General features: G+C 32.0%; 5 protein-coding genes and 1 long non-coding RNA gene across 46 annotated transcripts; 4 read left to right on the forward strand and 2 right to left on the reverse strand.

The window, feature by feature from the left end:
• Nucleotides 1-6,184: 6,184 nt before the first annotated feature.
• On the forward strand, nucleotides 6,185-15,111 carry LOC127729359 (zinc finger protein 14-like). Its single transcript, XM_052237134.1, has 3 exons — nucleotides 6,185-6,304; nucleotides 7,235-7,302; nucleotides 13,403-15,111. Exons 2-3 carry the CDS (start codon nucleotides 7,248-7,250, stop codon nucleotides 14,920-14,922), a joined length of 1,575 nt encoding a protein of 524 aa, XP_052093094.1. The 5' UTR covers nucleotides 6,185-6,304; nucleotides 7,235-7,247; the 3' UTR covers nucleotides 14,923-15,111.
• A 6,080-nt stretch (nucleotides 15,112-21,191) lies between these two features.
• LOC127729364 (uncharacterized) lies at nucleotides 21,192-26,528 on the reverse strand. Its single transcript, XM_052237138.1, has 4 exons — nucleotides 26,356-26,528; nucleotides 24,873-24,939; nucleotides 23,753-23,962; nucleotides 21,192-22,460 (listed from the first exon to the last, which is right to left on the reverse strand). The coding sequence occupies exons 1-4, from the start codon at nucleotides 26,425-26,427 to the stop codon at nucleotides 22,447-22,449; spliced, it is 363 nt and encodes a 120-aa protein (XP_052093098.1). The 5' UTR covers nucleotides 26,428-26,528; the 3' UTR covers nucleotides 21,192-22,446.
• A 57-nt stretch (nucleotides 26,529-26,585) lies between these two features.
• Nucleotides 26,586-42,731, forward strand: LOC127729363 (exosome complex component RRP4-like). Its single transcript, XM_052237137.1, has 8 exons — nucleotides 26,586-26,746; nucleotides 33,474-33,575; nucleotides 34,748-34,883; nucleotides 37,149-37,214; nucleotides 38,018-38,086; nucleotides 38,659-38,835; nucleotides 40,786-40,914; nucleotides 42,351-42,731. Exons 1-8 carry the CDS (start codon nucleotides 26,631-26,633, stop codon nucleotides 42,429-42,431), a joined length of 876 nt encoding a protein of 291 aa, XP_052093097.1. The 5' UTR covers nucleotides 26,586-26,630; the 3' UTR covers nucleotides 42,432-42,731.
• Nucleotides 42,732-45,060: 2,329 nt separating this feature from the next.
• LOC127729369 (ER degradation-enhancing alpha-mannosidase-like protein 3) lies at nucleotides 45,061-88,632 on the reverse strand. Of its 39 annotated transcripts, none has more exons than XM_052237177.1 (27): nucleotides 88,412-88,632; nucleotides 85,702-85,747; nucleotides 84,896-84,996; nucleotides 84,464-84,503; nucleotides 82,977-83,089; nucleotides 82,247-82,400; nucleotides 79,451-79,576; nucleotides 79,090-79,195; nucleotides 76,199-76,296; nucleotides 74,420-74,545; nucleotides 71,072-71,155; nucleotides 70,040-70,123; nucleotides 69,341-69,465; nucleotides 68,635-68,797; nucleotides 66,351-66,547; nucleotides 65,585-65,723; nucleotides 64,718-64,799; nucleotides 60,612-60,721; nucleotides 59,474-59,593; nucleotides 58,680-58,725; nucleotides 57,986-58,165; nucleotides 51,499-56,208; nucleotides 51,273-51,303; nucleotides 50,367-50,523; nucleotides 49,993-50,177; nucleotides 49,431-49,803; nucleotides 45,061-49,239 (listed from the first exon to the last, which is right to left on the reverse strand). In XM_052237177.1, exons 1-22 carry the CDS (start codon nucleotides 88,516-88,518, stop codon nucleotides 55,250-55,252), a joined length of 3,306 nt encoding a protein of 1,101 aa, XP_052093137.1. In that variant the 5' UTR covers nucleotides 88,519-88,632; the 3' UTR covers nucleotides 45,061-49,239; nucleotides 49,431-49,803; nucleotides 49,993-50,177; nucleotides 50,367-50,523; nucleotides 51,273-51,303; nucleotides 51,499-55,249. The 39 variants fall into 39 exon arrangements, 38 of the variants coding, with proteins under 38 accessions (XP_052093137.1, XP_052093128.1, XP_052093126.1 ...); XM_052237168.1 differs by having other exon boundaries at nucleotides 50,367-50,739; nucleotides 51,115-51,303; XM_052237166.1 differs by having other exon boundaries at nucleotides 51,086-51,303.
• On the forward strand, nucleotides 49,153-51,455 carry LOC127729388 (uncharacterized). Of its 3 annotated transcripts, none has more exons than XR_007994601.1 (3): nucleotides 49,153-49,276; nucleotides 50,215-50,965; nucleotides 51,342-51,455. It is a non-coding gene; the product is annotated as an uncharacterized LOC127729388 (long non-coding RNA). The 3 variants fall into 3 exon arrangements; XR_007994602.1 differs by having other exon boundaries at nucleotides 50,215-50,777; nucleotides 51,153-51,455; XR_007994604.1 differs by lacking the exon at nucleotides 49,153-49,276 and adding an exon at nucleotides 49,717-49,840.
• Nucleotides 88,633-88,820: 188 nt separating the features above from the next.
• On the forward strand, nucleotides 88,821-105,551 carry LOC127729382 (uncharacterized). The gene is made up of 6 exons (XM_052237206.1): nucleotides 88,821-88,984; nucleotides 95,039-95,593; nucleotides 97,197-97,285; nucleotides 100,681-100,899; nucleotides 102,906-102,975; nucleotides 103,417-105,551. The coding sequence occupies exons 1-6, from the start codon at nucleotides 88,880-88,882 to the stop codon at nucleotides 103,477-103,479; spliced, it is 1,101 nt and encodes a 366-aa protein (XP_052093166.1). The 5' UTR covers nucleotides 88,821-88,879; the 3' UTR covers nucleotides 103,480-105,551.
• Nucleotides 105,552-110,047: the final 4,496 nt, after the last annotated feature.

Genomic DNA, 110,047 nt, shown 5'->3' on the forward strand with positions numbered 1-110,047 from the left:
GGATCAGTTATTAAGGTTAAAGTTATGTGATTAGGTCCGTTTCAAAAATACTATAAGCAGTAGGTCAACTATATGTGGTGTATGGAATGATTGTAATGGGTTCATGTCAGTCTGGTAGGTTTCATCTGACCTTGACCACATTTTCATGGTTCATTGGTCAATGTTAAGTTTTTGTGTTTTGGTCTGTTTTTCAACTTCTATAAGCAATAGATCAACTATATTTGGTTTACGGAATAATTGTAAGGTGTACATGTCTGTCGGACAGTTTTTATCTGACCTTGACCTCATTGTTATCATCTTTAAAAATGTTAAGTTTATGTGAAACTTGTAGTAAAACCTTTATCTTTAAGACTTTCAACTTAAAATCAATGGTCAATAAAGCAATGGAGACATTTCAGTGTATGCACTCTTGTCTTTCAAACTACTTTAGCAGAACAACTTTTCTGTCATCAGGTATTGCATAAGGGAGCTACCATTTGATTTTTATGGGGGGGCTAGGATGAAATTTGAAAAAAAAGGCAGGATGAGACACTTTGCAAAAAAAAAAAAGGCAGGATGACAATTTATGTAAAAAAAAGTCAGGATAAACTAATAAAAAAAAAGGCAGGACGGAATAGAGTGAAAAATAAAAAGGCAGGACAGAGATTACAACTAAAAAAAAAGACAGGACGAAATTTTTCATCCTAGCCCCCCATAAAAATCAAATGGTAGCTCCCTAAGGTAGCAAATAATTTTAAAGATTTGAATTGTTTGTGAAAAGGGGGCATTTCTGCATTGAAAGTCTTTGGAATGCTAAATAAACATGTTTTAGGTTGTTAACACCAGCAAGGTCATGTATAGAGAAGAAACAATAATATCAAAATTTAACTTTTTCATTTAGTAAATTAACTGAATTGTTAAACATGTACAGAGCCTCCAAAATCTTTGAAAGTTATGAAAATTTAATAAATAGCAAGAATAATATTACATGCAAATTATGCATGTAATAAGATTATGTATTGAATTGATATGATTTGGCTAGCAGTATTTTGTAACATACATGTTTAATTTAATGCTTAGATTAAACTAAATATGAAACGAAAGACAACATAGCAATTGTTTCAGTTTTTTTTTTACATACCTCAAGTGATTTTTATATAAATGATTTAATTAGTTAAGATATGATTTCTTATATAAAAATCTTTTTTAATCAATTATATTATTTTGGAAATCATATATAACTGGTTCAGATGGGAGATATGTGCAATGTGAAGAGGAACAGTTGATAACCTCAGAATTGTATTAATCCTTAGTGTAACTAGATATTACTGCAGTTTATTTATATGATATTAATTCTTTTCATTAATAGTCATGTCACATGTTAATTTTAATTTTATGACAATTTCAACTTTTTTTTCAAGATCATCACATGAATTATACACATGTTGCAAATTTTAACTTTGCAGAGAAAAAAAAATGTATCCTGAAGGCTAAAGTTAGTGAAGAACAGAAATTTTCATTTATTAATATCCATATCATATGCTATTTCATAACATGACATTGAACACCAAATAAATCATTAATAGGGGACCTCGGTGGCAGAGTGGTCTAAGTAGTTGAACTACCGTATCACTTGCCTGTCAACACTGAGGTTGTGAGTTCATATCCAGCACATGGCAGATGCTTGACTCCAATCTTAATTGACTAGGATTATCAGTTTTCCTACTGAAGGTCGCGATTCTCTCTGTGCACTGTGGCTTCCTCCACCTATAAAAACTGGCGCCACAAAATAGCCAAAATTATAACCAACATATTTGTATCACTAAAATGTGTTGACAAATACAAGCAAAACAACTTTAAACACAATGCTGTTACAGTCCTTATAATGTTTAATTATGATAATATTAGCTTGCATAGACATTCCTGAAAATTCCATATTATTACAATAAGTTTTAAAACCATTTGGGATGAAAAATGAATTTTACAAATGTGTTTTTCCAAGTTTGATTCCAAAGTTTATCTACATAAGAATTGTATATTTACATTGTTTTGTTACAAGTTTTATGAATATTTTATAAGAAGCTTTAATTATTTCCAGATATATTATGGTTACAATATTCATTTTCTGGAAATTATACATAATGTGTTATTTAGAGGGGAATTTATACATTTAATAAATTTTCATTTTAATGCTATATATCTGTTATTTTATTTTCTGTTGAATGTGCATTCTTATATGTCAATAGCTTATGAATTAGATAAATAGATTGCATTTTAAGCCAGACTTTTGTCCTTCGAATAAATCAACAAAAACAAATTGCATTTAATAGAATACTTACACTCCCCTGGTATCAGTTGGAACTTGAAGAACAAAAGAGAAAAGTTTTTATTTGGGAAGCAGACTTATTCATTTGTTCAAACACCTGTGAAAGAAATGTAATTTCTGCTATAAGCCTCTACAAAAAGCAAGTTTATTTATTTTCAATTGATGTAAAAAAAAATACATTTATTGCAATTATTACTTAACCAAATACTTTCAGAAAATTACCAACATTGGATGCCAATAAAACACTTGCAAATACCTAAAAAGCAGGTTTTCACATTGTTATTTTCTTGTACAATCTGATTCTTATACCAAGATAAAGTCTTAAAATTATCATATAAGGATTTTTTAGGAAGTTGTTTAAAAGTTACCGGGAAACAAAGGGTGTAATCAAAATCATTAGCTGACAAGACTACACAATGGCCAATAAAAAAGCTAAACACATCAACATCCACAAAACACTACACAGAAAACTATTGATTGCTCATCTTAAATCATACTTAAACTAGCCAGGTATGAACTTACATGCTCTGGAAGCAATTTCCTGCTCAACTAAAGGTACCCTTGTTATTGCTCAAGAATGATAAAACACAAATGATAGTCATAAATGATGAAACGACAAGTCAAGTAGAATATTTAAAGGTTTCATGATGAGTCAGAATTGGATATCGCTTGATATCAACCAAGAGTTATTTACTTTCAGTATGTTAATAAATGAGCCTTTGGCAAGTGTATTATTGTATTATTCAAATTAATCAAATAACAAGAGTTAATATCAAGTGATATCCAATTCTCACAATCTGTTTCACCTATTTCTCTAATGGTAAAAATTATCTGTATGAAAAAAAAATTCTACCAAACATTGTACTCGTCTTTTGCACCAAAACAGTATGATGCCATACTTTTTGTTAGTCCATATCCTAACATAATCAGATGTTTTCAAGTTTTTTGTATGCGTCAGAACCGAATCAATTTTGACAAAAAACAATAATTTCAGGTTAAACATGAGTGTTTTGTATAGTTTTGAAAAATCACAAATCTTAATAGATTATAGAAGTCTGTTGTGACAACAAAGTTATCATTGACCCTACAAATAACCAAAGGAAATGTCACAATTTTGTAACTCTTTGCAGGATAAACCAACCAAATAAATGCATTTTTCCTACCTGTATATCACTTATTCATATTACACTTTGTTTAATCTGAAATGAGAAATACCTCCTCATGCAGGAAATAGAGAACAGGCTACATCCATAAGAGAAATATACTTCATATGAAGGTGCTGATGGAATGTTATATCAAAATGGAAAGGTGAGAACTATTTTGTCATAAAGTTTAGATTTTAAAACATTTTAATGTAAATTACCGGGTACTAGGTTGAGGTCAAGAAATGGAAGTAGACCTTAGTATATATGTGGTATCCTTTATTTCAAATTAAATGGGATAGTTTTGATAAAAAAAAATAAACACATTTTGCATTATTAATAAAGTAAAAGAGTTTTAAAATATCCTTTTTAACAGTGGGATAAGTAATAGAATGAACTAACACTTCTCTGGGGTATAATGTCAATTTGAGTGTCCATGTCGACTGTCCTAATTTGATTATTAATCTGGTTTTATCATTTGGCCCATAAAAATGTATTTACTGAACTTGATTCGAAAATGTCTCATGGGGTGAGGAAGACTCCTATAGACAATTTAATATGTCAAATGTCAAGATCACAGCAGCTATTGATACACATTTTGGTTTGAGGATGTTATCTTTTGAACCATAAGACTTGATTTAGTCCAACTTTTACCAAAGTTGGCTTGTTAATATACCCAAGAAACATGGAAGATTAATTTCCTATTGACTCTAGGATTCAATGGTTCAATTGATCAAAGGTCAAGGTCATAGTGCCTTATTGATATATACTGAAATTTGACCCAAATGTTGGTTTCCTGATGTTATTTTGAACCATTTATCCAACTTTTACCAAACTTGAATTGATAAGTGCCACGAGATGACAAAAACCCTTTGATTTTTAAGATAGTAAGTCACTAGGTCAAAGGTCAAAAGCAGCAACTGATAGACAGGAATGTTGAGTCAGGTGGAAAAATCTGATTTCAGGATATCTAGAACAAGATGACCAACCTTCACCAAACCTTGCTGGATGATGACCTTGGAAAGAACATTACAAATATCGATTTTTGGGTAGGTAAGTCAAAGGTAGGTCACAGTACCTGTAAATAGGCTGAACTTTTAAGAAATGTTTTCAGTATAAACCTGAGTTATAAATCATGTGTTTACCTATCTGGTGGATAATGTGCCTTGGATGGGGGAGTAGACTTGCAGTGATTTTCAGGTCACTGGGTCAAGCTTACAGCTGCAATTTACGAACTGAATTTTGACAAAAAATGTCAGCATACTTTCCCTTTTCTTCACTGAGGGGGTGGACAGCTTTTGAGGGAGGTGGGAGGTGGTGGAGAACAAAAGATTCTGAAAGTGGGAGGTGGGAGAATGGTACCCCCTGTCCAACCCCTCTTCATTGTTTCACAAAAATCTGTTTCTTCTACTACAAATCTAACTATAAATATTGGAACTCGGCTCATGCAACCAGGGTGCTTCTGTAATGTTTTATGAGCTAATATCATAAGTGATCTATGATTTTGTTCTAAACGGAACCTAGAGTTTTGATACACAAATGTCAATTCAAGATGTCAGTGCAATAAAGGTTAAGTATGAAAATTGGGAGATGTGGTATGATTGCCAATGAGACAGCCACCGGAAACCAATTAACGTAGAAGTTATCAACTATATATAGGTCAGAGTACGGCCTTCAACAATGAGCAAAACCCATACCGCATAGCAAGCTATAAAAGGCAAAAACCGAAAAATGTAAAACAATTTAGACAAGGAAACTAACGGCCTGATTTATTTATAGAGTAATAACTGAAAAACAAATATGATGAATAGCAACAAACGACAACCACTCAATTACAGTCTTCTTATACTATACTTGGGACAGGCACATACAGCATGTGGTGGGGTTAAACATGTTTGCTGGCACCCAACCCTTCCCCCTAACCTTGGACAGTGGTGTAACAGCACAACATAAAAACAAACTAAAAATCCGTTGAAAAGGGCTCAATCCATCAGAATGATAAAAGAAAAGTATAGTAATGGAGTTGATGGTCATTTATAAAAGAAATAACACAAAATTGTGTTTTAAATGAACTAAATTTGTCATGTTACAGTGATCACTATCAAGCAGTAAGTTATACAACGTCATTTTTTTAAAATTGGGCACTGTATACGTTTTAGGGTTATCTATTTTCTAATTTTACCAAAATGGACCTGTATGTTTATATGAACTGTATAGTAATTAAGAATTTTTGGTATCCTTCACAGTCACCATAAGTTTTACCTACTCTCACATTAGTGCAATTTAGTGAAATCGTTGCTACTACAATCGAAATTGTAGGATGAGTTTATTCCATATGGGATTAGGAAAATGACAATATATATATATGGGCGTACAGTCAAGTATGGCCTATGATATTCCACATTCTCCAATAATTCCCATTTTCAGTATCCAACATTCTTGATTGAATTATCAATAAACCATATGAATTTTCACATGATTGTTCAGATGATTTCTCTAGGAATGAAAACCCTATAGGCCTCTAGATTTATTTCCTTCATAAACATAATTTGCCGAACATCGCTGCACATGTATAAACGTTTCCTCTAGCTAACAAACTCACTCCTTCTCTTTAAGATATTTGTTACTACCAGAATCAATTGATCGCCAGATACTTCAGAAATTCCAGATAATCAGCAAGTCATTGAAAAACATCTGCAGATTTCTGACGCTTTAGCAGACGATAACTGTCTGCATCGTCTGGTTTCTCTAGTACATCTAGTTGTCTGCCCTTATCAAGTACACCAGATTCTTACCAACCGTCTGGCAGGGTGGACAGTATTTCAAGAACAAATTGGAATTTAGAATTAGTGCTAAGGTAAGTCTTAAATATTTATACGCTCACAGTCACACAATGTTTAGTTTTTACTGGATTTTTTTAAAAAATTTATAATGATCAACGTAAATTTGTAATAGAAAATTAAAGTCTTTGTCTACGAGATGCCTGCCTTATTAGTTCATATGACTTCTGAAACATAATCAGGATGTCGTCAGAAAATCAATGGAACCAGTAACTCAGTCATCGACGTTTCTTTCCCATCTTTCCAAAGTCCTGCTTGCGTTAAAGCCAAAACTTCCATTTCATCGATTAATGTCGTATTGTCTGGTATAGAATCAATTAGTTATTTTATCAGATTTACAGATTACTGGACATCCTGCAATGTATCACGTGACACGTGTATTTTACTATATGTACACGCAGTTATCGTTAGAGAACATCTGGAGAATTAATGATTGCAGTCAGATAATTAACATTCAGCTAGTATGTGTACACATATAAAATTGGCATAGCTTCCAGTAAATAACTTTTGTAATTCCCAATGAATGTCTATTAAATAGGAACAGCATGTTCTCCTTGATAGGTATAAGTAGTACATATAGTTATAAACGTTTAATACGTTCAGCAATGGAAAGGAAGTAAAATCACAAAAATACTGAACTCCGAGGAAAATTCAAAAAGGAAAATCCCTAATCAAATGGCAAAATTAAAAGCTCAAACACATCAAACGAATGGATACCAACTGTCATTTTCCTGACTTGGTACAGGCATTTTCTTATGTAGAAAATGGTGGAAAGGACATATCATGTGGGCAGTCGACATATTTTAATTCCTAATTATTCACTCAACAGCATGCAACCGACTATTTTTAGTGTAAATTAATTAAAGACCATACCATGTGCTTATGCCTTGGGGTTTTAGTTGTAATGTGAAACAACGGGAACTGATGCCGTAATATTTTTTTTCCAGTTCAGAAGCCTGTATGCGGAAGAAAGCAAAGTTGAACTGGTGTCCTAAGAAGCGAAGAAGATTTAAAAGTGAGTTCAAATAATGTTGAACTTTAATTACTAAAACACTTACTGAAATTATGATTTATTTGTTATTGCTATAATTTCGTTATATCCTGTTCTTATATACTGCAGTTGTATGTAGTTTCTTTCATAATATCATCTCTTTAACAGCTGAGCCTTATATTTAAACTACAATCAAACACATTTAGTTGAAACATATATTTCTAAAAATTAGAAAAAATAATGTTGAATAGATCGAGTCCACTTCTCATCTCATTTATAAATAGACATGAGATATATCCGACATTTGAGTATAAGAAGTACAATATTGTCTTCTGTCTTTCTGAAATAATAAAAAAAGTTGTCAGAAAATTGTTTGTTGTGCCTGCAGCTATTGATCTTAATGATCATTAATTGACTCCCAAAAGAGGGGTTTACTTTAGTAATTATAACCTATGAGGGGATTTATTGCCATGTAGGCCGTTGATTTGTTTAAAATTTTGTCATGCCGGGGCCTCTATAGCTTATTTTACAGTATTTGTTTTGCTCATTGTCGAAGGCCATACTTGGTCTTCGGTTGACATATGTCACGGTGGCAATCATGCCACATCTCCCTATTTTTATATTGAGAATAATGCGTGCTAGAGGCATTGGGTCTTCAGAAATAATACCTCAGTGGTAACATATGACCTTGACCCTAAACCTTGAACATGATTTTTTGAATAACTCAAAACCATGAACCGTTTAAAATTAATAGACAAGAATATAAGACGAAAAAATAGGGGTCATTTCTACCTCCTACACTTTGAAAATATTCGAATATCTTGAAAATGGTTAACACCTGGGCTCCAAAACCCCTAAACCGTATTATATTCTCTTGTTTGACATGTCAAGATGCATTGAAAGATATAAAGAATGTGTCCCCAGGGGTCACCCTCGCCCTTGACATTTGAGAATGTTCAAATTTCTTGAAAATGCTTGAGATCCCCGTGGTTAACTACAGTAATTTCTTGACTAATATGTCAAGGTCTGATGTATATACAAAGGGTAAAGTGAGCTTTTCTCATCACTTAGCGTCCGTCGCCCGTCTTCCGTCGTCTTCCGTTTAATTTTACAAAATTCTTCTCTGAAACTATACTGGTCAAATTTAACAAATATGGCCACAACCATCATTGGGGTAACTAGTTTTAAAAATGTTTCCGATGACCCTACCTGCCGACCAACATGATCGACATGGCTAAAAATAGAACATAGGGTAAAGTGCAAGTTTTGTCTATTACTTTGAAAACCGCTATAAATAGAGAAAATTTTACCAGAACATAATATTCAGAATGTTGAGTTCACCTATTGCCTATTAACGTCAAAACTGTCAGACGACTTCTTATAGGAATTATTGCCCTTAAATGACAAATTTAACGATTTTTTTCTTTTGTTTTGAAAACTATGATAAATACAGAGAAACTTTAAATAGGAAAAAAGATCAACAAGACGACATCTACAAATAAATTAACATGGTCTAAATTGTCAGACGACTCCTTTTTTGAGTTATTGCCATCAAATGACGATTTTTTACTATTTTTTTTGCGTTTTATACGACCGCAAAATGTTTGCGGCCGTATAATGGTATTGCGATGTCGTCGTCAGTTTTGTCGTGGTCGTCCGAAGACATTTGGTTTCTAGACAATAAATTGAGTATAAGTGAATGGATGTCTATGAAATTGTACCACAAGGTTCCATACCACTAAAGGAAGGTTGGAATTGATTTTGGGGGTTATTGTTCTAAGTGTTTAGGAATTACTTAAGGGGCCAAAAAAAAAAGCATTTTTCTTGTTTCAGGACAACAAATTATGTTGAAGTGTATGGATCTCTATGAAATTGTACCACAAGGTTCCATATCTCAAAAGGATGGTTGGGATTGATTTTGGGGGTTATGGCCTAAATCGTTTAGGAATTAGGGACCAAAAACAAGGATTTTCTGGTTTCCGGGCAATAACTTGAGTATAAGTCTAAGGATCTCTATGAAATTGTACCACAAGCTTCCATACCAGAAAAAGGAAGGTTTAGATTGATTTTGGAGGTTATGGCCCTTCCTGTTTAGGAATTAGGATAAAAAAAGGGGCCTAAAACAATACTTTTCTAATATTATGTACAAATTGCCTATTTCTTGACCAATTTCAATGGGGTTTAATTCAAAGTCTTGAATTCTTGGGGTTCTTTAAACCGCTGAATCTTATCGTGTATTTAGATTTTGAAATTTAGGCCGCTTTTTTTAAATTGGTCCACATTGTGGTCCAAAGGGTCCAAAACTAAACTTTGTTTGATTTCATAAAATAATGAATTCTTGGGGTTCTTTGATATGCCGAATCCAACCGCGTATTTAGATTTTTAGGTTTGGGCCCCCTTTGCAAATTGCTCCAGTATGGAACAGGATCTGCTTACCCTTCCGGAGCACCTGAGATCACCCCCAGTTTTTGGTGGGGTTCGTGTTGCTTAATCTTTAGTTTTCTATGTTGTGCATGTCATCTGTACTATTATTGTCTATTTGTCTTTTTATTTTTGGCCATGGCGTTGTCAGTTTGTTTTCGATCTATGAGTTTGACTGTCCCTCTGGTATCTTTCGTCCCTCTTTTAAGGTCCAAAGCGTCCAAAATTAAACTTAGTTTGATTTTAACAAAAAAAATACTTGGGGGATTCTTTGATTTGCTGAATCTAAACATGTATTTAGATTTTTGATTTTAGGCCCAGTTTTCAAGTTTGTCCAAATCGGGGTCCAAAATAAAACTTTGATATCAACAAAAATTGAATATATGGGTTTCTTTGATATGCTGAATAAAATCATAGAATTTAGATTTTGGATTTTGGGCCCCGATTTTGGCCCCATTATCAAATTGGTCCATATAGAGGTCCAAAGGGTCCAAAATCAAACTTTGTTGGTTTCATCTAAAATTGAATTCTAGTGGTTCTTTGATGTGCTGAATCTAACCATGTATTTAGATTTTGGATATTGGACCATGATAGGTAAATGTCCAATTTCAAATTTTTAAGTTCTTAGATCACATCCATTCAGTTTCAGAAACCTATGCAATGTCAAATTTTTAATCAATCGAAATTGAGAGCTGTATCAAACTTGAATGTTGTGTTCATTCTTGCCCAAAATATTCAGGGTTCGACCTCTGCTGTCGTATCAAGCTGTGGCCCGCGGAGAATTGTATTGCCTAATATCTTTAAAAAACTATTATACATAGATGGAAACTTCAAAGATAAAAAAAAAAATGATCAGCAAGACAAAATCTACAAATGAGTCTAATGGCAAAAATCTTCAGTCGACTCGTTATTCATTGTTATTGGAGTTATTGTTCTTAAATGACGATTTTTACCAGTTTTTAGTATTTTTTGCACATTATCTTGAAAACTATAATAGGTAGATAGACACTTTGAATAGCAAAAATGATCAGAAAGACCAGCGACTCTTTCCACAAAAAATCTTACGATTAAGATTGATCGCAAGTTATACTGAAATGTTCATGACTTACGAGTAATTTTACTCTTAAGATTTTTTGTGAAAAGAGCCGCAGATCTACAAATAAGTTAGTTTATTAGTCCCCTACCGACGAAGTCGAAGGAGACTTTAGGTGTGCACTTCGTTCGCCTGTCTGTCTGTCTGTCTGTCTGTCTGTCTGTCTGTCTGTCTGTCTGTCTGTCTGTTTGTCCGTCAAATCAGTTTTCCACACTTTTTTCTTCATGCTTGAAGATATTGATTTGATATTTGGTGTATTGTTTTATCATGACAAGTTACAGATCAAGTTCGAATTTTGTTCTGGTCTGATAATTTTGTGCAGAGTTATGGTCCTTTGACTTAGAAAATTCACTCAAATAATCAGTTTTCCGCACTTTTTTCGTCAAACTTGAAGATATTGATTTGAAAATTGGAATATAGTTTTATCATGACAAGTTACAGATCAAGTTCAAATTTTGTTCCTGTCTGATGATTTTGTGCAGAGTTATAGTCCTTGTACTTAGAAAATTCACTTAAATAATCTGTTTTCAACAATTTTTTTCGTCATGGTTGAAGATATTGACTTGATATTTGTTATATAGTTTACACCATGACAAGTTATAAATCAAGTTAGAATTTTGTTCCAATACAATGAATTTTTAAACGGTAGGGGACTATGTATTGCCATGCAATACTCAACGAATGCTTGTTTAAAGTAATGCACTATTATACCCCAATGGGGTTGATGGCATACATGAAAATTAACAAAATAACACATAACATAATACATCACAAAAATAATAAAAAAGACGAACTCAACTTGGCTGAAATCGTTAGTCAACTCGTTATTGGAGTTCTTGCTCTTTAATGAAGATTTTTATCAATTATTTGGTGATTGCCTATTATCTTGAATACTATAAAAGATAGATAGGAACTTTAAATAACAAAAATGATCAGCAAGATAAGATCTACAAACAAGTCAAATTTTGCAGAAATAGTTAGTAGACTATTTATAGGAGTTATTGCCCTTAAATGACCTTTTTTACCCTATTTTATGTTTTGGCCAAAAACTAAAGAAGACAGAGAAACTATAAGCAGAAAAAAATGATTAGCAAAACAAGATCAATAAAAAGAGATTTTGGTCATGAATTCTATTTTTGTCTACTTGTCTACGATGCTGGAGAGTGTCCATTTTTGAAGATGAACATAGACCTAGGTTAGCGAGCGACACATGATCTTTAGAACCTCTTGTTTTGTGTGTGTGTGGGGGGGGGGGGGGGGCTGTGCTTAGGTGGCTTCGTAGGTAGACTTGGTTACAACACCCTGTTACTATCGTTACTTATACAATTTGAATCAAGCATCAATGGGATATGCACCTTCATATAAAAGGGACAGATTTTGGATCATCTCCTATCTCCTATTGAAACTTAAATTTAGCTAAAATTACATTTCAGAGAACGTTTCAGGTTTTAGTTTAAGATAATTCATTTTAAGCTCACCTGGCCCAAAGGGCATTTCATTATTTCAGTCGGACATAAAGCATCCCGAGCAGTAATAACTGCACGATTATGGTATTTACTTAATAAATGGTATCATATTTATGACTAGGAACAGGCACATTCCTCGGGAAAATTGATTGGTAACGCTGAATTCGTTTGAGGCTGGATATCCCAGATGTCTGACAATCCGAGAAGGTTGCTTGTAAAAAGTACGGTATGGTTTTTTAATCATTTTTTAAGGCCGTACTATGAACTATAGTTGTGTACATTCTCATCCTTTGGTCTACCGTGGATAGTTGTCACATTGGCAACCATACCGCATCCGCTTGATTTAATACATGCATATATAATTGTCCAAATCCGGATATGGTGTATTCATTTTTGCACCTCATGTTTGCGGTATACCATCTTTTCCGGAAGTTTATTGTTTTCTGTTTGATATCAAATTAATAATTAAGATCCATTTTGTTAAATCTGGTGATCCGTTTATTTGGCAATCGCCATGGCAGTCAGCGGGGTTTAAGAACATCCGTTGTTCGACCTGCTGGTCAAATGCGTTTTGTTAAAATATATTTTTTTCACATTTTTGGTCTTTTGGAAAATGTTGTTTGTGCTGTATTTTGACTCCTCTTCAAAGAAATTTGTTTTGCATGCACACGTATAAAAATTACGGTTTTTATCCAACGTAATCATAGGTGTGAACATCGTTTTCAATTTAGACTTGTTTATATTTTTTTCGTTTGGGCTTGTATTATATTTGCCTTCGGGTTTATATAATCCGTTCATCCGATTTCGACTCTTCAAAATTCAAGAGTCAAACCTAAATTGAGGTAAATTATATGGCCTTCCAAATACCGTTTCGATTCCTAACATCACTGAAGATCCATTAATTGTCGAAATCCGGATATGGTGTACAAATTTTGGCACCTCATGTTTGCGATATATACCATCTTTTCCGCAAGTTTATTGTTTTCTGTTTGGTATTAGATTAATAATTAAGATCCATTTTGTTACCTCTGGTGATCCGTTTATTTGGCATATATATATATATATATATATATATATATATATATATATATATATATACTGGACTTTTTGTAATCACACTTTGTATATTTTGTTCACTTTGTAGGGATTGTCATGGAAACGGATAACCAAGAACAGTCTAATCAAGACGACACAGAAGTTCTTGTCGAATCTGCTGAGCCGACGCCATTGGTGATATCGTCTATTACATCTGAAGCAGTTGGAGAATCGGAAGCAGTTGCTGAGTCGTCCGAGTTTCTTGAAGAAGAAGAACCTGCAGATAATAACGAGTTGATGGAAATCCCGCAGTGCCCGAATCCTTTGCAGTGTCGATATTGTGGGAAAGTTTTTACCCGTTCTTTCTACCGCAAAGAACACGAACGCATACACACGGGTGAAAAACCATTCTCTTGTAGCTTTTGCGGTAAGCGGTTTAATAGCCAAGGCAGCTGCCGTAAACACGAAAGAACACACATGCGTAGCAAGAACCGAACACACGAATGTGAACATTGTGGCAAAAACTTCAAGGACATGACAACTTTGCGAACTCATCTAAGAACCCATACTGGTGACAAACCTTATTCGTGTGACGTATGTGGGCGATCATTTAGTTTCGAAACCGTTCTGAAAAAACACATGATGTTCCACAATGGCCAGAAACAGTTCCAATGCATGGTTTGTAGCAAATCGTACTTTACCGCATACGATCTACGCGTGCACGTGCGCTCACATACTGGCGAAAAGCCATACAAATGTCATTTTTGTAGCCAATCATTTGCGACCGGAAGGAGGAGGAATCTGCATGAAAAGTGTCACGAGAAGACAGGAGCGCATCATTGCAAACAATGTGGAATGATATTTAGATCAGTAGAATCACTTGCACTACACCAAGTAAAAAGTCAACTAGCCGGTGGTTGTAGTTATATAAACAACACTCATCAAACAATGACTAATGAAGATGTCACTCGCGAACCAAATCATTACGAAAAACCCAATGAACAAACTGATACTTATAACCATTACAACAGTTTAAACGAAAACGAGGAGTTTGATATTGAATTTCTTGGTCAAACGATACATGACAGCAACCCATTCGGCAGTCCGAATAACTCTCAAACATATGAGGTACACAAAACTAATATTTATCCAACTGGACTTCTGAAATCTACCGAAAGAAGCATAAAGAAGGAACCTATTTCAGACCACGAAGTTTACAATAATGAGGAGTATTATGAAAATATGTCCATTGAAAGATCTATTCATCCAAGCGCTACGCTAGATCAAACAAGTGCTTCATCTCGAATGCTACACTCGCCAGTTCAGTCCCGAAACTTTTTTGATAGACCATTACCTGAACCACAACAACTTTCTGTTATTTCTACAGACGAAAAGGCCGTTCAGACAATTATATTATCGGATACAGATAAACTATTTTGCGACATGGAAACGGCCGGAAAGGTTCATGAATGTAAGCACTGTCGGATCATTTTCCGAGAGTATAGCATGTATTTGGTGCACAAAACACTGCACATTAATCCAGTGAAACCATTTGTTTGCCATTTGTGTGGCGATGAGGCGGAAAATGGCGTTGATTTTAATGCCCATCTCATATGGCACATGAAATGATCAAATAAAACGGGACATAATCTTTCCAGTTGATTGGATTTTCGTAATCTTAAATGGCAGCAAAGCTGGTGCTTACTAACGAAAATATGAACTTAATGTAATAATCTGGAATCAATCATCTAATCATTTGCTAAAGTTTAAAAGAAAAATCAATTTTGTTTTTATTTTATATCCCCCTACGAATTAATGTGCTGCTGGAGCATGTTAGAACCTTGTCCGTCCATCTGTCTGCGTAAGACTCGGTTTTATACTAGTATACGTTGTATCATGCAGTTTGTCTGAAACCTTTTACTTCATCACTGCGGTCCTCATACAATGTATAGAATGTTGGCAACATTTGTGTCGTTATGACCATTATTTCCCCTTAACATAGTGTTTATCCTAGTCTTTTCATAGACATGGAATCCGTGTCTTACCAATGAGGTTTTTAGTGTTATTATTGTGCCTGGTATAGCTAGTCTGAATATCGAAAAACTAGTTAACACCGACATCAAATAAATACCATTCTGGTTAAAACTATCCATAACCATAACAACATATATTCAATAAATATAACAACACTCACACATACAGAAATGGAAATAAAACCAACCGCTGTAAATGCACCACTTCAAAGATCACATGCCCTTTGATTTAAAATGTTCACAAATGTAGTAGGGGCCAGGTATGAACACATCATTTCTATAAACGATTTCACCTACTTCGTCTTATTCATACCAGTGGCGGATCCAGGTGGGGGGTTCCGGGGGGTTGGAACCCCCCTTTTTTTGACGATCAATGCATTTGAATGGGGACATATAATTGGAACCCCCCCCCCTTTTAAAAATGGCTGGATCCGCCCGTGCATACTAAGATCATTACTGGTGTCTAAACAGTTATGTTGTAAAACGATCATATTGTTTTGAAAGGTCATCTTAAGCGCATTTTTTGAAAAGAGTCTGAACAAAAGTTTGGTCCATATATACGAATGGGTCTTCCGAAAAAAAGGAGTAAAATAAATTTAGTTAATTCTGTACCACAATACAGTGACATTAAAAATAAAAGAACAGAGTTCCAATGTGCCCCGCATAGCACATATTTTTCTGTCGAAGGGCAATAACTACAACACAACTTTTTTTTCTTTGAATTTGTTATAAATATCTTAAAAGAAAATGAAGGGTTGAGAGCAAATGCAATGCAATTTCCGATATAATTGATATTTCCAAGGCGCGTAACTCTTAAAAATATTTGATCAGCACTCATTTTCCAAATTGTCCATGACCATGATGACATTACTGATATGAACCTTTGATATAAATTTGATAAAATCTTGCAAAAATTGTACATGTTAGAGCGTTTACAATGCAATTTTCCATATACATGTAATTAAAACTTCAAGGGGCAAAACTATTGATCGGCACTGATTTTCGAACTTGTCCGATACATTGCTGATTTAGAACTATGATATAAGTTTCATAAAGATCTGGCAAGAATTGTACACATGAGAGCGCTAACAATGTAAATTTACATACATATTATATTTCCAAGGGGCATAACTCTTTTAAAAATTGTTGTTTACAGAATAGCATAATAACGACCGAAAGTAATAATAATTAGAGTAAAATGAGCAAAATATAAAAAATCGAATAGAGAAAAATGCGGTGCAGAAGTATAAATAATTAATATTGGTGGGAAATAAAAGAATCAGGTAATACAATACTGATTATAGAACTTTGCGTACAGAGTAAAGAAAACGTCAATTTTAAATGTAAAATCTTTTTCATGAGAATTTTACAGTGTTATTTTTATTCAGGCGGATTTAGGGGGGGGGGGGGCAAGGGCCGGTGCCCCGTATGGAGCTTCATATAAAATGTTAAATGCAGACCTCTTACAAGTATCACTCCAAACGTTGGCTTTTGTCGTATACCTCTAGCCCCCTCACTGTTCTCAATCCTGGATCCGCACCTGCTAATGATAAGGAAAAATGTCCTAAAAATTAAGTTAAAAGATTACAGAAAGGACCTCGATCCATCCCAACATTTATATTGAAGTTTTCTCTGTGAATTGAAAATCGAAAGTAAAATGGAATATAAGGATATGTGGGATAAACGTTGATCAGTTGATGTACGTGTTACCAGGAGCACATGTCTGACAAATGGCATTTAAACTTGACCGCCTTTTGATAGTTAAACGTTTGTGATATCAGTTTACACAAATTAGAGGTAAACTTTAATATTTTGTATATAAATTCATTGACATACTCGTCATTCTTGAAGGGGCCTCAGTGCCTAAGTAGTCGAACTACAGGGGCGTGTTTCATTGGTCTCTTCTGTACATCTCAAGAACGTCTTCTGGTGAAGAGTCAAAAAAAATTAATCTGGAACTCTTCTGAAGATATTCTGTGGAAGAAACAATAAAACAAAAAATCAATTTACCTTCGAATATATCAGATGTTTTATGTTGGATGACATAAATGAAGTTTACGATGATTTATTAGAAAATTAAGATACATCAGTGCATTCGGTAAACATTAATGTAATAGTGTGGCAGTGCTATGTTTCAGCATTGGTGTATTTTATACAATAAGTGTAAAAACAAAGAAAATTGGTTGGAAGAAATCGCTGTGTTCGTGAAATTTTTTCTTTATACTTGCCGAACTCAGTTTTGCTAAACAAATCGGACTTAAAGCTCCGACCATTTGATTTTCTGGAATAATCAGGCTTAAACTGTACAAGAATTTGTCGGCAATGCATGTTTGTTTGGTATATTATCGAAAAGGACATCTTGTCTCTCAAATTTGTTTAAAGTAGAGAACTGGAATATTTTTGTATATAAAAGATATCGCAGAGTTCTTAAAATCTTTTTCCCAGGTGGCACTTTAAGAAAATCTGCTGGTCCTAACTTTTATAATTTCCATTGCAAAATTTCGATGGTCAAAACCTTCGGACCATGACTTGTTGAGAACTTTAATTGAATACAAGGTATGCATGGTCATGGCGTTTCTCTGATTTTTATGACTAAATCCGTTGGTTGTGTACTGATTGATACTTAAGTCTGGGAGAACAGGATTTATTTTTTAGTTGTAATTGGCTTAGCCTTTGAACAAACTTTCAGTAACTGCAAATACTCTTATTTCGGTGCTTTGTGTCTATTGTCTTAATGTTAGTTGTTTGTTGTGTCTCGTACCGATCTTTTGAGTTAATCCTATGGCATTTGATGTTTACAGTTTGTTCTTATGTTGTACTGATACACCACTGTCTCAGTTTAGGGGAGAGTTTAGCGATCACAAACATGTTTAACCCTGCCATATTCTTAATGTTTCTGTCCAAAGTCAATTGTTTTTGTTATATATAATAAGGCCGTTGGTTTTTTGGATTCAATTGTGTCACATTTTTCATGTCGGGCCTTTAATAGCCGACTATACGGTATGGATTTTTGTCATTGTTGAAGGCCATACGGTTACCTATAATTCCTTATATCCCCTTCATTTGAACTAAAAATGCATGACATATTTGTCACTGGACGTTAAAAATAAGCAACAGACAATCAATCAATCTAAACTCATGTTAAATAAGGAGAAAACCATTTGATTTTTTAGGGGGGGACATGAGGATTTTGAATAGGAATATGTTTGGCCTCGTAAGAGCTGAAAATAGGCATGCTTAGGGACCTTTTAAAATGAATAATAAATCCACAAAAAATCTTCCTGCTCGCTCCCCTCCCCAGAATATCAAATAGTCGTCCCCGTACTGTTATTGTCCATGCAGTTCTTATATTTATCCAGCTTATCGTCCCTACATGGATGTTCTAAGGATGCAATACCATAAAAAGCTCACATTCTATTATATCTACATTCATAAATTTATTAATGTCATTTAGACTAGACGGCGCCATGTTTGTTTTGTGCCTCTGTCGTCTAAACCACCTATTCAAAAAGAAGAGGTAGAAGAGAAACTGAAGATCTTCCCAATGCAAAAAAACAGAAATGGACCTCTTCTGGATCACTACCGAAGAACAAAAAAAAACACGCCCCAGTATGATCCAGTATCACTAACTAGCCTGTCAACACTGAGGTTGGGAGTTTGAATCCCGCGTGTGGCAGGTGCGCTCGAATTTACTGGCAATAAAACATGTTCGTTCTTATTGTGGAAGTGAGTTGCTTAAAGTCGTCTTCAGCGACCTCTTATAGTTACCTGACGGTAAACCTAACCCATTGCGGCCTTGACCGCCTATAGTCGTGATGTCAATAGTCATTCACATATGACCCTACATGCTGAACTGGTTTGACAACAGCCGGAGGATTATTCTTGCAAATTATTGTCCATCTACCTTTTCTAAAATTGCTTTTATGAAACTATGACAACTTTACTGGCCATCTTGGAGGTAAAAATCGAAAAACTGAGAAAATAGCAAAAATCAGGTGAAGATGGGATTATATATGGATTCAACTACGTCAATGGTATATACCTGCCGTAGATATTTACAGTGGCGGATCCAGAAATTTTCATAAGGGGGCCCACTGACTACCTAAGAGGGGGCCCGCTCCAGTCATGCTTCAGTGATTCCCTAAATAATCAACCAAATTTTCCCCACAAAAAAAACAACTCTTAATCCGCCTATGATTTACCATGTATTCATTTTATGGCTAGATCAGTTCATGTCTGTAAAAGAATGTTACTGTTTTGTCAGAAATCTGTAAAATCATACATTTTGACCAATTGGGCCAGTCATGATTGACAATGGAATCAAATACACTGCCAGTTAACATAGAAGGGCAGCTGATGTAACTAACAGAAGTCACCTGTCTGTTACCTTTTATTATCATTCAGTGATTCCAATCAACTTTTTGAACATTTCTATCAGGAATGTTAAATGATTTCATATATGTTGTCCATTCTACGTTTGCAATGTTTCCTTGTAAGATCGATTTTTAAACTTTAACCATACAGACTTTTAACATGTTATTCTACCATAATAATAACTCTGATGAAACGTTCACGAAAACTGTTGACACAAAGATATGCCTCGCCTGTATGTAATCTTGAAATCAAAATTCAAATGGCAATATTTTAATATGTTAACTATGCAAAATATTCAAGGTATATGAACTATGACTATAACATGCTGAGCCAAATTATCTCCATGGAAATGAGATATACCAATAGCCTTCCCCTTATACTAACCTAATCACAAACTTTACATATAAACTATGCAAAAATTCCAGTCAATGAACCATGACTGAGGAGGCAGGGTCATATTCTAGTACTCTCCATGGAAATGGCTACCGATAGTACCATTGCAACTGCATACCAAATACCATTGACTTGTGAGTGGTTCCCCTTATACTGACATAATCACAAACTTTAACATGTAAACTATGCAAAAGTTTCAAAGTCAATAGCCGATGACTGAATAGGGCAGAGCCAAATCATCTCTTTGGAAATGAAATATGCTTATGCTTATACAAATATATAGTTAATATCATAAACCTACCATTAGTGGTTACAGGGGAGGATCCAGCCATTTATAAAAGGGGGAGTTCCTAACCCAGGATAAAGGGTGGGGTTCCAACTATAAGTCCCCATTCAAATGCATTGATTGTCAAAAGAAAAGGGGGAGGGGTTCCAATCCCCGGACCCCCACTTTGTTGAGGCGTGACAAACATATATTGCAGAGGACAATATCCTAAAATTAATAACAATGTTATTGATAAAATGATGATAGTTTAATGTTCATTTGCAAATACTTCAAGTTCTAAAAATGTTGGTGGATCTCTATGAAGGGCAGCAAAATTTTACTGTCGCTGAAAAAGGGGAAAATATTTAATCTTCCACCCAAAGGAACTAGTCTCTGAAAAAAATTACATATATATCTTGATATAACATTATATAAAGGTATATAGGCAATATTTTTCAGAGACATTAGTGCCTGTGCTTCCAGCAGGTCAACTATTGATCTCGTAAAAGTTGTTACAAGAGTTCTTTCAGGTGAGGGTAGTGAACAAGTCTTCAAACAATACATCAGATTTAACATGCCTGAACAAGGTTCTTACAGTCACACAGGAGACCAGTATCTCTAGTCATAGGGTTGATAAAGGAGTTGAACATTTGCAACACACTCATCTGATAAAGATCAAGCAAGTTTATAATGTAACCACAAAATGCTGCTGAACAGCTTTAGTCTTTACAAAAGAACTGCATAGGTTAGAAATGTACAGAGAAGAACTGCATAGGTTAGAAAAAATTATAAATCCAAAGTTAATACACTGATATTTCATGAGAAACATAATATTTAAGTTAAGACCTTTATTTTACATATCACAATAATACAAGTTTATCATTCTGATATAATTATCTACATGATGTGACATAGACATGCTTCACAGCTTAAAAAACACAGTATGACAAAATATGATGGAAGTTAATGATCAGGAGGTCAATTTTCATGACCTTCAAATAAATGAAGAAAAGACTTAAATGACAGATCAACAGAATGAAGAGATTTTGGTCAAAAATACTGTTTAACTAATGTACTTTTATTCATGGTTAATTGATTTTTGTTTAGTTTTTGAGGTTTCAGTAATAAATTGGTATAAAATATATGCTTTCATTCGGTAATTAAATTCATAGTTTAAAAGGCCAACAAAATCTTAAGACTACTATGAATTATAACACATTACATTAGGAAATTTAATGATTTTTATGACTATTTTAATATAAATAAATAAAAAGTTCTTACAAATTTAAACCACAATTCAAAAATTTCATCTGTACTTTAATTAGAAGGAAATTTCTATGTACATACTAGAAGATAAACTATGCAGTGAAATACACACATCATTCTGATTTCTTTGTCAAATTAAAAACAAATGATTTAATAGATATTGATTTGAACCATGAAAACTGTTGTTTTTCTTTTTAAGGACTTTTACAGTAACCTTCTAGAATGAATATAGATATAAGAAGATGTGGCATGAGTGCCAATGAGACAACTCTCCATCCAAGTCAAAATTTATAAAAGTAAACCATTATAGACTGTTTTTTAGGGTTATTCCTTTAGAAAAACCCAATTATGAAAAGCTACTAACTTCTTAATAATTTTGAACATCTGTTAAAATTAAGGTCAAATTCTAAATACTGTTTAGTGCTGTGAAATTGGAATTAAAATTATGCAATACATGTACAAGTTTAATCTTTAGATTTGTTTCTTATTTTCAAAGATGAAATACACAAATTCCTTATAAACAACTACTGGGATGTTGCATACTCTTTTATAACATTATTATGATTATAACATGTATCAAAAATCATAAGTCACTGTCATTTTATGACAACTATAGTCAAAAATAAAATAAAAGTTCAAATAACATGTTTGTGGCATACAAATTCAGCAAATCAAAAGATCTTTCAACAAGAAAAAGAGGATGAATATGTATTTATCCATGTTGAAGATTGCCACATAACAATCTTTATGTATCACATTCAGATATTCCTTCTTTCATCCTTCAAGTTACAAGACACACATCAGCCATTGTTTCATGTCCTGCTATACAGCTGTGTCTGTAAAAAGGAAAACAATACAGTTATACATCATACAAGTCAAATATTTAATGGGCTTTGTGGACAGTAAAAATTGAACTTATCAATAATTTATTTTGGTACAGCTTATGAGTTGATTGGTTTGTATTACTGTGGATTCATTAATATTCGTTGGATACCAATTTTCGTGGATTTCGTGCGTACAAGGGAACAACGAATTCAAATGTTCAACGAAATACAAGTTTTCTACAGAAAAGTATGCAGACTTTTCCAAAACCACGAAATCAAATATCCACGAATATGCAAGTTTTCATCAATCCACGAAAATTGGTACCCACGAAAATAAATGAATCCACAGTAATGTTTTTGTACATAGTTTTATTAAATCTAAATAACACCTGGCATGGTGGACTGGAATTAACCAGCTTGCTAGAAAGACCTTTTTTGTTATTACAGATGAATAAAAATATATCTATCTGAAATGAGGAATATAGGGATCCAAAAAATTATTCAAATTACCTAGTAAAAGTACTGATACAATTGTTCTGTTTTATGCAGTTATTGTGAAGGAAGTTAAACCTTGAATCAGTTGGTGTTCGTCAGGGTATTTAAATTCTTGGAGGATAAACTATTTCTTTGAATAAATACAATAGATATTGTCCTCTGTGGAATTTAAAATTTCTCCTTGAAAAACTAAATTGTGCAGCACAAAAATTAAAACTCCTTGTAATGAAAATACATGTACATATACTGTAATTTAACGTCTTCATTGAATAAATGCTGCAGAGGACAAAAGATATTGTTTTAATTTAATTGATCAGTTCACCTTCTAAATATCTAAATACCCTGACCAATAGCAACGTATTCTTATGAACGATTTATTTTCTTGCAATAAATACATAATTTCTATGCTGATTTATAGAGCATTAATGCAAAATTGATTTAATGCTGTTTTATAGTGCATAAATGCATAATTTCATACATACAGATTTATAGCACATTAATGCATAATTTCAAACATACAAATTTATAGATCATAAATGCATAATTTCTTTATGCAGTTTTATAGTACACAAATGCATAATTTTATTTTTATGCATTTTAAATTGCATAAACATGAATGCAGATTTTAAAGTATTAAGTGTATGAAGGAAATGCCTATACCAAGTCAGGAATATAACAGTTGTTTTCCATTTGTTTGATGTGTTTGAGCTGCTGATTTTGCCATTTGATAATGGACTTTCTGTTTTTGAATTTAACTTTGAGTTCGGTATTTATTTTTGTTATTTTACTTTTTAGTAAATGTATCTTACCTGTACCCTCTGGAAATCTTGTAAAGTTGCGTGCTTTGTGGTATTCATACCAATCCTTGAAGAATTTTTCTTTACACTTATTGTACTCGTATTGAGTAACTGCCAATGCTGCCAAGCCGGCTATACTTAAAGGTAAAATGTAATACTTTTTTAGTCTTTTTCTTGTTGTCAATTCTTTAATATTCTGACGAACTCCAACAGCTGTAGCAACTGAAACAATAAATAAAACCTTAGTACACTATATTGGTCATACTTAAAAAATAATTCACTATAGCCATTTTGGTTTGGTAGAAAAGTTACAAACCATTGACACAATTATATGAACATGATGAAAAATAAGTATCAGTAAGTAGGACTTTTTTGCTCCTCCATAATTCCCTGTACTGTTAATGCATGGCTAATTGTTGGTTTAATTTTGCTTGCAGAAAAAAAAGTGTCTTTATTCACTCAAAAGAATGTTCCACAGTAAAAAACGGGTGCAACTTTTGCCAAAAAAGGATTCTTAATGTATATATATATAAGCTACATATTATAAGTTTTATTGTAGATTTATGTGTATAAACAGTACATTCAGTTCAATAGAATGGGTCAGTCATGATGTATAACATTTCTTTTCTATGAGATGTAGCAAACAACTGTTTCTCTTTTTTTCTCATGGTAGGATTTTTTAAATATCAAAATACCTTTACATGTTTAAATTTGTTCTATGCTTGGCCATTACATCAAATAAGCTTAGTTGTGCATAAGTCAATTAAAGTGACTTTAGAATGTTGAATCGTGTCTTTCATGGAAAATTCAAAAACTTTCGGTGGGAGATTTTTAAAGCTAAAAGTTTATAACTCACTTGACTGTTTTATTTAGCTTTGGTACAATGTTGTATCAACTATGCAAAAAATCTACATTCACATTTTTAACATTTTACATTTTTAAACAGCCTTTATTTTACCATTGGGAAATGCCCACGATTTAAAGTGATCTTTGGTGTCTTCAAATAGCTCAAGGGATTAAACAACTGACATTTTGTTTAACCATTTAAATATTTCTAGCTCCATAAGAGAAACAATATGTTTAATTATTTGTTAAAAGACAGAAGTAAAGAAATTGGTATATATGTACCCACCTACAAACATTGTTCCCAGTCCTTTAATAAAACACCTTGATTGGCACACATCTTTGTTCTTTACAAACTGAAAAAATATAAAAATGTCAATTATCAAACAATTTAAGAAATTAGATGATGACGATGGATGGCTGCTTAACGTTCAGCGGCAAATTAATATGCATATTCAGGACTAGAACATGTAGAACAGGATTATGGCTACAACAAACATATTCAGTAATCTTTGAAACAATTATTCTGTATAAAAGTCATGGACAACCAAATCATGATGGTGTTATAAAAAATTTGTAAAGGGTTCCACAAAACCCTGTGTCTCGCATATGATTGTTGCTGCTGTCAGCATAAAAGTTAAAAGTAAGTCCAGTTACATGTATCAGTTTAAAATATAGAATTTTTTTTATAAAAATAAAAATATTTTTCTCCATATTCTATTTCTTCTATTGCTCTTACTTGCAAGATTGGCAAAAAAGCGGTCATTACTAGTATTGACCATGCTGGCAGTAAATACTGGGAAATACTGGTCGATTGAAATTTTGAGTGGACATAACTATAAAAACCACTCTACCTGGTCAATTACTGTTAATAGGGTCTTTAGGTTTCATTTTGGTGCTCGTATATACATTATTATTTCTGTATATAAGTAATTCGAATTCTGTATATACTTAAATAAAACTTAAATGTTGGGCGAGCGGAGCGAGGCGAAAAAATTTTTTGAGGTAAAATTATCGAAATATTCTTTATTAAGCTGAGGACAACCCATGCTTTGTAAATTTTAGGAGGGGGCCTGCCACGCCCCCACCTAAATCCTTCCGTGAAATTTGTATACTCATATGAAAATAGACGATAGTATTGTGTGAAACAAGGTAAAAAATACTCATTTACATATTTACATATATATGTATCTATCGAATTACGTATACACAGAAATAGTTCCGTGTATACAGAATTCGAATTACTTATATAAAGAAAATGATTTACGAATATACGTAATTTGATTTACATATATATATGTAAATCAAATTAAGTATATACATGACTTGTAGTTGAAGTTGTACATAAAGAATTCTGTATATACAAAAAAGTTCAGTATAAACATAATTATCTCTATATATATATGTAAATGGAATTACGTATATATGTAAATCAAATTACGTATATATGTAAATAGAATTACGTATATACAGAAATAATTATGTATATATGTAAATAAGCATAAAATTTTTGACCCTGTCATAGATATTTTCTGATTTTTTTTTAGAACTTGAGTTGAATATTGACAACATTTTCGTGAATCGCAATTCCATTGCTCAATACAATGGGACTGCAAAAGACTCAAAGAACACTTCATAAAATTGTGAATGGTTTAATAAGAATATTTATATCAGCTGATTACATGTACATTACATGTATGATGTAAAACTCTTCAACTTTGAAATGTGATGTAATTGTAAAACTGTTTTAGTGGTACGCAGATTTTAATTACCTCGGGCTCATCTTGCATGAGCAGCTCTTCGAGCTTGCTAGTACGAGCTTCTGCAACTTGTTCTTCTGTCATCTTTTAATTTGATGAAAGTTATACAACGTGATTCTTCATTGAAAATGAAAGGTCAAATTTTCTAACTAAAATTTCGGTGATCCTCTGGATTTTACTTAATTTTTGAAGTCCCTGTCTTCAAAACGTTTTGAAGTATCCAATTTTATACTTTCCGAAAAGAACATAAATGATCTGAGCTGTAAACAAACCATCAAGGAAGCAGCATGGTTGATATTCGTGTTGTTGGAGCCAGAGATCGTCAGAAGCAAGAGTTCACAGAGGAAATATCAAACCTTGTGTGTCCAGGCGATGTTATCACTGCAGATACTGGGTTTATGCGGTAGGAAATGGATGCATGCGTGTACATAACTGCTTTCATGTCGATCCGGCCCCACGTCGATCCGGCCCAAGTCGATCCGTCCCACGTCGATCCGGCCCAACGTCGATCCGGCCCATATTTAAAGTCGATCCGGCCCAATAAAAAAATATATTTATAAGGAATAAAAATAAAGATATATATTAATTGTAATTCATAAATGTTTATGAATTTTATTATAATGTAAAAGGTGTACGGTAAAAAAAAATTGGCCTTTGACAAATATTTTCTTCAGATGAGTTTAAAACAACTATGTTGATTATGTTTTCATTACAAGTTTTCAAGATTAATGGATAAAATTATAATAAAAACGTATATAACAGAATTTAGTACAATCAACAGACATCAACATGCAGTAATTAGCATTTTCTTTCAATTGTCTGTGATCTTAACAAGTCTTTCATCCTGTGTAATAACAAATAGTTACATACACAACGGTACAAGCCGATCCCCAAGCTGATACATACAAACTTCGTTTTTGTTTTAAGTTCTTAAAACTTCTCAAATGGCATCAAACTCCACTTCTACAAGATGGTTCCAGACGTTTTTAGATTATGATAGTGTGACATCATATTATAACTTGTTTTTTTTTATCTACACACAACTTTTCAAAATATTGTCAACTTTAAAAAAATATATTGACTATATTCGATATTACAAAAAAACAAACATGTATTATAGAAGCCTCTGATGTTACCTGAAAAAAAATACAACTAATTATTATAACACATAACACCAAACAAAAGATCAAACTATAAAGACCTTGTTGATTACGTAACTTTAATCAATCAGGATTTGATTGAATTAAGTGATTACGAGAGGCATTACCTAAGTTCACAATCATTAGACAATTGTTGAATAAACAAACCAAGACTAATGATTTGATTAAACAAGTCATTATGATGAGTTAAATTTTATAGGTTCCATTGGACTGTAAAGCTATTCTGTGTGTGAATTAAATAAAATAAAAATCGCCATGACATTCAAAGTTATCATGGAAAATAACTTCATATTAAAATATGTTGAAGCTGCTATACAAACAGACACAATCACACTCATTTTCGTATCGATGTAAAATAATTCTTTGACTGGTACTCCAATACTTCACTTACCTGTTGTCATCCATCAACGATACTTTTTACAAATTCCATTTATACTGTTAAAATTTGTCACAAAATCCTCCAAAGTCAATATAGTTTATTCATATTTTATTATGGGGCCGGATCGACGTAGGGACGGATCGACGTGGGCCGGATCGACTTGGGACGGATCGACTTTGGGCCGGATCGACTTGGGGCCGGATCGGTTTGGGGACGGAATAATAATTTTTTGGTTTCTTAATCAGTTAAAAAAAATTCCCACCCAGTTATGAATATTTCATGCATATTTTAGATTGATGAAAATTGGTTGTTGGTGTTTAACGCCACTTTGAGCTCAATTGGCTAAATCATGGGCAGGAGTTTTCATTGGTGGGGGAAGCTGGAGTACCTGAGTCTAGAAGCACCAACCTTCAGCAGGAAAACTAATATCCTATTGTTAGTTATGTCCTTTAACGGAAAAGTTTGTCAGTTATGCACGGTTATGGCGTTGTTTACCAGATAGTGGGATAAGCCTGTATCCTTGCAAAATTAAAAATTGAAACATTTTTAGGGATTCATAATGTATATATATGCTGGATATTATATTCTAGATATAATTTGTGTTCCCTTGGTACATTGTACATGTATGTTATCACACTTTCCTAACTACTGAAATGCTGCTTATCAATTAAAAGAATTTGTTATGCCGAATACCAACCCCTATTAGAGGGTTGTAATTGGGGTACCTTCATGACGATTAACGGTAAAAAATCTTGCCAAATGACAGTGTTCTCCCCAGAAATTTTGGATAGCATCACATTTGGCGTAAAAAAGATAAACTGTATTTTTTTCAATGTCATTGGTCGCATCGCGGTGATGCTCTATTTCCTTTATGTTATAACTGAGAATACAATTAAAATATAACCATGATAACAGTTGTTTCAGTTTCAGTTTTCTATATTCATTTATAGTTACTGTACAGAATTATTGTTTTCCTCTTGGGCCATATAAAAATATATGTGTGGTTCTAGCAGAGACATATAATACAATATATGTCTCTGGTTCTAGTTACCCTACCTACCCAAATAAATGAATGAAAGAATGAATATTTTATTATAGTGCAACCTTTATACATATACAATACTAAATATCAAGTAAAAAAAGAACTGTTTTTTATATAAAAAGGGAAGAGAAAGTATCATATAGCAATAAACTTTCAATTAAAAAACTTTTTTCAAGTCTAAAAACTCATTGTTTCATGGTACTCAATGAATTAGTCCCAGTTGTTTCTTTATATCAAGATGATAGATATTTTTAACAAAGTTATCTAACAAATAGTCTGTTAATGCGTAGTTTTCTCTTTTGGTATATTTTTTTCTGTCTGCTGTGCCATTTGTGCATCTGTAGTTATTATCGTAAAAATGCGGATTTTTGTCATATCTGGTCCGGTTCCGATCGGTAGTTTACACAAATTAGTCAATGGCGGCCGAAGAAAAATTAACGAAAATAAACAATGTTTGACAAGAGATTGGGAACGAATGTGACGCTTTTGATGCATTAAATGGATGAAACATAAACTTAAGCCAACTTATTTAGCTCTAAACCGATATGTTCGCTCTCGATTAACAAGAAGTACCGGCGGAAGAGAAAGAAAGTAATTTTATGAAAGTCAGTCAGGGGTACTACTTGTACAAGTAATTTTTATTTACTTGAAGAAGTAATTATAATATACTTATATAAGTAAATTTGTAGGATACTTATACAAGTGTATTTTATTTACTTGTATAAGTAAATTATTTTTTGGCCTAGTTATGTCCCTTAGGCGTTCAGATTTTTTTACTTATACAAGTAAAAAAGTCATCCTATCTTCTTTTCTTGAATTCTTAGAACTTCTTTGCTCTAACAGAATTTTGAATTGTCTGTCCTTTGCAGATGTCTTTACTATTCATTTAAGTGTAATTTCATGGACAATGAAAATCTCATTTGTCTTTTATCTTTAGAACACTGCTCATTTACAAGCCCCCAAGGAGCAATTTTTGAAGGCCTTGCGCAAATACTTAAGATCTTTGCTCAATCAGTTTCTTTGTTGAATTAATGAGATGAAACATTGAACTCTTATCAAAAATTATGAGCTAACCTGAGAAAAATTATTAAAGGCATGATTTTACATCTCAAAACTTGAGAATTTTTGTGGGATTGTAAAAAAAATTTACTTATACAAGTAAATTTTTTAGAAAATTAAGGGGAGATTATTCAGACAATATAATTAACTTGTATAAGTATATTTTATTTACTTCTTCAAGTAAATAAAAATTACTTGTACAAGTAGTACCCCTGACTGAAAGTTGTAAAAATAAACGACCAAACCTCTTTTAAAGAGAAAATCGTTTGTATCTTTGAATTTCCGTAATGCAAAACGTAGATTTCGAACTGTTTTATGATTTTTTGATTACATCTATTCCATGTCTTAATTTGCGATTGCAGCCAGACCACGTGGTATTAATCATGTCACAAGTGTCAGCTTGGGGTATTCGTATCCAAACAGTTATCACCCAAAGGGCAATTAACACCTATTTAATCACTCTGAAATGCCTCTATTGTCCGACTTGAAGGGATTACACTTAAAGGTGATATAATTTTTATGATCATACGCGGTAATTAGATGAAAGTTCAAAATTTAGGACATGGATTTACGATATAGAAACAAGAAAAATAGCATCCTCAAAATAATTATAGCGTCGCGGAAATTATTATAGCATCACGGGAAAAAAATATAGCGTCGCGGTACCGCGACGCTAAAACGGTCTTGGGAGAACACTGAATGAAGTAAACAGTAATTTTTGGCGCATGATGATAAAATGTACATTTTCTTTATGACGATAAAAAAAATCAACTGATTTTGACAAATCACGTTAAAGTTTTTACAGTAATAACTGTAACAGTTAATTGTTTGAGACCCCTGACAAGTCATGATATGAATATTTTGACGACTCACCATAAAATTTTAACCAATTAGCCAAAAATGACCGTTTAACGCCAGACAGTAAAGGGCATTCCTACCCTCCTATTAACGCTATATATATGGGAAATTTTTCATGAACTACATGATCTCACCTTTAGAGAGAAGAGTTCAAAAATCAGTCCCGATCAATTATTTTAAGAATTATGCCCCTATAAAATATTGATGATATGGAAAATTGCAATGTTATCGTTCTCATGTGTTTAATTGATTCTTGCCAGAATTTTATGAAACTTATATCATAGGTTTATATCAGCAATGTCCTTTACACTTTCTAAAATAAGTTCTGATCAAATATTTTAAAGGAGTTATGCCCCTTGGAAATATAAATTATAATGGAAATCACAATGAATTTGCTCTGAAGCCTTCATTTCTCTTTAAAAATATTAATAAAAAGTTTTAAAGAACAAAAAAAAGTGCTTTTTATGCCCCACCTACGATAGTAGTTGGGGCATTATGTTTTCTGGTCTGTGCATCCGTCTGTCCTGCTTCAGGTTAAAGTTTCTGGTCAAGGTAGTTTTTGATGAAGTTGAAGTCCAATCAACTTGAAACTTAGTACACATGTTCTCTATGATATGATCTTTCTAATTTTATTGCCAAATTAGAGTTTTGACCCCTGTTTCACGGTCCACTGAACATAAAAAATGATTGTACTATGGACACATTCTTGGTTTAGTTATTGCCCTTGTACCTTGGATAGATAAAATATGTGCGGGGGATATTGGAACTCTGTTCTTTTATTGTTCTGGAGATGGCCATATTGTTTTGTCTCACATGTGCTGTTTCTCTCATTCAAGTACAAAAAACTAACTGAAAAAAATGTAATTGACAAATCCTTATTTCCGGATAGTTCAATGGCACAACAAAATTTTTTTTTTGAAATTCTGACGGAAAAGTTTTATTGTTTACAGTACAGATCATGTGACAAAAACTTGAAATGAAAAACAATATGTCGAATTATAAGTTAATTAACATGAAATATATAGCTTAGTAAAACTACTTCTACATTGATTATTAAAGAAATGTATTGGAATACAATTATTATATATATATATTTTTTTTTACAGGTAACAAAGTTTAACATTCGTTTAATCTTGGTCATAATATTACATTTTACTCCTAAGGTTGCCTCTGTGAACCCCCTTTTTCACAAATTCTTGAATGCGCAACTGATATATATATAAGTCTAAACAGGGTTTAAGCTAGGATTTTGAGGGCTTTAGTCACTTTTGCGCGAGATGAAAATCAACATTATTTTGGGTAACAGCAAGGGACCAAGGATGTATGTATATTACTAGCTATACATGTTTGTCAGACTTTGAAGGACTAAGGCATCAAATAAGTAGGCAGTAATTGCATGATTTGACTGACATGACTGATGTGTCACTTAAATATGAAGATTAGGGATATAAGATCTGAAAATCAAGTTCAAAATTTTACTTCAATTAGTTTCAGGGGACATTCCTGATCAACAAAAGTTGGGTTCCTTTTTTTAAAACAAGGAATCACAGTATAAATGAACTTGTTGAACTTTGTAAGACTATTACACTGCATAATAATTTAGACTGTCTAAATTGAAGACAACATTCAAACCTATGATTGCGTTGGATAAAAACTGCAATTTTTATATGTGTGCATGAAAAACAAATTTCTTGGTAGAGGGGTCTAAATACAGCACAAACAACATTTTCAAAAGACCAAAAAAGTGAAAAAGTATATTTAAACAAAACGCATTTGACTAACAGGTCGAACAACGGATGTTCTTAAACCCTGCTGACTGCCATTGGCGATTGCCAAATAAACAGATCACAAGATGTAAAAAAATGGATCTTTATTATTAATTTAATACCAAACAGATAACAATAAACTTGTGGAAAGATGGTATACTGCAAACATGAGGTGCAAAAATTTGTACACCATATCCGGATTTCGACAATTAATGTCTCTTCAGTGATGTTAGGAATGGAAACGGTATTTGGAAGGCCATATAATTTACCTCAATTTAGGATAGACTCTTGAATTTTGAAGAGTCGAAATAGGATGAACGGATCATATAAACCCGAAGGCAAATATACATTGTAATACAAGCCCAAACAAAAAAATATAAATAAGTCTAAATTGAAAACAACGTTCAAACCTATGATTGCTTTGGATAAAAACCGCAATTTTTATACGTGTGCATGAAAAACAAATTTCTTGGTAGAGGGGTCTAAATACAGCACAAACAACATTTCCCAAAGGACCAAAAAAGTGAAAAAGTATATTCAAACAAAACGCATTTGACTAACAGGCAAACAAGGGATGTTCTTAAACCCTGCTGACTGCCATTGGCGATTGCCAAATAAACGGATCACAAGATGTAACAAAATGGATATGATATATATTTATATATATATATGAAAATGGCTATATTTTTTAATTCAACATGTATAAAGGATTATATATTTTAACTTGCAAGTGTAGGATTTTGCAGGTATATTGCTCAATTTCAGCTTTTTTTGCCTCCCTTCAAAACTTAAAGAAAAGTAAGGATTTTGCCATTATAGGGACCAGAGAAATAATTTATATTTCACTTTTTGTTGCATATTTCCAGTGGTCATGGAACATATATGGAAGATGAGAAACTTCATGCCTCAGTAGCTGGTGTTGTTGAAAGAGTCAACAAATTGATATGTGTAAAACCTCTTAAAACAAGGTAAACATTATATCAATTTTATTGGACCAGTCAGATTATTTCAATATTGCATATATACAGTTTTCAATTAGTGAATAATGATTATATACACCATTGTAAGTCATGTGTTAGTCATTATGAACACAATATTAAAATAAGGGGATGTGGTATGATTGCCAATGAGACAGCTATCTACCAGAGTCCAAATGATGTGGATGTACATGTATGCAACTACATCACCATACAGCCTTCAACATTGAGCAAAACATGCACCCTACTGTCAGGTATTAAAGGCCTAAACATGACAAAATGTGAAGCAATTTAAATGTCGGAGAAAACCAATGGCCTGATTTGTAAATGAAGGGAAAATAAACATGACAGACAGCAACCAAGGACAACCACTGAATTACCATGATTACAGGCTCCTGAATTGGTACATGTATAGCCATGTGTTAAACATGTTTGTGAGCACTCATCCCTCCCCTAAATTGGGACAGTGCTTTAACAGCACAAATAAAACTGTAGAAACGACATAAAAACAATCTGTAAAAATCAGTTGGAAATGGCTTGGCTCATTAGATTGGTATTAAGCACCAAAAAAATAACATAAAGAGTCTTAAAGACAAAAGATATTCAACATATCAATTAGAATGTGATATCCTATCACTAGCCAAAAATAATTATATAGATGTACATGTACACTATTGTAAGTCAATAAAAATTTAATACACCTTTGTTAGTCAATCATAATGACCGTAATACACATTATTGGTGAATTTCCCTGAAAAGATGAAAGATGCACTCTTTCTCTATAATTATTTAGTTTCTTACAACTTCATTTGAAACAACATCATAAATGAATTGAAATGATGGGTAAAAACTGATGTGATAGCAAACAACAACTCCAGGGAACCAAAAGACTTCTAGAGGTCACCATACAACCTTCAACATATTTTAAAAATTTCTTTAAAGCTCTTTGATGAGATGAGGATAAACAAATGTATTGAGCTTCAAAAACATAGATAATATAAATATGCACAACAATGACAGTACTGTCCCTTTGATATACAATGTATGTCTAAGTCTATCTTGCATGTCTTGTGAAGGTTATCTCATGACCATCCACACCTTCTACCTTGATTGGTAAGCATATAGAAGTGGTTTTGTAAGACATAATTATTTTTAATCCACAGATATAATGGTGAAGTTGGAGATGTGGTGATTGGAAGGATTATAGAAGTGGGCCAAAAGAGATGGAAAGTAGATACCAGATCAAAGTTAGATTCAATATTAATGTTGTCATCAGTTAATCTGCCTGGTGGAGAACTTGTAAGAATCGATTTGTCCTTTTAAATTGCTTTAGCACACTTACTTGACTTGTTCTCTTTGTAAGAAAAGGAGTATATGTGGACAATTAATATAATTGATGCATAGTAATGTTGAATATATGTTTAGAATATAAACAAATATATATTCAAGTTGTAATATATTTGATAATTTGATAGAACAACGTACTGTGTACTATATTTCTGGTGAAATGCAATTTATACATTTTTATGCCCCCACCGTATTGGTTTCCGTTCTCTAACTTGAGTTTGCCTCAACAAAATGTCATGAAACTTATACACAATGCTTAATACCACAAAACACAGTATCAAGTGTGAATTTTGGTGGAGTCACTTTAACCGTTCTAGAGTTATGCCCCTTTATAAATGGAAAAATTGCAAAATTTTTAGTTTCCGTTCTCTAGCTTAAGTTTGCCTCAACCAAATGTTATGAAACTTATATACAATGCTTATTACCACAAAACACAGATCAATTTTGAATTTTTGTGGCGTCACTTTATTCTTTCTATAGTTATGCCCCTTTATAAATGGAAAAATTGCAAAATTTTTAGTTTCCGTTCTCTAACTTAAGTTTGCCTCAACCAAATGTTATGAAACTTATACACAATGCTTATTACCACAAAACACAGATCTAGTTTGAATTTTGGTGGTGTCACTTTAACCATTCTATAGTTATGCCCCTTTATAAATGGAAAAATTGCAAAATTTTTATTTTCTTCTAAATATCAAGTAATTTTTAAAATTGGAGTTATCTTCCTTTGTCCATGACTATAGTTGAATCAACTACAAAAAATCAATACTTTATACAATGCAATGTTTAATTTTGACTTCCACTGATAAAACACAGATCAAGTTGAATTTGGGTAGTGTCACTTTAATCATTATTGAGTTATGCCCCTTTATAAATCGAAAGATTACAAAATTTTTAGTTTCCATTCTGTAACTTAAGTTTGCCCCAACTAAACATTATGAAACCTATACACAATATTCATTACCACAAAACTAAGATCAAGTACAAATTTTTAGTTTCCGTTTTCTAACTTAAGTTTGCCTACACCAAATGTTATGAAACTTATACACAATGCTTATTACTACATAATACAGATTAAGTACAAAATTAGGTGGCGACACTTTTACCATTCTTGAGTTATGTCTCTTTATAAACATAAAAATTGCTGAATTTTTTAGTTTGTCTCAACCAAATGTTATAAAACTTATACACAACCGTTCTAGAGTTATGCGTGTTTACAAATAGAAAAATTGCTGAATTTTTAGTTTCTGTTCTCTATTTAAGTTAGCCTCAACCAAATGTTAATAGACTTACACACAGTGCTAATTACCACAAAACTCAGATCAAGTTCAAATTTGGGTAGCGTCACTTTTACCGTTCTTCAGTTATGTCCCTTTATAACTATATGATTTGCAAGCAGGGGCATCATCTGTGTCCACATGTGGACACTATCCACATTTATTTTCTTGATGAGTTATCTCCCCTATATTTTTCAAAATGAAAATTCTTCAAAGAGCATAAATTTTAGCATCTTCGCTAGCTAAGGGTTACGATCCAGTCTCCTCCTCTCCACCCTTGGGGGATTAAGATAGAATTTCTGATCCACGAGGTAATGATTTCCATTGATCGCAGTTGTATCTGGCAGCATCCAATCAAAAAATGCTTTTAAGATGATCAAGTGTAAATGTAGAAAATGAAAAAAAAACAATTGCCATGTGCTGATTGTGCAACAAGTCTTTATCCCCAAAACATAGGTCAATATTTTATTGACAATTTTAAAGTTCTTAATCAACTAATTGGAGTTCCAGGGTATGATTCTCGAGCAAGTGTTGGAATGTCCACGTATATTTTCGGTTCCTACTTCATGAAATTTGTAAACACGAGACACAACCATTTTTACACCTCCACACTGAAGAGAGTTTTAGTGCTGCCATTGGTCAAGAATGATGTAGTCTGAATGGGCGTGACTTAGATGGTGCAGCATTGTAATCACAAATGTTGACTTAATCTGCCAAGGGTGGAGAGGAGGGGACTGGATCATAACCCTTGGCTGGCAAAGATGACATTTTAGCATGTTTAGTATTACAGTTTTTATTATAAAACATTATATGACATATATTCATGTTGAAATGTCTACTACATTGATTTGAAAGTGTCTGATTCCAAGGATATATCATGATATTTTGTAAATTTATAACATTGTGTAAAGTAAAAGTTTTCAATGCTTTCCCCTTGTAGAGGAGAAGATCAGAGGAAGATGAAAAGATGATGAGAAATTATCTCAAAGAAGGAGACCTCATAAGTGTATCCTTGTCAAATTAAGGTTACAATATATAATTGTATTTTGTAAAAGTCAGCTGTAATTAGACTATTTACATATTACCAACTTTTGACCCAGAGTTATGTAATTTTTCAGCAGATTTTTTTTACTCTGTGGTAGGGCATTCTGGTATGCGGTCAAGAAGGAGCAACTAAATAAAATCAAATCAAACTTACATTGGTGCAATTAGGGAGGAAATTACCTGTTATGTGGTTTCTATACACAACAAATTCATAGGAAAACAGTAAGTTTTTTCCCCAAATTGCACTGATCGTAAGCTTAATTTTACTTCTTTAAGTTGCTCTTACTTGATCAAAACACAGACTGACATATATTTCACAAAAGGTCATATCACTTACAACCAGTCCTAAATCCTGAACAATGTATACAAAGTGCTACTTGTAAAATCATACAATCTGTTGTAATTGAAATATGCAAAAGTCATCAAGAAAAATTTACTGTATATGACAATGTGAATAAGTTCATAAGAACAGATTGTTATATGAAAAAAAAAAATGAGTAATTTGTCTACAGTAATACAAAAATGTTCCAGGAAATTATGAGAAAAGCATTTTGATATCTCAACTTCTTGTTATTAGTGTTAACATTGAGAATCCCTTATAAAGTTCTTTAGGTCTGAAAAGGTAACCTTTATAAAAAATAATTTTGATAAATAAATATGATAGTTTTGAAAGGTCAATTTTTTTCTGCTGGATACACAGTATTTTTTCGTGTATTTGTTGAATACACAGATGTTATTTTGTGACTTTTTCCTTAACTTGTACAGGCAGAGGTGCAATCTGTATTTTCTGACGGTGCATTATCTTTACACACTAGAAGTTTAAAATATGGAAAGGTATGTACCAGTAGAAGTTTTCTTAGAGGAGCTTAAAAACCAATTGGTCTTGTTGATTAGTCACGACAAACATTCAAACCTGTAACTACTAGGTTATTTGGTTAAGCAAGAGTTATTTATAGAGATGATAAAGTGAACTTGATATGTGATGGACTGACATTTATTGATAACTGTTTGTGGTTTACTTCTGTTTCCGCCACCAATTTGCTAAAATGAAACTGAATAGAAAAACCCATCAAATAAGTGTACAATAACAACCTAATATCATGCTGTAATCTTGATACATTGGTCTTTATTTATTAAGAATTGAAAATTGAAGTACACATCTAGAAATTAAAGTGAAGATTGTTACAGTTTTTGAAAAAATAATGTTATTTTTCTCTGTTTTGAGTGACTGTGAATAAACGTTAATAGAAAATTAAGATAATAAGTAATGAATGATAACTTACTAATTACTGTTACTTGTGTATGAAAATAGGTACTATTCATTTATGGTGAATTTAATTTCCTCCATTTAATAAAAGTTTAACTTACTGTCACAACAAATTAATTGACATGTATATGTTTGACAGCTGGCTCAAGGGACTATTATACAAGTATCACCATCCTTAATCAAACGAAGGAAAACACATTTTCACACATTACCATGTGGTGCTACAATAATTCTTGGGAACAATGGCTCTGTCTGGATTTCGGCTACAATGAACGAAGAGACAGAACAAACAGGAGGTTATGAACAAGATTTAGAGGTATGCATTTGTTGTTTATATTGGAATAAGATCTAGCTAGTTAAGATTGACATATTGAATAGACATTTATTTATTGTTGATGAATATATATTTTTTTACCTTTAAATGTCTTTTTATTTTTTGTGTTTTTGGTTTGTTGTCTCTTTGATGTATACCCCATATCTCCTTTTATTCATATTAAAGTACTGTAAATTCAGAAATTTTTGCCCGGTTTTTATTAATGTGAATAATGCGACTGGGTGAGTATCGCAATAATAAGAACCTGCATTATGATATCTGATGCATATATGTATACTGATATTTCTGAAATTGCAATAATTAATTTTGCATTGTTGTCCATTCTTAAAAAATCGCAATAATAAATGCATGCAATAATTTCTGAATTTACAGTATCAGAAATGCATAGCTGCTCCAGGTCAGGCACTTAGGGATCAGTATGATATATTAAACTATGTTTATATGTTGGCATTAAACATCAATCAGCTGATAGTGTTGAAGTTTGCAGAATAGGGCAAAAGTCATTCATAATTATGATGGTTACTTGTATAACTACATTCCTGTCTTGCAGCCATCAGGTGATGTTTTATGGTATAGATGCTATAATGTTTATAAAACCAAAAAAATTTGTTTGCATATTTATAAAGATAAGGAGATGTGGTATGGTTGCCAATGAGACAATTATCCACCAGAGTTCCATTGACTTAGATATAAGCCACTATGGGTCACCACATGCCCTTTATCAATGAGCAAAGCCCATACCGCATAGTCACACATAAAAGGCCGAGACATAACAAAATGTGAAACAATTTAAACAAGAAAACCAACAGCTAGCTGATTTTTGACCAAAATTATAAGTCACAGAAATTTCAGGTTAGCTATTAATATGAAATGTAAAAGGGATATTATTATAATTAAGAATTAAAGTCTCTGATCTTTTGTTGCATAATATTGAGAAAGTATACATTTGCACTAATAATCCATTCTTTGGATTTCATCTCAATAAAATTGATTCAAATGATATAGCTGTTTCACGTCACCAAAATAGAGATCATAACCAAATAAATTTTGTGACAATAAACAGCTTTTTTGTGAATCACTTTAAGGTTTATAACGAGTTCTCATTTATTTAGTAGTTTGTGAAAAAGTCACTTGATTAAAAAAAAATGTATACAGATTTACTCTTCAATGTAATCTGGCCATGTTGGTATCAGTTATGTACAATAGAGTACCGGTCCCAGATTTTTAACATTTGACAAATAATAGATACTGGATGCTTTGACTGATACACAAGTTTGACTCTGATACTTTGGGTACATTTATGTTAGTGGGCATGGGATACTAATTTTGGAGAATTTCATGAAGAAAGGTGAACCGTGAAGTGAATTTTGCAACAAAATACAAATTTTTCATATGATAGAACACCCGAAACTTCATTTCTTTTGTCAAACCAAGGAGTGAAAAGGGTGCAAACTTTTGCTGGTCCTACAAAATATTTGGTGGTCCGCCATTATTAAAGTAATTACTTTAACTGGTTCCAAAAATTATGTTTTTCAGTGACATTATTATAGGCTGAAACCATCATCCAATGTCTCATTGTTTGACCAAATACTTAATGTTGCAACAACCTGTTTTGTCATTAATGAACAGTCAGACAATCAGATTGGCACAAAATGTAAAAGTAGTGAGTCTGATGAAATTTTGGCAATCAGAACAGACAGGTGCGACTGTGTTTGTGAACTTTAATAGGATTGTATGGTGAAACCACTCAACAAAGTATCCACGAAAATATAATCTATCAACAGTCTATGATTGATTGATTGGTGTACCAAAGAAAATAAAAGAATTAACAATGTGAAATGTCTTCCACTACATTTTAAAATATAAGTTGATGTAAACTATGACCTTGAAATAGTTATATAAGTATATTTCAACCTTTTTTTCTGATTTTAGCCAGTTTCTAAAGGAGACAGAGAAGTGATAGCTAGGTTAAGGAACTGTGTAATAGCTCTCTCTGAACATCAGATGATGTTATATGATACAAGTGTGTTGTATTCTTATGAAGAATCTCTAAGATTTAATGTAAGTATGCTACATATAATGGTATTTTCCTGAACATGCATGAAATATTTGCCACTGGACATTAAGCAACCAACAATCAATCAATTATATAACAATATATCAAACGGGTAGGAACTGTGTTACATTCCTCTATGAACAATTAATAATATTACATGATAATCGTGTTGTAATGAGGAATATCTCAGATTTCACTGTCTATAATATTTTGTAGAAATTTTGTTCATTGTGATTTTGGATTTGTTGATGCATTAATTCTTTCATTAACATGACAGACCATTGATTTAAATCTTGCAGTTAAGGAAATAAGCACAAGATTGCATTAATTTCAGATCTTCTTATTAAATATGAGGAACAGCCTAACCATAAATAATATTTTGTTATAAAGTATCCTATTCAAAGATATTTTTGTCTGGCCTGTGATGAAAGTCGCACTATGGGAGATATAAATTATTTGTATAAAGCTTTATATTTCAGAAGGTTGAAGACCTAGATGCTTCATAACTGGTAGGCAGATATCTTATGTTACAAAGTTTCCATCTGTAATATGTCAATTGTCCTTGACCTCATTTTCATGGTTCAGTTACTGCTTGAAAAAAATCAAGTTTTCTTGTCCTGTGAATTTCTCACATATTATGAGTAATAGGATAACTATATTTGGTATATGGGTTCCTTGCAACATCTACATGTCCTCCTGACAGGGTTCACCTGACCTCGACCTCATTTCATGGATAAGTGATTAAAGTTAAAGTTACATGATTAGGTCCATTTCACAGATACTATAAGCAGTAAGTCAACTATATTTGGTGTATGGAATGATTGTAAGGGGTACCTTGTCAGTCTGGTGGGTTCATCTGCCCTTGACCTCATTTTTATGGTTTATTGGTCAATGTTAAGTTTTTATATTATGGTCTGTTTTTCAATTACCATAAGCAATAGGTTAACTATTCTTGGTGTATGGAATAATTGTAAGGTGAACATGTCTGTCTGACCAGATTTTTCTGACCTTGACCTCATTGTCATGGGTCTTTATAAATTGTTAAGTTTATGTGATACTTGTAGAAGACTTTCAACATAAAATCAATGGTCAGTAAAACAGGCGAGACATTTCAGTGTGTGCACTCTTGTTTGTTTATTCCATTTAACTGAAAAGTCAATTAAAAGTGGTATTTTTAGTCAAGGGTGTCAATTATGACATGTTCATGAAGTCACAGTGACCTCACAAATAACATTTCTGCACTCAAATGACCATACTATTTCATTTTATGCACACATACTTATGAACTGATTGGAGAACCATACAATTTCATAGTCCAAATAATGACATCATATCTCTGTCAGGCATTTTACATTCTTTTTATTGAGAGAAATATAACTTTAATTAATGCATACCCTTATATTTTGTCTATTTTACATGAGTATTCTATGTTCTTTTGTAGGTAAAAGATATTTTAAAACCAGAAATAATGACAGAAATCATAGAGAATACACAACCAAGACTGGAAAGCTTAGGGACTTGACAAATAAATTGTTCTTATAACATCAATATTTTTTGTCAGTATATAAAATGAGGACAGAATTCTATCAACTAGGACAGAATTCTATCAACTTGTCTACTTGTATAGATTGACTAAGGGGTAGAAATATTTCATTGAATTGCTTTTGTTATAAATTAGAGGTCCATAAAATAGTAAAAAATATGATGAGGGATGGTAAAGTAGTAATTTCAGTAAGGGCCTTACTTGGCTTCGAATTGTCCATTTTGCAATATAAAAAGTGTTTCAAGTTGATGAATAGACATTAAAGAAAGTGAAATAGAACTATTTATGTTGAGCTTTTTCAATAAAAAATAACATTAAAAGTACCAATTTTACTGCACAAGAGGTGCATTTCAACAATTATTGTCTCTTCAAAATAATTGAAAATCCAAAACCTTATACAAACTATGAAGAGCTGAAAAACAAAAGAGGACTTAAATTATAGCGTAATCAGGATAAGGCAGAGGTTTGAATGAAGGAGATATATTCCTTAATTTAAATAATTTTCCATATTTGACTTCAGCATATTTCATGCTAGTACTGAAGTTCTGGCTACTGGGCTAGTGATACCCTCAGGGGGTAACAGTTCACCAGCAGAGGTATCGACCCAGTGGTAAAAATTACCCTTTACAGTACCAATTTTTCTACATCAGATGCACTTTTCACAATTAACAAGATTTTCATGACATTTCACAAAATCTTCTGGACTACAACCACATATAGGCCTAGGTAGCACATAGTGCAGCGTTTTGACAAACCAAATACTCAATAAATCCTTATTTGAAATTTTAGCAAGAAATACATTGGAGCCTTATAGAACCTTTAACTTTATCACGAGTTTTTGATGTTAGTTTGATGTTTGTACACAAAGTTTTCAATAGGTTGTTTGGAATTTAATATTATGTACCATGGTAGTTTTTGTTGAGCCTGCGACTTTTGTCGCAGAAAGCTTGACATAGGGATGGTGATCCAGCGGCGGCGTTAGCTAACTTCTTAAAAGCTTTATATTTTAGAAGCTAGAAGACCTTGATGCTTCATACTTTGTATATAGATGCCTTATGTTACGAAGTTTCCGTCTGTCATATGTCCATTGTCCTTGACCTCATTTTCATGGTTCAGTGACTACTTGAAAAAAAAGTCAACATTTTTTGTAATGTAAATTTCTTTCTTATTATGAGTAATAGGTTAACTATATTTAGTATGTGCGTACCTTGCAAGTTCCTCATGCCCGTCAGACAATTTTCATTTGACCTCGACCTCATTTCATGGATCAGTGAACAAGGTTAAGTTTTCGTGGTCGTCCATATATCAGATACTATAAGCAGTAGGTCTACTATATTTGGTATATGGAATGATTGTAGGGTGTACATGTCTAACTGGTAGGTGTCATCTGACCTTGACCTCATTTTCATGGTTCAGTGGTCAAAGTTGAATTTTTGAGTTTTGGTCTTTTTTTCTAATACTATATAATAGGTCAACTATATTTGGTGAATGGAAATATTTTATGATGTACATGTCAGTCTTGCAAGTTTTATTTGACCTTGACCTCATTTTCACGGTTCATTTCTCAGTGTTAAGTTTTTGTGTTTTGGTCTGATTTTCTTCAACTATAAGCAATAGATCAACTATATTTGTTGTATGGAAGGATTGTAAGGTGTATATGTCTGTCTGGCAGGTATCATCTGACCTTGACCTCATTTTCATGGTTCATTGGTCAATGTTAAGTTTTCATGGTTAAGTTTGTTTCTTAGATACTATAAGCAATAGGTCAACTATATTTAATGCATAAATTGATTGTAAGGTGTACATGTCTGTCTGGCATGGTTCATCTGACCTTGACCTCATTTTCATGGTTCATTGGTCAATGTTAAGTTTTCTTGGTTAAGAACTTAAGACTGTTTCTTAGAAACTATAAGCAATAAGTCAACTATGTTTGATTTATTGAATGATTGTAAGGTCTACATGTATTTCTCGTATGGTTTATCTGACCTTGACCTCATTTTTTTGGATCATGTTAAGTTTATGTGTTACTTGTAGTAAAGCTTTATATTTAGGACTATCAACATAAAATCAATGGTTAGTAAAGAAGGCGAGACATTTCAGCGTGTGCACTCTTGTTTCTTGATTTCTAAAAGACTCTTATTCTTGATTATAGCTTAAAAATAGAAGGTATGTTTGGAGTATGAATACTGTTAATTCAGAAATTCCTTTCACAGTTCGATGGTCAACATTAAGTTTTCATGATTTAGTTTGTTCCTCAGAAACTTTAGCAATAGATCAACTATAATGGTATTTAGTGTAAGAATGACTATACAGTATACATGTCTGTCTGAAAGGATTCATCTGACCTTGCCCTAATTTTCATTGTTCATTGATCAATCTTTAATAATCATGTTTAAGTCCACTTTTCAGATATATAAGTAATGAAAGGTCAACTGTTTTGGTTGTATAGCATAGTTGTAACATGTACATGTTGGATGAAAGTAAGGTTATGATATCAGATTTGCCTACCATTACCTTTCGTTGAAGGCTGTATTTTCAATAATTATTACATAATTTATACAGATTTCATATAATCTTATTTGTTCTAGACAAAATGATAAGACAAATGTTTTATTTTTCAATTTTATTATAAAAATGATTCTACAAAAATGGGACAGCCATGAAGAGCACCATACAAGGATTTATTGTTCTTAGAAAATAACTCATCATATTGGATTAGAGATCAACTCACAATTTGGCAGGTTTTTTCTTCCAAATGAATACTAATATGCGGGTGGGTGATTTCAGCTTTTGAAGAAAAAAAACATGAGATATTTAAACCCTATATGTGTTAGCTAGTTTTCTTGCAGTTCATTTAAATTTTTATCAATGTTGTTTACACAGTTATGAGGTATTGAAATCAATATTGATCAGTTTAAACAGCTTCAGGCATCTTCATTTTAAGTTCACCGTCAAAGTAATTTAGTTTTAACATCATACAGTTTTATTTCAATGATAAAATTAAAAATATTTGATTTTTAGTAAGAAAAATGGTAAACACATGTATGGTTTGTGTTGTAATTATTTCTCCTTGTTGCTTAGATTTCTTCTTTTTCAAATCTTCATTTGGAGGGGTGGGGACAGTAAGTACAACCATATTTATCTAAGAATAAAAAATTACATATTATTATAAAACAATACACAAATTGTTACTCAAATACTTTTTTTCTGAATCTAGGCTACTGTTTGGTTGCATGCGAGTCAAAACTAAAGATAGCATGCCAAAAAAAGCCCCAAGAATTACAAATGAAATTAGATATACTAGTCTTAACTAAACCTCTATAGGATTGAACATTTTGTTTATTACATTGACGGTCAGTTTACACAAATTCAATATGTGAGCCCTATCAATTCCACAAAATATCCAGATTTTAACATAATTTGCACTTTTGGAATAATTTGCCTAGATTCATCAATAAAAATGTTAATAACTAATCCATGAAATGCTTAGCAATGTATAGAATTTAAAGATATTTACAGGGTCTGAAATATTGCTGAACTAAAATTTGTTGCCAAAATTCACACCCATTCCACCAAAACCTTAAATAGTAGAGGGATAAGGCTATCAATACGGACTGCGAAGTAATACAAAACAAATGTTTGAGCTTATATGAGAGTTCAGCTAAGTAGGGCAATCAGTTTTCACAGGGGTTGATTTAGACAGGATTTCACTGTAATTGATTAAACAAACCAAAAAACTATTTTTTTTTCTGAATTCAACCAATTATTTCTTTCTAAGAGCTTATAATTATTTAACAAACCATTTAAAAAAAGGAAGTTTCTGCCAATGATGAGTTTGAAACAAAACGAAAAATTTCATAACTTTTCTGAAATATTACATGCTGGCGGACATATATCGTAATACATTGTACATAAAACCACAAAATATGTGGCATTGTAAAACATAATAAATATAATAACAAAACAAAAACAAAAATCGAGGCTACAAGTCATGATATCACAATGAGGCTGCACATCATGACATCATATGATATGTTTAAACATACATGTAACTAAAAACCTAAAACAACAAACACATAGAACACTTATAGAGGAATGATAATTGAACACTTTATATTTTAATTATCGCATGTTTAAGTTACACTCATTCTGACAAAAATAAACATGCTGAATAATATATTTGACAGATAAAAATGTGTGTTTTATTCAATGAATTATTCTGTAATGATAAAAAGACTTGTGGTAACCTTAATATCATTGTTACCAAAAAAAAACCTGAAATCTTAAAGTTGACTTTCCTCAGACACCAATGGTTGTACGTTCTTTGCTCTATCAGATCAATATTATTTGTATTAGGGAATATGTGACAAGGAAGTTGATTGATATAGTCTCTCCTCCTATACAACATAATTACCTTTAAAACATATTTGGCTTGTACATTTAATCATTTTTCACTTACTTCGTACTTAACTTTTTGCATTTTGATAAAAAATTAATACTTTAATGGCAAAATAGTTGATGGAAAAAATTGAATGCTGATTGGTTGTCATGTCAATTTAATATTAGACCAGTTATTATAAACATTTAAACAAAATAAAACTGGTTTCTGAGGTTAAAGGTCCTTATCAATCTTCATTCATGAGCTCCAAAAGGCTCAGTATCTTAATTCATCTATGTTTCAACAAAATTTGATATACACGAATATTACATATTATAATTCTTAATACTTAATATTATGTGTTTAAGTCACTTTTATTACTGAAAATATTCTTATTAAAGAAAAAATCAAAGTTAAATGATTGATTGATTATTGGTTGTTAAAGTCCAGTGGCAAATATTTCATGCATGTTCAGGATGATAAAGTTTAATGACAGAATTATTTAATTGCAAATTGCTTTATATATAAGACTGTAGGGATAAAAATATGGCACTCTCTTATAAATGTCAACTAGAACCAAATACACACACAATAAAATATTTGACTGAAACATTTACAAAAAACTTTCACAAACACCACATTTAGATTTATTTTAAATTCTAATGAAAGTTGTCATTTCACAGAACAGGAAAATGAATGACTATAAAACAGGTAAAATTAATAAACTACTATGAATTCAGTCGTTTACATTGATTGCAGAATACAGTATTTTCCTGTTTACATTGATTGCAGAATACAGTATTTTCCTGTTTACTTGATTTCATAGTCTTGCCAAAGTCTAAACATAAGCCCATATGAAATTTTTTCTTCGTTGAACACTTAAATTCGTGGTAAATGTTTACCCAGGAAATCAACAAATGTAAGTACACCAAGAATAATAAACCAACAGTGTATTTTTTTTCACCTCAGTCAAAGAATGCTCTCAGTACTTTAAGATGTAATAAATTAAGAAGAAAAAATGTGGGGTGAAACTGATTAATTTTAGGTGTGAAGTAGATGATGTATAAAGCATTACTGAAATTCATTAATAAAATTTAAGGGAAACACAAATTGAACATTACAAACAAAGCTTCATACTTCAAGTGGCTATATTACACAAATGCTTTATTGTCAATAAAATTATCCGTGACAATCAACAGTGAAGTTTAAATTGCTTTTTTTTTTAAATATCTAGGCACAATGAAAAAATACTGAAACCATGAAATTGGGAAGGGAATATTGCTTTTTCTCCTCTAATAAAGGACAAGAATGAGAAAGATACCAGAGAACTGAAACCTCTGCTCTGACAAAAAGAAGATACCAGACTCTAATGGAAGACATCAAAATCTTCATTGATACTTGATCTTGAACTTCATGATATTGAATTGTACTGTCTACAGTATGTCTAACGCTACTTTCAATTATACTTTATTTAATGATTTATATTTTTCTTGTTTACCCATTGTGCAAGATGTTGATTCTTTCAATGTCTTATGATTTAAGGACTTCACATGCAACTTATTATTCATACTGCTTGTACCTTTTTTTTAACAGAATATTAATAAAAATTGATGCTTAATTTTTTAATTTTTATGAATTTCCATTTTAAACTGAGAGGCCCCAAGGAAGAAATAAAGATGTTTTCTCATAAAGAATTTAAGGGTCTATTAAAGAGTGGTCCATGCAAGTGTTACTGGAACATAGCATTTTTTATGGGTCAATTCGGGGTTGGCAAGACAAGACTAGCAAGGATTTAAAAGGGAAACAGGCTCAAGAACAATGTGAATCAACAAGCAGTATATATATCAACCTTACAGGAACCATTTTTTTTTTATAAGAAAATTTAAAGTCTTGTGAAGAGAGGATCATACAAGTGTTACTGGAACCGAGTTTTTCTGACTTGTCGATTCGGGGTTGGCAAGACAATACTAGCAATGATTTTAGAAGGAGACGATGCTCCAAAGCAACATGAATCAACAACCAGTATATATATCTACCTTACTGGGACCATATTTTTCTGATAAGGAATTTAAAGGTCTGTTAAAGAGTGGATCTTACAAGTGTTATTGGAACCGAGTTTTCTGACTTGTCAATTCGGGGTTGGCAAGACAAGACTAGCAAGGATTTTAGAAGGAGACGAGGCTTCAGAGCAACCTGAATCAACAAGCAGTATATATATATCTACCTTACTGGGACCATATTTTTCTGATAAGAAATTTAAAGGTCTGTTAAAGAGTGGATCATACAAGTGTTACTGGAATCAAGTTATTCTGAATTCAATTCGGGGTTGGCAAGACAACACTAGCAAGGATTTAAGAAGGAGACCAGGCTCCAGAGCAACATTAATCAACAAGCAATATATATATCTACCTTACTGGACCATATTTTTCTGATAAGGAATTTAAAGGTCTGTTAAAGAGTGGATCATACAAGTGTTATTGGAACCAACTTTTTCTGACTTGTCAATTTCAGGGTTGGCAAGACAACACTAGCAAGGATTTTAGAAGGAGACGAGGCTTCAGAGCAACCTGAATCAACAAGCAGTATATATATATATCTACCTTACTGGGACCATATTTTTCTGATAAGGAATTTAAAGGTCTGTTAAAGAGTGGATCTTACAAGTGTTATTGGAACCAAGTTTTCTGACTTGTCAATTCGGGGTTGGCAAGACAAGACTAGCAAGGATTTTAGAAGGAGACGAGGCTTCAGAGCAACCTGAATCAACAAGCAGTATATATATATCTACCTTACTGGGACCATATTTTTCTGATAAGAAATTTAAAGGTCTGTTAAAGAGTGGATCATACAAGTGTTACTGGAATCGAGTTATTCTGAATTCAATTCGGGGTTGGCAAGACAACACTAGCAAGGATTTAAGAAGGAGACCAGGCTCCAGAGCAACATTAATCAACAAGCAATATATATATCTACCTTACTGGACCATATTTTTCTGATAAGGAATTTAAAGGTCTGTTAAAGAGTGGATCATACAAGTGTTATTGGAACCAACTTTTTCTGACTTGTCAATTTCAGGGTTGGCAAGACAACACTAGCAAGGATTTTAGAAGGAGACGAGGCTTCAGAGCAACCTGAATCAACAAGCAGTATATATATATCTACCTTACTGGGACCATATTTTTCTGATAAGGAATTTAAAGGTCTGTTAAAGAGTGGATCTTACAAGTGTTATTGGAACCGAGTTATTCTGAATTCAAATCGGGGTTGGCAAGACAACACTAGCAAGGATTTAAGAAGGAGACCAGGCTCCAGAGCAACATTAATCAACAAGCAATATATATATCTACCTTACTGGACCATATTTTTCTGATAAGGGATTTAAAGGTCTGTTAAAGAGTGGATCATACAAGTGTTATTGGAACCAACTTTTTCTGACTTGTCAATTTCGGGGTTGGCAAGACAACACTAGCAAGGATTTTAGAAGGAGACGAGGCTTCAGAGCAACCTGAATCAACAAGCAGTATATATATATCTACCTTACTGGGACCATATTTTTCTGATAAGGAATTTAAAGGTCTGTTAAAGAGTGGATCTTACAAGTGTTATTGGAACCGAGTTTTCTGACTTGTCAATTCGGGGTTGGCAAGACAAGACTAGCAAGGATTTTAGAAGGAGACGAGGCTTCAGAGCAACCTGAATCAACAAGCAGTATATATATATCTACCTTACTGGGACCATATTTTTCTGATAAGAAATTTAAAGGTCTGTTAAAGAGTGGATCATACAAGTATTACTGGAATCGAGTTATTCTGAATTCAATTCGGGGTTGGCAAGACAACACTAGCAAGGATTTAAGAAGGAGACCAGGCTCTAGAGCAACATTAATCAACAAGCAATATATATATCTACCTTACTGGGACCATATTTTTCTGATAAGGAATTTAAAGGTCTGTTAAAGAGTGGATCATACAAGTGTTATTGGAACCAACTTTTTCTGACTTGTCACTTTCAGGGTTGGCAAGACAACACTAGCAAGGATTTTAGAAGGAGACAAGGCTTCAGAGCAACGTGAATCAACAAGCAGTATATACATCTACCTTACTGGGACCATATTTTTCTGATAAGAAATTTAAAGGTCTGATAAAGAGTGGATCATACAAGTGCTACTGGAACAGAGTTTTTCTGACTTGTCAATTCGGGGTTGGCAAGACAATACTAGCAAGGATTTAAGAAGGAGACGAGGCTTCAGAGCAACATGAATCAACAAGCAGTATATATATCTACCTTACTGGGACCATATTTTTCTGATAAGAAATTTAAAGGTCTGTTAAAGAGTGGATCATACAAGTGCTACTGGAACAGAGTTTTTCTGACTTGTCAATTCGGGGTTGGCAAGACAATACTAGCAAGGATTTAAGAAGGAGACGAGGCTTCAGAGCAACGTGAATCAACAAGCAGTATATATATATCTACCTTACTGGCACCATATTTTTCTGATAAGAAATTTAAAGGTCTGTTAAAGAGTGGATCATACAAGTGCTACTGGAACAGAGTTTTTCTGACTTGTCAATTCGGGGTTGGCAAGACAATACTAGCAAGAATTTAAGAAGGAGACAAGGCTCCAGAGTAACGTGAATCAACAAGCAGTATATATATATATATATCTACCTTACTGAGACCATATTTTTCTGATAAGAAATTTAAAGGTCTGATAAAGAGTGGATCATACAAGTGTTACTGGAATCGAGTTATTCTGACTTGTCAATTTGGGGTTGGCAAGACAACACTAGCAAGGATTTAAGAAGGAGACAAGGCTCCAGAGCAACATTAATCAACAAGCAGTATATATATCTACCTTACTGGGACCATATTTTTCTCATAAAATATTGTGAAAATATTAATGAAACTTAATTTTTATGGATTTATTATTAATGGTGTACTTATTTTCCCGGATTTTGTGGATAAAGGTAAACCATGAATTTAAATGTTCAACAAAGTATAAATTTTTAATAGGCTTTTATGCAGACTTTGGCAAAACTACAAAATCAAATATCCATGAAAGTACAATTTCTCCTATATCCATGAAAATTGGTAACCACTCAAATATATGAATCCACAGTATTTGGATAAACGTATAAAATAGGGAAAACAATTTGATTTTCATTACTACATATACTGTGAAAAAAAGATAAATCAGCTACTAGAAATAAGGACTCTGTGAAATATCTACCTAGATAAAACATCACTCATATTGAAGAATTTAAAACCAGGAAAAAATTTATGTTTCTAGTTTCTGGTTTGCTGACTCTCCCTTAAGTTGTCACTGTGAACATCTGTGTCTTTATATAAAGTAATATATCTATAAAATTATCTTGAAGCAAAAGGAGACACACAAATATTTTGTTAGCCTAAAAACAAACTACTGTAAACTAACTTATTTTTAATTAAGCCATCTATAAGAGAGTTGATTTATTTGCATGAATTTTTAAACTTTCTTGAAGTATTTTTATAACAGAAGTTCCAACAATTGATATTCATATTATTTTTCTACTTTTGAAGGTTAGGAAAATAAATCCCTCACAGAAATTAATCTGTTTACAATGATAGAAGCAACATTACCCACAATGCTAACTAAAATAACAGGGCTCATTTCAAAAGATATCACTAACAATACATAACAAGAAATTTTACTGGCTCTAACTCTGCATTGAAACACACATAGATGTTATTATTAAATAAATGAAAAAGAAAATAACAAATTTCGTACTTAACAATGTAGTTTTAAAATATATATAAACCAATCAATCATCAAAACAGAAATGACATTACAATAAAAAGATGACCTTTCCTATACGATAAATTTTGATCAAAGTTGTATGTATGGGTATAATATCCCTAAATACCAATGGAGTATACCATTACCAGATGGCAGATGCATACACAATACACTACACATATATAACAATGGAAGACTAGATGATGTATATGTCAATAAAAGTTTGGCTTAAATACCAGCATACAATGTTCAACAAGAGATCACAACTATGCCCAAGTTAATTTAAAATTCAAATTTCTGATTTTTTATAGTTCCTATCATTGATATGAAATAACAGCATTTTGTTTCTCAACTCTCACTTTAATATTTGTGACTTTATTTGCTTCAAGGTTAAAAAAATTTGTAAGAGGTTCCAAGGAACCCTGTGTCTTGCCTATGATTGCTGCTGTCAGTATAAAAGTGTAATGTTGACTTAAAAAGTGTGTCCATTTATCAGTAAATACAGAATTAATAAAAAATTCAACCTTTTTTCTTTAGATAATATTTCATGGTCTTGAAGATTAGCTTCTGTCCAAGTTTCATAACAATCCACAAAGGTTTACAAATTCATCATGTCAAAAAAAGCTTTGTTAAAACTGTTAATTGTAAAAACCGAAGTCCATCTATCAGAAAAATACTGAAAATGGAAAAAACATATTTTCAAAAGTTTGCTTCATTATCTCTTAATCATAAAAAAGCTTCTGCCAAAGTTCATAAAATTCAATGCAGGTTTGATAGAGGAATTGACGTGTAACAAACTATAACCCCAGACTATCTATTTGTTAAATGTAAAAAAAAAAAGTCCATTTATCAGTTAAGTACAGAAAAATGAAAATAAATATTTTTCAAAATTTTGCTCTGAATACCGTATTTTGGTCATAACTAAGCTTATGTCCAAATTTCCTAAAATTCCTTGAAAGTTTGACAAAGTTATTGATAACTGAAAAACTTTAACCTCAGACTGTATCAACTTGTTGACTGTAATTTGCATGATTTAATTTTATGTTTTTAACAAACAGCTAATATAAAAATAAGAAGATGTGGTATGATTGCCAATGAGACAACTCTCCACAAGAGACTAAATAACACAGAAATTAACAACTATTGGTTACCGTACGGCCTTCAACAATGAGCAATAGGTTGTTTAAATCTCTTGTTCAACATTAATGCTCAGTCTTCATTTACATAAAAGCACCATCTTTACAAAAAAATGTTTTAGCACTTAAATGCTTTAATAAGTATTTTTATCCACCAATTAAATTGTATTTCAATTTACCATAACATCAATATTAGGACATAATTTAGAAACACACAACTTTTAGTTTATAGGAAAGATGTTTTTTTTTTACTTTTTGTCAGACCTAATTCATCATATATAGTACATGTAGTATAAATAGTAATACTATTCAGATATCTGTAAATATGTATTAAATTCATTATATATCTTGTATTGATTTACATGAAATGAACACATTTATTCTCTTGATTACTTGATTAATTTGCATACTCTCAGGGTCAGATTACTTAATTAATTTGCATACTCTCAGGGTCAGTGTTATACAGGATGTTTATAGACTTTATATGATTAAGTATTATCATGGTTATCAACACAGAAATATTTCACTTGAATAAACATCAAAAAACAGAATTCTCATGGCAAAACTAGTTATAAAACATAACTCCAAATTTAAAAAATTTTTTTAATTGTTGTTGGCCTGATTTTTAAAAACTTTTTAGATCTAAACACTTACTTTTCATACTCTGATTTTTGCTATTTACAAGAAACAACAATTCAACTCAGAAAAAAAGTCTTTCCTAGAGGAAATATCCATTAATTTCACTGGGTACAATTTTTTTTTTAATTCAAATAAGATCTTGGAATATCTTTTTTTCTGGCTTGTTATTACTTATTTCAGTGATTTGATCATTTAATTTTTTTGTCAAAAACAATACAAAAATCTGGATGTGAATTTTTTTGGCCAAAAACAATACAAAAATCAGGATATGATTTCCCAGTGCCATTATCACTGGATGCCATGTTTATTTACATAAAACAAACCTATAACCATTTAATTATTATAAAAGAATGGAATAAGTGGCGGATCCAGAAATTTTCATAAGTGGGGGCCCACTGACTGCCTAAGAGGGGGCCCACTCTGGTCATGCTTCAGTGATTCCCTATATAATCAACCAAATTTTTCCCAGAAAAGGGGTGGCCCGGGCCCCCTTCTAAATCCACCTCTGCAATACTGAGACCAATTAAGTAGACATATAGTTACAGCAACTTCTAACAGATCTTTAAAAAGAAGATTTATATGAAGAGTAGTGTGTACATAACTTCATAAAAATCATCACTGTTTTAACATCTAATACTGAACATTGACTTTATATTTATATATAAAAAAGTCTATATATAATAATTTTTATCCAATAATCAGATTCTCAAGTTCTAAAGAAAATGCATTTTTACTTTTTGTTGACTAGCATTGCATTTATAATTTCTGACACCTAAATGAAACCCAATTTTTTTTAAATCCACAACATTTTGAAAAGAAAAAATAAACCTAAAATATTATTTCTTTGTTTTATTACAATCGGTAATTTTCATAACTCATCTTTATTATTATTATTATTATTATCAATGTCACCTAAATTTTCATTTCTATCAATTTCTACATTTTCATTATTTAAATCTGTCCGTTTATTTGACACATAATCATCAATATCTGTAAATTGAGCAAAGTCTTCAAATTCTTCTACTTTTATATATTTTATATGACCATTTTCATCTATAATTTTAACATTTGCTATTGACTCAGGTTTTTCATTAGAAGACTCTGATTCCAGCTCAGAGCTTTGTTCTGTGTTCTCAAACTCTTCATTTAAATCTCCCTCTGAAGCATAGGACGGGAGACTGTCTGTTGTTTGTGAGGAATCATGTAATACTGTAGTGGATTTCTGTTCACTTGAAACTGTGTCTTTCTTTTTTAATTCTAAAACACTAGCTAACTTATCAAACATTCTCTGTGACTGGCTGTCAAATGAACCTGTATTAAAATATGCCGACTCTAAAATTCGAGCTACGGCCGTGAGGTAGTCTGCTTGATTGTCTAAAGAATTAAAATTTGTTCTTTCTTTCATAATGTCCACAACATATTGATAAATTTGATTCAACTGAGGTACGGATTCTGACACTGCTGCAGAGATATGATCAAAATTAAATGATAATTGTTTTGATCCATCTGGCCTTGTAGTTATCACTATCACATCATCGTCTGTTACCACGGGAATTTCAGGTTTTTTGTTGTCCTTGGGGTTGACCTTGACATTCATGAATATTTTGTTAGTTCCTGCCTGATATTTGTAATATACTGTATTCCCTGAACCGTCAGAAATAATGGTTTCATCATTTCCATCTTGTAAAGTTGTCTTTGTAACTTTATCACCAATAACACGAACAGTCACTTTAGGAACATTTTCTACACGACTTGGGCCCTTTGCAGAGGTTGGTGGTGATTTGGGCTGGGATGTGACACTAGCCACTCCATCTGGCCTAAAGTAGCCTGAAAACCAGATAATACAGTACTTTATATATATTATGATTCAAATATGGTCAGTGGAATGTGTTCTTGGTATATAAGTCATTATTGATTTTTTTAAGAATGCTTAATGTTCAGTGGCAAATATGACAGCAGAAAGATGTTTTGTTTTTATGTTATAGCTCAAAATCTGTTTGCTCTTGTTACTGAATGCCACACATTTGGCAGAAGAGCAGCAGATACCAAATTCAAAATCTTTGTTTTAACTCGATCATTCAAGAAATAAGTTGTGACTTTCCACATTTAAGACAAGCATGCTACCACATGAATATACAAGCATTTTCTCACTGAATGAAATTAACTTGAAAATGGGTTGAACTTGACAAATTAACATGCATCATGAGGTGTCAAATCTTTGGTTTATCATATGGTCAAAACTCTGAAGATTTCCTGGAATACAGGTTTATTTCATGCTTGGATTAATATTTAATATGTGTAGAATTTTGTGTACCTGCTTTGTTAAATTAATGGATGGCTTTTATGACTGTTTTTAAGTGTACATATGTATATTTTAAAAACAGGACACATTACCAAAAATATATTCCTCATTCTAATCCACACTGTCTTGTTACTGGTCAGTTGAATTTATAAGTTATTTACATGAGTGTAACAAATTACTTTGACTGACCTAGGGTAAACCTAGACAAAAATTCTGACTTAGGGTAAACCTAGACATAAGTCAACTGAACAATTGTCCTAGGGTAAACCTAGACATAAGTCAACGAACAATTGTCCTAGGGTAAACCTGGATATAAGTCAACTAAACAACTGAAATAGGGTAAACCTGGATATAAGTCAACTGAACAATTGTCCTAGGGTGAACCTAGACATAAGTCAACGAACAATTGTCCTAGGGTGAACCTAGACATAAGTCAACGAACAATTGTCCTAGGGTAAACCTGGATATAAGTCAACTAAACAACTGAAATAGGTTAAACCTGGATATTAGTCAACTGAACAATTGTCCTAGGGTAAATCTAGACATAAGTCAACGAACAATTGTCCTAGGGTAAACCTAGACATAAGTCAACTGAACAACTGACCTAGGGTAAACCTGGATATAAGTCAACTGAACAATTGACCTAGGGTAAACCTGGACATAAGTTATCAACTGAACAATTGACCTAGGGTAAACCTAGAATAACTTAACTGAACAATTGACCAGGGCAAACCTAGCATAAGTTAACTAAACAATCGACCTAGGGTAAATCTAGACATAAATCAACAATTTGTTTCCACTTATAAATTTTGACTTGAAAATTGCTCTTGATAAAATTTTATTTAAAGCTGCATGAAAATACAGATGAAGTACTTATTATGTGATGATTCCAAAGTGCTGTTCATACAATATCAATTAATGTAAATATGAACATAAGGAGACGTGGTATGATTGCAAACAAGACAATTATCCACCAGAGACCAAATAGCATGTACAGTATGTACGATTTAAATCAGTTTTTCATGAGCAATAGTAAGCCTTGAAAATTTAATAACCACAAATTATTCAGTATATACATCCATATAAAAAATAAGGAAACATGGTATGACTGCCAATGAAATAACCATCCACCAGAGACCAAAGGCCGAGGATGTTAGCAACAATGAATGTGTTTGTTTACTAATTCCATGTGCTTATCTTCACTCTTACAAGTATTAACCAATAGAACCTCTTTTTCAAAAAAGCTTACCTTCACTCTTACGAGTATGAGCCTATAAAACCTCTGCTTCAGGAAAAGCTTACCTTCACTCTTACGAGTATGAGCCAATAAAACCTCTGTTTCAGGAAAAGCTAACAAAACTTCAAACAACTGATGTCCTTCTTTGTGGAAGAGAAAGACCATTGGAATTTTAACATCTTGAGTTCCATCTCCCGACATGGCAAACAAAAGCTGACCCTCTACAGTGCTACCTTTAGTATGGTCTGTTAATAAAAAACAAAATCACTCAAAGCATATTTTACGTTTAAAATAATTGTAATGAGATAAAGCAAAGTATTGCAAAAACAAATGGTTTTAGTGATTTTTTTTTTTTTAATTTTCACTTGATGAGTTTAGACCAATATGACAATTTATCAAAGAAAATCATAGACATCTGAATTTTAGATCTCAATTATGTCTGCAAATAAACATATATACCCCACTCCCTGTTTCAGAACACACTTCCACTTTTGATTGATTGTTGTTAGCTTAATGTCCAGTGGCAAATATTTCAGGCATATTCAGACCCTCCTACGTATAATTCATAGTACATGGTGAAACTCAACTTCAATTTTCTATTTTTACTTAAAATTTGTTTCATTTAAAAAATATCAGACTGTTCAAATTTTATTACAAACAGATGCAAAAATATAAAAATAAAATTGTTACCTAAACCACATCCATTTCTGTTTTGTTGGTATTTGTTTATTAAAGAACTCTTGAACAGAAAATACATACCTATAACAATGCCTCCTATTGCTCCAGCCTTCTGTAAATTTCTAGCCTAATAATAAAAAATGAACTTTATTAAACCATGAATTTTTTTTTATTGAAGACATTAACATTTTTTTTTACATTAGTATGATACTGTTATAGTGTAGATCAAGTTGAACCACCTGCTCATACCTGTTGACCACTTAATACATTTTCTGTGTATAATGTCTCATTTATAATAACCCATATCTTATTTTTGTTTTCTTTAGGGGCCAGTGTGACCTAGTGTATATGTCAACCTTTACCAGTTACTTCAATCTATCAACAAAAAAGATTAGTGCATGTCCCTGGTAGAATTTTAACTATATATAATGAAATATTCTATTAAAGACAACATTGGTCACAACTCAATACTAACTCTGAGTATACTTAAAATCTGTGTTATCTGAAATCCAACACCCCACCCTCGATACTAGTTGCTTTCTTAAATTTACAATGATAAATCTTGTCAAATCTGAACAAAATTACCAATCATAAATTAAGTTTACTTAAGACTGTTCTCACTGTTTAATTTTCCAATTTGAATTCACAGTTAATATTAGAAAGAACCTTAAATCCAGAATGTCTTGTGAAAAATGTGTCAGTTCATGAGTTGTTTAGTCTTGCAATGAGCCAATATACATGATATAGGTCAATACCAATAATTCTATGACTATATATCTCTTTTTTACAGATATTTCAAAGGTTTTAGCAAACATTACTTCCAAGACACTGCTGTCTAACAAACAGATCTTTTACAATAAATAATTCAGACCTACCTTATCATTGAACATACAATCACCCCTTTCTATGACTGCTATCTTGTTCTTTACTTCATCAGCATTTTCTATCTGAGTACATGCTTTATATGGTACAGCTTGAACTACAGGTCCCTGCACCTGTAAAACATTATCACACAAATAAATTTGTGGCAACTCTAGTTTAACGATGTTCAAATCTCATCAATCCATTAAGAAGATACAAATTAAGATGAAAAACAAACACTGAGAGAATCCCATCAACTCTTAAAGTAGAGCCGACAGATTAAGTATCTCCTGCAATGCATGCATCACCTGCCATGTGAACCAACAATAGTCAATAAATACAAGTGGGAATGAGAACCAACAAATGCATACATTTATAGATCAGAAAACTATTTAAGGAATGACTGTAATATTTTTCTGTCTATGAAGAAATAACATCAAAAATGTGGTGCACACTGAATAACCCGCATAAGTCATTTTTTATAATTTAATTCTTAATTCCATTTTAAACCGGAGTAAATCATGAAAAAACGTTGATGACGTCAAGGTCACATGACAAAATTATGTCTATGAGCTGATAAACAAAACAACGTCAGCCAATCGGAAGACGTGTTACATCCAAAATTAAATTATTCTGGTATCTAAAAGATCTAATATTGCCAAAACATGTGTGAGTTTGTAGTGAGTTGAGACAGAAACACATTGTTATCTATGATTATTTTTCCTGTATTAACATATGTAGCTGTTAGTCTTCCAGTATTGAGTAACATATGTAGCTGTTTGTTATCAATGATTATCCTTTCCTGTGTTGTGTTACATTTGTAGTTGTATACTAGTGGTTATTCTTCCTGTATTGTGTAACCTATGTAGCTGTTATCTATGATTATGCTTTCCTGTACTGTGAAACATATGTAGCTGTTTTCTTTTGGATTATCCTACTAGTATTGTGTAACGTATGCAGCTGTTATTTTCCTTGCGATATTTCAAAGTTTTTTCAATGAAATTGGCACATTTTTTTCTCCAGCAAGGCTTAAATAAAGCTGGTTTTTAATAACTATTGATAAGGACGAATAGAATTTAATGCTTGGAAAAAATTTGTAAACACTAGTATGGTTTTTACAATAAAACATAATCAAAACAGTATAACACTTACTGGAGGGTTAGTTTTTAAATTGTAACCAAACTGTGCTGGACCTGCTTTAAACCATAGAGTTCCGTAATAAGGTTCTGTTATAACCTGTACAACCATAGGCTCATGGGCAGCTATAAAATGATACAATGGTGTTATGCAAACATTAGGGTTCCATATCAAGGTTCTGTTATAACTTGTTCTGAATAAAATTGTAAACCTTGTATAACCATGAACTCACGGAAAGCTGTAAAAAAAAAAAAACAAGGACGAAATGTAAATCCCAGAGATCTGAAATTAAATTGGAAACCTTGGGCTCAAAGGCAACTGTAAAGTAAAATATTTTGTTTTATAAATAATATTAGTAAGTCTTTTTACTACTTAAATAACCACTGGATCTGGGGGAATGGTAAAAGAATACAACTTATTGCTATTTGTGCCATTACAGGACTTAACAGACATTCACGTAAAAATTCCCTTAAGAGAAAATGTCTGACACCAATAGGTGTCATAAATTCTTGGGTGCAAATCCCAAAATAACAATAACGTCTATGAAGATAATCAGTAATCCCAAATGGTTCAGCTATAATTTTTACAATCACATATAAATGGAATGCTGTAAAAGTAAACTAATACTGCTATATAAACTACAATATTTGATATATTTTGGCGACAATTTGTTAAACAATGGACACTTGTGAGAGTGGATTAAATTCTCATTATCGTAACTCAGTCTAATTTTTTCTATGTTGAGCTATTGTGGTAAGAGACATCTCTCCTGATTAGGTTAATCAATTCTTCTCTGTTGATTTTACTTCTCTCCCACCTACCAATGAATCAGAGACAGCCCAAGTGCCTTAAAAATCTACTGTTAGAACCATGATCTCTCGAAAGATATTTTTGTGGTAAATTCTGAGCTGACAACAAATAGGAGCTAAATTGTACTGAATATTGTTATGAAGTCAGTTATATTTTTTTCCGCTGTACTTTTGTTTTCTGTCATGTTTTAGTGAAAATATATGGCTTTCTCTAAAATGTTGGTAAAATATCGTGATTTTTAAGTGGTAAAACTCAATCACAGTAACATATCCCAAGTCAGAAGTCTGAGTTTGTGCTTTGTAAACATTCCATCAAAAACTCTGTTTTAAGATAATTTGTGAGGCTATCTATATTTGTCTATTTGAAAAAATACATTACTAGTTACACTCTTACCTTAAATAAAAGAAGAGTGTGTCTAAGGACATGAATGCCCCGCTCAAGCTTTGCAATTTTCCAATTTAAAAAGGGGCATAACTCTAGAGTGGTAAATGGCACTCAACACGAATTCAAACTCTGTCTGCATGTTTTATTTCTTAGCATGTGTAGGAGTTTCATAAAATTTTGATGAGACAACCTAAATTAGAGTGCAGAAACGAAAAAAAAAGCAATTTTCAAAGTTATAAAGGGACATAACTCAAGAACAATAAATGACTTGCTGCCAAAATTCGAACTCTTTCTGCTAGCTTTGGTTCTTAGCATTGTGTATGAGCATTATAAAATTTGCATGAGGCAAACTTAAATTAAAGTGTGGAACAATAAACAGCTGCGCTATGAGCGCATGATACTCCTGTCGCGTTTTCAAAGAATAAAGTTCAATAACTTCTGAATGTCATCTCAGAAATTTGTAAAAATCAAAAGGGAGCTTACGTTAATAGATATAAACAATTCACCAAAGTTTCATGAGAACTGCTGAAAGCATTTTTGAGTTATTGTCCAAAAACTGGAAAATCCCCCCTTTTTTAATGAATAAAACCCCATAACTCATAAATGTAAAATCTAAAATTTACAAAAATTGAATGGGAGCTTACGTCAATAGATATAAACTATTCACCAAAGTTTCACAAGACCTGCTGAAATTTTTTTTGAGTTCTTGTCCGAAAACTGGAAAATCCCTCTTTTTTTTAATGAATAAAACCCACTAACTCAGAAAAGTAAAATCTAAAATATATGAAAATCGAAAGAGAGCTCATGTCAATAGATATAAACAATTCACCAAAATTTCATGCAAATTGGTGACAGCATTTTTGAGTTATTGTCCAAAAACTGGAAAATCCTCCTTTTTTTAATGAAAATAACCCCATAACTGGGAAACGTAAAATCTAAAAAAGGAAAGGGAGCTCATGTCAATAGAATTAAACAATTCACTAAAGTTTTATGCAAATTGGTTAAAGCCCTTTTGAGCTAATGTCCGACATGTTGACGACGGATGGACGAACAACGAAATACCATAATACGTCCCGTAAATGGACATATAAAAATGGGACGGAAGGAAAGAGTGAGTGACCGAACAACACATTAATTCACTAATGCCCATAGCTCTTGAGTTAATGATCGGTAGTGTTCGGTCACGATATTTTAATTTTGGATTAGTTATCCTTTATATTACATTGACCATGGACTTAAACTTATTGAAGTGAAGTCAAATTGGAAGGAACTATATTTTTTCTATATGTTGTTTATTCATCAACAGTGTCTTGACAACACCCATTGTTACATCAGGAGATTGAAATAATCAGATTTATTTCACATGTGAAATTATTGGTTTTTATTTCACTGGGAAATCATGGTATTTCATTGCGACCAATGTTATAAGTAATTTTGTTATCAAACTGAACACCGGAAACTGTGATAAAAATGTTGATAAAAAATCTCCAGTTTGAGGCCCAACCTATACCTGAAAATTTCCAAAATCTCTAAATGTGAGTTGACACCTCTGTCACATGTCTGTAACCTATCAAAAGTTTTTGTAACATTTAAAACTAAAAATTAATAAAACATGCATAATGGTGCCATAAGCATCTCGAGAAGTGCATTTTTGTGGTTGGTGTTTACTCCTGATATACCTATTTTTAAATAGACCTTTGTGTTTTCCAATACATATAAAGTAAAAGTAAACAAACAAAAGTAAATTTTACATGATCATGTTTGATGTAACTTATCAAGGAACTAGGAACTACATTGTCCCATTAAATCCAATCAATTTGAACTAAGAAAACATAAAATCTTCATGCTCCTATTACAGTAAGCCAGTACATCATATTCTGTAAACCAACTGATATCTGAAGGAAAACTTCAGTCATAATTTTTCAGAAAAAAATGTCAACAAAAAAATCTTCAGCTGTTATGTGTATTCTATTCTGACATATTTTAGATTTTTCTGTGTGTTGATGAGTTCAACAAAAAACAAATCATTACCAAATAACAGTTGGTTTATAGCATAAAATTAACTTGGATGACACATGGCAAAAATAATCCCAATGGTGACTATAGGAAGTTAGGCATAAAATAGGATAAGAATGTCACAAAAGTATTCCAATACATTTTTTAAATGACCAGGTTTAAAATTATTAAATAAGCCCAATATAAATGAAAAATATATAGTTGCATTACCTTTTGGTTTACCTTTAACCTGTCTTTTATCTACAAAAATTCTGATTATCAGTCCTTACCACAAGTAGGGCTTAAGTTTGTCTAAGCAATAAATGTATATGTTTTGGCAGTGATAAATATCTATCATCGGGGAATATCTTACAAGGATCTAGACAAACGGGAAATTTCTAACACAAAAAGGAGCTAACCTAACTTTCAATATTGGATAAACAATGATTATGGTGAATAACAAATAAAACATCTATAAATCAAACAAAAATACCTCTATGATAAATTGTTCTACAAAACAGAGAATACCAATCTAAATTTCCTCAAAATGATTGAAATACAAAGAAAGGAATGATTGGAAAATATCTATAGATTTTTATTTAGAGCAAAATTAATAAATCGATCGTCAGTGCTTATAAATGTATCATGGACAAATCTTTTTTTTTTTAGAAAAAAGAGAAAGAAAGAGAAAAAGGCATGAAGAGGATAGGTGAGGTGAGAAATCTTCTAACATCCACTATCATTTGAATGTATTTTCTTCTTATTCAAGACTTACAGAGTAGAGCAGTAGGATAACAATTACAAACTTGATATCTCACACAAACAAAAATATGTACTATAAGCAAGGAGAATAGAGTTGTTAGGCTAAAGATAACGGATATAGAATAGATGGCATTTACTTATTGACAAATAAAAATATTTGAACACTTTACCATCCTGTGGTTGCTTTGAAGATAATTCTATCATTTCCTGCATAAATTTCATACCATTCTCTGCATCTTCTACAGAAGCAGCCTGAAAAGATAACATATTCATAAAAAAATAAAAATTAAAACAAATAAAACAAATAAAAAGTTTTAATATGGAAACAAAACATAACCATGCCTGTTTCTCCAAAATCATGGATAACCTGAATGATTTTTTTGCTTGATCACTTTGATCTAATCGTCAATGAAAAATTCCATGCTCAATACATATAATAACAAAATTTAAAGTATTGTCAAACAGGAAGTGACTGCCAAGCAGATCTGAAAATTGTAGACACAATCCAACCAAAATTTGAAAATCGATTATCAAATCATTCTTACAAACAGATGATATAGGTCGTGGGTCATTTATGGTTGTTTGTTCATTTGATATATGCACACTTACTCAAAAGTAAAAATTTTGGTTGTGCGGGGGGTATTGGAAGTACCAACTCTCCTTTCAAAAGCACTTATTTGATGTTCTGTCTTTGTTTGATGTAACATTTATGAGGTGTCAGATTTTAAAAGTCTACTGATCAACATACTGTAAAGACCCTTACATCATACATCAGGTTGAGTTCACTTTTATATTGATTTCTTTATTAATTTTTCTACCATACTAATGAGGACTCTGCTCTTTATCAAGGTGTTTTTGGAATGATTAATGTAAATATGTCTCCGTGTTTTAAATATTTTTTGTTTTCTATTTATGTTGATTTAACTGCCATGTTGTTATGTCTCTGTGTAAAATTATTCGTTTTATATTTCAGTGAATATATCATAGCCATTTTAAAGCTGATACAAAAGACAGGATTTGCATGTGACATTTCTTACATCAGCAGCTGAATGGAGAAGTTGGATCCTGCCATCAGCCATTGTAGCTATCCTTATACCCATGTCATGTAATTGTTGTAACTGTGCTTTATTACCAGCTATGAAATCAGCAGCTTTCAGACGTGGACCTGAAGAACAACTATAAAACAAAATACATTAATAAGTAACAATCTAAGAATACTCACAGTATCAAAATGCTTGTCCAAAACCCATTTTAAACTAATGTATTACCCGTTTCCAGATTAAATATCAATCAGTACACCTCCAACAGATTTTGTGTTTAAAGGTTTACATATCTTAATATGTATTTAACAGTAAATTTTTTCTGTTTTTACTTTACAGCACACCATTACTTTTTTGTACTTCTACTTTCACCTTACAGTAAATGTTTACAACTTTATACCTCTGTTTTCACTTTACAGTAAATGTTTACAACTTTATTTCACTTTACAGTAAATGTTTACAACTTTATACCTCTGTTTTCACTTTACAGTAAACGTTTACAACTTTATACCTCTGTTTTCACTTTACAGTAAACGTTTACAACTTTATACCTCTGTTTTCACTTTACAGTAACCGTTTACAACTTTATACCTCTGTTTTCACTTTACAATAAATGTTTACAACTTTATACCTCTGTTTTCACTTTACAGTAAATGTTTACTACTTTACACATTATAGTGAGTGTTAACAACTTCAAAAGTACTTTTCATCAAATCTTTACTGCTGTTGAGCTTTACAGAAATACTTAGTACTGCATATCTACCTTTGTACTGGTACTGATTTGTCCATCCATCCTTTCATTTCTCCTCTAACTTTAGTGGCATAATTCATTAAATTTGTGGCTAAATACTGGGGATTCTGACAAGTATTTTCCACTTTTAAGGCTGATATATCAATAGTAGCTGATAATTCATCTTCATCATAAAGATTTTCTAAACTTTCATAAACCTCCCTTCTGATCTGTTCAATTATAAAACAAAACTATTAGTACAGTGTATAAAAAAATTTGGCTAACATTTAAAAATATTTGTAATCAAATTGTATCCTTACACTAACACCTCAGCCATTACCCTTATTTTATACATGAACAATCTATAACCATTCAACTTTCATATACCTCCCTTCTGATCTGTTCAATTATAAAACAAAACTATTAGTACAGTGTATAAAAAAGTTGGCTAACATTTAAAAGTATTTGTAATCAAATTGTATCCTTATACTAACCCCTCAGACATTAACCTTATTGTATACATGAACAATCTATAACCATAAGATATTTGAACCCATGAAAATATTCATGTCCTACTGTGTAAAACTATCAATATAAGATTGCAATAAACTTTTGCATCTTTAAAGGGTAAATAATCCAAATAAAATTTTGGTAATCTGATAAAATTTAATAATCCAGTTAAAAACAAATAAGCTTATTCATCTCTACAATATTTTAGACAATCTAAACTAGGCCAATTGAATGTTTTATGTATGGCATTTGCATAAAATTGGTATACACAATAAAAAGCTGTTGATGTGTATTTGTTTTTTCAAATTGGAAAAAATCATGTTTGTAAAAGTAATATGTGTGAGGGCTAAGGTAGATAGTACCTTATACACTACACATGTTTAATATTGTGCAGACTGTCTGCAATGTTTCTAATAGGTCAAACCAATGGGGTTCGACACATGCTATGATGGTATATGAAGGTTTTATCAAATAACTGTGCCATGAATGTGTTTCTTTCTATTTTGATTGAGTAGTAAATAAAATGTATGTCTCAATCATTTTTTTACTCTATACTAAATACAACATGTTGCTGGAACAGACGGGGAATTTTCTTTACTAGATTAATTATCCAGAAGATTTTGTGTTTTATATTCACAAAAAGAAATGCACAGGTACTTACAATTTTTTTTCTGCAGAGTTGAAAGGTGTATAATTTGCAAACACAATGATTAAATATAAGCAAAGTAAATATAAAACACCCCTATACAAATGTTAAAAATCGTTAGCAGTGATTGGAAGCAAATTCCAGAATGTCAGAAAGAATGTTGTTATCTCTAGGTAGAACATAGTTGTTTCTGATTTTGGACCAGTTATTATTGAGTAAGCATAATAATAATCTGGCTCAGTCTGTTCGTATAAGATCATTAAATGTAATTCTGCTTGATTTTCTGTCTTCTCTTCAATGGCAACAGAACAATTGAGAAGAGTTGGAATTGTGAGAATTTGCATCTGTTATCTTACACCAAAGCAACAATCAAATGAAACAAACATACAAAATTTGTTATAGTAAAGCAAATTTCTACCTTTATACCTTTCACCTGTTTACTGTGACTGTAAGCTTAAGATGAGCGAGGGGGATGAATGGCACTGTTTCAAGACCCAAACTACCCATAAAATAAAATTTCATTTAACCTATATTTACAAATTCTAAGGAAAATTTTCAACAACCCACAATTTATTGATTTGAGTGCCTCCCATCCCTTTCGTTAATTTTAATTCATATACTGATGTTCAATTTAAAAATCCTTAGTGGGTTCTCCTTAGAATGGAGGAACATTCCAGTATACTGTAAACAATAAACACCACCAGTACAATTTTTGAGTTTGCTTCAGAAAGGAACTGGTAATTCGAGGGTATTTTTCTGTTTTTTCTTTGGAAATACAATATAACAGACCTATTCATGCCTACTTTCAAAATAACACTTTTCACCGTACATCAACATGTTTAAAACACACAAGTCAAGTTTGTAAATAAAAGAGTCGACACACAATTTCAGATCTTCTCTTTTCGTGATATAGATATATAGAAAAAAATTAATGAAAATGCATTAACAGACTTCCAACTTTTAAATTCACTTTTGCAAAACAGAAAAATTTGATGATAATCTAGCATAAAAGATTCTTCAGTAAAATTGGTTCTGATCACAAAATTCTATCAAAATGTTATTTTCTAACCATGAAAATTAATTGCAACTGAAAATAGGTCTATATGCAAAAAATAATGTAGCAAAAATAAAATTGTTTTTAGCACTTAAAAAATGACTTACCTTAGGAACTTTTGCTGTGTAATTATATACAGACAATGATAATGGTAATAGATGAGCTTCTGTTGTAAATAAATAATCATCTACATTTATTATCAGGTCAGATTTCTCCGCAAACAATAAGTACAGGTACTTAAACGTCTCAGCAAATACATAGGAATCCAGTCTGTAATGATATCATCACATTACAGAAATTAATTGACCGTTAATACAATGATTCAGTAAACTTTCACTATGTAGTTAATCAAGACAAATAATGATCTTTAACAAACATCATTTCATTTTAATTCTAATAGCTTACCCCTGATGTAGTCTAAACATTTCATTTTCAATAAAGCAAAAGATAGAGATACAAGAATACAACTATTTTTATCCCTGATATTAAAAAATTTCTGAATTTTATATATTTAGCAATTATAGAGTCCTAATGGACAAGTATCAGGCAGCTAGTATCAGGTATCAAACTGTCATTGAATCACACGTTTGCACAAAGTTTTAAGGTTGGTAAATTAACACAAAAGTTAAAAAGGCCAAAATAACTTCATTCTGAAATGTAACTAGTGTCAGAGTTTTAATTATGAAAACAACTTAAAGATAGATTTAGCTTTGAAATTTTTCTATAAAATTTTATAAATGCAAATAAGAATGAAAAGAGAAAATTCTAGTGCATAATCATTCCTGTTCATATTCTTTGGACAGTTTGACTTACTGATCTTCATGTGCTCCTGAAGTTACATCTTTAATGGCAGCAAATCCACATGGTACTCGTGCATGAGCATCCAAATTCTCCATCATCTTCTTGCCAACTTCTAAATAATGATTATCACCAGTTGCCTGCAAGTTATAAATAATATCAATAATACTGGATGTCTTTTCCTTAGGAAATGCAACTACATGTAATTATGTTAAGCTATGGTTTAAGATCAATACATCCAAATGCCTATGCCAAGGCTTACCAACTTTAATTCAACAATTACCAATTCAGATACAAAATGTATGGTTATTGAGTTCCTACTCTGTATTGATTATGTTAACAATATCTGATTAAAACTTTTAGATGACTGTTTTAAATGTAATGACAGAAGTTTCTGTTGAACTGCTGTACAACGTGTCTTCTAGTGCTGATTTACATTTGTTTGTCCATTATGCAGATTGTATCAGATGTAAATATTTCATGAACTTATGTTGTTGGATTGCTGTTTCATGGACATTTACCCAACATGAGCTTTGTTCAATTTTTCTGTTGTCAACCACTGATTATTCAAGAATTTTTGCAACATTCTTAATTTTTTTACAGAAATGTCTACTCTCAACATTACAATATATACTTAATGATGCTAAAATACATTGTTTAAGAGATGAATTTACTCTGATTAACTTTTTAGTTAAATTCTATCAAAGATCTTACCTTATACAGGAAATAAGTAGATTCTATTAGTTCTGGTCTCAGTGGATGATTTCCCCAGTGTACTCTAAAGTCAGATGTGAATCCCTGTAACAAAATAGATCATTATTTATTGATAGCTAGACATTTGCACAAAAAGTGAACATAAAAATAAGAAGATTTGGTATAATTGCCAATTAGACAACTCTCCACAAGGGACCAAATGACATAGAAGGTAACAATTTTAAGTCACTCTACAGCCTTCAACAATGAGCATAACCCATACCGTTTTGAGAAAAATAGTGGAATATTTTTTTTACCAAATTCCAGAATATTTGTGTAAGCTACTCTGATACTCGTTAAAATTTCCACTGTATTTGACATACTGTGTCATGTGTAACTAAACATTTGATCTATGTCACAGTTCATAAAATTCTATTGAAATTAGTCCTTCTGAATCAATTGTGTTATAATAATCATGTAATATTTAACAATTCTTTATGCCCCACCTACGAAAGTAGAGGGGCATTATGTTTTTTGGTCTGTGCATCCGTTCGTTAGTCCGTCCGTCAGTCTGTCCCTCTTCAGGTTAAAGTTTTTGGTCAAGGTAGTTTTTGATGAATTTGAAGTCCAATCAACTTGAAACTTAGTACAAATGTTCCCTATAATATGATCTTTCTAATTTTAATGCCAAATTAGAGTTTTGACCCCAATTTTACGGTCCACTGAACATAGAAAATGATAGTGTGAGTTGGGCATTCATGTACTATGGACACATTCTTGTTGTAAAAATAATTTGACAAGTTAATAGATGTTGTTTCTGTTTATTTAGTAACTTTTTTATAGTTTGGGTCAAAGTTTGTAACTTAGATTTTTTCGTTTCTGTGTCAACTTCCATTTTGCGAAATATTAAAAATAAAAATATAATTAAATCTGAAATTCTAACTACTGCTTTGCTATTAAGCCTGTTTAAAATATTAGATATACAATGAAACATAATATTTAAATCAATTATGACTCATTTAAATTGTAAACCCCCAAAATGATTAAATTTACCTCTGGTAAAAAATTATGTTTCTGCATAACTTGATATAACATCTGATGTGTCTGTATTGCAGGTCTTATATCACCCTTTAAAACCTAGAGCAAAATAAAACATAACTTGATATAACATCTGATGTGTCTGCATTTCTTAATTTCTTTATATTTCATTAAAAAGTTAAAAAGTTTATTAAGGTCTTTCCTTTCTTAATGGAAAGACCTTACTGTATTTCGTTTGTTTATTATTATTATTATTCTTTTTCCTCGTCCGATTTCAAAGTCAAAAGTCAAAAAAAGTACGCGACAGATCCAAATGATCTTTGGTATTAAGTATCGGGTTAATAAAATCTATCTTGTATTAGGGGCACCAAAGTGTACTATTTACTTTATAGGAGTTATCTCCCCAATTACAAAAACCATTGTTATCGCTACTCTTCATAAACTATAAGAGTTAGCGGCAAATGGTTTTTTTAAAAATGTTCCTTGTCACATGTCGCAACTTTAAATAATTTCAACCGAAGCGATCCAGTGACTTCTTATAGGAGTTATTACCCCTTGAATATTTTACTTTTCAATATGCATATGAATCTCATGAACCGCAAGTTGTAAAGACCTAGGGTATTTTGATTTGAGATCATTGGACCATAACTTGAAAATATAGGTCAAGGTCAAAGGTCAAGGTCATGTAAAAAAGGCAAATTGTGTGTTTTTGGCACTATTTAAAGAGTTTTATGTGTGGTTTAGTGCTTTTGTAGGTTGACATTGACCTTTAACCTTACTACTTGTTAAGTGATCTCTCAAAAGATAAATCCCATGTGTTTAGATATAGTATTTAGGCTTTCTATTCCGTCTTTGCGTGATCAAAGTGGATCCGGTCTCTGTGTTAACCAACCAACCAACCAGCCAACCAACCAACCAACCAACCAACCAATCAATCAATCAATCAATCAGTCAGTCAGTCAGTCAATCATTGCATGCATGTTTCTGTCTCGTGTGTTTAATATGGGGACCAAGATCTTATTTGTTTCTATTTCGATTGTTTAAAGAGACCACATCCCACGTGTTTAATTAATTGATCAATCAATCAATCAATCAATCAATCAATCAATCAATCAATCAATCAATCAATCAACCAACCAACCAACCAACCAACCAACCAACCAACCATTCAATCAATCATTGCATGCATACATGGTTCCGTCTCATGTGTTTAATATGGGGTCCAAGATCTCATTTTTTTTTTTTTTTTTTTTCGCTTGTTTCAAGAGACCACCATATCCCACATGTTAAATTTATTAACCAACCAACCAACCAACCAATCAATAAACCAACAAACCAATCAACCAATCAATCATTCATTCATTGTATGCATGTTTCCGTCTTATGTGTTTAACACGGGGTCCAAGATCTCCTTTGTTTCTTTTTCGCTTGTTTCAAGAGACCCTATCCCACGTGTTTAATTATTCAACTAATCAATCAATCAACCAACCAACCAACCAATAAATAAACAAACCAACCAACCAACCAACCAACCAATCAATCATTCATTGTATGCATGTTTCCGTCTCATGTGTGTAATATTGTATTTACATCTCTTCTGAAGAAAAAAAAATCCACATGCTTGTTATCAGATGTTCTGGGAAACTACATGTCCAATTGACCTTAAAAACTGCAGTCAGAAGGGTATACACGTATTACATCTTCATAAAAGAACGTGGTGCAGATATCTCTCAAGAATTTTCCTAGAGAAAAGAAATTGCAATGCCGTAAAATTCGCTTGCTAGTTCCGTAAATCTCAGTGAAATCCTACAATAAAATGTCCGCTCCTAGATTGAAATACAAATCTGTGTTACAAACTGCTGCTGAAAAATGTACATTGTATGAAAACAATCGATAAACGTGTTTTAAAGTTACACAGGATCAATTAAATCCAAAGCATGCACTGCTCGTGAACTGTGATCGAAATGTCAATTACCTACAATGACAAAAGAAATACATTGTGTGTATTCCGTCGCTATACATGTTGTCTGTCCAACGTCCCCACCTAAAAAGAAATAAAAATACTAAGTTTTCGCTATTATAAAGCTTCGTCACGTGACGCCACAATCTGGCGCGAGACAAAGACGCGCGCGGGACCTAAAATAGAATAAAAACTTTCCAAACTAAATATAGAAACTTAACCAACACACTAATATGGACCTTTCAAAGAAAGAAACAAACAAACAAACACACAAACAAACATACACATATATCAATCAATCAATCATGTTTCAGAAGGGGAAAGACCGTTTACAATTGCTTTTTTAAGCAATTGATTTATATTTATACATGCATTTCTGCCAAAAAATCTGGTCTTATATCACCTTTTAAAACCTATAGCAAAATAAAACATATCTTGATATAACATCTGATATGTCTGTATTTCTGGTCTTATATCACCCATTAAAACCTAAAGCAAAATAAAACATAACTTGATATAACATCTGATGTGTCTGCATTTCTTAATTTCTTTATATTTCGTTAAAAAGTTTATTATACATGCATTTCTGCCAAAAAATCTGGTCTTATATCACCTTTTAAAACCTATAGCAAAATAAAACATATCTTGATATAACACCTGTGTCTGTATTTCTGGTTTTATATCACCCTTGCAAACCTATAGCAAAATAATCATGTCTTATTGTTAAAAGATCTATAGCAAAAAAAAATTAGTATGCGTTCTGTTCAAAAATGTTAAAAACAGACATTTAAAATATCACAGAAATGTTGTTGCCAAGGACTCTGGTAGTCAACCATGGAATTGACTTCATACAGCATTTAAACAAAAGTGGTATTACTTTTTATTTTGCAATAAAATAATTCATGGTATGTTCCATAATGAAATATTCCTTTATCAACTTACACTGAAAACTTTCTATTACATTTTGTGCCCAACATATATGTCATATACTTGTAAATAGAATTGTTCTGATGCAACACAAGGTCTTGTTAGTTTTTAACATACAACCTATCGATATTGAATTCTACTTTTTTATTAACTTTAAATATTTATAGGCATCTTGTCTATACATTTAGCATTACCACTCTCAAATGAGAGTAACATTTTCATGAAAATATGCCTACAGATGATGTCCTATAACCCATGAGCTGTCATAAATCATTTCTTATCTGAAGTCAATTCCTTCAAACATCAAAGTTTTTCCTCATCTACTTAAGGATTGACATATTCTATTTGCTAAATGCTTAAAAATTAACCTTACAGGTCAAATCATTATGGTTAAACAACTGCAAAATATAAAAAAATATTTTAAAAACACCAAAGTATTCATATATATAATAAGTTGTGTAAGAAAATATACAAACCTGAAGCCCTGGCCAGAAAGCCAGTAAGGAATCCATAAAATGTCTAGATAAAGCTTCTGGTTTATGCATATGTACATCAACCAATAGTGGACCTTGGCTTATATATTTCATGACTGCCGAATAATGCTGTCAAATAAAGAATATAAAAGCATTAAATAAAGAAAGTACAATTAATCATAAAAGGTAAATATGCTGATTTGTGAAATTTTGCAATCAGCCAGATCACGCAGACCTGTAAAAGAAAATGTGAAAAAGTACAACTGTATAGAATGCACATAAAATTATTAAATTAGACTTTAATTTGCCCTTTTTCAAACTTGTCTTATGAATTTTGTTAAAAAAAAAAGATATGCGATAGCCAGTGAAATGTCAATTTCATTGATGTAACATTCAAATGTAGTCACCAAATTCATTTTTGCTATATAAATCATTTGAGTGTCTTTGTCATATTTTTGTACATATGAAAATTAACATTTTGATGAACAATGATGACAATATTTTTGTACATACGAAAATTAACATTTTGATGAACAATGACAACGCAGTCACAATGTCACCCTTTAACTTTTCCCTTTCACCATTTTTTTAAAATATGTGCAAATGTTTTAAATATTTATACCAATAAAATGAATAAGATGACCCCTACACAATTTGTATCAATAAAGGAGAAATTTACGTGGCAATAACATATCATTTTCAGAGAAAAGTTGTAGTACAGGGCTTTGAGAAATAACATTTCAATAGTCGAAATAAGAGAACTTTTACGTGTTTTTAATACATTTTACAGATATCTAAATTTGCAATATCTCAGAAAGTATTAAAGTTTTATAGATTGTCTGAATATGTTATGCAGTTTCTCATGCTCTAGTTGCTTGCAAAATTTCATAAAAATCTGTAAAATCTTTCATTTAAATACAGAGTACCTTGCTAACAGACTTAAAAATATAACATAAAAGGGAATTTTTTCTTTTATCTTTACTTTTTAACCATTAATAAATGAATTATGATAGCAAAATGTGCTAAATTAAAAGTATTTTATGTGTATGTTACATTTTTGTAATTTTGTTTTTGAAAATGGATTGATATTATACAAATGAATGTTTACATGTTCCAGAAAAAAAGATAAAAATTTTTTTTTAAATCTGATGTCACAAAAAACTTTATATAACAAGAAATCACATGTTGTTATGCTAAGCATACCCCTATAGATTCAAAGTATCAGAAAACTGGAAGAAGATGTCTGACAGTCCAAAAGGGTACCACATGTTAAAAGTGATCATTGCCAAGCTGCTGGACAAATATGAAGTCATCCTGTTCAGTAGTACTGGTAAAAGTATGGCAAAGAAAACTACATTCTACATATTGAAAAATTGAAAATATCAGCAAACAGGTAGCAGGAGTTTGACAGATTCGATGATAAGTGCTTACAGGTTACAACTCTTCACTGTCAAGCTGCTGAAAAAATATGAAGTCATTCTGTTCATTAGTACCTGAGAAAAAAGTGTTGAAATATTTATTGTACAAACAGACAGATGAACAGACAAACAAGGTGAATGCCATTTAGCCCACTCCTAAAGTAGGGATATCATAATATCTATCTAAATACATAAATATATATACAACATTTCTTTCACAGCTCAAATGACAAACTTATCATCTGAATTTAAACCAAATGACTTCAATATAATGTTACATATATAATGTAGTTTGTGCAAATACAACAAGCACATACATTTATCAAACACAATTTGTATCATAATTTATAACAGGCGATCATACCTTGTTAAATCTATCTAAATATTCATCATCACCAAGTAATATGTAGGCCTTTAATACATATTCATAGTAGGAGTCAATTCCAGCACCAACGCCGCTTTCTGTAAGAAACAAGGAAAATTTCAGTAGATAGGCAATTAAAGCATTTAGCCTAAATGATAAAGATTGGTAACAAATGATTTTTTGTTATTTCTGTAAAAACTAGATTTAAATCATACATTTATAACTGTCAAAAAACAACCCTTAAACTCACCTAAACCATACCGACACACAGTCATCACTATGTATATAAATCCATTTTAACAGTAAGATACCTAATCAAGTCACCATTATGTAAACAAATTAGTCCTAATACAGTATTCAAAGTGGGTTTTGCTTTCTTATTTGTAAGTTTCAGTTTTACTACTTTTTTCAGGTTTGTCAATTGAAAAGCCATGTATTCATAGCATGTAAATAAAATGCGATATTGGTCTGTATCTCAATCTTAATCTTGTTTTTCTTTTTATTGATTGGCCTCTCCTTTTTTCTGTTCTCTGCATTGTTTCTTTATACAGTTGAATGTAATATTGAAAGCAAATTTGAGACTATAAGCAACATACTTACAAAAATACAGTAAAATAAAATTTTTACAAATGAAATTAGACACCAAACTCTCTTAACTCAGTCACTATAATGTTTGTTACCAATATGATTTCTAACTTCCCTTAGTACCATTAAATTTGGTAAACTTGGAAATTTTCGTGCACAGGTCACAATAAAATGCTCCGCAGGGCGCAGCTTGATACGACCGCAGAGGTCGAACCCTGAACAGTTGGGGCAAGTATGGACACAACATTCAAGCTTGATACAGCTCTGAATTTGGATTGTGATTAAATAATTGACACAGCATAGGTTTCTGACACAGAATGAATGTGGTCTAAGAACTTAAAAATTTTAAATTGGACATTCACCTATTATGGTCCAATATCCAAAATCTAAATACATGGTTAGATTCAGCATATCAAAGAACCCCAAGAATTCAATTTTTGATGAAATCAAACAAAGTTTAATTTTGGACCCTTTTGACCTCAATGTGGACAAAGTTGATAACGGGGCCCAAAAATCAAAATACATGGTTAGATTCAGCATATCAAAGAACCCCATATATTCAATTTTTGTTGAAATCAAACAAAGTTTAATTTTGGACCCCGATTTGGACCAACTTGAAAACTGGGCCCATAATCAAAAATCTAAATACATGTTTAGATTCAGCATATCAAAGAACCCTAAAAATTCAATTTTTGTTAAAATCAAACGAAGTTTAATTTTGGACCCTTTGGACCTTAATGTAGACCAATTTGAAAACGGAACCAAAAATTAAGAATCTAAATACATGGTTAGATTCGGCATATCAAAGAACCCCAATAATTCAATTTTTGATGAAATCAAACAAAGTTAAATTTTGGACCCTTTGGACCTCAACGTGGACCAATTAAAAAAAAAGGCCCAAAATCCAAAAACTTAATACACGGTTAGATTCAGCATATTAAAGAACCCCAAGAATTCAAGAATAAAACCCCATTGAAATTGATCAAGAAATAAGCAATTTATACTAAGTATCTTCTTTTGCACAATACTGTGCAATTGAATATTTCTTGCTATTGCACAATACTGTACAATTGACAATTTCTTGCTATTGCGCAATATTGTGCTATTGGATATTTCTTGCTATTGCGCAATACTGTGCAATTGAAGATTTCTTGCTATTGCGCAATACTGTGCAATTGAAGATTTCTTGCTATTGTGCAATACTGTGCAATTGAAAATTTCTTGCTATTGCACAATACTTATTATATAATAATTTACACATCCTGTTTGGTGTGTATCTCCTACCATATCATTATTATTTGCTTTTAAATATTAATCAGAAATAACCAACTTAAAATGGAAAATTTTAAAAGAAAAATAAAAGATAAAAAGAAAAAAAAAGAAAAAAAAAAAATCCCCCCCCCAAATTTTTTGAACCCCCTTATGATTCATCACCCCCAAACTCAATCCCAGCCTTCCCTTTGTGGTATGGTACCTTGCAGTACAATTTCAGAGAGATCCATACACTTGAACACAAGTTATTGTCTGGAAACTAGAAAAATACTTATTTTTGGCCCCTTTTTGGCCCCCAATTCCTAAACGTTTAGGGCAATTACCCCCAAACTCAATTCCAGCTTTTCCTTTGTGATATGGAACCTTGTAGTACAATTTCAGAAATATCCAAACACTTACACACAAGTTATTGTCATGAAACTAGAAAAATGCTTGTTTTTTGCCCCTTTTTTGGCCCCTAATTCCTAAAATTTTGAGGCAATTACCCCCAAAATCAATTACAGCCTTCCCTTTGTGATATGGAACCTTGTGGTACAATGTCAGAGAGATCCATACACTTACACACAAGTTATTGTCTGGAAGTTACAAAAATGCTTATTTTTGGCCCCTTTTTGGCCCCTAATTCCTTAACTGTTGGTACCATAACCCCCAAAATCAATCCCAACCTTCCTTTCGTGGTATTGAACCTTATGGTAAAATTTCATGGAGATCCATTCACTTAAACTAAAGTTAGAGTGCGAAAACCAATGTGTCTTCAGACGACGCCAGACGACGACGATGCCAACGTCATACCAATATACGACCAAAAATTTTTTAATTTTTGCGGTCGTATAAAAACTAATCATCTATAATGTGCAAAACAACATTGCCTATGACATTGGATTATATAAAGTAATAATACTGTTCCAAGGATAAACTTATTATTATTGCCGGAAATTAACCCCCCCCCCTAACGAAAGGTTTATGCATTGAAATAAAAAAATAACAGCCAGCAAAAAATATACACATGAACAGTATTAGTATTATGGACTTACCTCTCCTAACCCAGTCCCCATTATGTATATTAATGACTGTCCCAACAAGATCACTGCTTCTGTGCCTTTGTTCCCACAAATAATCCATGGCTTTATGTGCTTTCTCCTACAGAGGTAAGATATGGTGACTTTAAAGATAATATTTTTTCACTTTTTTTTCATTCATTATTTGTTCCTCCAATCAAATCTAGTTCTATGTTTCAAGTTTTTTTGTGTGTGTTAAGAATTTAAGATTTGTGTGTTTTATGATTTTTCTGCCTTAATTTATCAATATTAAGAATTATCCAAGTATTGCAATATATTCATCTCCTTAGACTCATTTCATTGCAAATTATTTAAGAGAAAAAAAATTATACGCTACCTCAAAAATTGATTCTCCTGTTAGTCGACTCAATGCAGCAAATTCTAAAACCATGGTTCCAGCACATGCTGTACAAGTATCTTTATATTTATTAATCATATCTCTGATACCATGCCGTAAATTTACCTAAATCATAAAAAAAACTTTGTGTACTGTCTATATCTGCTGCAATGGCAAGATGACATAGAGACATTTAGACCTTTTTAAAGATCTTTAATTTTGATTTCATAAAACTGTATCAATTATCAAAAAATGTAAAAAAAAAAACATATCTCAGTCTAAGTTAAATGTGGATTGTGTCCACATGTGGACACAGGTGATGACCCTGCTTGTAAATTATATAGTTATAAAGGGACATAACTGAAGAACAGTAAAAGTGACGCTACCCAAATTTGAACTTGATCTGAGTTTTGTGGTAATAAGCATTGTGTGTAAGTCTCATAACATTTGGTTGAGGCTAACTTAAGTAGAGAACAGAAACGAAAAATTCAGCAATTTTTCTATTTGTAAACCAGGGCTTCCAAAATTATTTTTAGCCAGCCGGACATTTTATATATTATCCCGATTTTAATCCCTTAAGACTAAATAAACAAAAGGCAATTATGGTATTCAGTTGCTGAGTTGGCCATCCCAATGGCAATGATTGACATTAAAAAAAAACGATATCAAACTTTCTTTGATTCAAATTCAAAGTTCTGACGTAAACTGTACAATTGGCAGTGCATCATTCAGAGTGTGCAACATCAGCGTACTTATATCTGCCTTAGACTCTTTATTTGTGCAAAATAACGTTGTCAAAAACTTTGAATTCGTTAAAATCTTATACCGGATGTTATCTTGACAATGGTAAAACATGGACCAGAGACGGATACGTAAATTCTGTGTACGTTTGCAAAGCATGAATGAGTGTACGTAGCTCTTTCTACGTTATTTCTTCAAGAAAATATTCGAAATAAGCGTGAGATAAAGGTATCAATGACAATTTAAGCATTTATTGAAGAAATTAGGATGCATAATTAAATTTCACACCTGCGCACATGCACACACGTGTACTAGTTCAAACAGAGACATGTCTCTGGTTCAAACAACGTGGTTATGACGATTTTTCATTTTCACCTTTTTAATTTTTTCATCAAATCATATTTGTAAACGTATTTCTGATAATTTAAATCTTTTTGACTAAATTAATTAGATGCAAACTGATGAAATGTAAGAAAATAACTTTGAATAGACCGATCAATGTCCGGTTCATAATAGTTTACCTGTCACCTGAACAGGTAAATTTTAGCTGTTCGACAACTAATTAGCCTTGATTAAAATGAGAAGGTATTAAAGTAGGGGTTGTTTTGATAGTACTTAATGATCATGTCACTTTTATGACCGGAAATGTGTGGCTGTTAAAGGCAAAAGGTTGGGTCAAAAAGATCGTGAATTATGTTAAAATGACCGTCTCTTAAGAAAGCCTTGAAAACTAAAAAGTAGATGACCGTTTCATGCTTTGCCCAGCCGGACTTTTACCGGACATTATACAAATGTCCGGAATATATGACCGTTTTGGAAGCCTTGTTGTAAACACGCATAACTCTAGAACGGTTGTGTATAAGTTTTATAACATTTGGTTGAGACAAACTAAAGTTAGAGAACGGAAACGAAAAATTCAGCAATTTTTATGTTTATAAAGGGACATAACTCAAGAATGGTAAAAGCGACACCACTGAATTTCGTACTTAATCTGTATTATGTAGTAATAAGCATTGTGTATAAGTTTCATAACATTTGGTTGAGGCAAACAAAAGTTAGAAAACGGAAACAATATTTGTACTTGATCTTAGTATTGTGGTAATGAGTATTGTGTATAGGTTTCATAATGTTGGGTTGGGACAACTTAAGTTACAGAATGGAAACTAAAAATTTTGCAATTTTTCGATTTATAAAGGGGCATAACTCAATAATGGTTAAAGTGACACTACCCAAATTCAACTTGATCTGTGTTTTATCAGTGGAAGGCAAAATTAAACATTGCATTGTATAAAGCATTGATTGTAGTTGATTTAACTATAATCATGGACAAAGGAAGATAACTTCAATTTTAAAAATTACTTGAATAATGACATTGATATTTTTGGAAAAAAATTGAAAAATTGCTAGAAAAATTTAGCAATTTTTCCATTTGTAAAGGGGCATAACTCTAGAACAGTAAAAGTGACACCCCCAAAATTCAAACTTGATCTGTGTATTGTGGTAGTAAGCATTGTGTATAAGTTTCATAACATTTGGATGAGGCAAACTTAAGTTAGAGAACGGAAATGTAAAGGGGCATAACTCTAGAATGGTTAAAGTGACGCCACCAAAATTCAAACATGATCTGTGTTTGTGGTAATAAACATTGTATATAAGTTTGATAACATTTGGTTGAGGCAAACTTAAGTTAGAGAACGGAAACCAACTTTGGGACGTACGGTCTACGGACGGATGTACATACAGACGGACAAGGGTAAAACTTAATGCCCCCTCCGCTTCCTCAGGGGCATAAAAATAACTCATTATTGTTGCAAAATGATGGCTTTTAACATCTCAAAAATCCCCTTAACTAAATTGATCTGTAAAAACTATTTTCTAGAGTTGACAGATAATAGCAATCAGCAAGCATATGCACAAAACATAAACATACAAAAACTAACAAATTCTGAGTTTTCTTCAACATTTATGATCATGATTATATATATGCATCATATTACAATGCTGCAATAAAGTAGAATTGACTTTCATTCATATCTAATGTAAAATGTGACATACTCTAGGATAAGGTATTCCAGTGGATGTATTAAAAGCTGGCAATAATCTGTAACCAATATCTTTAGCCATTAATAACAATTCATCTGTATACCATTCCATTCCTTTCCTCCTCTTTTTAAGTGATGATGCTAAAACATGTCCCCCTAAAAGTCCCCTGTAATGCATGATAATTTCTATTTTAAATTTGCTCTAATGAAAACTGTATTTATTAGTAAATATTTTCAATTAAAATCAATACTTCCACTTCAATCATCTATAGATCATTTAAAAAACAATTACAGGTTTTATATTGTTAAAAAATAAGTTGATTAAATGAAATTGATTTTTCTTTGTCATCCAACGCTCAGATTTAAAGGCAAATACAAATCAATGATTACAAAATTAATATGCTTCTCGTTTGTTTAATTTCTTTGTCTAATCATTGAATGATATCAACAACCAATATTGTCATATTGAGTCACTGACTTTAACAATCAGTATATGTTTGGAATTCATAGAACTCACAATGAATTTATGCAATTCATACAGCAATGTCTTAGAGATATTGGTGTGAAAATGTGCACATTTTTTACATACATGAGTGAAAGCTTGCTCCAATTTGACACATTATAGGTCTCAAATGCTGACAATCTCTTCTACAATTTATGAAATAAACTTTAAATTTTTCCGTTAAATACATGTAGATGAAATTTATGACATTAAAAATCATATACATGTAAAATGTACTTACCCTAGAACCCTAATGTTTGTTTCAAATACTGATACAACAACATCTGTGTCAAAGGTCACCTGAGAAACAACTAATTTTACAGCTTTGTCAAACTCTTTTACTTCACCCAAAACCTGAAAATCATATCAAAGGTTACTAATGAAAGAGAAACATTGAATCTGAAGTCATAAATGATTAAATATATCTCAAAGTTTAAACATGTAATGACTATTTTTACACCTTTGTAAATCTCTATTTCATGTAAATTATTAAAAAAAATACATGTAAGCAATGGTACTGACTTGTTCGCCAAACTGAATGCCGAAAAACTTCTGAGAAATTACTTCAGTTTGGACAAACTTTTTTATTTCACCTAAAAGAAAAACATTTATCAAATGTCTTCTGAGAGATTACTTCACAGTTTGGACATACTTTTTTATTTCGCAAAAAAAAAAAAATTTATCAAATGCCATTTGAGAGATTACTTCACAGTTTGATACTTTTTTTATTTCACCTACAAGTGGAAAAACATTTATCAAATGTCATCTGAGAAATTACTGACGTTTACAGCTACAAAAAACATGCAGAATCATAACAACTTCAACTAAAATATGTGAAACAGTATAAAAATTAACCTGAACTAGTAGCTACTGTGAATTCATTTATTTTCGACTATTTCAATATTCCTGGATTGACGAAGAATTGTATTTTCGGGGGTATTTGATTTAGTGGTTTTGCTAAAGTCTGACTACAAGCATATAGAAAATTAGCACTTTGTTGTACATTTTAATTCATGGTTTACTTTTACCCACGAAATCATGAAAATTGTACTGTATAAATTCAGAAATTATTGAGATGTTTTTATTATTGCGAAAAATGCAACAGGGTAATAATCGCAATAATTTAAACTTGCATTTTGAAATTTTTTATATGAATTAAACAGGATGTTTCTCAATATCGCAAAAAATAAAATCGCATTTTAGTCAAAATTGACAAAATCGCAATAATAAATGCACACAATAATTTCTGAATTTACAGTATTCAACATATAATAATGAATCCACAATAACACCAGTTATATCAGAATTAAGAGGAGGTAATTCCTATTGGAAATATAGTCCTGCACACTATGTTACTTTACAAGAAAGACAACCGTAATAATTTTCCACAATAACACAATGCCTGTTATTTTCTCTAATAACTTTTTTAAGTTATACTCTTGACTGTTCAAGGTGATAACATCTGCCAAAAATATTTATCAGCACTGATTTTCAAATTCATCCAAAATAGATGCTAAACAAACCTTCCATATAAATTTGATAAAATTACAACAAAAAATGTAGGCATGAATGTGCTTAAAAGTCAAAATAAAGCATGAAGAATGCCTAGAATGTTTATGTCCTCAGCTCCTCATTGCAACAGAGAACACTAATACTTATCCTGCATTAAGCATCTGCCTACTATTAATGTCAGTATTTTAAATTAATGCTACTGTTATAAATACTCACTGCTAATGTGTCCAAAGTATCTATAAGTGTCAAAGTAAAACTGTCAAGAGAAAATGAAAATGCATATTCAAAACATTTATACATGTTCAAGTTTAATGCTATTATGCATGTTTTTGTAAATTTCTACAACATATTAAGAAAGATCGATACAGTTTAACATATACATGTGTACATAAATTTTGACTAATAACTGAAACTACTTCTGATAACCAACTCAAAAAAACATTCGGCAGGTTCATGCTAGAAAGATTTCTATTTTTTAAATTAATTGTTTTTTAACGTTGTTTAACATGGAAACATTCCGAGTTTTATAGATAATGCCATGGCCAGGTTAAAGTTATTAGGGTCCATTAAGCTATTGGAGATAACTTTTTTTTAACCCTGAAGGCCAATCATTATAAATGTATAAAATTGATCATCTATGTATCTTACTTTCCTAGGCTATCATCTATATCTCCTCTGTTTGGTTGTGATCCTCTATAACGTCCTTTACAACTTAATGGCATCAACTCATCCGCAGGATAGGCATTGTCCTACAATTGGAAAAAATGTAATACTTTTAATTTGCAAATTAACATGATTAAGATCCTAAAAATCAGCAAATCTGAGGTTGGAAATTTCTTTTGTCCCTTGTTCTGGAAGGGGGTCTTGGTCTTTGCTGAGATTGGAAACTTCTTTTGTCCCTTGTTCTGGAAGGGGGTCCTTCCTTTCTTTTGTCTCTTGTTCTGGAAGGGGGTCCTTCCTTTCTTTTGTCTCTCGTTCTGGAAGGGGGTCCTTCCTTTCTTTTGTCTCTCGTTCTGGAAGGGGGTCCTTCCTTTCTTTATTCTTTAATTTTTTAGATAATTTTCTCTATTCTTTATATTTTTTATTCTAAATTTTTTTTTTCTTTCTATTTTTGTCTTTTCTTTATTTTTTGGCCCGTTTTTCTGTAGTATAAGTCCATTATTTCTTTATTTAGAAAAACCCATGTCAAACCTCATTTGTCAACTAATACAAATGTAACAGACATAAACATTTATCTTAATTATTCAATACATATATAATAGCATTACTATATATACAAGGACCATAAACTCTTTAATATTGTGCCATAAAAAGGGAGACAAAACACCAAAGGGACAATCAAAGACCACAAATCTTCATGACATGGCAAACTGCTAACAAAAAACTACACACAAATCATAATCATATTATTTTACTATTTTTTTGCTGAAGGGTCAAATTTAAGAAATACTCACCATGTAAGAATTATAAGCATGGAAGAACATTTCTTTAAGCTTCAATCTGTAAATATACAATAAAACACTTTTGCTTTTAATAAACTGTTGATTGTTTTTTTATATATTGCATTGAATATTTATTTATTTAATGGAAAAGAATTATGACACAAAATGGCTACACGGATACATGCTGAAAGGAAAAGGTTCACTTTAAGCAAAATATGGCCTTGTATTCTCCCCAGGATTTTTGATACACTTAATCATAAAATGTCAAAATTACCACTTTATGGTTTTTAAATTGGTCTATTTCAAAAGCCTTAGTTTAAACATATTATATTTGCTTAAATATGCAAAAGGGATGAGACACAAATCAATCATGCTTGTAAAGTCATCTCCCAAAAGCCTTACTACTACATTGTAGGTTAAACAAATCTCTTCAAAAGAGTAAACTCTAGGCTTCTTAGTCCGCAAATTTTGGATGTACATGTATTGTCAAAATATGACGATTCTGTGTATTTTTCAGACCTAAAAGATTAAGGAAACAGCAAACATGCAATCCAAAATAATTTGTAACCAAAAGATACCAATAATGATATTGAATCCTTAGACACAACAATTTTCTGGGACAGGGGTGGAGGCCTAAGTTAACAAGAGTGCACACGCTGAAACGTCTCACCTGTTTTACTGAACATTGGTTTTATGTTGAAAGTCTTTAAGATAAAGGTTTTACTACAAGTATCACATAAACTTAACATTTTTAAAGATCCATGACAATGAGGTCAAAGTCAGATAAAAACTCCCACAGACATGTTCACCTTACAATTATTCCATACACCAAATATAGTTGACCCATTGCTTATGGTAATTGAAAACACAAAAACTTAATGTTAACCAATGAACCATGGAAATGAGGTCAAGGTCAAATGATACTGGTTAGACAGACATGTACACCTTACAATCATTTCATACACCAATTATAGTTGACCTATTGCTATTAGTATTTAAAAACAGACCAAAACACAAAAACTTAATGTTAACCAATGAACCATGAAAATGAGGTCAAGGTCAGATGACACCGACTAGACAGACATGTACACCTTAAAATCATTCCATAAACCAAATATAGTTGACCTATTGCCATGATTGCTTATAGTACTTGAAAAACAGACCAAAACACAAAAACTTAACATTGACCAATGAACCATTAAAATGAGGTCAAGGTCAGGTGACACCAGCTAGACCTAACAATCATTCCATACACCAAATATAGTTGACCTATTGCTAACAGTACTTGATAAAACAGACCAAAACACAAAAAACTTAATGTTAATCAATGAACCATGAAAATGAGGTCAAGGTCAGATGACACCAGTTAGACAGACATGTGTTTTAGTTGATTTTAGTCTCTGATGCATGATTTTTTATTATTAATTGTTTTGGCTTTTAACTAGCTGTCAGTAACTGTGAGTACTCTCAAATCGTACTTTCTTGTTTATTTGACCAGTTGATACAAATTGTAATGCTTTTTTGTTATTTAATGTTATTCAGGGTTATATCTGGTCTATATACCAGCTTTGATAGTGTTTGGTATTACTATAAATCTTCACTTCGTACTATGAACATCAAAATTATTTATTTTGTAAAAATATTTCCTTTCTCTATTGGAACTGTACACGTATACCTAACAACAAAATTATTTTCATTTACCTGTGTTTAAAGTTATTGCATATGGCTGATATTTTTGTTTGAGCATATTGTTTTTCTTAAATTGTTAAACATTTCATACCGATATAACATGTTACTTTTATTATTCTTCCCTTAGTTTATTTATTTTGTATTTACATTGTATCATAGGTCAAATTTAATTGTTCAGTGTATATTCACTGGTGTTAATGTCCTTTGATTGAGTTAAGCTATTTCAGTTGATATTTTATAGTGTGTCTTTCTATGTTGTGATGTTACACTATTGTTTCAGAAAAAGGGTGAAGGTTTGGTACCATTAAAACGTTTAAACCCGCTGCATTTGTTTGCACCTGTCCTAAGTCAGGAATCTGATGTTCAGTAGTTGTCGTTTGTTGATGTGGTTCATAAGTGTTACTCGTTTCTCGTTTTTTATATAGATTAGACTGTTAGTTTTTCCCATTTGAATGGTTTAACACTAGTAATTTTTGGGGCCCTTTATAGCTTACTGTTTGGTGGTAAGAGTTCGCGATTATAAACTCTCTACGTGTACTGTATCTATTGCGGAATCTGTGACACTTGATCCACGACTTTGCAACACTTGAACTATTGATGTCATACAACGTTTTTGTACAACAATAACTTTTGCATTGTTGCATTTGATATTTTCTCTTAAGACATCAAAATTTTACAGGAACTTTTAAGAACTAATGGCGGACAAACAGCGATAAGTTGTGTAGACCTATTTACACTTTTGGGTATTTAACTGAATTTTCTCCTTATAACCTTCTAGCGTCATGCAACAATCACATTTCATTTATGACATGACGCAAAATTTTGTGGAAACTTGTTCGACTCCAAGTAATGGACAGCAAATCTGCATACAAGTGTAAATATGTTTTCTGAACCACACAATCATGTTTCTTGTACCACTACAAGCTTCTGGTAAGTTGGAAAATTTGACAGGTGAAATTTTTTTGTTCTATTCATTTTACTTTAAAAAGAGAGCACTTTGAAAACAAATTTGATCTGAGGCCATTAAACTTACTTTAACTCTCTTTTTTCAGACAGAGACATTGCTTTAACCATACCATCTTCCAGTACAAAAATCACAATAACGAAAGACAGTACTATAACAACTTTTTGGCACTTCATGTTTGGACAAAATATACAATGCTGGATTTGATTCGTCTGCCGATAACCTCTCTTTTGATGGAAATGTTTGATTTTATCCTGCTGGTTGTGTTGTCATTTTGCCTTGTTGTCACTTGATGCACTTCCGGTATGATTAAAAGACGGTTAAATCGTCATTTTACAAAAGCACATTCTAATATAAGTGTTTATTGGACGACCAAAAATATACCATTGATAATAAATGTTGATCAGCGTGATTGAAATGTGAAATGAGATATATTTTCGTTGAAAAGGTTGTTTAAATATTCGTTCCTTTATTCATAGCACTCGTTCCGGTTTCTGGTGAAGGACATGTGAAGTGTACAAACTTACGACTGCTGCCATGGCCCTAATGTTTCAGAGATTAGGCTGTCATATATTAAGAACAAATCTGAAGACCACTTTTCAAACTACCAGAACTGCACAGTCACTTGTCAGTCATTCAGAGGCAAGTTAAGGGATTTTGTTTCAAGAATGATATGGATAACTTCTTTTCAACTATTAGTCTGTACTGTAATATTTGCTGCTTTACATCAAGCAATCAACTATAATCATAGATGTTCCTGTAACATGTGATCCAGGTCATTTCAGCATTATTCTTGTTTGCAACCAGAGTCATGTCACTACTATTCTCATTGGTCCCTGCAGGTTGTTAAAATTTTATAAAGTCTATTAAAGAGACGTATGAAGGCAAAAATTAAAAATAACGGTCCAGTGTTCTCCCCAGGCCCTTTAAGGACTGCGGACCCGCGGTGGTATAATTTTTTAGCGTGGTTCATCGGTCTTAGAGCGATGGTATAATTTTGGTCTGCAGTGCTAAAATTTTCATATAAAAAATCGTAAATTGTAAGGCGGGCCCCCTTTTCTTGGAAAATTTGGTTGATTATTTAAATGAATATTTTGTAATGAATCGGGTTTTATTTATCTTTAAATGATATTAAAGTATACAAACTGTTTATTGATTTACTTCTTTTTTACCAATAATTTCTGACTCAATGTCTACATAACACAGTATTACAGTATTAAAACATAACAAAATACAAAAAGGTAATGACATAAAAACTAACCAGAAATATAGCTAAGTGATGCAACGCTTCAAGACTGATTGTACGAATCATTTCACCAAGCCGTCCACACGTGTTACCCTGGTGCTATCCAAAAATCCTGGGGAGAACACTGAATAGCCTTTCAAGACGTCATAATTATTTCGACTAGCCAAAGAGGTCTCACGAATTAGTAACAAGAAGACTAATTTAGTGTCAAGAAGAGACCAGAAAAAAAAGTGTCAAAGAAATTTGACAATTAATTTTTTCAAATAAATGGTATAGAAACATGCATTTAAGTCATTTAAGTGATTTTCATAATTTTATTAAACTGATAGAAGATGATGAACATTTAAAATAGCGAATGTTGTGTTTTGTTTTTTTAAATTCAAGGATATGTTTAAAACTCAATTATCGGTTTAAATTATTAACTTGAAAGGGTCATTGATTACTTTTATTCAATCAGAAATAAATTATATCTAATTATTTCAATGATGCAATATATACGTTTATATTCCAAATAAAATAATCATGAATAAGAATTTAGAAAATATACAATAACATTTATAGGGTTGCAAGCATGCATAGAACCATTAACCAGCTACATGTACATGTTTTTGGCCAAAAAAAAAATCCCTACCTTCCTACCTACAAAATGACCTAACCCTACCAGGCATCATCGCCGCATGTGTAGGCAATATCAAACAAAGAATTTGTTATGGGTGGCCTTATGGGTTTCCTCATTTTTGAAGGCCCTACAATGACCTATAATTGCATAAATCCATGTAATTTTGGACTCTGTTGTCTCAATCATACTACTTGTCCTTATTTCAAAATTAAAATAAATGACTGACAATTAAACACTCTATTACATGTATAACAGCACTGTATTCAAGAAAAATTAAACTAAAGAAGAAAATATGACTCTTTAACTTATTTAACATGTTTAAGTAAAGAATAATCTGAAAATTTAAGGGATATAATAGAAATAAGAAGATGTGGTATGAGTGCCAATGAGACAACTCTCCATCCAAGTCTCTGTAAAAAGTAAACAATTATAGGTCAAAGTACGGCCTTCTACACGGAGCCTTGGCTCACACCAAACAGCAAGCTATAAAGGGCCCAAAATGACTAGTGTAAAACAATTCAAACAGGAAAACCAACAGTCTAAATAACTACCTCCAAAATAATTTACCTGTACAATTAAGTAAAAAACACTTGTATTAGTATTACCCCTGACTGACTTTAAACAGTGATCGGGAAGGACGTGCGCCTTGCGCCAATTGCGCTTATCGACCAGAAATGGCGCATAGAGTGACAAATGTAAGCGCCCGCGTGGCGCATGATATTTTTCACTTAGTTTTGAAACGTTGAGATATCGTCAAATGGATTTCCGATCGTATTTCGTGCCGCCATGTGTGAGTACACAACTTCAATGATAGGAGCACCTATATATTTTTGGGACGTTTTGGGTGTTTTCCTATGGTAATAATAGCAACATGCGGTATGACTGATTACCCAAAAAACGTAATTAACCATCATTCATGATATAATTTTTTATAAACAACTTTAAATTTGTGAAAATTGGCTAGTACAGTCGAGAATTCTTCTCTAATTATAATCTTTTAAGTAAGCTTGCTATTATTTCGATTGAAAAATCCAAAAGCCTTTTTATGAATAGCATAGTATTTGTCTCCATAAAAGAGGCTTAACTGTCCTTGTCAATTTTTTGGTCTTTGGCTCGTTTTGACATTAAACATGCCTTCAGCGAATTGTTGTTGTGTCTTATCAATTAACGTTGCTCTCTACTGTTATTCTTGTCATCGTGATGAAGTAATAATAATACAAGTGCAGAGGAAATGCCAGAAACGTCCTCTAATACGGAACGTCTGGAATAAGTATGGTATCGATGAAGACCCAAATTTAATGTAAAAAAAACATGAACATGAACAAGGGAACAGTACCAGTTTTAACATATTGTTAATAAAGGTTATCGTAAATATTGCCCGGGTTGGGAAGAAGTTATTGTATATTCATTGAAATTGAAATAACAAAATCACAGGAACAATTTCCATGATATTAATTAGAACCATACTTGTATTAAGTACAGTGAAATATACACTTTTTTTATTTTTTTTTTATTGTTAACGAATGGCCCACTCATTTGACAACATGGCCCATTAATTCTAAAATTGGCCCATTGAATTTATTTTTTGGGGGCCCTGGGCCCATAGAGAAAAAATCCTTCCAGATCACTGTTTAAAGATTAGCACATGCAATATAAATTAATTAAGATATAAGCAGCACACTGTAAAACAATAAAGCACCATCTAAAAAGCATATAATTAATTTAAAATACAATAATCTAAGATCTGCAAGAGCCACATCAGTATGCACTTACAGTCCAGTATTTAATCAAACTTGTAATTGAGAATGTCAGAGTGTAAGCGAAAACTGGTTATTCTCACCTGCAGAATTTCTACAATGTTTTCTCAAAGAGTAATAAGTATTTTTATACGACCGCAAAAATTAAAAAAAAATTTGGTCGTATATTGGTATCACGTTGTCGTCAGCGTCGTCCGAAGACAGATGGTTTCCGGATAATAACTTTAGTATAAGTAAATAGAAATCAATAAAATTTTAACACAAGGTTTATAACCACTAAAGGAAGTTTGGGATTGATTTTGGGGGTTATGGTCCCAACTGTTTAGGAATTAGGGGCCAAAAAAGGGGCCCAAATAAGCATTTTTGTAGTTTCCAGACAATAACTTGTGTTAAAGTGTATGAATCTCTCTGAAATTATACCACAAGTTTCCATACTACAAAGGGATGGTTAGGATTGACTTTGAGGGGTTATGGCCCCAACCATTTAGGAATTAGGGGCAGAAAAATGGGAAAAACAAGGGTTTTTCTGGTTAAAGGACAATTGAGACAATTTAAAAGCAGTGTAAGGGAGGTAATCCAAATCAATTAAAAATAACAATGTTTGAATACCTCCTTTACACTGCTTGTAAATTATGTATTAAGAAATGATGATTGTCTGGGATACTTACCATAACTTGAAGGAAAGAATTATTTTTTGGAATTAGGGAAAGGGGGGAGGTGAAAAAAATTGGGAGGGGACAATTTTTTCTCATTTCAGATTTCAGAAATTAAAAGAAAATTTCTTCAAATATTTTTTTTGGGGGGTTAATATTCAACAGCATAGTGTATTGCACAAACCCCAAAAAACGGGGTAAATTTTTTTTTGGGGGGGGGGGGGGGGGGGGTCAATTTACATAGTGTTTTACACAAAAGCAAAATATATAAATCATATAACCAATTTGAAGTTCTTTGACTACAGTTATTCTCTGTCAGAAACCTATTATGTGTCAAAAATTTAATTACAATCCAAATTCAGACCTGTATCAAGTGTGGATATTGTGTCCATTTTGGCCCCAACTTTTCAGGGTTGGACATCTGTGATCGTATCCAGCTGCGCTCAGCGAAGCAATTTATTAAGTGATGCAATGTCATGAAAATATAATAGACATTGTTTATGTAATATTTTGAAGATTTCTACAACCATACTTCTAGTCTTTTAATTTTTAATATTTGTAAACCTGATTTCTTTAAGTAAATGTTCATATGTACCGACTGTAATTGTAATCTTCACAGATGAAGTACAAAAAAGAGCAGGGATGATTCCAGTTGTTTTCAAATGGGTCCTTTGACCAATCAATTTGGGAATTTTCATCCAAATTGGGAATTTTTTATGCATACATGTAAAATCTTAGACGAAATAACATTATTTTCCTGTAAAAACGGAAAATGTATTAAGTTTTACCTGTACACTGCTGTATGAAGTTGTAACATTTAGAATAATCCTGGACAGGCTATTGATTATGATATATAGCTTGACATTAAGTGGATTGAGACCAGGGAAATTGTGACATGAAAATCATTGCACATGATGCACTAATTTTTGTAGACTTGCATTTTATAGCTATGGTAACCTTTTACATACATGTATATAACAGCTAGTAAAGATATACAGCTGAAAAAAATCATCCATTGGGTAATTTTTTCAACAACAGGTCATCTTTATAAATTTACCTCGATTGAAATGGATTTCAAATTGAAATGGCCAACTGTTGAATTCAGAAAAGCAATTACAAAAGTTTTAGTACTTAATTGATAAGATATTTTTTGTGATTTTTGCTTGCTGTTTTATATGTAGAAGGTTGCCATAGTTTTACTCTGGGACTCTTATACTAATGTCCCAGTTTTAATTTAGGTGTAACTCTGAGAAACAGGAAATTTAAGCATTGAACCATTGTATTATAATATTGTTTGGATCATCTTCACAACTTTAGAAACAGTTCCATAATGTGTTGACATCTTAATTCATGAATGATCTATCAATATGTATTTTCAAAAACGCTGTGACAGTCAGACTTTTGTTTGAGGAAATAGAGCCAGACAAAATATAATATTTTTTTTTATAAAACAAGTTTCCATCATATGCCCATTAAACTCATCAATGTTATACTAGTATCCAAATTTCAATTTTGCTCTCTGCCGAGGTCTGCTTTTACGAGACCCATTTTGACAAAAAGCATCTTTTTTATTGACCTGCTAGGCGATCTGCTTTAACAATAGTCCAATTAGTTATGACGTCTTGAAAGGCTATTTAATTTTTTTGCTGATGTAAGAAGGTGTCACAGCAAAAAAATTTAAAATTGGCCTTTCAAAATGTCATAATTATTTGGATTACTTTTACAAGATCAAATACTCCCATTGTATTTTCGCCAATTGTATATGAGGGGTCTGATTCTGCTGCTTAAATCGTTTACCACATGTTGACATAATTGATTCGTTGTTGATAAAATGCGATCGGTGACAGCATTCCTATCCAGGTTTTAAAACGCTTTAATGACAAAACTATGAAAAATTATACTTGCCCAAATCGGTGATGGAAACATTTCTGGAAATATGGATTTTTATTATTTTTTTTTCCTGAATTAAGAATTTATGTTCGCATAAATTTTTTAGGGGCCGGCCGATTTTAATTATATAGTAGAATCATCCCTGAAATGTACATGTACTTTCATGACTAGAAGTTTATTTTTTGTTGTACAGCAAAGTTAATCAATGGTTTTTTTTCAAGAAAAAATTTTAAGTTCCCTTGAATGAACTCCTCAGAGAACAAAAGCTGTTGTATTTATTCAATAGGACAGTTCAATTTGCAAAAAAATTAAAGGCCAGGTAAACACACACTGATTCTTCATGTTCTTGGGAAAGGTTTTATTTCCTTCGCAATAATTATTTCTGTTATAAATCATACCTGTTAATAGCATCATTTTCTCTAATATATATGGGCTATTTAATAGACTGTAGTAAAAGTAAAAATTCATTTTGTTTTATCTATGAATAGAAAACTCTTACTGTCATGACTGTTAACTTCTTTATTTTTACAGGTGCCATATTTACCTGTGATATTTAATCCCAGTCAAAAACAAGTGAAAGTAAACAATAAAAATCAAAACTCTTCCGACAGTGTTGCTTTATTTTTCTGGTGCAGCGACAATGTGACGTCATGTGACAAAAAGAAACATTCTGTTCATGAAAAAGAACAAAACCAATTTGACTGGAGAAAAGATTTACTCATAATAAATTCAGATTTATCAACGTTGTGTATTCTTCCAAGATTGAAACAGAGTCTTGAAGTTACATATGAAAATGGCCAAAACAATGATCATGCCAGTTCTGAGTTTTTAAATATTTGTTCAAATTCGAGTAAATCATTAGAATTTCTACAGAAAGACATTTCAAGAGAAATAAGTTCAACCTTAGAGAGTATAAATCTACCTCAAGAAGAATTAGAATTTTTGAAAAGCAGCATATCATGGTACAGCAGTCAACCCATACCTTCATCACCAGACAAAACAGATTTGAAAACCCCTGATGACAAAAGTTTTGGAAAACCTTCCATGGAACAGTTGGAGGCTGTTAAAGAAAGATTGGCAGAGACAGTATGTACAAATATTACTAAAGGATGGAACACATTTTTCTAGAGGTAAGTGATGTGTAAACTGGGTGGATTAACTCACAAACTAAATAAAAGTCTGTTGGACTTTTATATAAAGTTTGTGAGTCAGTGGCCCAGTTTACACATCAATAACCTCTAGAAAAAAATGTGTTTAATCCTTATGATTCTCAAACCAAACATTTTTGTTTTTGTTCAGTTTCAACTTTCTTGGAACCCCAGTATGAATATATCACAGTAAAATCAAAAGATTTTACATAGGTTAAAGTTGATTTCACAACATGGTCAGACAGTCTACAGAAGTGAAAATCAAGGAAAATGATATTAATGGACTAATTACATTTTAAAAGTTTTTGTAGATATGCAAATTATTTTACAAGTTATATTGTCGTTAATAAACATGTCTGTGTCCATTAGTCACTGGGTACCATTTTATGTATACATATAGAATGTACAAATATGTACATATGTCCCAATTTAGGTCCATTTCTCAGAAACCACTGTTGATATTTTAATGACAGTTCACAGCTTTAATTCTCTTATACTGTAAAGTTGGCAATTTTTGCAAGATTTCTTTTTTGTTGTTGAAATTTTGCAATAAAGATACAATTGCTAAGATATCCACTGGCTTAAATTTTATTTTTAACTTGTTTAAAGAAATTCAGAATCATTGACAAGAAAAACATGAAAGCATCCTGACAGGTTTGGCCTTTGAAATTGTTAAATTCCAACTCGGCAAAAATAAACTACTTAAAGGTACATATTCACAATGATCAGGCCAAAAAAAAAGAATGCTGTGTTTCCAGTGATCAACCTGTTTATTTTCTTTATAACACGCTCAAATCTTCCATGATGGTATCATCATTGCCCACTGCAATCCATAATCTCCTTTGAAAATATCAATTCTGGGGTTGTACATGTATGTAGTGGTCAATGGTTATGGCTTTCCAAGAGAACAGTTCTTTAAAATGGTTTAAAGCAAAAAAGAACTCTGCTAAAGATTTTCATTTTTGAATAATAATAAACTTTATAAGCTATCATTCATTGTTCAAAGCAAACAGCAAATGCACAAATAATTCTTCATTTATTCTGATTTGAATATTATAGACAGAAATTATTGCTTTTTTTTTTTTTTTGCTTGAAAAAAATATGCTTAGTGTGGATTCATCAATTTAAGTTGAATTAAGACTTTCATAGTATTACATACATGTATTTCATCTTACATGCAAAATGTGCATTGTACTACATGTCATACATGACATAGTTGACAGTAATTTGACATAGAACATTAGTTTACAGATGCAGATGCAGGATTTTTAAACAGGGGGCCAGAACAAGGTAACGTTAGGAGTTGGAATGGTAAAAAATCTATGCAATATCCATTTGTGTAGAACCATAAGGGTTCTCTGACCACTTGCCCCCCCCCCCCCCCCCCCCCCTCCCCCTTAAATCCACCTCAGAGTTATTTCATATGGTATGTCATAGACAATAATTTTATACTATATAATTACATGTATATAATAGTTTTACATTCATGACATTGCAATTGTATGTAGTTGGCCGTAATTTAAAATTTTCTTCTATTTCAGCTTCCAAATTTTTTTAAAAAGGTAGTGGACTATTCAATATATGACCCGAAAATTGTATTTGTGAACAATATATGGAATAGAAAAACCTCGTAAGTAGTATTAAAGAAGGCACTCAGTAAATCACTATTATTTTCAATGAATGGAAAAGAAAGGATATGGTGAATCAATTCAATACACAAAATTAAAATCACTACACACACAAGAAAAACTAAAAGCAAAGGAGCAGAGATGCCTTAAGGGCATACGATACAGTTACAGGGGAGGTAATGACGTTGCTAACGTAAATTGTTATTTTCACGACGTCAAACTGCGACTTATCGGGAAAAGATGCAGTTTTCGACTGTTTGTTATCATTCAAACTGATTTATCTTGAAAACGAGTTCATAGACCCCTCTTTTTTAAAATGACATTTGGTTTGATATTGTATGAAGATTATGTGTACCAATTTTCATGAAAAAGTCAATAATGCAATTTCTTTAAATTTGATAAATATACAGCAAATAATGACGGTTTTTTTCTACATTCATGAACATTTGATAAATATGAGTTATTAGTAAAAATAAAATACACAAATTTATAGGACATTTATATAAAACAGAATTTACAAATAATTTAACAAAAAACAGCTTGTGTTTATCTTTTAAAACAGAAAAGTTATGAATTTCTGTCGAAAGGAAAAATATGTCCATAAATCCGAATTTTGAGCAAATATCTGAAATTTCGACCTCAATTTACTCAAAAAGTAGCACATGAAGTTATATTTTTTATTACATATTTGATTAAATCAGGTAAAAAATAGCCTATATGCAAATTTTCATTAAAATTTCATTATGGGATCAAAACTGTATCGTATGCCCTTAAACATAGTCCTGGAGCAAAATCTGACCTCACTGCAAGTTCAAGACAGCCCCTTGAGTGGAATTCTGTGTATGATGTGGTATGAGTGCCAATGAGACAACTCTCCATCCAAGTCACAATGTATAAAAAGTTAACAATTATAGGTCAAAGTACGCCCTTCAACAAGGAGCAAGCTATAAAGGGCCCAAAATGACTAATATAAAACATATCAAACAGGAAAACCAAGGGTCTAATCTATATAAAAAACGAGAAACACTTATGAACCACACCAACAAACGACAACCACTGAACAGGCTCCTGACTTAGGACAGGTGCATAAAAATGCAGCGGGTTTAAAAGTTTTAACAGGCGCCAACCTTCACCCTTCAATACTTGCATGTTTAAGGCATCTTGATCAAAATTCGCTATACATTTCCATAATAAACACCAAGATATTTAATGTCAGCATACAAACTTAGGATACTAGGTACTCTATGATATATCCGAAAAAACACCTTATTGTTCAGGCAATTCAAATAGAAAGAATCTAAATAGATATAGACTTCTCACTGATCTACAGAAGGTATGAACATTACCGGTAAACAGAATTACTGTGGAGTTTGAAATTGACAGTGTTCTCCCCAGTGTTTTCGAACAGCACCATGGAATTTGAAATAGCTGTTTCCAAAAGATTATAGCACCATTATTATAATATATTCTATTATAAAATCTATTCAGATGGCATTGTAATAAAAAATATAGTAAGATGGTGTATTAAGATCCTGGGGTGAAGTCTGAATGATAGTAAACTCTATAAATCAATTGATCATTATTGGTATTGGTGAACTTATTTCAATAAATATTATAAAGTAAACAGGATCTATCAAAAATTTACCAACAGCACCAAACTTCTCCAAATATTTAAACAATGATATTTCTCTCCTTCCATTAATGGTTTTTAGCAAAGCAGTCTTAAGATCATTTTCATTTCAAAAATAAGGTAAAGGATTCGGCTATTAGGAATTTTTGTTGATGATTTATGTCCCAATCATAACATGCATTACTCAAAATGGAAAATCTGGCAGACAATTTAATAGCAAAACTAATAAAAATCCTGCAAAAAAGGACACATAGGTACAAATATGGAAGGTTAAAGTTGTAATCAAAATGGAATCATTGTTGATAACCCCAACTGCTATTAAACTTGACTTAGGTGTTATGGAAAATGGAAGATGGTCCTTGTTTATATCCCTATCCCCACCTCAGGATCAGATATTCCTGAAATCTTCTATGGTCGTGATTCTCTTTTAAATTCTGTTTAATGCCAGAATCATTGTAATTATTGAGTCAGGGTAACTAATTTAGAAATTAGAAGCCATATGACTGATGCAAACTCCTTAAAGCTTGTAGTTTGAGAAAATACAAACCCAAATTTTATGTTTATGAAAATAAGAAGATGTGGTATAATTGCCAATGAGACAACTCTTCACCAGAGACCAAATGAAGTAGAGGATAAAAACTATAGGTCACTGTATGGCCTTCAACAATGAGCCAAACTCAAACCACATAGTAAGCTATGAAAGGCCTTCCAAATGACAAATGTAAAACAATTAAAACGAGAAAAATAACAGCCTTTTGTCTATTAAAGTAAATATATTGTGTCATAAGCTGCAGGCTAAAAAAGTTCATATATATTTATATATATAATAAAAACTATAACACAATTTTCCATACATTTCGGCCATTATGCATTAGTTTGTTTATAAAATAATAAATTGTGCTTCTTGTGCACTAAGATGTCTTTTATGTTGTTGTCACGTTTGAATGCTACGATATGCGGATCGTAATTTACAGCCATATTTTGTGATAAACAAACTAAAGGCTGTGGACCATGCAGGAAAAATTGTGCATTATGCTCACACATTAATGAGACCAAGGTATTTCGTGATAACACCGGAAATGAATATACCATTCAGGGACAAATAAAGTGTAAAACTGTGGGCATAGTATATGCAATTAACTGTACAAAATTAGAAAAACTTATATATGTAGGACAAACAGGTGATACACTATACCAACGGATGCTATTAAACTTTTCAAAAGTTAGAACACACAAAACAGACAATCCAGTAGCAAACCACTTCATTCAACATAATCATTCAATGAAAAATTTAAAAGTCACCGCAATAGAAAGAGTATTTGGAACAGAAATTTATAGAAAAACTAAAGAAGCCTTGTGGATAAAAAAATTAAAAACTTTAGAGCCTGATGGACTCAACACAATGTATGAACGATAGTGAAAATATTTATAGAGAAAAAACTCGGCAAATGAATTTCATAGTAGTAATTATAACGTAATGTATCCAAGCGATGTAATTGTTGTTTCAATGTTGTAATTTATTCCAATGAAGAAGGCCATAATGGGCGAAACGTATGGAAAATTGTGTTATAGTTTTTATACGTGTGCATGCAAAACAAATTTCTTGGTAGAGGGGTCTAAATACAGCACAAACAACATTTTCCAAAAGACCAATATATATATATATAAACAAGTCTAAATTGAAAACAACGTTCAAACCTATGATTGTGTTGGTTAAAAACAGCAATTTTTATATTTATATATATATGATAATATTTTTTCTTTCAGTGGCATTGGCATGTATTCTTTAAATCTATCTGTGATCAGGATATTGGCATATTTCAAGTACACTCAAATCACTGTACAAATTCTTAAAATAACAGTTCACCCCGAGGATGGAGCAGTGAAAGTAAGATGGAGGGTTGCTGGGTTATCCAACACAGCATCTTTAAAGTTTTGGAATTACTATCCAGGAAAATACAGGGAAAATGTGGAAAAGGATTCACAGTAAGTCATACAGTTCCATTTCCAGCAACGGTCTGGATATTTTTTTCCAATGATTTTGGAGATTTTGTGTTCATGTAAACCTGGGAAATAAGATAGGATATCCATTTATTTTTGTATTGTGACTTGCATTATTAAACTTTTATAGTTTTAGTGACAAAATAGGTATAAGAGGAAACAGATTTTATTCTGAGAGAATTAAAACTTGATTTATTAATTCTGTACAAGAATAAATCAGTTCATGATAGACATACAATTTCTGAAAATGTACAATTTTTTTAATGATACATTGCAGGAGTACACACAATTTATAAATTTATTCTCAAAATAAAGACTGTCATTTTTAAAGGGTGGTAACTTTTGCACTAATTTGGAAAATTCAGGGGGAGATAAACTGGATAATATTGTTGCATATTTTATCACCTGTTTTTTCAAGTTTCCAGACTATATATGCTATGTTGATTTGTTAAATGTATTGGTTTATTAACGTACCTCAGAGGCCTTGGTGTGCAGGGCCTTCAATTAAAATAAAATTTGAAACTTTCAAAGTGATCTATTTATTGGTTTAGGAAAATTATAAGATCAGAGCATGATATAAATAGTCTCCCAAAAATAATATCAACTTCTGTAGACCAAGTTTTCTTTCATTTCTAGAAAATCTTTTTCTATTCTTTGATCTGAAATTTGATCAGAGCAATTTATAACTTGACAAATACTATTTGCACCTATCTATTGTTGTATTTATTGTTCTTTAGATGTCTTTAAGTTATTTGTTTTCTTAGGTTGCTGTCTCATTGATGTTAACCCCATTTTTTTCATATTACCACCAGCTTAGAATCATTACATAATGATTATTATTATCAAAACATGAAATAGTTGTGTAAGGCCAAAAAATATGGAAAAAAAGATTTCTGAATTGGGATCGATTTACATTGAAATAACTCAGGGGAATAGCACTTTATTGCCATTACTCAGCTGTGGGAAGGTCTGCAAGTTGAAGAATGATGTTATGAGTTAGGATATCCCTGTTCAAAAGGAGAGGCTATACTGGTTTACATCTGTCTGTCTCCATCCATGCATCCAGCTGTCACAAGGTTATGTCTAAACTTACAAATCAAAGGCTATTGATATTTGATAAAGCTTAATATTGGTAAGATATAACATGTGACACATTTTCGAATCGTTGCCTATACTCTTCCTTTTTGCCTAATACATGTATGTTCTAAAAATGATGCATGTATAAGAAACTTTTGCCTCATATTTTTCAGCTACTTCGCTTTCAACTCAAAAGCAAAATCTAGGGTATAAAAAAAAAAAGTCTGACAAAAAAATTTGTCCTGCCTTGTAAAATTTTGATGCTCAGTAACTCCCATCTTAGGGAAACAGAATATGTTTGGTAATCATTGTAAATAAATGCAAACTGTGGGTATACATCAACATACAACAATGATAACCTAAAAGACATTTTGAGAACAATATATAGACTTCAACAATAGACAGGTCTTTATACAATATGTCAAACTCTTTATCATCTAAAGTCCATAAAACTCATGAATAAATTAAACAAAAACAATCAAAGATCTGCCATAATCAATAAATTCTTCAGAAAACAAAGAAACATTAAGATATTACATAAAACAAGCATGTATGAGGTTCCTGGCTTGGGACTGGTGAGGTTCCTGACTTGGGACAACCACTGGTGAGGTTCCTGACTTGGGGCTGGTGAGGTTCCTGACTTGGGGCTGGTGAGGTTCCTGACTTGGGACAGACACATGATTGTAGCTGAATTTGTGGTGGAGTTCAAGTATTTTTTTTCAAATCACAACTTATATGTTTTGTATTAAATCTATTTATTAGTGTGTCTGTTGGTTTATCTGTCCACTAGTTTTCCACAGCTCCTTCTGAACCAGGGAAAGGGATTAACAAAACCTTCATATAGAATCATAAGATACTTTTTTTTATGTTTAAATAATGTTAATATATTACACCCAATCTCATGTCTTTTGTAGATGGACTGATGGCCTTTCCACATATTACATCAATAAAAATGGTATGGTATACAGACATGTTGTAGACAATGTAAGTATAAGGTAATTTAGGTGTATTGATGAACAGAAAATCTACGATTAAATCTTTAAAAATAGTGAATAATATTTTAAAAAAATAGTTTCTTAAAAAAAAGAACCTCCATAATGTGAGAATGAAATAAAAATAAAATAAAAACATTTCATATCAGGAAAAATGTAAACTTTATCATGATTGATGTCTTAATTTTCTAACTTTGTTGAAAAGTTTATATATTCTTGTTTACTCTTTTACTTTTATTCTATATTGCTTTATTTTTTCAATGTGAAAGAGCAAAATTACTTTGTACCTGAGAAAGGGAAGTCCATATATTATGAAGTTTTCAAATCAAAACAAAAGCAAACCTGCTTAAATGCTTGTGTTACCAGGGGAAGTAACTCTATAAATGTTTCCAATCTAATGTTGTGACTAATACATATTTTGTTTCTGTTGTAGGTTATACCAGACAATGAAATACCAAATGTTGTCCCAGTTGCCCCAGTTGCCCCAGTTGCATAATCTTAATTCTGGACACTTAAAAAAAAATAATGGTGTTTCACTAGAAAACAGTTTTAAAATGACTTGTATCAAAAAATTTATTTATTTTTAAATAATATAATTGCTTCTGCTTAAGATTCAGTATAGATCACATTATTTGATAGTTTGCGTTTCAAAATCTGGCAAAAGTTTTGAATATCACTATTTTTTCCATCACTTGTGTATGTGTACAGTACATATAATTACATTTGCTTATTAGGGTGAAAATGACATATAAACAGAGAAATGAGAAACATCACAGTTGTTTGGATGATTCAAACAGAATAAGCAGAAATTTCTTGTGTATTAGAGGTTTTGTTAATTTGTGTGTGGTAACTGTTGTATTCAAGTCTGTCAACCTTCAAAGTTGCATGTTAATTTAAGATTTTGAAGGTGTACAGACTTATGGAACTTGGCAGTTTGGTCATGATAGTTATGTTAGTAATAATACCATTTTAGTCTCCTGAAGTTTCATTTGCATTTTCCTTGTGCAAAGTAAAGCACATTATTATAATTGATGGTCAGAGGTCTTTTAAAAAGTCAATTAAAGATAACAGTACTTAAAGTGCATACCTGCCAACTGTCACTATTTGTGGGGGATTTCCCCCATGAAAGCTTCCAAAAGGAAAATTTGAAAGAGCAGTTTTGTCCACTATTAAAAACAAAACCATTAATTTTACAATGACTATAGGGTTGTAAAAGTATGAAGAAGCAAAAAAACAATATTAAAATACATTTGAAAGCCCTCGAGTGTTTTTTAGGTCTATAAGAGCTGTCTTTCACGAAAAACCCCCATGGGCATTTTGAAATGTTGGCAGGTATGAAAGTGCTTTAATAGTTTTACATGTATACTTTAAAACTATTAGTTTGAAGTCAGTGAAATCTATCTAAACCAAGTCACTGCTGATTTTTTGTCGAGCCTTCGAATTTTGTCGAAAAAGCGAGACATAGCGATCCTACATTCCGTCGGCGTCGTCGTCGGCGGCGGCGGCGGCGGCGGCGTCCACAAATATTCACTCTGTGGTTAAAGTTTTTGAAATTTTAATAACTTTCTTAAACTATCCTGGATTTCTACCAAACTTGGACAGAAGCTTGTTTATGATCATAAGATTATATTCAAAAGTAAATTTTGTAAAAAAAAAAAATCCATTTTTTCCGTATTTTACTTATAAGTGGACTTAGTTTTTCTGCCAGGAAACATTACATTCACTCTGTGGTTAAAGTTTTTCAAATTTTAATAACGTTCTTAAACTATCCTGGATTTCTACCAAACTTGGAAAGAAGCTTGTTTATGATCATTAGATAGTATCCAGAAGTAAATTTCGTAAAAAAAAAATTCCATTTTTTCCGTATTTTACTTATAAATGGACTTAGTTTTTCTGCCAGTTAACATTACATTCACTCTGTGGTTAAAGTTTTTAAACTATCCTGGATTTGTACCACACTTGGACAGAAGCTTGTTTATGATCAAATGCTAGTATCTAGAAGGAAATTTTGATAAAATTTTGTTCCATTTTTTCCGTATTTTACTTATAAATGGACTTAGTTTTTCTTCCAGTCAACATTACATACAGTCTGCAGTTTAAGTTTTTAAAACATTTATTAGATTCATGAATTATCCTAGATTTTTACCAAACTTGGACAGAAGCTACTTACATTCAAAAGATAGTATAGAGAGAGATATTTTTTTTAATTTTTTTTCTCATTTTTGTTGAGCCTGTGATTAACAGCAAAAGTAGGCGAGACACTGGGTTCCGCGGAACCCTTACGAATTTTTTCCATTATAAATACTACCAGGATTGTTTTTTTTTCTGGTTTTGGTTACTTTACTCAATGATGTTTTGATTTAACATTCTGTTAAATGTTTGTTGATTTGAAATGTACATTTATAGAATTTAGAACTATTTTGTTTAATACAAGAAAAGAAGGACATCTTACAATGACAATCTATATACCTAAGGCCTATAAGATTTTGGTTGAACAACTAACCACAATTTTTGTTTCTGTTCTACTGATATGTATGTTGTATTTTTATATTAAAATATTATTGTTAAGAGTTCATTCTTCCATATTTATAGACCAGAAAATTAACCCATATACGTTGGTGTTTATATTTATCAATTGTTTAGTCCTGCATAAATGATGTATTTATGTAGAAAAGACTTTTTTTCATTGACCTGTAAAATTTAGGGTAAATTAGAATGGAACTTGATTGAAATGAAATATATATGGTGTATTCAGGACACAAAATTCATTACATTTGACAAAAGGTAAAGGAACCTCTTTTATTGCTGTTGTTCATATCAAAGTCACAGCAAAACCTTCAACTTTGGAATAAAATGAGGGGGCATTGGTGGCAGAGTTGTTTAGGTTGTCCTACTACTGTATCACTAGCATGTCAACACTGAGGTTGTGAGTTCTAATCCGGCACTTGGCATGTATCTTTAACTCCAATCTTAATTGACTAGAATTGTAAGTTTCCCAACAGAAGGTCAGTGATTCTTCCTAGGCACTCCTGCTTCCTCCTATAAAAACAAACCGCCTTGAAATAACCTATAGTACTTAAAGTTATGTTAAACGCTAATCAATCAATTGAACAAAAGTGCACACCTCACTGCAAGAATTTAATCGTGCCACATTTTTGCATTGAAGAACACTACCCCAGGGTAATATTTCAACATTACTGATGCAGAGGCTTATTTGGAATAAAAAAATTCATGATAAAATATTAATTTTAATTAATTTTACCCCACCCTAGGTGCTCTGTTGTAAATATTTTTCCTTCTGTTTGTATGTTCTTCCAACAAGTATTTTCATCAACACTTTTCTCAGTTCTACTGAACAGAATGACTTTATATTTGGTCATCAACTGTGATGAATTGTAATGTATAATCCTTTTGGTTGTTGTCTCGTCTTGACGGAGTCAAAAAGCGAGACATAGGTATGCTGTTTCAGGCGTCGGCGGCGGCGGCATCAACAATGTATTAGTTTGTGATTAGGTCTAGTTCATGGTGAACCACTAGTGGTAGGTCAATGATATTTGGTATGCAGTTGTATTAGCATTGGCACATCTCATTACCATGGAGATTATTTGGCCCCGCCCCCTCAGTCAAGGTCTATTGACTTTGAAACTTTTCATAGTTTACATGTATTAGTTTGTGATTAGGTCAATTTATGGGGAACCACTAGTGGTAGGTCAATGATATTTGGTATGCAGTTGAATAAGCATTGGCATATCTCATTGCCATGGAGATTATTTGGCTCCGCCCCCTTAGTCATGGTCTATAGACTTTGAAAATTTTGTTAAGTTAACATGTATTAGTTTGTGATTAGGTCAGTTCAAGGGGAACCATTAGTGGTAGGCCAATGTTATTTGGTGTTCAGTTGTATAAGCATTAGCACATCTCATTTCCATGGAGAATATTTGGCCCGCCCCTCAGTCATGGTCTATTTACTTTGAAACTTTTGCTTACATGTAGTTTACATGTATTAGTTTGTGATTTGATCAGTTTAAGATGAACTGCTAATGTTAAGTCAATGATATTTGGTATGCAAATTTATTGCCATTTGCAAGTATCGTTTCCATGGAGATTATATAGCCCCACCCCTGATCATGGTTCATTGACTTTGAAACTTTTACATAGTTTACAAGTTGATGTTTGTGTTTAGGTTTGTTTAAAGGGAACGACTTATAATAAGTCAATGGTATTTGGTATGCAGTTGTATTAGCATTGGCACATCTCTTTCCATGGAGATTGTTTAGCCATGTACCTTCAGTCATGGTTCATCGACTTTGAATATTTGCATAACTTACATGTTAAAGTATTGCTATTTTAATTTCAACATTTGCATTATCAAAATTACAAAAAGGCGAGACATATCTCTGTGATAACAGTTTTTAAGTTAGACACCTACTTCTTGTTAGCCAATATTTAGAAATTTTGAACATGTTGAATGAACTTCATCACATGTTTATCCAGTACATGTACTACTAAAGAGAATGACATCATAACTGGTCTGTAGCTTGCCAATGATAACTTGTAACAGATCTGTCATACAACTTTTTCCTATACTTCGATTTAAGAGTGAGGTATTATTATCATGATGATGCATGCTACTTTTGATTGTGGCAATCTGTGGAAGTAACCTTTATGAATTGCAGAAGGAAGGATTCAGATTGAATATACCAGTACATGACACAAAAATCCCACAAGATGTTGGGGAAATAACCAATATATCTGTTGATTTTATTGCTGATTTTGTCTCGGAAGTGACCAAGTTGCAAAATGTGAAACATACAGATGGCAGGGAAAGCTTAAACTATTTGTATCAAGCTTTTATATTTCAGAAATAAAACACTATAAGATGGTGACAAGGGAACGTCACCATCTGAAAATGGATAATTAACAAAAGGAAATGTAAAATCATCTCTTTTATCGTAAATTTTGGTATTCAGCTGCCCTTTAATTAAAGATATAGATGTCAAGAAAGGCCAGTGTTGATTGTTAGTATTAGCTTTACTTAAAGAGTTCAGCAGGATAAATCTCTTTAGTGTACATACTACATATAGAAGTCATTATTGAGAGCCAATATGTCATCCAAATATTTGAAATATAAATAAATTTTTGTATCAGATGTTTCTATGGGTCTTTCGATGGTGTATGGAATGATTATAAGGTGTACATGTCTGACTTGCAGGTTTCATCTGACCTTGACCTTATTTTTATGGTTTCAGTATACAATGTTTAGTTTGTGGTTTGGTCTATTTCTCAGATACTATGATTGATAAGGTAACTATATTTATGCCCCCGCCGTAGTGGTGGGGGCATTAAGTTTTTTGTGTATGGAATAATTGTAAGGTGTACAAGTCTGTATTGAAAGTTTCATGTGACCTTCACCTCATCATGGTCCATTTGTAAATATTAAGTTTTCATGTTTTTGTCAGTTTATCAGATACTATAAGCAATAGGTCAATCATATTTAGTGTATGGACTATGGAATATGTATAAGATGAATATGTCGCTCTGGTAGAGTTCATATGACCTAGACATCATTTTTATGGTTCATTGGTCAATGTTAAGTTTATATAGTTTGATCTGTTTTCCAGGCATTATAAGCCATAGATTAACTATATTGGTGTATATGTCTGTTTGGCATGGTTCATCTGACCTTGACCCCATTTTCATGGACCATTGATAATGTTAAGTTAATGTGATACTTGTATTAGAACCTTCATATAACAGACTTTTCAACATAAATTCAATTACAAGTAAAGCAGGGTTAGAACTTGCAGTGTGTGTACTCTTATTTTATATCAGTGATAGATATAGATTCTTACATTGATACCAGTGGATTATCGGATTTATCCAATCGAGATAGTTAAATTATCAATTTTAAAGTCCGAGCCTCGTTGAGGACTTTAAAATTTATAATTTAACTATCGAGATTGGATAAATCCGATAATTCACGAGTAACTATGTAAGAATCTGTTTCTCTAATGATTAAAAAATAAATTTTCTTTTTTTGTTAAACGAAAATCCCCTTCGAGTGCCTTTCACATTCCACGAAGTTGTCAATTTCATTAACACCTGATAGCATATTTTGATTCATCAAGTTAGCTAAAAAGGTTATGACCCTTAAAATCATCCAATGATCTTTTGAGATCACCGGCAACCACACGTTGATTAAATTTTTTTATACAATGGGTTCGGAAAGGGATAAATTTCCATAGAATTAGAGAAAAGGTCTTCCATAATCACCTTGCATCAATATCAAGATGGCCACAAGTAAAATTTTCATTAATCAAATTACTGTATCCAAGTAGCTTAATCAGAATTTATGTATCCAACTGGCAACAAGCAGTTACTGAACGGTGAAAATGAGGTCAAGGACAATTGACACATGACAGACGGAAACTTCATAACATAAGGTATCTGCATACAAGGTATAAAACATCCTGGTCTTCTTTGTTCTGAAATATAAAGCTTTATACAAATAGTTTACACTGTTGCCACTGCTGGATTGTAATCCCTGTCTTGCAGGCAAGATGTATTATGATTGCCAATAGGACAACTATCAACCAGAGTTCAAATGAAGTGGATATCAGCAATTATAGGCCACTGTTTGGCAATTTCATTGCACGCAAGACAAATACTATGGGAGGGGATAAAAATAGGAGCTTTAAGTTGAACATAAATGAGAAAGCAAGTCAATCTAATGTACACAATTAAGATTTTTGTTGAGCCTGCGACTTCTGTCGCAAAAATCTCGACATAGGGATAGTGATCTGGCGGTGGCGTTTACTAACTACTTTAAAGCTTTATATTTTAGAAGGTGGAAGACCTAGATGCTTCATACTTTGTATATAGATGCTGTATGCTATGAAGTTTCCGTTTGTCATATGTGCATTGTCCTTGACCTCATTTTTTGGGTAAAGATTGCATCAAATGCAATCAAAACCCTATGGGACTGACTTGATATCTAAATCTTCCAAGGTTTATCACTACTTTTTAGATACAAAAAATATAGTGCATTGATCATAACATTCTAA

The sequence above is a fragment of the Mytilus californianus genome, unplaced genomic scaffold (genome assembly GCF_021869535.1).
Source record: "Mytilus californianus isolate M0D057914Y unplaced genomic scaffold, xbMytCali1.0.p SCAF_2, whole genome shotgun sequence".
In the NCBI taxonomy this organism is placed as follows: domain Eukaryota; kingdom Metazoa; phylum Mollusca; class Bivalvia; order Mytilida; family Mytilidae; genus Mytilus; species Mytilus californianus.

Coding starts and splice junctions, on each gene's coding strand:
- LOC127729359 (XM_052237134.1), top strand. CDS start 7,248: ATGCGGAAGAAAGCAAAGTTGAACTGGTGTCCTAAGAAGCGAAGAAGA. Junction 7,303..13,402: donor GAAGCGAAGAAGATTTAAAA/GTGAGTTCAAAT, acceptor TTCACTTTGTAG/GGATTGTCATGGAAACGGAT.
- LOC127729364 (XM_052237138.1), bottom strand. CDS start 26,427: ATGACAGAAGAACAAGTTGCAGAAGCTCGTACTAGCAAGCTCGAAGAG. Junction 24,940..26,355: donor TCATGCAAGATGAGCCCGAG/GTAATTAAAATC, acceptor ATATTTTTTCAG/TTTGTAAAGAACAAAGATGT. Junction 23,963..24,872: donor ACTGGGAACAATGTTTGTAG/GTGGGTACATAT, acceptor TTATTGTTTCAG/TTGCTACAGCTGTTGGAGTT.
- LOC127729363 (XM_052237137.1), top strand. CDS start 26,631: ATGGTTGATATTCGTGTTGTTGGAGCCAGAGATCGTCAGAAGCAAGAG. Junction 34,884..37,148: donor ATCTGCCTGGTGGAGAACTT/GTAAGAATCGAT, acceptor TTCCCCTTGTAG/AGGAGAAGATCAGAGGAAGA. Junction 40,915..42,350: donor AAGAATCTCTAAGATTTAAT/GTAAGTATGCTA, acceptor GTTCTTTTGTAG/GTAAAAGATATTTTAAAACC.
- LOC127729369 (XM_052237189.1), bottom strand. CDS start 88,518: ATGAAGTGCCAAAAAGTTGTTATAGTACTGTCTTTCGTTATTGTGATT. Junction 69,466..70,039: donor CTACTTATTTCCTGTATAAG/GTAAGATCTTTG, acceptor TATAACTTGCAG/GCAACTGGTGATAATCATTA. Junction 64,800..65,584: donor TTCTCCATTCAGCTGCTGAT/GTAAGAAATGTC, acceptor TTATCTTTTCAG/GCTGCTTCTGTAGAAGATGC.
- LOC127729382 (XM_052237206.1), top strand. CDS start 88,880: ATGGCCCTAATGTTTCAGAGATTAGGCTGTCATATATTAAGAACAAAT. Junction 88,985..95,038: donor CACTTGTCAGTCATTCAGAG/GCAAGTTAAGGG, acceptor TTATTTTTACAG/GTGCCATATTTACCTGTGAT. Junction 95,594..97,196: donor AAGAAAGATTGGCAGAGACA/GTATGTACAAAT, acceptor CTTCTATTTCAG/CTTCCAAATTTTTTTAAAAA.